The sequence below is a fragment of the Anthonomus grandis genome, chromosome 5 (assembly GCF_022605725.1).
Source record: "Anthonomus grandis grandis chromosome 5, icAntGran1.3, whole genome shotgun sequence".
In the NCBI taxonomy this organism is placed as follows: Eukaryota; Metazoa; Arthropoda; class Insecta; order Coleoptera; family Curculionidae; genus Anthonomus; species Anthonomus grandis.
The window spans coordinates 25,390,558-25,529,246 of record NC_065550.1 but is presented as its reverse complement, the minus strand read 5'-3'; the positions used below and the strand labels follow the sequence as shown (position 1 = coordinate 25,529,246).

General features: G+C 31.7%; 5 protein-coding genes across 11 annotated transcripts in view; 4 read left to right on the top strand and 1 right to left on the bottom strand.

The window, feature by feature from the left end:
• Nucleotides 1–3,236, top strand: part of LOC126736494 (DNA polymerase theta) — a 6,983-nt gene extending 3,747 nt beyond the window's left edge. Inside the window, exons 2-8 of one of the 4 annotated variants that reach the window (XM_050440871.1) lie at nucleotides 1–1,057; nucleotides 1,110–1,338; nucleotides 1,393–1,581; nucleotides 1,634–1,864; nucleotides 1,924–2,150; nucleotides 2,203–2,467; nucleotides 2,541–3,236. The exon at nucleotides 1–1,057 is cut by the window's left edge and continues 3,581 nt beyond it. In XM_050440871.1, the coding sequence (XP_050296828.1) occupies nucleotides 1–1,057; nucleotides 1,110–1,338; nucleotides 1,393–1,581; nucleotides 1,634–1,864; nucleotides 1,924–2,150; nucleotides 2,203–2,467; nucleotides 2,541–2,842 (2,500 nt within the window). In that variant the 3' untranslated portion in view covers nucleotides 2,843–3,236. Of the gene's footprint in view, nucleotides 1,058–1,109; nucleotides 1,339–1,392; nucleotides 1,582–1,633; nucleotides 1,865–1,923; nucleotides 2,151–2,202; nucleotides 2,468–2,540 lie in introns of those variants that run through there. The other 3 variants (XM_050440872.1, XR_007660679.1, XM_050440873.1) reach the window with 3 other exon arrangements.
• Nucleotides 3,237–17,089: 13,853 nt separating this feature from the next.
• Nucleotides 17,090–43,072, bottom strand: LOC126736146 (zinc finger FYVE domain-containing protein 26 homolog). The gene is made up of 14 exons (XM_050440376.1): nucleotides 41,647–43,072; nucleotides 35,335–37,002; nucleotides 35,185–35,283; nucleotides 31,637–32,240; nucleotides 31,328–31,494; nucleotides 31,034–31,278; nucleotides 30,803–30,901; nucleotides 25,916–26,175; nucleotides 25,243–25,865; nucleotides 24,735–24,969; nucleotides 18,163–18,360; nucleotides 17,977–18,109; nucleotides 17,669–17,921; nucleotides 17,090–17,610 (listed from the first exon to the last, which is right to left on the bottom strand). Exons 1-14 carry the CDS (start codon nucleotides 42,901–42,903, stop codon nucleotides 17,416–17,418), a joined length of 6,036 nt encoding a protein of 2,011 aa, XP_050296333.1. The 5' UTR covers nucleotides 42,904–43,072; the 3' UTR covers nucleotides 17,090–17,415.
• On the top strand, nucleotides 37,079–41,562 carry LOC126736147 (uncharacterized). Its single transcript, XM_050440377.1, has 4 exons — nucleotides 37,079–37,476; nucleotides 40,687–40,960; nucleotides 41,018–41,170; nucleotides 41,357–41,562. The coding sequence occupies exons 1-4, from the start codon at nucleotides 37,300–37,302 to the stop codon at nucleotides 41,545–41,547; spliced, it is 795 nt and encodes a 264-aa protein (XP_050296334.1). The 5' UTR covers nucleotides 37,079–37,299; the 3' UTR covers nucleotides 41,548–41,562.
• A 342-nt stretch (nucleotides 43,073–43,414) lies between the features above and the next one.
• LOC126736208 (protein fem-1 homolog B) lies at nucleotides 43,415–76,695 on the top strand. Of its 4 annotated transcripts, none has more exons than XM_050440461.1 (9): nucleotides 43,415–43,690; nucleotides 51,099–51,282; nucleotides 51,503–51,714; nucleotides 51,767–52,107; nucleotides 52,158–52,394; nucleotides 59,980–60,208; nucleotides 68,209–68,426; nucleotides 75,945–76,168; nucleotides 76,230–76,695. In XM_050440461.1, exons 1-9 carry the CDS (start codon nucleotides 43,565–43,567, stop codon nucleotides 76,412–76,414), a joined length of 1,956 nt encoding a protein of 651 aa, XP_050296418.1. In that variant the 5' UTR covers nucleotides 43,415–43,564; the 3' UTR covers nucleotides 76,415–76,695. The 4 variants fall into 4 exon arrangements, with proteins under 4 accessions (XP_050296418.1, XP_050296416.1, XP_050296417.1 ...); XM_050440459.1 differs by having other exon boundaries at nucleotides 59,980–60,238; XM_050440460.1 differs by lacking the exon at nucleotides 43,415–43,690 and adding an exon at nucleotides 47,253–47,381.
• A 50,379-nt stretch (nucleotides 76,696–127,074) lies between these two features.
• On the top strand, nucleotides 127,075–127,566 carry LOC126736756 (uncharacterized). Its single transcript, XM_050441288.1, has one exon. The coding sequence runs from the start codon at nucleotides 127,075–127,077 to the stop codon at nucleotides 127,564–127,566; it is 492 nt and encodes a 163-aa protein (XP_050297245.1).
• Nucleotides 127,567–138,689: the final 11,123 nt, after the last annotated feature.

The following is a 138,689-nucleotide window of genomic DNA, read 5'->3' as shown; positions in this document are numbered from 1 at the left end:
AGGATTTATTAGTGGAGAATCTTTGATCCTTGAGCAGATTAGCATTGAAGATTTTGGTATGTCAGAAAAAAGTGATTGTAATATTGATGAGTTTGAAACACAAGGCAATTTTGACAAAGCCTTGCAGGACTTTAATTTTACTCATGAAATAGAGAAAAATAGTAATGACTATTTGGGTAAAAACCAATTACAGCTAGTTCCATCAACAAGTAATGCTAATTTAGACGACATACTGGTATCATCAAGAAAACGAAATCGTTCAGCCAATAATTTAGAACTATCTTCTGAAGATTCATTGGTAGAATCAACTCCTCCAAAGAAAATCAAAATGCTAAATAATGTAACTAAAACTCCATTCAGCAGCACTATAAAGAGGATCTCTCAGATAAGTCTTACAAGTAATAGTGAAAATAAATCAATTTCTCCACTGTTCACTAATGTTGAAACTGGCACTAAAAATACCATTTCAAAACATGTACTTACCAAAGAAACACCAATGAGAAAAGTATCTGTTGGGATTCCAAGCAAAACCCTTCAGCTAAAACAAGAAGATAATAGTATTAGTGAAATCGAAGTTCTTATGGAGATAGCAATTGTTGATGTATGCACTGCAGAAGACTCTTTAGTAGCGTCATTTTTGGGACTGCTTCAAGAGAAATCAGAATTTTCCTTATGCTGCTATTGGAATAAAATAAAAGAAATTAAGCCTGTAATTGGTGCGAATATTTTGGAGTTAAGGCAAAATAATAATATTAGTAGTGCATTACATAGTATGAGATTTAAAGATAAGAGGGTAGAAGCTTTGGCGTTTTATTGGGGTGGCAAGGAGACCTACTATCTCTCCACAAAAAATCTTATTAAGACAAAACAATGGCTTACACAACTGAGAACTGTTTTTGGAGATGAAAAGAGATATGTTAGAATGTTTAATGCTAAGGAACAAATTAAGATTTTAAAGCAATGCTGTGATATAGACTTTAGATGTAAGATTGAGGATCCAGCAGTTGCCGATTGGCTCTTAGATGCTGAAGAGAGGGAAAGAAATTTGGAAGAAATGGTGAGTTTTTAACAAAATAGGAGGCAAGTTGTTACACATTTCTTACTTATAGGCAAAGAGTTATTCTCATGAATCTAATAAAGCTGTTGTCACGTTATTTGAAAAACTCAAACGTTTAAAACAAGATGCTGATCTAGTAGATGAGAGTGTTATTTCTAAAGTAAAGTCAGTAGTTGAGGCAGTTTATGCATGGAGGCTCATAGAGACACTAACTAAAAAATTGACTGAAACAATGCCTAAAATTAAAAGCGTTATGAATCCACATTTTCCTAGCAATTATGGTAAGATAAGGATAGGACTAATATAGCAGAAAATTAGAATATTTTGAATTTTAGATTTAGAAATGCAGACCCAAGTATGCCTGGCCAATTTAGAATTAACCGGAATGGGTATAAATTGCGTGATCTTACAAGACTTGGCAGATATGATGAAAATTCAACAAGGAGCAATTGAGAAAAAGGCATACTCTTTAGCAGGGAGAAGATTTAACTTCAATTCATCAAAAGACGTTTCTAAAGTAACTAGTAAGTAACCCTCTTCAGTTTCTTATGCTTAGCTCTTAAATGTATTCTGCAGGATTGTATAAAGGGAAGAAGGGCAGTACGAAACGGATGTTTTTGGAGCAAAGTGACCATCCAATATCTGAATTGGTCATCAACTGGCGTAAAATAAACCATAGTCTTACCAAAATGGTTTATCCCTTCTTAAGGGCCTGTGACAGTGACCGAATTTATGGGAATTATTATACCCATACTGCCACTGGTAGGATTACTATGCATGAACCTAACATTCAAATGGTCACTAAAGGTAATTAATTAGGAGCATATTTTTAAATTTTTTATTGGGATGATAATAATACCTTGCAGATTTCAAAGTTACTGACTTTACATTAAAAAAGGAGATTGTTATTAGTTGTCGTAAAGCTTTCACAGCATCACAAGGATTTATCTTGGTGTCAGCTGACTATTGTCAACTAGAGCTTAGAATTCTTACTTACTTATCCCAGGATAGTTTATTAAAAAACATCATGGACAACCCTGGAGATATTTTTAAATCGGTGGCAGCCAAATGGAATAACGTCTCTGAAGATTTGGTAATGCTTAAGTAGTAAGGAATTTCCAATGGATATTTAATATAAATTTAAGGTCACAGAGGCAATGAGGCACAACACTAAACAACTTTGTTATGGTATAATTTATGGCATGGGAGCAAAGACCTTGGCTGACCAGCTAAACATTTCCGAGGACGAGGTGGTTGAATTCATGGAAAGTTTTCGAAATACTTATTCGGGAATAAAAGAGTTTGTTAAAAAAACTGTGGAGTTGTGCAGGAAGAACCAGTATGTGGAAACGCTTACTGGTAGAAGGAGATACTTGCCTCATATAAACGATAGTGATTTGGCTGTTAGAGGTATTGTTTTAAGAGTAAAATTTGTATCAGTGTTTTTGTTATTATTAAATTCACATTTTTCACTGATTTTTAGGTCACGCAGAACGACAAGCGGTAAATACAACAGTACAAGGATCAGCGGCGGATATAGTAAAAAACGCCATGATAACGATAGAGGATGGCATAAATTCGATTTTTCAAAAGACCCGCTGTAAACCGAAGTTAATACTTCATTTACATGACGAACTTATGTACGAAGTGCCTGAGAAGTATGTGAGAAAGACGGCAAAAATTATTAGAAAGGGAATGGAAAATTCGGCCTTTGTATTTGGGCATTTTCCTGTTAAAATTAAAACTGGATTGTCATGGGGTGAATTGGTTGAATATACAGAATAACATACAGGATGATCTTTCATAAAAATTCATGGAAAAGTAACATTTTTTGTATATATAGAAAGTTATTCGTATTTTTATGAAAGATAGCATATCCTATATGTTTATGTGTAATATTGTTCTGAAGTAGATGTTTATATACATTTGTAATATTGTATATAAACTTACCTATTTTTATACAATTTTTAATATTTATTGTTGCAGAGAACTATTTATTAATTGTGATACCTTTTTATATACGTATATATTTGTAAATTGTTTTTAATGTCTGTAGCACATATTTACCCATTATAGTCTTTTTACATATTTTAACCATTTTTTAAAAAAATGACCAAGAAGTCTCATTTTAGTGATAGAGTTTGGACGCTGTAGCCTTTAAAATATATTGTAACCATTAATATTTTATTGTTCAAGCATTTAATTTATTGTTGTTTTTATTAACATTAACTTAAAATTGCTAAAATCCTAATACTTTACATTTTATACAACTTATTGTATTTGGAGTAGATTCTATTTATGTGCCTTATTTTAAGGAGGCATTAGTAGTTTTTTAAAGTTATCTTTAGCATGTATATGTTTTGTATTTTATATATTCTTATAATAAATTAAATATTTTAAAATCCCAGATTTGTTAACTTATTTTTAAGCCCGTAGAATTAGGACAGTTACAATGCCTGGATATGCTACTGTAAAATTGTTGATTATTTATAACATAATATAACAATCAATGAATTATTGTCTCAATTGTGAGGAGCACATTTTTATAGTATGATCATTGATACTTCACCGACATCTTTGAAAATTGTTTTTTTTTTAATTAAAACTTTAATAATTTTAAACACCCTCACATTTAACACAAAGATATTCGACAAATATTTATGGACATCCTTTAGAATGTATAGTGTGTCAACAACAAGGCCTTATGAGGTCTAGAAAAGTAATTCTTTTATAAAATCCTCTAGCATATATAAAAAGGGAATAATAAATTCTGACAACTACTAAAGAACCCCTATTTATAATATAATATATGTATATCTACATAAAAATCTTGCAAATAACATAATTCCTATAAAAAATACTTTATTTTATTTTGTACAACAAGAACCAACAGATGAAAATATCTTAAAGAGTAAATTGACACTAAATCAGGAAATTTACTAATTACATTCGTTCTTCCAACCCAAAAAGAACAACAATAATATTGCATTAACCACTTTTTTGTAAAACATAAAGGATACTGGCATTCAATCGCGGATTATGTGTGGTGGCGTGTTTGATCATTTTTCCATTATGTTAAATATTAAATTTAAAGAAAAGAATAATTAACAATTTAAATCATAAAAAACTACTGATAAAGCAGGAAAGTTGGTCGGACATTTAGCAGGGTGCAGAGGTTGACTGTTAGGCTTATATTTTTGTTAGTGAAACAAAAAAGAATGCTGAATTACCTACACAAGGAATTTTAAACTCAACTAGAAGAGATAAATTAAAAAGTTAAAGGACAATAGAAAATACGGATGAAGGATATAGTGCCTTTAAGAAATACAGGGATCATCCTAGTTCACTAATAAAAGCAACAAAAATTAGGTATTATTCTGAAAAACTCAATTTGTGAAAGAATATCATCAAACAAAGGTAGAAAATAATAAAACAGGAAACCAATGAGAAAGAAAATAGTATTAATACCTTTACTTGACTAAAATTAAATTAATAACTATAATGTGATTAATCATGAGGACCAAAAGTTAAAAACAGACAAAGAAGTGGCAGAGACTTTTAATACATATTTGGGTGTTTTGGTTTTAATACAAGGTGGGTAAGAATTTGGCAAATGGTATAAAAATAAGGAAAACTAATAAATTTAAACCTGAAATCCAATAAGTAGCAACGAACTTGTACTACAAATTAAATCACTTAAAGATCAAGCTTCTCCAGGTAGTGGAGTAGCAGTACATTTCTGTTTTATTAAAGTTGTTAGATAAACTGGGTATTCTGAGAGCAGCTAAGACACATCTGCTGTGACCTTTTTTCAATCTACTCGCATCTCAAGAGGTGTCAAACTAATCCAGGCTATTGGGCTTCAAATTATTCAATTCAATTTATTCATTTGATGAGTTTCCATCATGTTTTTAGTATTTGTCAAAATATAGTTGTGTTATATATAGTATAATGGGTTAGTGTCTCTATTTTAAAATTTCTAACTGTGTACCTAATTGCTCTAGTTTATTTTAGTTTTTAGTCTTATTGTATTTTTCCTATTGACATATCTGAGCATTTCAAATGTAAAAAATATATTGCATATTATACCGTGCATTCTGACAAATTAAGAAAAAGAAAAGAAATAGGAAACATACAAATGCTTAAATTTACATGAAATATTACATTTTTTTTTAAATAAAAAATTATTTAATTGAAATAAGTTTAGTATATTCATTAGTGTCAATAACTGGGTAATTCTCCCAAACATAATTCTTGGCCATAATTGATTTTTGTTTGGTTCTTTAACATGTTGGGGTAACATGTTAATGAATTTGGGTGCAAAGTAGGTAACTATCCTTTGTGTACCGTAGAATGGGGCTATTCTGGAAATCAGGGGTAATTTGAGAATTCATCCGAAAAATGTTAAAAGCGGCAACAACGCCCACAGAGTTAATAACAATACGCAAACGCCGCGCAAGGCCATTAGTACACATGCAACCGCGTACTCGAGCGCAGATCGACGAAAGGTAGCTGTTTTATTTTGGCGCGTAAAAATATTAGGAAAAACACGTGTTTTTTGGTGAAAGAACGGTAAGTGGTTAACTTTACTCTGTAAATCTAAACCGATTAATTGTATGATATTGGCACTTAATCCAAATAAAAGGGGTTTTAGGAAGGTGTATTGGTAACATAAACATTTTAGGACTCTTTTGTTTTTTTTATTCAGTATTTTCTGGAGTGGGGTAATTTGAGAAGTGACTGGGGGCTATTTGAGAAGGCATGAGGGCTATTTGAAAATTGTTAGAAATTGCTTTCAAATGAAATTGGCTTTTTTAGAATAGTATGAGATAATGGTGCGCACTTATAAAAAAACATTTAGCCATGTCAGAAATGGCAAAAATTACGTGCCATATAGGCATTACTCAGAGAAAGCCTTAGCCAGAGCAATAGAAGAAGTAAAAAAAGGGCGGTTAACTTTGGCTAAGGCCTCCGAGCATTTCAAAGTGCCCATCGCCACCATAAGCAGACGTGCTAGGGGGACCAATATATTTGAAAAACCGGGAAGACCTTCAATATTTTCCAAGGAAGAAGAGGAACAGTTTGTAAAATACCTAAATATCAGCAGCAGCTTGGGGATTTCCCTTTGACATATTGGATCTAAGACTTTTTGCGAAGAATTACCTGGATAAAAAAGGTGTACAGGAGGTTCGTTTGAAGAATAACTTTTCTGGTAGAGATTGGGCATTAGCTTTTCTTAAACGACACGAAAAGCTGATATCAAACCGTCTATTATCCAATATTTCAACTAAAAGAGCTTCACTTTCACCAGAAGTTATCGATAATTTTTTTGATAATGCCCGAGATACTTTATTAGCGGTAAATCCTAGTTTAACGATAAATTATGATGAAACAAACCTTACCGACAACCCAGGCACTAAGAAATATATTTATAAAAGAGGATCAAGGTACCCAGAAAGAGTGATAAATTCGACAAAAACAGCCATAAGCTTAATGTATGCTGGTACTGCTGATGGCCAGATATTACCAGTTTATGTAGTGTATAAAGGTGAGCATCTTTGGGACTCATGGACTGAGGGAGGCCCTAAAGGTGCCAGATATAATAGGTCTAAAAGCGGGTGGTTCGATTCCGCTTGTTTTCGAAATTGGTTTTTTACTGTGGTAGTTCCATTTTTTAAAAATAAACCTGGAAAAAAGGTGAGTAGGTATAACAGAGAGGTTTAAGTCATTTTACCCATATTTAATTTTCATTTTAGGCTCTCATTGGGGACAACTTATCTTCTCACTTTTCCGAAGACGTCCTTAAAACGTGCGAGAAAATGGATATTGCATTTATTTGTTTGCCAAGCAATGCGACCCATGTCATGCAGCCATTAGACGTCGCATTTTATTCTCCACTTACGAAATATTGGCGCGAAATTCTGACAACGTGGAAGAAAGGCCAAGGGCGGAAAATGACTACACTCTCAAAAGATGTATTCCCTAGATTGCTTGCACAGCTCCATAACAAGATTGAAGAGAATGGCAAAGGAAGGCAATTTAATCTCCGGATTTGCCAAAACTGGATTGCACCCTCTAAATCCTGCGCAACCAAAGGAAAGATTACCTGCATCGTCCACCATAGGTACTGATTCTAATATTTTAGATTCAAGCATTTCAAGCTCAGTTTTGGATGTCCTAAAAGAAATGCATATGGGTAGTTGTGAGCAGCGTAAAGCACCGCGTCGCAAGAAGCTTACTGTAAAAGCAGGAAAAAGTGTTTCTACATCTGATTTGTACCCGTCTACTAGTAGAAATGTTTCTGAAATAAGTTCATGCGAATCATCAGATGATGAAGAAGACCAGCTACAAAATATTGACGATGAAGACCTTCCCTGTTTTAATTTGAAAAAACCTGATAAAGAAATCCAACCAGAAGAACATGATGATGAAAATCAGCAAGAAATAAGTGACGACGATGACCATCCTCTTATAAACTTTAGTAATCTTAAGGTCAATGATTGGGTAGTTGTTCGATACCCGGCAACAATTTCAAGCCAATGTTACAATGGACAAATAAAATCCGTTACCCTGCTAAACGGGGAACGGGTTTTCAAAACATCGTTTTTAAAAAAATCCTCCAAAACGGAAAGATTTTTATCTCCTCCTAAGTTAGATGAAGACGAGGTAACAACCGAAATGATTATCATGATACTTAGCCCTCCTAAGATTGAAGGTTCAGGGACCAGGCAATTTTTTACCTTTTCGGATAATCTTTCAGAACTAATCATAAAATAAACATATAGTTACCACTGTTTGTAACCTTCAAGAAACCTTTGTTACCTTCAAACCAGAGTTATTTTTAAGTTGTTTTTTTTGTTTGATCATTTTTTAGAGTTATGTACTTTATGTTTTTTTGTTTACATATTTTAATTGTATATTGCAATGTTGCAAGAAATATTTTTTGTTTTGTATATTTTTTTTATATGTTAACATGTTTTTTATTTTTTTAAAAATGTTTTTTTGTTTTCCAAATATCCCCTTCAGTGGATAAATGATGATTTATGCAATTTTAAGCCATATTCTCAAAAAGCCCCACCCTATGGGGCAATTTGAGAAGGCCCTAAAAAAATTTTTTTACTGCTCCCAGAAGAGGAAGCCGTTAGTCAAATATAAGAAATAGATACCTCTATCATAGGTCTTTCCAACGCCATTACAAAATTGATCAAGCTTACTTTTGTCTTATAGATATCGCTCAAAAACCTCAAAAAAATTCTCAAATAGCCCCATTCTACGGTACGCAACTTAAGATAAAAGCTAAGAATTTCTCAATTAGTAATGCAGAAGTGTTATTAGAATATTAAATGTTCTCTCAGTGGGTAGTAGAAAAATTTAAGCTTAGGAGTCTCTAATTTTTATCGTTATATTTAAATCATATTTATTAACAATACACTTATTGTGTTCTGATCTGAATATTAATGTTAAATAATATACACTGCAGAAAAGTAACTGCAGCATAAAAGGAAAGGTGAAAGTAATTATTGATATCACTTTGTTCATTTCCTAATTCAACAAACATTCTTAGAATATCCTACAAATATTTCAGCAATGTTTGAGTGTTAAGTATATTGCTCATATATTCTGAAATATATCTTAGTTCATTCCATTAAAAAAAAATGGTATTTAACAGATTTTTCATAATTTTTAAATGTAAAATTTAATTTTGATTATGATACAGATTTTTTCAACAAATTTATTTATTTGTATTAAGCAGATGTGGAAAATAAATAAAAAAGTGAGATTTGTTTATTTAAATTCCAGCATTAACACCCAAAGATTTAAGAATTATGTATTTTAATTTATCTTGATTTAGTAAAAATAAATATTTCACTCTGAAAAGTCTGTGTAGCTTTAAAATAATGGCACCCTATTCCCGTACCTATCTTAAGATATAATATGTATATAGTTGGCAACACCTTTAAAGTTTTTAATAATTTTATATCTTAGATTTTATCCTTAGACATTGTATATGTTTACTGTACATTTTCTAAATAAATAGTAAAACAAATTTATTTAAAAATTTTAAAGAAATGTTTCTCTATATGTTCCAAGGAAATGAATGTCTTAAAGTATGAAATTAATTCAGTACTCACTTTTGCAAAAAAGAAAACCTAAACTAAAAAAGTGACCAAACTGGCTTTATAGAAAAAATTGTTCTGAAATTTGGAATTTTGAACATGGAATATGTATGCGGGCCCCATGTTCTAATACTCATTACACCTTAAATGACTACAAAAAACTTTTCAACTAAGAAGTTGAATTGCTTTTTATTTAGAATTTTACTTTATATTTTATATATTATATTCTTTTTAACATTATTTATTTCTTATTTTATATACTTATTTTTATTATAATAATATATACATTAATTTACATTAATTTTGTGTGACATTTACAGTTACATTCCTATTCTTGGTTGCTATTGAGATACAGGTTGAAACTGGCCAATAAAAAAAGAAGAAGACTTGTTTGTGGTAACCTCACTTTATAATTTTGTCAAAATCATCTGATTGGCAAAAATTCATAACAAATTTGTTGAATAAAAAGATGTAGTTGAAAATACACTTTTTAAACATAATTCATTACACATCCATCAAACATCAACCAGTAAGTTATCGCAGTTATCTTAATATTTAAATTAACCCGTTTTTCTTTATATTTTAACAGGCAAACATATTGCAGCTACTAAACCCTCTTTCTTGCCAATAAAGACTGAAACTAATAAAATGTCCAGTTTAAACGCCAATGCACAAATGCAATACCTTGTACAGTGGTTCAACGAATGGAGCGAACTTCAAAGATCTGATTTCTTGCCAATTTTAGCTGAGAATTATGCTCATAAAGCATATGTTAATGGAATCATTAATAGCATATCGGGGATTGACTGTGGGGATAAACCTATGAGTTTATTTCAATGCAGGGTATGTAAAATATCAGTAATAATTAGAAGCAATCAAAAATTGTCACATATTATATCTTACAAGTTTTGTTCTTACTTTTGGCTTAATGGACAATGAACAAAATTAGCTTAGTTCTAATTCAGTTGCTGGGTTTTACCAGATAATTAAAAAATAACTGGTTCTAATAAAAAAGGATTCTTTATTTTATTGGTTACACATTTCCTCCTTTAAGGACATTATTAAGAACTTAAAACACCATTAGAACAGAGAAATTGCCTTAGCAGCAATCCCTTGTCATAACCATAACGAAGACTATAGAAGTAAAATGCCCCCATCTATAAGTTTTTGTTGGCGAGTCACTCTTCTCTTCTAATAGTTTTTAAATAAAAATTATTGTAGGTCTGATGATGCCTTTATAGAGTGAAACATGTAACCACAAATAAAAATGTGTTTACACAAATAAAAAAATCACAATATTGTAGATTTTCAATCTAATTTTTTCCAAGAATTTATAGTTAGTAGGGTGAATGCGCCTATTCTCGACCAGTTAACATATGAGAATGCTGACATTTAGTTTTTAAAAATATTTGATTTGTATTTATTAAAGTAGGTACAAAATATTAATTATATTTATCATTTCAAGAAATATTATTGACAAGGCAAAATATAAAAAACTACCCTTTTCCAATTTTTGACCAAAGGTGACATATTGTCGACCACATTTAGCCCAGTTTTCGACCGGCGGTCGAGAGAACTGGATTTATGTGGTCTATTTATTGACTATAATATAAAAACCATTTTAAATAAATAAATCAATCAGGTTTGTTTCTAAATTTATTATAAGTATTTATAAAATAATACATAAATTTACAAAAAAAATTGGTACTTCTTTGGCTATTAAAAAACTAAGTAAATGCATATGCATATATGAATAAAAATGAGTAAAATATTACTCATTTTTAGTTGATTGAGTTATTATGTACAAAACAAACAAGTATATTCTCTATCAGAAATGTCATCATAAGATAGTCCAATGAAGTCTGTACATTTCATGTGGTACCACCTAAAACACTTATCACATTTGACATTTTTTTCATCTTCCTCTTCAGTATCCCTTATTTAATCTTCATTGCAAGATGAACATTGCAGATGTCCTCGTTCAATTATTAAGTTATTATCATTTTCTTTTTCAAACTCTTCTGGTTGTTGGAGAGAGTTTTCATCTTTCTTTCCTGCCTTCTTTTTCACAATTTTGTTTTTATTTTTCATTTGCCTGTCCTCTTGCTTCCTTTTTATATCTTTCTCTTTTTGTCGCTTCTCATCTTCTTGTTTTGTTAACTTTAGTCTCCAAGCTTGAGAAGAAATTGCACTGGGAAACTTATCCTTTACATTCCTATTCTTACCTCTATATTCTACTGGCTTGGGGTATGACAAATGATTATCCAAGATGGATTTTAATCGCATTGCTTTGGGAGGATGCAGTGTTGCCAGGTCAAAAAAATTAAATTCACCAGAAAAAAAATGAAAAAATCACCAGATTTAAAAAAAAATCACCAAAAATTTTAAAAATTAATTTTTAAAGCTGTATTACTAGATTTAAACAAAGAAAATGCATGCTCAAATGTCTGTGTACAACTTAGTAATTAAATTGTTTGAGAAAACAAAATTTTTAACAAAACAAATATTTATTTTCCAATGTAATGAATATTTCTGAGTATTGTACTCTCAATATTGCTGTGTTTAAGGACAATCATCTCGTCTGTGCTGAATGTAAAAGTTTATGGGGCATTATGTTTAGAAAGGTTTGAAATTCTTTAAATTCTGACTGTCTTAACACCATGCTGAAAATAAGAGTAAGTATTTCTAACAAACTTTTCTACTGAATTGGTTAACTTCTCACACGCATAAGAAGCACATAGACCATAGTGCTAATGAATGGCAAATACATTTCATAATGAATAAATGGGGAATGTCTTTCGATAAATGAGTTTTCAGAGAATTTTTTCGCCCCATCATGGTATTAGCACCGTGTTTTATTTTTCACCATTTTTTATTTTTTTATAGACAGTTAAATTTTTATTTCTTCCAGGAAGTTAGAATCAGAAAAACATCTTTCAACTACCTGAAGGAAATATTCAAAAAGTATTAATACTACTATAATAAATATCAAGACTATTAAAAAAAACATAATTTTCCAGAGAGTTGGCATAACTTAAATTTTTTATTTATTTTTTTTCATCGATATTTGATTTTTTAATATTCTAGTGATGTTTTATTTTATCCAGGCAGTTGGAATTAGAAAAAAAATACTTTAGCTGCCTGGAATTTTTTTTTAAATTTATAAATCGGCTATTTTTGTTGAAGATTTCCAATTTTTCGAGTTATCAGTAATTTTATTGAATAGAAGCATGTATTTTGAAACTTTAAAGGTATTTCGTAATTATTAAAAAAATATATAATAGTATTATATGGACCTTCGGCACTTGCATCGGTCACGGGAATTAACGCAAAAAATTCATCTTTAATTGTCAAATCTTTACTATTAAAGCGTACCACCATTGCTAAATTTTTTACCGCGAAATTATCAGTAGATTCATCAACAAGCAACGAGAATTTTTCTTTTTTCAGTGTGTCTATTAAAGTTTCAAAGCTTACTTTACCTATTACATTATTAATTATAGCAGTACACTTGGTTCTGCTACATGATAGTCTTGATACGGGAAGAGTTCATTCCAGAATTACATATACTTTTGACCAACTCAGACAAATGATCCGCTACATTGATAGGAATAGTGTATTCTGTAATAAAGCCCGCTGTTCTTATTTCATTTTATTTAACAATTTTTTCATTAGTTTGAAACGCAAGTTCTTATGCAAATCGGACTGGTTTTTTAAACTTAGAACGTTTTTTTGAGGCGTTGTGTTTTTTTACTGCCCCAATGGCGCCAATAAAATTCTTGTTACAAACTTTGCATTTAAAATAAGTGTTACCTAGAGTACTTTTCTGAATCCAATCCTTAAAATCATTATGTTGCTCCCAAGTTGAATTATATTTGTGAGCATAGCATTTTTTTTTCTGTGGAGTGTCTTCTGCATCATTGGTGTCTGATAAATTAGAATCAGATGAGTCCAAAGCGGAAGTAGATGGAACCAGCAGAGGAACTAGTGCCAGGCTTTATTATGTTTGAATCTATTTGCTTTTCGACACGTTTAAAAAACCGTTTCATGATATTAAATATTTTAATAAAATTGGTAATCTAAAAAAAAAAACATAAAAAGCCATACATAAGTAAATCTGTTATCTATCATATTCATTACTTTCCTTTAATTTTACAAATTTTAAAATGCACAATCGAAGTTTATATATGTAATTTTAATAGGATAAAAATGAAATGACGGAAACCAAAACATGCGTACGAAAAATTTTCTGGTATATAAATCGCGCGTAAATCTCACATCCCATAATACGCGAAGCCGCAAAATGTGGTATAAGTTCGGGAATGTAGTCATTATTGGAGATCTGGTAACTGAAAAATTGTTGAAAATATTTAAAGTTGATGAAATTTTTAAAATCACCAGAAATTGCCATTTTACAAAAAGTTTTCCACCAATCACCAGGTTCATCATAAAATCACCAGATCTGGTGAAATTTCACCAGACCTGGCAACAGTGGGAGGATGCTGAATGTCAGATATTGTTACTGACGCGCTTACATCATTAATTACGCATTTATTAGATAATAATTGGTCATTATTGCCGTTAACTTCAATAACATTATTATTACCTGCTGTATTTTCTGTGTTTGTTTTATCTGATGTTAAGGCACAGTTGGGGAACTTCTCACCGGATAGTCATTCTCAATCGGTGATTCGTTTTCTTCAGACACAAATTCTACGATAGGTGCACGATCATTATGTTTCGAGTTTTCGCCTATATCTTGAGCGTCAGGTTCAGTTATAGCAATGGCTTCTAAATTGTTTTCCAGTGTTACAGCATCGAATGGAACTATTGTAAGGTCTTGCAAACTAACAATGTCTCCTACCTGAATTTGATTTTGTTCTGTTTGTAACCTATTTGCGTCTCCTTCAGCAGATTTAATTTCGTTCAATATCACTTCAACATTGATGCCATACTCTGTTAAGGAAGGAGCTAATTTTAAAATTACCTTTCGTGCTGCCATCAATTCTGCAGGTGTAACATCTTCTTCGATATTTACTATATCTAAATGCATGGTTTGTTCCTGTATATTTTTTACACATTTGGTATAATCAACATTATCTGGATTTAAAGGATACAACCCGCATTTCCGAAATCCGTTAATTATCTGCCCTTTCATGTCGCTATTATTGAGAGTTTCTTGGAATAATTGACAGAACTTTAATTTTGTAACAGACATATTTGTGTTTTCCGGATGCGCTTGCCAGTTGTGAACAGTCTTTTTCCATTCGGTCTTCAATGGCTTAAAGACACTTACATCGGCAGGCTGTAACATGTGTGTCGTATTGGGTGGCAAGGCATACAGCACGATTTGATTTTGGTCGCAATATTCAGATAAAGCCAAAGTCATATGCGACTTGTGACCATCAATAAACAATATGACTGGACGTTGTATCTCTTTCTTGTCGAGCCACTTCGAAAAACCATTTGCTATATATTCGTAGAAAACATCACTCTTCATCCAACCACTATCAGAGCGCCCCAACATCCAATCGGTTGGCATGCTTTGAATAACGGCCTTTGGAGGACGAATACATGGAAACAGAACTAATGGTGGGCATATTGCTCCATCAGCCGAGAAAACAATCAAAACTGTCAAATTTTCTTTATAATTTCCCGTTTTTCTTGATATAAGTTTCTCCAGCCTTTTGAAGCTAAAACTTTTCCACTTTTTGGACAAATAGCAAATCCACTCTCGTCTCCATTAAATATACGGCTAGGATCATGCAAAATATCTGTGAAATTATTATCCTTTAAATATGTTTGCAGATCGTTAAACCAGGCCCTAACGTATTCTTCGGTAACAATAGCTCTGGCCTTATTAATTCCTTCAGCTTCTCTTAGGGATAGCTCTGGGTGTCTTTCTAAAAACCATTTTTGACCTGGTCGCCCATTTTTAAAAAATTTTGCTTTGTCAATGTCTTTGGCAATTTATTCTATGGTATCAAGGAGATCTGCTTTTTTTAATGGAAATCCACATTTAGCTATTTTAATAACCCAGTCTGTAATCCTTTTCTCTACTTCTACAGTCAAAATGGGATCTGGTCCAGTTTTTCTTCGAGCTCCTAATACTCTTCCGTTCAATCTATCTATCAGCGTTGTTTTTGAAATATTATATTGTCTACTGGCCTCTCTAATTTTCAGATGCTTTGTTTTAATTGCGTTTAATGCAGTCTCTAACTGCTCTGCAGAGTACTGAAACAGTTTTCTTTTTATTTTAGTTTTTTGAAGCTTAGCAGCGGAAAGTTGCCCTGTGTTAGATTTTTTAGGCGCCGACATCTGCAACAGTAGGTATAGCATATTATTATATTATGTTACCTATAATATTGACATATTTGCTCAAATTCGACTCAAAATCAAAAAATTCATTTTGTTCATTCATGATTATTTTTTTTATTAATTATTCAATTAAATATAAATTCAGGATTTGTGGTCGAAAAAACTAAATTTCGTATACCATTTCTCGACCACTCAAAAATGACGCGAAATATTTAAAAAAGGATCGAACTATCAGGGTGGTCGAAATCTGGCCTAGACTTCCTTTATCTATGTCAAACAATGTCATAAAAAGAAAAGGAACATAAGGAGGAAGCATAAGTTAAAAAAAGACGCTATATTTTAAACGAATTAATCCATTTCTCGACCACCCCGGTCGAGAATTGGAAATTCGTTAATCTGATGTTCCAGATGGACGACCACCTTGATTTTCACAAAAAATGCAAAAATAAAAATGCTTTTTTTATAAAAACTAAGTAAGAAGGATCTTCTTTTACCTTATATCGAAAAACATATTAGTTAAAGATAAAGCATGATGATCTACTTACTATTTATTAATGAGTATACCACTAGAAAATCACTAAAATCTTGGGTACACGTGCAACTGGCAAATTTACAATGTCTCTAATGGCTGACTGTTTTAAGCAGAGATTGCGCTGGAAATTTCAAAAATCTCTATTACGGATGGTCGAAAACGGGAATAAGGATTATGAAAATAGATAACGAGTTCGGTTCTTGCTTTTTATTGTTTTATACATAAATGGTCGAGAATAGGCACTGGTCGGCTAACTGGCGCATTCACCCTATCTTTGGGAAAATGGAAAAAAAATCAAAGATGGTGAAAAGACATTTCTTTAATAAAAAAACAAGATATGAAAATATGACTCTTGTTTTACTTATTTTTTTTCTCTACATTTTCTTGTTTTTACTTATTTTTTGTGCATTTATTTCTTTTTGCAGATAAAACTGTTTAGGGAATGGTACACTACATGGAGTGCAGACATGAAAGAAGCATTTGTGAAAAAATTGGGTGAGATTGATCCTGCATTTTTGGAGAAATTACATGCAGAAATTGAAGAAAAACAACCAACCCAAGTGAGTAACGGAAATGAAGAAAATGGACATCAGTCTGAAGAATCTTAAAAGGGTTAATTTTATGGGGTTGAATCTCCTTTAACACTCGAGTCAATCTGGTTCTATAATGCATTTTAATGAATGAAATTTGTAAAGTTCCTGCATACAATCTGCATTTCCATTATTTAAAAGTTTACATATTTATATAGTTATTATTATTTAAGTTATAATCAATATTTTACAGATTTCTTGTTTTTGTTAAAATTGCCAATTTCAAATAAACTTTATTTATTTATATTTTCACCAAGAGTTGTCATATAATATATAAAATGTTTTGCTTTTTAATTTAAACATAAAGCCATATTAAATTATTTTATTTGCAAATGTTCGCGTTTTGGTGGAGGTTATATTAAATCAAAGTAGGTTTAAGCAATTTTGTAACCATATGTGATTTTGAAAATCTGCCCTTTAGTTTTTTTACTTTAAGTATATCTGAGATATGGATAATAAAATAAAATATGTGCAATAAAAATGATATATTTTATTTACAGCCATATGATCTGAATCATAATAACTGGGATAGATAAATATTCATTGGGATATACATTCTTTGGTTATACGATAGATTATAAAAATTGAGTTGAAAAACATATGTTGAATATAAAAATAAACTAACTATTTAACTTTATATATATTTCACATTTGAGGGTTATTGATTCGTATTCATTCAGAGTGCCTGTTATGTAAAAAAACCAAAATTAAAACAGGAATAATAAATAACTAAGCAATAATATAAGTCTATATAATTTTCACAGCCTTTCTATTATCATCGAACGAGTTTTTTTGGTACATCTATTTACTACTAGAAGTTGAAGAGGTAGACGTGTGAGTGTATAAACTGATGGCCCTCACACAAAGACCTCTGACGGTCAACTGGTTGGATAATTCGGCTTCCCTCATAATTCTCTTAATATCCACTAACCTTTTATGTTTTGAAGCAACAAAGAACGCTTGTTGCAACAAATTTGCTTCGATATATGCAGAAATCTAAGAATAAGCGATTTAAAAACATTTTTTGTAATTTAATGGTGGTTAGATTACCTACCTTAATAGATTTATCTGAAATCATTTTTATAAGCTCTTCCGCATTGTTCTTATTTGCACCGGCATTCTTTAGAGTCACCACAATGAAAATTAGCATTTCGTCACACAATTCGTCCCGTTCCGCTTTTGGGTTTTCAGTGCTCTGTATACAGTTGACCAAATTAGATATTTTGCTAAAATTATCGATTTGGGCTAATAATTTTCCTGCTTCTTTGTATATTTGACCCGGTTTCAGTTTAAACTCTTTAATAATTCTATAAACGAAAGCGTAATATTTATCTAATAAGACATCCTAAGTTCTAAATTTACCTTAGGCTCATGTTAAATCCTTCAGTAATGTTTTCAGCACAAACAATACAAAGTACAGCCAAATATTTTCGCTCGTTATTCGATCCAAAGAGTGTTGGAATGCCTATTTTTTGGGTGCTACTTCGTACAGTTCCTACACAAAAAGCTCTTAATATACCAGACAAAATAAATTCATTAAATACTAACCAGAACTCTGTAATATTACATCAGTGTAAATTTGAAAAGGGAACACTTCTTTGGTTTCCCTTTCAGCTAAGAACTTTGCCACCTCCATTTGCAAGCTGGTGAGGTCTGTATATCTCGTAATATCTTTTTCGCTCATTGTTTTTATTAGAGGACTGCTTATGAAGGTTTCTTGCAGAATTTCTTCATCGATAGTTTTCACTAAAATATCATAAATTGATCATTCAGTAAAAACGTATTTTAAGTATCTTGTAATGTTATAACTGATACTAGTGATGCTCTAGGGCTGAAAAAATGTAAATATTAAAAGGTCGTAGAATTAAAGAATTTAAAATATTAGACCAGGCATTAGGCATTAAAAAAATAAATTATTTATGTTGGACATCACTATGATTAAAACTAAGTTAATAATTGAAGTCAGTAAAGGATCAAGAAGATCTGATAATGTTCCACCTTTATTCCCGAAAAAATATTGTACAAAACAGGCTACCTGACCCACATTAACGCGACTTGAACTTTTCCGCTACAATTGGAAAATATTTATTTATTTACAACTTATCAACATGTTTCCTTTAAAATCTTATTGTGAGTTTAATATGAACAAGTAACAATTATTAAAGTGCACGTTATAAAATTTAACTAGTTGATCTGTTACTCCTCTAAACCCATAATTGTTCCGGTGTAAATTCTTTGATGTGTAGCTCTAGTTGGGATTTTTAATGAAACTATTTAAAAGAAAATGGCTGTGGATTTAACAATTCAACAATTTAAAGAGAAAATAAATTGATGCATTGCTACTTCGTCTTTCCAATGTTTGCAGACCGATTAGCCGACACCTAATATCGTAAGTGACTGTTTCATGCGGAAACCTATTTTTATAAAGTAAACATTTGCAGAACTTTTCCTATATGGTCAATGTGTGCATTTTAAATTGAAGACCATATGATTTTGATGAATAGCTGGTTAAAAATTACACTTCGATAATGATCACTGCATCAACATACTCTAAGGCACACTGGTTTAATACATATTTAAATTTTTTAGAGCACTTTTTTACGATACAATGAGATAACTTTATATTTTTTCATATTAAGGTTTAGAAGGTTTTCGGTGCAACACTTATTGAAATTTCAATGTCCGGTTGTACTAAGGAGCAGTCTCTAATTCACACTCAATAGTCTTAAAGGATTTTAGCATACAAAGAGTATATATAAAACGAATAAAACCGGCCCAAGATACTATCCGGTTATTTAAATATGATTTCATTCAATTCAGGTGTGATCGGTGTAAACGACTTCAATCTAATAGCCTTCCTCAATCCCATGATTTAAAATTTCTTGAAACTCTGCTAAATTTGTAGTTGTTGATCTGCCTTTGTAAAATCCATAGTAGTGCTTAAAAGAAAATGTCTGTTTTAAAGATAGTAAAAATTTCTTAAAAGAAAAATTGACTCGAGAATTTTGGAACAAATGGAAAGCAAGGAGACTGTCCTATAGTTTTCAATATCAGTTTTGCATCGACTAAATATAGGAAAAAGTGTTGACAGTTTCGATCATCAACAGAAGGATGTATCGAATGTCTTCTGAAAAATGGACTGACAAGCCCTAACCAACACACCAGAACAATTTTTAATAAACAAAGCCGAAACTCCATCAGGTCCTGAGCCTTTATCAATATCTAACGAGTACTACGTATATATCTAATATTTCTTCCGTTGTGAATATGTGATGAGAAAAAACTGAAAACAGATACAGGTGCAATATTTTTATTCGAGAAATCGGTGTAACAGAATTTAAAGAGGTCAGCAAAAGCATTAGTTATTTCTTCAACAGTCCTTTTACTCATTCCTTTATATTTCACTGATTTTGGTATGCCCATATCCTTGTGCAGACTGTTAACGAGGATCTAAAATTACTTCTTGGTATCCTCTGCTCTATGTTTGTGACAAACATTAGGTAATATAAATCTACAAGGTACTTCGTCTCTTGAAGACTTGGTTTTTTATATTTTTGATGAAGCATATTTCTAAAACCAATCTTGTTTTTGAGTTGCAAATTCTACCACGCTAGAAATTTCTTATGCAGGACCTTCGTATCTGGCACAAACTTACTAACCAATCAATGAATGCAATTTGTTTATGAAGCTCTTTTCAAATAAATGAATTAGCTTTAGCCTTATTTTTACAAACAGAAACTTCTCTTGGTATATTTTACGCTTCTACAGCAGGATGAGAAAAATCTAGCCTAAACAACACTTAATAGGGAAGAGACATCTTAATGTTGTCAGGGGTGTTTGTAAAGATCAAATCCAAAAGCCTAATAATTATACCATAATACCATTTCCAAGTATAGGGTGATGTTCAAAGGCAGTTCATCTTCTACAAAATCAAAAACCAGGCAATAAATCTGCTGTCAGAAACTATAGACCAATCTCTGTATTATTACACTATGAATTAAAAAAACGATCCACTCAGCTATTTACTTATCAAAAAAAAAACGCATTGGAGAGAGGTCACCAGGTTGATGTCATATATACACACTTTTTCAAGGCATTTGACCGAGTGCATCATCAGATTTTGATCTCTATAATTTAATGGGAATCTTCCTGAAATGGGCAACCAGTTATTTAACAGGAAGAGGACAATTTGTTCGAGTTATAAAAAGGTCACACCTACGTCCCCTTTAATTTAATTGTTAATAAAATTTTAAAAAAAGATTAACGTTGAATGTTTTTTGCTTATTATCTAAAACTGTTTTGCATAATTATGTGTCTAAGTAATGCATTAAATCTTTAACGTTGATTAACACGTTGACTGCCATAATGGTATGGTGGCTCGCGGCCATATGTACTTTATGGCTACTTTATAACTCTGTAAGAGCCTCGTGAAGCCACTCTGGCTGTTCAGCTTTCAACGCGGCAACGTAGCATGTGGCGCACGTGTAGTACGAGAAATACCAATGTAATGGTTTGGGCGGTAACATTTTAGTAGTCCAGCAGCAGTTGGATGAATAAGAGTGGTGAATTTACTTTTATTTTCTTTTGTAAACAAACATGAGTTACGAAAAAGACCAGGAACGGTTGAGATCCCTGTGGCAGGTAATACATTTATAATAATAAATGAAAGGTATAAGTATTTTATAGACCATATTTTATGATGTCTTGTCTGCGGAGGACGATAAATTATTTGAAGATCTTGGCTCGTCAGATGAATATGTTCCTGAGAGTAGTGACGAATCATCGGAAGATGAAGTTCCTACCAAGAGGCCTCGACTAAAAGTTCCTTCAAGCTCTATAGATCTGGTGAGGCAGGGTGGGGAGTTGCAAGATATCAGTGATAGCGATGGGGGTGTTAGAGACACAATAATGGAGACAATTGAGGATGTAATCCAGCAGTATACGCAAGATGGCGAGGAGAATGAGCAAGGTAAAAGTGAGGCACCTGCCCTTCTTTGGAACCTTGTTACAAGTCTAAACTTAAAACAGTTCACCTTTGCGGAGCCATCTTGTGGTATTATTATTGATTTATATGGAGATTGTTATAATAAATCTCCCATGGATTTTTATATTTTATTCTTATCTGATGATATAATAAATTTGATGTTGACTGAAATCAACTGATATGCATCACAGTGTAAACAGAAAGAAAATGCACCAAAAGCAAGAATTCAAAATTGGCATGATACTGAAGCAGATGAAATAAAAAAATTTATTGGAATTCTCTTTTGGATGGGTTTAGTTCAGTGTCCTACGCTTGAGTGCTATTGGTCTTTTCATAATAATGAAGAAATCACGGAAAACAGGTTGCAAAAAATATTACCACTTGGATAGACTTTTTGAAAAAATTTCAAAAATATTATACTCCTAAAGAAGCCATATGTATCGACGACGCTCTTGTTCCTTTCAGGGCGCGTTTGAGTTTCAAATAATTTATTAAAAATAAGAGACACAAGTTTGGGATAAAGCTTTACAAACTTTATGTCGAGAAGGGTTATACTTACAACTTATCAGTTTATTGTGGACAAGACAAAGTAGAAAATCAGTCGTCTTCCCAAAAAAATAGTTCTTACACTGGCCAGCAACTTATTGAACAAAGGACGTACCATTTATACTGATAACTACTATACTAGTGTTTCATTGGCACATTCTTTATTAGATAAAGAAACTCATTTGGTCGGTACATTGAGAGCCAATCGAAAACTAAATCCAAAAGATGTGACCCAAAAGGAACTCGAAAGAGGTGAGACAATAGCGGCTGAAAGCAATACCGGAATAGTTATTCAAAAATGGAAGGACAAGCGCGATGTTTTGACACTAAGCACCAAACATACTGCTGAACTTGTAAAGGTTACCTCTGGACACAAAGAAACGGAAAAACCTTCCGCTGTTGTGGATTACAATAATCATAAAGCGTTTATAAGATTCTCCCTGATCAAATAAAATCATACGCTACATCTCTTAGAAGAGGAGTCAAATGGTATAGAAAATTGGCAATCGAGCTACTTATTGGCACCTCTTTAGTAAATGCGTTTATATTACACCAGCAAGTTACTAACGACAAGATGAGCATTACTAAATTCAAGGAACTTGTCACATGGGAATTAGTCCAATTAAAAAATACAGAGGTTCAACTTCATAAAGAACCATCACCGCCACAACATCTTTTAGAAGATGTCGGTCGAACTGGCAGACGGAGATGCGTTGTATGTTATAAGAACATGAGTGATGAAAGCGGTAGACTCTATGCTCAAAAACATGCATCATTCACAAAATTCAGGTGCAACATATGTCAAAAAAATTATTGTCTTCCTTGTTTTTTTACAGTTCATCAGTGTACTAAATAAGTATAATTATACTTGTAAATTATTATTTTGCTACATTTCTTTAGTTTGTTCATATTTTAAAAAAATTCTCGTTTGATAAAACTTGTATTCTTTATGTTGTGCGTTTTTTTCACATAAGTTTTCTTTTCAATTTACAATAATTAGAAATATATATTTGTACTAGCAAAAAAAGGTAATGCGTTTTAATTTCATATTACTTTACAGCCATGTGAAGCCACATAGAAATTTCGACGACACAAGCCAAAACCTTATTTTTGCACAATTACCTACGTGGATTCACATGGCCATTAGATGAAATTAATTGTGAAGCCACACTTGCTTCTCATGGCTCAGCCATCGTGTTAAAAAAACCTTCAAAATTGGTATAGTTCAAATTTATTACATCTTAATACCAGTAACTGTGTGATAATGCGATTTTATCGATCAAAAATCTCTATCACACTATAATCTTAAAGGAATTTAATTAAAATGTGTTCAAAAGATGCGTGACTTAGATGTGACGTTTGATACACCCTTTTCTTTCAGCCCATATAATAAATCCCTGAAATATTGAAAAAAATGTCACTCTTTAAAATATCTCTACTACTCACTTGTTCGCCTATATTTCCATTCAATTGTTTGGAATCCATACTAGGATATCTACATTACAAACATTGAAAAACCTACACATATTTCTTCATCTAGACTTTCACGGGTATCTAGTTTACAAAATAGGAGTTCCAATGCAAAATTAACCATTCTAAATTGGAGAACCAGTTTAATATTATTCTGGTCTTCCGTTTGCAATTCCTTTGCATAAAATAAATTACGGCTACAATTCCTGCTTAGCCAGACTCGAGTAGAGTTGCAACAAATATTGTGACTAGTTAAATGGAGTAAGTTTTTTAACTTGAATAGATTTTTGCGGTATAAGTTATAATATTTTATGAAGCAACTTGGTCAATACTTTATAGTATGGAGAATTATTTTTGTTGGGATTGATATCAGTAAAATTAATCTATAATTGATTATTGCAAGGAATGAATAAAGTAACTTTAATATATCATTGCACCCGGTATCTTTGCGCGTTAGTAAAAAAAGATGGCCTATGCGACATGCGCTATGCGCGAAGAATTTTGGATTGCAATAAGCGCAGTATCTCTCTCGTTTTGTTCCTTGAAAGTACCACCATCTTTTCGGGTACCGCAAAAACCTTAATTCTACAAACTCAAAATTAGTGTAAACAGAGGCGCCTCAAATTCATGAGAACTATAAAGTGCACGAAGAGCCAGCAACTAGATCCTCACGGGTAAGTCGTTAAGGCCCCTTTGTTTCGCCGCTCAATGGTGAATAATATCAAAATTTCTCTTTTTATACAGTCCACAGTTTTATCTCGTTTATTAGTCGATTATTCACCACATAACTTAATGAACACAACTTAATGAACATTTAATTTATTGAAGGTATTGTAAACTAATAAAATGGGACTATTCTGTAACAAACGAAAAAAAAAAACTTCATAGCTAATAAAATAGCTAGAGTTTGTTCATTAAAACCAAGGTATTCTTGCACTTATAACCACTAAGTTTTCTATAAAAATAAATACATGTTCTGATTTTAAATAATGGTTGTTTTTTGGCATAAAACCTTATTTTGTTGTAAGGTCTCCAGCTACTTCCTAGCATTTTAAACCAAGGCGTTTCAAAAAAAAACATCTTTGAGTTAATTCACAAAATAAACCATTAGAAAACTTACCTGTTTCTAAAGCGACCCATTGCTCTTGCTCCTTGCTTTGAGCCAGATGCTCCATGTATTGTTTCAAAAAATTGCTGTTTTTCACCAAATCAGTGAAAGCCTGAGCTTTTTCTTCGTAAAATCGTATACATGTCATGGCAGCTCTAATATAGTCTCCCATATAGAGTTGCAACTGGTACAGGCAATTAAGGTAATTTCGTTTTTCGAGATGGCAGCAAATTTGCCTTAAATGTTCCTAAAATAAAAATATATTTTTTTTCCGAAGGGTACTTACTATTTTATATTTTAGTTCTCCTTATGTTATTACTATATTACTATAAAAGAAAAACTCAATTTCCAAATAATCCATACATAATAAGAAAAATTAAATGGTGATGTTACCAATGAAAAACCTCAAGAAACATACTTATATCTGTTTTACGCACGTATGAAGGTGTAATAGATAATTATACCTCCAAAACATTTGATTGACATAAATGCAATCAGATTAGTAAAAGAAATACCATACCTTCCACGTGATTAAGGTTGAATCAATTTCAGACATATGCTTCTGCAGCATTTTCACGTGTCCCTCTTTCAGACATTTTATGTAAATGTCAACAAACACCTCCGCTGATAACTTTTTCTTCAATATGCAATCGAGAGCCTTATCGAATTGTTGGTATTTTAAATGAAACTCCACTAAACTTAATCCGGTTCCATATTTGTTTAAATAGTAAACGCACTCGTTGTAGATAACTTCTTCAAATTTGACTGGGTTAGGTCTCTTTTTTATGGCATAATATCCGCTCTCAATACTTTTTAAATTTTTTAATTTATTTAGTATAAACATGGCGCTACTGTCAATAGGGTAAGCTGAATTAATGCTTTGCGTTAAGGTGGCCGTGGAGCCCAAAAACTTTTGGGTGTCTGTTATAACGTCTTTATCGATGGCCTCCTTTTTGGACTCCAAAATTTTCAAAATTTCATTGAGCAACGGAGGGTTTTTTATCACTTTTATGGAACTACTTTCTATTTCGTAATACGATGAATCATGATGGGAATTCTTATCAAGGCATTTGCTAAACTTCTCCCTGGCCTGAGCCAGACTACCCGCTTTCAAACAACTTAGTCCCCATGCAGCAAAAACTCCTGAAAAAACACTGTTATAGGTGATGTTTTTTTGCTACTAAAAAATCTACCTGATTTATCAATTCCGGCTTTAGTAGCGACTTCTAAAGCCAACTTCCATTGCTCTCTTTCTAGTAATTTTTCAGTAAGTTTCATAAGTGACATCGCATCTATGTAAGTGGAATTAACTGATGTTGGAAGGAGATGTAGGCAACCCCTTTCTGCTAAAAGTCCCAATAGTTCTGCTTGGGTAAGAATTCTATCTGCGGAAGTTGAACCGAAATGAATGCTGGTGTCTTGGGATGCCATTTTTGCCGCCAGAGCTAGAGACCTAAAGATATTTGGAATTTTTAAGGATACATAATATTTACAGGGCCTTAGAATTAGATGACGAAGCACACATTTCGAATAAATTTAGTGAAAAAAATTTAAAGCTTGCGAGACATATGAGGGCTATGGCACACTTTTGGTCTTCCCCCGATTGAGTATTTTTTACGTAAGTTTAATGGGTTTTCTTTCATTTTTGACCTCTACCGTTTGGTGATTTATAAAGGACTTTATGTTCCCGATTCCTACAGTAAAAGATGATGTAGAAGGATGATCCAGAAGCAAGAACCACAGACGGGGAGCGTTCAGACATTAAGTTCGAGCAGTTCAGATTTAAAAAAAAAATCAATTTTAAATATTTGCTTGCATAATTTTAAATAATTAGGTTAAATGTTAAATTAGGTTCCTAATGTTAGTTGTGGAAAAGAATTACTCTTCTATTAACTCGGCCACAAGGGTTACAATTAATTCATCTAGAAACTTAAGATATTCATATATTTTGAAGAAAATATGAATATATTCGGGCTAATGTGATTCAATCCACTATAACAGACTAATATTTAAACGTAATATAAAAGGGAATATGAATAAGAGTGAATACACACAAGGTTACTAAGATAAATTATAAAATGCTAAAACATCTTCTCGAAAATCAGAGTTTTGATAACATTTTGGAGGAAGAAGTGAAGATCTGCACAAGAAATCCTGTACATGGCATCAAAAGTATCGGTACAAAATGATAATAATGAATTTAAATGATAGCCTTAAAGCTCTTGAAGTTTAGCTGATTAGCCGTCTAAATCTGCTTCGAGTTTATACCACCCTGGAATAACCTTGAAGGTAATTGGGTCACATGATATTGATTGAACATAAAATTTTCGTTCTTTTCGCGATTAACCTTGAAATGTCTTGAAACTCTAAGATCAGCTTCAAGATCGCCAATTAAGTCCTAGTCCAAAACTCTAGAACTTTTGTTTACTTATGTACCTATTTATTTATTTATCGACAAACGGGAAAACCCCATTGAAAATTTTACACAAAGGCCTTCAAGTATTGTTAGGTGGCAAAGAAGAAAGATGATGCTGAGAAGTTGTAAAACCTGGCAAAATGGGGATCTTATAAAAGACCAAGAGGAGGATCCCAATACTTAAATAGTCCGATGCTGAATAAAAAAAGGGAGAAAGCCAACTTGGGAAGAAGTTGTCAAGTATTCTCCCAATGTCAAGTCTTATTGGGCACAATTGAACTCCATAATTTTGGAAGATGGACTTTTGAGGCGAAAAATAGTTGACCACGACGGAAAATCGTCTAAATGTCGAAATTCGGAGTAGACGAAATCCGTAAAGTAATAAAGACCCTGGTAAGGGAAAAGTGAGGGCAAAATTTTACTGGGACATCAGACGTAAGGGACTGGTACAGAAAATGCGTTGTACGTGCGGAAAAGAGAAGGCTTTGATGCGTAAATACAACAAGTGGGTCAAGTCCCTCTGAAAGGATTACTATTGACGTTGCTGGTCCGTTTCTTGAATCAGAAGCAGGGAATAAGTACATACATCGTAGTCGTGATGGACTACTTCAACAAATTAGGGCATACCAAACCAAGAAGCCTCTACATTAAGATAAAAATTAAATTATAAGATACATAGCATCATAGTAAGTATTTATTAACTATATTGATACTAACGATAAACCACCCCACGAAATAAGAGACCTCATCAATGTTTTTCCATAATTCAACAGTGATCAGATAGTTAATGAATAATAAAACATTTCTCTACAATTACATGATGAATACAGCAGTAATATCTAAAATTATTAAACATCTATATCTTCCTTGTATAAATAAAATAACACTGGACTCTTAAATTTATTATTGGACGTCTCTCAAAACGGCAAACCTTCCAAGGTATGTTTATGTATGTTTTGCAATGATTGTTGAAAAAAAGTGAGTGACACATCTTAAAAATATCACAAAATATTAGAGAGCTAATTTATAAATAGTCAGTAACTGAGTAAAAGCTAAATTATAAAATATCAGTAAAAAATAAAATATAAGAATGCTGATTTTTGAAAATCAGTAACTGAAATCTTAGTAAGTTTTCTTCTAAATAATTTTGGAATCACGTTTGTGTATGGTGTTACTGTTTAGTTAGGGTATCAAAATATTGTGTCCCCTTTGAATATTAGACAGAATTACATTAATAATTATCTTCAGAAAAAAAAAACAAAAAAGTTTCTCTACTGGTTTACATCACTTCAGTAAATTCTGAACTGTGCTGCCTAGTGATGTAAAATCGGTATTATTACTGGTAATAATACGTCAACATTAGTAATTTAAAAAAAACAGCTTTTTAAGTAATACAAGTTTTTTTATTTCAAAACTGTAAAAACATTACGAAAAACAACAAGAACGTTTTTTTTTTGGAACTAGTCAGAATCAGAATGGACTACGTAATAGAGTGGATAATGGTAAACCATCTCCAACCGCGTCATCTGATTCTTCTCTCTCGTTGCTTAATTGAGTCTAACTTCGTAATCGATATCTTCTTTTTCTTCCTCAGTAGCTTCAACTATTCTTGAATTATCTTTTCATTTAGTAAATTATAGTTGTGGGCAATATAAGTTAGTTTTCTGGCCCTTTTCACAATAAGTCCGTTTTTTCTTTGCCGATGAATAAATCCATAAGTACTAAAGCTTCTTTTAATTGCGGCTGTTGAAGGTAAATTTAAAATTTCTACAGCCAATCTACTTATTTTCGAATTGGAATGCCCATCAAATAGGCCCAGATCTAGATTTTTCGCTGGAAATGACGAATTCCTTAGCAAAAATATTACCACCTCTAATTTCATACTATGCAAGTCCCAAGTCCCTCCATAATAAGATTTACTTGTGAAGAATACTTTGGATGACGCCTGGCAGTTTCATAGATGACTTCCGTTGCAATTAAATTTTCAGCTTCAGTTAAATGCTTGCCGCGTTGTGTTCGTTCTAATAACTAAGTCGTAAGATGAACGAGTTATGTATTTATTTTCTTGTACTTAATAACAATTACAATTAATTACAATAATTAAACACATTTTCTGGTTTTCATAAATCGTAACAGATAAATTTGATACTTTGTCGCGTAATATAGACCTTATTTTAAAAAAGCAGGTCCCTTTGCTTTAAAAAACGTTATCCACTTAAAGTTTGGCTGGAACAAGTCATAAGTTGCTTCTATTTGTAACCAAAATTCGTTTTGAAGAAAAAGTCGTAATGTATTTCATGAAAGAACATCACAAATATATGGGCTATATATATATATATCATCAACTGCTAAACTTTTTAATGAATGTTTAGTAAGCCAGAAAAATACTATTTCCAGGAGACTAAAACACTATTAAACAAATAAAACGATGATATAGGAAATGGGTGGAAAAGTTGCATTCTCATTTATATATCCTTATCTCAGTTTAATAATTAGAAGGGTATTGGAACAAAGTGATGTTTTTCTGGTTCAATTTGATAAACCATGCCAGAAAAATTTTATTTCCAGGAGATCCAAACACTATTAAAAGAATGAAACGATGATATAAGAAATGGATAAAAAAGATGGGTTCTCATTTATATATCTTTACCTCAGTTTAATAGCAAGAAGAGTATTGGAACAAAGTGAGTATTTTCTGGTTCAATTTGATTAACCATGCCAGAAAAATACTACTTCCAGGAAATCCAAGCACTATTAAAAAATGAAACGATGATATAGGAAATGGGTGCTAGGTTCTCATAATTCATGAGTTTTTTTTTATGTTAGCTCCGCTGCAGTGACAATAACTGGCCAAAAATGTTGCTAAATGTTGTTATCTTCGGTATGTATTGATTTATAAAATATCGAAAGAGGTGTATTAATAATACAATAAGATATAGAAGCATTTGTGCAATTTGACCATCCCTCCATTTGTAAGCTTCAGATAGGTGCTTCACTAATTTTTGAAAAAACTGCAGTTTTTACTCTAGTGTACTCGGGATTTGAGCAGTGGATTTGACAATTGGCAACGAGAGGATGGTTTATATGCGCAACTGATTGTTTCACTTTGTTACTATCGGAAACATTTCTTACACACAATTTTTCTTTTTTGAGAATTTTTACTACATTTTCAGGTATTTTGATACAATATTTACAGAAATAGCTGTCTTTATCTTTAAGATCGTAGTATCTCCAAACATCACTCTTCGGCTTAACCATATTACAAAATAAACAAAATGCATTTCGGGAAGAGTTCAACTTAAAAGTATTTAGACTCCCCAGTTCAAATATCATGTAACAAGGCAAAACAATTACAGTTAGTTAATGGAAATTGCACTGATAATAATAATAGTATTAAACAACACCCTTTATAACAATAATACCACTGATTATGATGAAAATAGGAAGACTGTTTACAAATATCGCATGTTTGCTACAGAATTGGCACAACTCAGGTTTCAAATTAATTTGGATATTTATATGGTTTAGTTCTTAATTTTTTCTCTTTTTTTTCGGTAAACTTCGGATCATTATCTGTAGTTACCAAATTTGAAAATGTGCGAGTTTGACAAAACGAGATAAAAAAAAAGGCGAAAAATACATGTCTAAATTATATAAAACTTACTTTAACATCCGTATGACGAGCATATAGTCGATTTCTTGAATAGGCTCCTGATTGGGTATAAGCATTTTCAACAAAATGTCGCACTGTTCTATTAAAAACCTGAAAAACAATACAGAATATTACGAAAAATAATGATAAGATAATAAAACATACTCATAAATCCAGTGTCTAGGCATGCAAAATAAAATTCAAATTTTAATAAAGCAATTCAGGCGCATATTTAAATCATACCTGGAGTGATCATCACAAGGCGAATGGTACTTCATCAAAGCTAAACATAAAGAGACGCTAGGGGCAAATTCATAAGAAAATTCTTCCCTTATTATTCTGTTGTGTTCGTCATCACCTGTCAGCATCCAATAATCATCACTCGCGGATTTTGTAGAAGTTGTATCTTCGCTTATTGAAGAATCACTAAAGGTTTGCCCGAAACAATCGTTACAAACTCGAACTAAAATGTCACCATAGGTAGGCACCTTGAAATAAAATTGTAAGTATTTTATAGTTCAACATGAAATATCGTACTATCATCCGTCTTTTTGAGCAGCTTGAACATATGACCCTTCCGCACCTTCTGCAATGATGTCGACGGTTGAACATTGAAAAACTACACATGCATATCATACACTCGATAACCTCGGTATTTCCGATCCAATCTTCTTTTGAAGGTACTTCTTCCGGCATTATAAATGCTATAAAAATATTAACTTAAGATGTTTAAAATGTATTTTTATCATTAACAAAAACTTGTTTTAGAAAGTTTTTAAAAGTTGAAGTAAGTATCTTTGAAAAATATGGAGGAATTGTTTGTTTATTCCTATTATTGATGTTTACCTTTTGATTCTGGATCCAAATTAATAGTATCCAGGGATTGCAGCAACTTATGCTCTGGTGTTCTTAAAAGTCTGGGATCTGGTTGGGCGATCACACGAAAATCCAAACTTTTTTCCGCGTAGCGCCTTATTAGCTCATCGATTTTTTCTACAGTTACTGATTCGCTATTAAATTCCGTTACTGGGATGTTTGATCTGATCTGATCCAAGACTGCCCCCAGTTTATCCAGCTTCGTGTTCATAATAAGAACCTCTATAATATCCAGAGGTTCCTTCATTAACACCAAAAGTTGCTGATCGAATTCAATGGGTGCAAACACCGATAACATTTTTAAACTTAGCAATATGTTACCGAGGCTTTCGTCTTGAGTGTCTTGGGTCAAATAATCTGCGATGAATTGGAGATGTTTCACGCTTTTGAGCATTTTTAAAAGCTTATGACATATTGTGGAAACTTTTTCTTCTGGGATCAGTTTTAAAATTTGGGTAATATGGTCTAGATCAATGTCCATGTCGAAGGCTCTTTCGAGGAAATTTTCATCGATACAAGCGATAAGGACATCTCTATTTTCGAAGAGTTCTATTAATTCAATGAGGAGGTCCACCTAAGTAAATAATGAAGTAAATAATCATGTTTATGACCAAAAAATTTATATCATATTATATAATATTGAGTAGGGGAGACCGGGGACAATTGAAACAGGGGACGGTTGAAACAGTCGCCATTTTTTTAGACGCGAAGGTAAAAACTCGTGTACGCAGCCTCACAACGTTTGACTAATTCCACATTTCTGCTCGACAGTGTGAAACTAGCAGTTGAGCAAAGTGGGTGTGTTTGCGCTCGGCTCTCTTATTTTATGTCAACAAAGTAATTTTTACGTTTCATCTAAAACGCGTGGAAACAAGAAATTTAAGTGTAAGTACACCACTTTTTTGTTTTTAATCAATTTTTTTATGTTTTGCTTAGGTTTAGCAGCCTAAACTTGTTAGTTTTAAGTAAAGAGTTTAAAGAAAAATAATATTTTGCAAAAAAAACCTGAAGGGGACAATTGAAACAAGATGTAAATAATTTTACGGGGACGGTTGAAACATAATTTATAGAATTGCTTTTAGTATTATTTTTGCGTAAACTGATTAACTGATTGTAAAAAACTCTCTGAGGGCTATTATTTTGTTATAGAATGCCACGTAAAAGGGTCAGAAAAACAAATAGAGGTACCAAATCCAACTTGGTTTACGAAAATGCATATAGGGAGGTTATTGAAAATGGAGCATCCGTAAGGTCTGCTGATTTTTTTGAACTGAATCATGTTACATTAGGCAGATTTATTAAGAAAAAGAAAGAATCTATTGAACAAGGGTCAACTGAAACTATAACAATGGGATATCGAGTATTTAACGTTGAGCAGGAAAAATCCATTGTTAAATACATAATAAAGGCATCTCAAATATTTTACGGTCTATCACCAAAAAAAATACGTAAAGTGGCCTACCAAATAGCTGTAAAATATTCATTGAATATGCCGAATACATGGACTAAAAACTCATTGGCAGGAGAAGATTGGTTTTCCGGGTTTATGAAACGTAATCCTGAACTATCAATCCGTTGTCCCCAGGCTACAGGCCTTTCAAGAGCGACCAGTTTTAACCCAACAAATGTACAACTTTTCTTTGACAATCTTGCCACGGTAATAGACATATATAAGTTCCAAGCGAAGGACATTTATAATATAGACGAAACCGGTGTTACGACGGTATAAAAACCTGCTAAAATCGTAGCAGAAAAGGGACGCAAACAGGTAGGGGCACTTACATCAGGAGAACGTGGCACTTTGGTTACAGTGGCAATAGCGGTAAATGCAACTGGAAATAGCATCCCACCAATCTTTATCTTTCCAAGATTAAGATATCAGGATCATTTCGTTCGTGACGGTCCACCTGGGTGCATTGGAGCAGGAAATGCTACTACAACCTTTGGATCGATCGATTTATGGTCCATTTAAAAAAGCTGTAAATTCAACTTGCGATTCTTGGATGAGAAACAACCCAGGCAAAACGATGACAATTTATGACATCCTCAGCATCGTTAAACAGAGTCTCTCTATGGTTTTAACACAATCTAATATTGTTGCTGGATTCCAGTGCACTGGTATATGGCCGTTTAATCGAGATATTTTTACGGCTTTAAATTTTGCTCTATCATATGTAACTGACAGACCTGCTCTCAAATATTTGCAGTTAAATATCCCCCAAGAAGTCCAGGCAGTAGGTTCAAGAGAGAATAAAGATTTAAGCAGCACTGATTCTTTTCCAAAATTAGTAAATTCTAACTCTCCAAGAGCGTCAACGAGCGGAACTGTTTCGTTAGAGCCACGAAGCACTCCGCCTCCAGTTGCATATATAAGTGTCCAGTCAGCCTCTAACCTCTCTTTGGATGTGTTTTCCCCTGAGCTAATAAGGCCGTTACCAAAAGCTCTTCCTCGGAAAACTACAGGAAAACGCAAAAGTAGAAAATCCACCATTTATACGGACACACCAGAAAAAGATGCTATTCAACAAGAATATGAAGCAAAAAAAAAGAAGAAAGTGAAAAAAAAAATTGGTGATCCAAAAAATACATCAAAAACACCAGTGTCCAAAAAAACTCGTCAACAGAATAGTCAGGACGATAGCAGCAGTGGCAATGAAGACTGTTTTTGTCTAGTATGTTTCTATCGTATAGAAATGGCCGTTCAGGGAAAAAAATGGGTGCAATGCATTGATTGCCACCGATGGTCACATGTAGAATGCACTCGTCAAGAAGATTTGTATATCTGTCAAAACTGCATGTCAGAATAAATATTCTACTTTGCTAAATTATCTTTATTTCAGCATTAGGATAATTATTATGTTGTATTTATAAATTGAATTTTATTTCAGTATTAGTATAAATATTTTGTTTATTCTTAATGGTGTTTCAACTATCTAAACGTGTGTCTAAAAGTGTTTAAACTGTCCCCGTCTCCGGGACAATTGAAACAATATACAAGGCTATATGCTTCATTTAATATCTTACGTGCATTATATAATAAGTAAAATAACCTGATTTAAAATATACAAGTCCAATGTCCTTGTAAAAAATTTTTTAGCTGTAAATATGATTTTCTCTAAGAGAAAAAAATAAATATTTGGAAAATGTTTCAATTGTCCCCGGTCTCCCCTAGGTTCAGGCTAATAGGAAAGTAGCCACTACTTTATTGACGACGTTTCAGATTTTTTAGAAATATAAAATGTTAAAGGAGACAAAGCACAGTATTGATTCTAAGCACTTAAGATCTTTATACAAAAATCTTATACTTATGTTAACCGTTAATAAAATTGAACATTAAAAGTTACATATTAATACCACCATCTCATTTACAACATTTCCTATTGTTACCCAAATTTATATATGTTCTAAACCCGTTTCAATCTTTGGGTGCTGAGAGTGGAATAAAATCCAAAACGTCAGCAAGAAAACTAATGATTTGACCATAAACTTTCATACACATTAAAACACAATTTGCCTACCCTTTTACTGCTTAATAAATTTTGTAATATTTCATTTGGTTGCACGTTACACATCTCATAAAAAGCCGCCCTGGACGATATTTTGAGCACAGACATGACCTAAAAATAACATATTAAGACAGGTTGTCCTCAAATGGCAACATCTATTACCTTTTTACTATGTTTAATGTGCTTTAACTGAATCCTCAACTCTTCCAGCTCTGACTCTTCTTTACCACCTTCAAAGGCAGTTATTTCGGCATTAATCATGTCAATACAAAAGTCTTCTGGCCATACATTTATATTCTCCCGTAACAAGTTTACTCTGGTTTCAGTGTCTCGAATGAGTAAAACATACTTATAAAATTTACATTCAAAAGCGTCTCTAATTAAATGGACCAACACCTTGTCCCTCAATTCGTAAAATTGTTGGTCTTTTATAAACTGCTTCTCCGAAATGCTTTCCAGTAGGTTAAAAAGCTTTATCCAATTAGTAGTTTTTAAATTATCTTCGTTCATTTCTTCGGCGGTTTCCAAACTATGAGTAGAATGGGTGGATGACAACATGAAATCACAGGTTTTCATCTCTTCTTCTATGTATTCTTTGACTTTTTGGTAACTTATTTCGTTCTGCAGTGCTGTAACTATTTGATTGTCCTTAAACAAGCATTGCAAATGGCCAATCTTTGGTAGACGCAAGTAGTTAATGAAATATTTTATTCGGGACTCTCCGCAGTCTAGTTCGACATTTTCCACGCCATACATTTCCATTAGAATCAAGGCTAGAAGCCAATTTCTCTTTTTTATGTAAGTTATGACAGCCTGGTTGGGAGGATATAAGGTGTTTTCTGGGTACAATTCATCTTTGGCGACATTCTCGTTGCTGTACAGGTTAACTGTAGGGAAGCAATTGCCAACAACATGATATAAAAAGTCGAGTTTAAGCTTGCCAAAATATTTTTCAAATTCTGAAGGATCGAGATTATGTTCAAATAGCATTTTACCTATGAGCTCCGCTCTGTTGAAGTTAACTATGTTGAAATATGAAGAATTTTTTCCATTAGCAACCAGTTCCGATAGATCCCGTTCGATATAAAGTACTTTGGAGAAAGCTTTTAAATAATTAAATAGTTTCTGCATATACTTGACATGTTCTTCTGATCTTCTTGGAGATGTGTCTTCTAAATAATCTATGCAGTGCTTATCAAGATTTTTCAGGCACTTGTGGCTTGGGTGGTCTTTATTTAAACATCCAACTTCATCAAGCATTAGACTTTCGTAAAGTTCTGAGTAAAGCTTTTCAAGTTTTATGTAAAATTCTTCTTCCTTCTTATATATGTCTCGATCTAAAACGATTTGTGGGTCAAGCATAATATTTGATAAAGTCAAGTATTTTTCTCCAGCGATCTCATTAAACAGAATAAGCAATTTTCTGCTGAATATTGAAAATGATGACTCCTGCTCGCTTAAAGTATTGTATTTGGAAGCCAGATGTAGTAACGCCCTAGAATCATCAAACGATTCTGTATGGGAAATAGCCAAATCCAATATGTTCATCATAATTTCACTTCCTGACTTATAATGCTCCAGAAATGGATACTCTTCCACAAACCGCTCAATCAATTCGTCTGATTCACGGCATTCTTCAATAAAGTTTTTACGGAAAAAATCTTCTACAATGTCATCAAATTGCAGTTTTGCACTGGAAATGGTCAGGTCAGGAGTGTCTTTTTGAATCCTACGTACTCGGCAAGTCGTGCTCAGGGTTTCTTTAAGATCTTGTAATTTTTTTGTAAATAAGATCTCTTTGGCAAAACTGGTGGACTTGAGGTTGAAAATCTGAAAAACAAATAGATCACATCATCATACTTTCTGAACTTGATGACTTTTGTCAGGTTGAAAATGTCATTTCATGAGATTCTTATAATTGCTCTTGCTTCAAATGTATTATGCATATGGCCTCCTGAAATCAAAGTAAATCTAAAATATCAAGAAGAGTTCGAAATATCTGAAACGTTAGAGCAGTCAGATGTGCAAGATATTTATGATGAGGAGGAGCTAATACAAGAAGAGGACTTTAAGACTCTGAACCTGTTCAAAAAGGGAAATATTAATAAATATTTTAGGCTTCATGGTATGGCTAATAGAATCAATAGTAATATTAAAAGTATAAATGAGAACGATGAAAATTATCTGAAGAGGTTAGTGGCCAAAGTTGATTTTTTGCATAAATATCCTGAATTTAATCCAGATGTTGAGGAATCTAAACCATTTGTTGCTGGTTTTGTTAATGCCAATAATGATATTATAAAGGTAACGAATATTTATTTAATTTTCTTTTCAACGTTTGTGACATTTTTACACAAATGACTTATTCTAAGATGTTCTTATGAACTAAAGGTTTAAACCTAGATCTACTAATGTTAAATATATCAAAGTGCTCACAATGTTTATTTAAATTCAATGATCGGCTAACAAGCAGATTCCAGGTCCAACAGTTAGCTATATGAAGAAGAGGATGATTGACAAACATTTAGGATTTTTTATAAATCCATCGAGTACATCAGCTAATTTTATCAAAAATAATATACAGGGTGATTTTTAACCTATGCGCATAAACTTGGGAAATGATAGCTGATGAGTAATAATGAAAAAAAATTTAGTAAAATATTTTTAGTTTTGGAGATATTCATATTTTTTTAAATGAAAAACGTGTATTTTTTAATGTGTTTAATTTAAACTAATTTAAAGCAACTGTTCGAAGTTGTTTCCATTATTTTCGATACAGACTTGAGCTCGTCGAATCCATGAAGACGTACACGCACGGGCCAAACCAGGCTGTAGGCGAATTGCGTCACTGGCAGCGTTTATGCGATGTCGTAGCTCTTGCTCAGTATCAACTTCGTTTACATACACCATTGTTTTCATATGACCCCACAAATAAAAGTCTAATTGATTAAGGCCATGCGAGCGAGGGGGCCACCCAACTGGACCATCACGGCCTATCCATCGTCCGGGAAACACACGATCTAAATGTTGTCGCACTGGTCGTGAAAAATGTGGTGGAGTACCATCATGAAGAAACCACACACTGGTAAATTGTTGCGCAAAAATATTAAATACCGAGCACCAGGCAAACGATTTTCCAGAATAAAAGGTCCGATGAGCATCCCATTCAGAATTCCAGCCCATACATTTACAGAAAAACGTTGTTGAAAGTATGTTCTCCGTGTAATATGCGGATTTTCCAAAGCCCAGTAATGAGTGTTATGAAAGTTGAAAATTCCATTGCGCTTAAAATTTGCCTCATCCGTAACTAAAATGTTCATGGTAAAGTTTGGGCTTAACTGCTGGTGATGTAACAATCACTCACAAAAGTGTACTCGAAGCGGCAAATCTCTTGGAAGTAGGGCTTGTAGCCTCTGCGTGTGAAACGGGTACAGCAACTCGTGCCTTAAAATTTGCCAACTTGTAGATTGCGATATTCCAAATCGCGCTGCAATTGTCTTAGAGCTAATTCCAGGTTGTTCTTCGATAACTTCTAAAATATCCTCCTCCAGATTTAGAATGTGCCTAGGTCTAATAGCTTCTCCATCTTGTCCAGGCCGCGGCCGCAAATTGCCAGTTTCTCTACTCCGCTGAATAACACGTAAGAAAGCCCCACGTCTCGGGTTATATCTTCGGGGAAATCTTTGGGCATACAGATCAGCTGCTGCCACTGCATTCTGATGCGTTTCTCCGTAAACCAAAACCATGTCGACAAGTTCTTCGTTTGTAAAAAATGTGCGTCATTACATTTGACGCTTTTATTTTGTTCGTGTGAAAATAAAGATCGAAAACTATATTACTCATTATTGATCTTCATCTACCATTTCCCAAGTTTATGCGCATAGGTTGAAAATCACCCTGTATATGTAGTAAAATGAAAAATAGCATATTCTCCGTTTTTCAGCATGGTTTTCTTAAATCGAAGTCCACTTTTAGTAATTTAAATAAATTCTACTCAAGTTTTACTACCCAAAAATAAATACTACCCGAGTTTCTTCTGGAATATTATTAGATAAACTAAGATATGAATTTGGATTTCATGACAATTTAATAGTTTTTTAAAAGATATCTTTGTTATTTTTATCATTGGTAAATAGTATTACAAAAGTTTTTAAAAAATCAACAGGTTTATTGTTTGGGGATGACTTGGAAAATTTACAAGATAATAAAAAGCCTTGCCGACTGGTAGGAATTAAATTATCAATAGAGAATAAAATATACTTTAATAATGTGTGGTACTTTCATATGATAGAAAAGAACACAGTATTAGGTAAGCATTTAAATTGAATAATGTGTTTCTTAAACGCGTCAATGAGGTTGACTTAGGAGTAGTCTTTGATTAAAAACTAACATTTATACCTTATTGTAAACACATTACAAATAAAGCATCTCAAATTTATGGGTTCCTAGTAAGACACACTACAGAGTTCTATAATCCAGCGAGTTTGAGGCCGCTGTACTATGCCTACATAAGAAGTTTAGTAGAATATGTGTATAATTTGGAACCCATACTATGAATGTTACAAATATGACTTACAGCATACTCAAAACAAAATGGAGCTGTACATGTTTCTTTGAGACAATAAATATTACAATAATAATGCCTCTTCAATTAAGTTATGTAATATTTAGAATATGGAGTCACTTGAGAGACATAGATTCAACTTTACTGTAGTGGATCTTTTTAAATTGCTAGATGGCCTTTCTGATTTGTTACCTCCTATATCTAAATTGGCCTCTTTTCAGTATCTGTAAAAATTTAAAAAAATGTAATTAGTTTATAGTTCAGTAAATTAATTTGGATTTAGGATTCTACTTTGTAATAGGTTTACTTATACCCAGTGTAATATAATCTGTAAAATGCAAATAAATAAATAAAAGCTCAGGTATATTAAGATATGACGTAGTTTGCTCAACATTAAGTGAAATATCTTGGCATGACAATTTATATCTGACAAATTTAATAAACTTGTGTTGTACCATCTCCGGACAGTTTGTATGTACCTGATAATATGGTGACCAAATAATGTTTGAGAACTCTAATATAGATCTGACCAGAGATGTGTACAAAGTTTTAACAGTCTTTACTACCTCTTTTAATTAATTCCAGCATTCTATTTGCTCTACCCACAATAATGTCATAGTGTTCTGAAAACCAAGATCTTCGATTACAGATACTTCCAAAAGACCAGTATCATTAATGTGATATTGAGCAGGTACCTACTGGTTCAATTGATCTGCTAAAGCGCATAAAGTAGCATTTAGATATATTAAGAGATATGTTTCTAAGACACCAATTGAAAATAGTGTTTAGATCTGTTTGCAATATAATTAGGTCTTGTAAAGAATTTATTTGATGTCATGAAGTTTGATGTCAATCAGCAAACAGTATAAAGGAGGATATTGAATCTATTAGTTAATTTATAAATAGACATTTGTCATTAAGTGCGGATATTTATTTGTTTTGTTATTTAGGATGAAGACACTATATATTTTGGAGATTCAGGGCGAAAGTCTGGCCCAATAATCCAAAAAGTTGAAAAACGGCGCAGTGCTGAATCTAATATCACTGACTATGATTATGATAAACTAAAAAAAGAATATGAGGATTCTCTACAAAAAGCAGAAAATAAAAAGGATGCAGCCAAATATAAAGAAGTGAAAGAAGACGAAAGTCCTCAAGAAGCAGTACAAACATTAGTAGAGTTTAAGGCCAAAAATTGTACTGAAGAAGAAAAAACTGGTTTAGGTTAGTGAAAAAAAAAAAGATTTTAAGGTTTTTGGGATTTGATTTAATAATTTTTAGGTGTTGCTGCCATCAGATGTTTCCTTACGGAATCTCAGCAAAAACATTTAAATAAAGACCAAAAGTTCTATATGGCAAAAAAAGTATTGCTAATTGCTTTAATATGGATTATAGTTTATATATTAATTGCTGTTCCATTATGGTGTCAATATGGTAAATCTTAATTGTTCTATAGTAGTAAATAAAGGCTCTTATACAATAATATAGAAAATCATAATAGTTCACATTGGCCTTAGCTACTTTATGTAAGAAGATCCTGAAAAGCTAGATTACAAATTTTATTATATTGAAAAAATACTTGTTTGGTCAAACTATATTGAACTTATATTTTCATTGAAGGGTGGTGCTGTTGTTGCTGCAGGTGCAAATTTTGTCACCCAAGAGAATTAATAGAAGAAGTGAAAACATTTTATGAGAATAACCCTGCCGGAGTTTATGTTGATGATAGTGGAAATATAAAAAAATATAAGCCATCAACCTATGAAATATATGCTGAAAAAAACTTGAAAAAAGCTATAGATAGACTATAATATAAGATTATTGAGTTGTATAATAATTTATCAGTATTTTTGACTCAATCACACATTTAATTTATCACAATTTCAATTAAAGATTTATGGGCTTTTTACCTGTAAGACTTGTGTGGCTCTACCAAAATCTCCAGCTTTTAAACAAATATTGATAAGACTATCAGGTTGGGCCAACATGTAATATAATAAATTTGTTTCACATTTCAAACTGCTAACTACATTCACAATCAATTCAAGCCTCCAAATAGCATCTAATGTAAGTTTATGCAAGTTATTCAACTTTTCGAGGCTTTCTGGCTCATTTTCATATACTTTTTTAAACTTTAGTTGTTCGAGAACATTTTTTAGTGTAAATAAAATGATCCTTATTTCTTTTTCATTGAATATATACTTGTCATATTCCAGCTTTTTAGTACATGGTGAAATTAATTGGCTATATTTGAGAAAAGATGAGGCAAAAATTAATTCAAGCAGCTCTAATTGCTGTGAATGGTTGTTGATACTTAATAGTTTTGTTTGGATATCCTCAACAATACTACCGACATTTATGGTTTTTTCTGGTCCACAGTTGGGGAGTAGAAGTTTGTAAAGTTGTGCTAATATAGAAAAACATATAAGGGTATTACTTTGACTCTTAATATCCTCTGTATGAGGCACTTTTGTATCATCCAGAGCTTGAAACCATTCAATTAATTGTAAATGATGTTCATTTAAATTAAGACTGTCGGAAGCTAAATCTAAAGTGCTGTTTTTACTTGCAAGATTTATAAAAACCTCATTTGTAATCTCATTATCTAGTTTTTGAAAAAATTCATACATATTTATAATATACTCTATCTCTTTTACATAATATTTCCAAAACTCATCTACTTCAATGCTGTTATTACATTCCAATATATTTTCTTTTATCATTACCACATTAAATTCTTGACCACAGTTGTTTACAGTCATATTAATAAGTTGTAAATAATTGATTTTATTAATTAGGACTGTGGGTAATATTTCTTTTGTCATGTTATTGCTATATTTAAACAACTGATAAAACCAGTGCCTTTTGTCATAAATTGTGTAATCAAAAAGCACACAAGGATCTTTAAGGGCATCTTTTGTTGTGATATCCATAATAGACATTTCCCAATTCATACAACATTTTAGCAACTCAAAATTGTTGTTTCTTAATAATGAAAAATATAAAATGTCTTTATAAATCACTTGGTTTTCCAGTAGCTTCCACGTCTTACTCAGTATATGGTCTAAATCGCCCTCTGTGGCTTGTAAGGCTGAAAACTTCCTGTAAAATAAGTCCTGATATTCAGGAGTTTTTCTTTCCAGTAGCTCTTCTATTAAACTATCCATGATTCTAGCTGTTCACACCTTTTAAATGATAAAAACTATACTTCACATTGAACATAAATATTAAAACTGTTTTTACACTATCTGATTTAATTATAAGAGGAAAATATTTGGTAAACAAATCAAAGCCACAAATAATAACAAAAATTTCAATGGTATTTATTTGTCTGGTTGGGATCAGCTGATGTTGACAGTTAAGTTTGACTTTGCCAATGTCATGATTCGACGATGTTGCCAGACTTACACACCTCATAAGGGCGGAATACAAATTTGATTATAATAAAACTCTCGAATGAGCCAATAGTCCAAATTAAAATCAGGGTAATATTAAATGTTGACCTTATTACCTATTTATTCTCTAGACGTTTTATGCAATATTTTGAAAGAAACATCGTTTTATCTTTCTTTTTTGTATTCTTCTAGAAAGAGATAGAGAGTGTGCAGAACGCACAAAAGCAAATCGCCATTAATATCAGCTGACATTTCGGACATATTTCAAATCAGCTGTTATTACGTCAAACCTTAAAAATATTTTCCAGAATCCAGATTCCAATGGGATTTTAGGGAATTCTATTTTCACTTTTTCGCTTTTCCGATTCCGATCCAAAACAGTTGAAAATAGCACGTTGTAATGTTAAGTACGCATTATTAATTGGCGATAAAAATGAGTGAACAACGTGAAAGGTTCAAATACAAAATTTACTACACAGCTTTAAATGGAATGTCCATGACTATGTATACTGTGTTGTCCAGTCTGGAACAAGAGGAAGCGAATTCTTTATTAAATGAGGTAAATATTTGGTTTTAATTTGGCAAAGAACAGGGTTTCCTTTGTTCTAAAACTGTCTGGATTCAGGTTCATTGTCATCCTTTTGTTTAAAAAGAAATGGTCAACTTTTAAGACTCTTCTCATGTAAACCCTTTGGTAAGAACATGTCCTTAAGACACAGTACGTATTTCTTCACAGTTACAGATAATATTTGTATATTAAACAATGTGCTTTAAACTGTTAAAGTATTATCATGTAAATAATAATACAGATGCAGTTCCTTCTACTTTCAGTGTGCCTTGCCTTCACATGCTCTTAAATTCTAGATCTTCCAATAAACTCATTAATCCAGGTTATAACAAGGCGTGTAGTAGTAGTACTTGACTCCAAGGATATTGTTTTTGCAGTAGCAGCATTATTGGTCTTTATTTTGATGTTTGTAAAACTTTAAGATTTTTCTTTTTATATTACTGTTCCTTATAAACTGACAATAGTTTAAAGGACTATGTCAAAAATTATTAATTACCTCTTTTAGTGAAAAATACTATATTTCACTGTGATTTTATTAACAGTAAGGAGTCAAACTTTATGTATTTTAAGAACTGTTTATCTTATCACCTCCTCTATCACTATCACCTTTGGTTAGACCATGACTCTTGAATTTTACTTAGGATCTAATTTCTTTTATGTTTATCGAAACAGTAGTAAATATTATTATTTATAGTACCACATAGACACCTCTCATATCTCAGGGAAAATAATAATAGAGATTTTTCTTATTTATTCAAATTCAGAAGCAGTTCAAGTTTAAATTATTTAGACTAGCCTGAAGGGAATTGATCCAAAATAAATATAATTTCAAAACAAAAAAACTAACAGTTAATATTACCATAAATTTATCCAGGGTGAAGTACATGTAGCAGTAGATGAAGGATCAGTGGCGTAACTACCGGTGTTCCACTGTGTTCCATCGAACACGGGCCCCCAGAGCGAGCTCCGCTTACTACTGCTGACTGATATTGGAAAAATTTTTAAAGAACTTTCGGCTATTTAAATTTTTTCCTAACATTTTATTAGTTATTACCTGAAAAATCTGTCCTGTAAAGTTGCAGGGGGCCCCCAAATACTTTATAATTTTAATGTTTGCAAGATTATCAAATTTTTTTTTGCAAAATTTTCGTTTTGACCGTAAACTATAAAAATATTTTCTAATGTTTTTGAGTATAGAGTTTTTATAGAATATATGGGGCCCCTACCAAATTTATGGTTACTGAAAATCATATTCACATTTTTCTACATTTTTATTTGATAATGATCTACTGGGGAAGATATTTAAAGCAAAGAAAATTGGACACTTTGTTTGTAAATCTAGCCTACTTCAGGCATTAAAAAATTAAGATATCTTCGTGTCTTGGGCCAAATAATGCAAATACAGGTGGGGGGCCCCGACATTCAGCTCCTTGAACTTTATTAAGGTTTTTTCACGGGGAACAATGACAAGAAAAGCATCGAGATTTCATAAAAAGTAAGATTTTATGTAATGGAAAGTTGAAAAATTTATATTTTTCTGGAAAGGTAAAATAATTCAAGTTTTTCCAATGAAATTTTTTCAAACAATTCATAAAAATTGATTTAATCAATCAAATCTGCACTTTTTATTTACTGATTATTATGCTATCCCTAATTTTAGCGTCATTCAATGAAGTTCTTTAAAAAAATATTTTTAAATTCAAAATACAAAATTTAATATTAAAATTTTTTATTTTCAATTTCAATATCTAAAGTTAAATTGTGAAACAATAAATTGAAAATATAAACTCACGAAAAAGCATTTCGATTAATACAACAAAACCTATGTAATTTTCATTATAAAAATATTTTTATTCAATAAATTATTTTGAGATTGAAAAATGATTGTATTTTCACTTATGATATGCAAGGACCGAAAAAACAGGGGGCGGAGGGGGCTCCCGTTGGTGTAGGGGGCCCCGTACGATTTTTCGAACACAGCAAATTTCACCGTTGTTACGCCACTGTGAAGGATCCTGTTCACTTCACAATCTTTATTTCAAGAATCCCGACGCGTTTCGGTTGTTAAACCATTGTCAAGATAAAAATGATATTATTACAAAATGTCCATAAAAAGGTTAAAAAAACGACACACATAACATTAAAATACATCAATCCAAAAAAAAAAAAATCGAAACGCGTCAGGATTCTTGAAATGATTGTGAAGTAAACAGGACCCCTCGTCTATTATTTTGCTTTGCGTAACAGTTAATAGTTGGATATGAAAATGAGTGACCAATGTGAAAAGTTCAAATACAAAATTTACCACACAGCTTTAAATGGAATGTCCATGACTAAGTATACTGTATTGTCCAGTCTGGAACAAGAGGAAGCGAATTCTTTATTAAATGAGCTAAATATTTGATTTTAATTTGGCAAAGAACAGGGTTTCCTTTGTTCTAAAACTCTCTGGATTCAGGTTCATTGTCATCCTTTTGTTTAAAGAAATGGTCAACTTTTAAGAGTCTTCTAATGTAAACCCTTTGGTAAGAACATGTATTTAAGACACAGTACGTATTTATTCATAGTTACAGATAATATTTGTTTGTTAAATAATGTGTAAAGTATTATCATGTAAATAATAATACAGATGCAGTTCCTTCTACTTTCAGCGTGACTTGCCTTCCCATGCTCTTAAATTCTAGATCTTCCAATAAAGTCATTAGTCCAGGTTATAACAAGGGGTGTAGTAGTAGGACTTGACTCAAGGGATATTTTTATTGCAGTAGCAGCATTGTTGGACTTTATTTTGATGTTTGTAAAACTTTCAAAAAATCTTAAGATTTTTCTTTTTAAATTGCTGTTCTTTATAAACTGACAATAGTTTAAAGGACTATGTCAAAAATTATTAATTAGCTCTTTTAGTGAAAAATACTATATTTCACAGTGATTTGATTAACAGTAAGGAGTCAAACTTTATGTATTTTAAGAACTGTTTATCTTATCACCTCCTCTATCACTATCACCTTTGGTTAGACCATGACTCTTGAATTTTACTTAGGATCTAATTTCTTTTATGTTTATCGAAACAGTAGTAAATATTATTATTTATAGTACCGACACCTCTCATATCTCAGGGAAAATAATAATAGAGATTTTTCTTATTTATTAAAATTCAGAAGCAGTTCAAGTTTAAATTATTTAGACTAGCCTGAAGGGAATTGATCCAAAATAAATATAATTTCAAAACAAAAAAACTAACAGTTAATATTACCATAAATTTATCCAGGGTGAAGTACATGTAGCAGTAGAAGAAGGATCCTGTTCACTTCACAATCTTTATTTCAAGAATCCCGACGCGTTTCGGTTGTTAAACCATTGTCAAGGTAAAAATGATATTATTACAAAATGTCCATAAAAAGGTTAAAAAAACGACACACACATAACATTAAAATACATCAATCCAAAAAAAAAATAATCGAAACGCGTCGGGATTCTTGAAATAAAGATTGTGAAGTAAACAGGACCCTTCGTCTATTATTTTGCTTTGCGTAACAGTTAATAGTTGGATATGAAAATGAGTGACCAATGTGAAAAGGTCAAATACAAAATTTACCACACAGCTTTAAATGGAATGTCCATGACTATGTATACTGTATTGTCCAGTCTGGAACAAGAGGAAGCGAATTCTTTATTAAATGAGGTAAATATTTGGTTTTAATTTGGCAAAGAACAGGGTTTCCTTTGTTTTAAAACTGTCTGGATTCAGGTTCAATGCCATCCTTTTGTTTAAGGAAATGGTGGTATTTAAGACACAGTACATAATTTATAATAATATAATGAAACAAAAAACTGACACTTATGAAAGCAATATTTTACATTATCAATTTAAACGGCCTGTGGAAGTCCTGAAGATGGTGAAAATTTATGAGAACAGAACAGGTTACAAAAATTGATATATTTAGTAACTAATAATGAATTTATTTACCAATATATAAAAACCAAATAAACATCAGACATCAAATATTTACAAGTAAAGGTTGCTTTTATAGAGTGAGAATAGATTTAATAACAAAAGTATACCAATTATGTATTTTAACAATCACACTATTGGCACTCTCAACACTATCCAAATATAACTACTAAATCTACATAATTAAATATTTCTAATTGATTATTTCACAAAAGGACATTACACCATGAAATTGTCAGGGTTGAGTGATAAATGTGATTATGAGTATTAGCGATTCTATACTTTTCAAAAGCAAGTCTATATATTTATAGAAATATATCGTCGTTGAAGTACTACTACCTCGTAAACCCACAAATGAAATTTTTCATGAGATGAAAAAAACTATTTTTTATTTAAAGTATTTAACTTAGAGATTGAATATTTTTGTAGATAATCTATTTTCACATTTAACATTATTCGAAATTAAAGTTTTTTACTAATTTTAATTATATAAACATTTTTCGCGGCATACGAGGTATTGTAATGAATATCTTGTTTTAGGACTGGGATACACAGTTTACCCTTTGTAGACAAAACACTTTGTTAGGAACAAATACACGTATTTTTTATTAATAACTAGGCCTAATTTACAATGGTATGAAAATATTAAACTTCACTGTATGTTAAATTGTCATAAAAACTATGACAGTCTCTGGGTATAACGGATTTTAAAGCTTTTCTTTTCTCATTATACATGACTGGCCACTCCACAACATCTAACACCTTTTTTGGCCTCTGTGGAAGCTCTTTCCAGTTGACATCAAAACCAAGTTTGTAATAAATTTTTTCATTAGGCAAATATCTGAGTGCTTTGATGTCTGTTACTACGGGATCATTTACAACCTTACAAAAAACATAATTTTAATTAATAAACTTAATGATATTAATATAGTTAAGAAACATTTTACTTTTCCTGGTCTGAGAATTATATTGATGAAATCTTTAAAATCTGTATACTCCATACACACAAAATCATAAGGGGCTGGCTTAGATCTTGCTTCTTTTGAATTGCGCAAATAATCACTGGGTAAGTGTATGTCTTTTCCTTTTATTTTTCTTTCAATACAGCTGTGGACGGAGTCGCATTCCATCTGTGTATGCCCAACTTCTAAAAATTTCTGAACAATCTCCACATTATTAATCACAGCATAATTGAGTAAGGCATTTGACATAATGCTGTTCCGATTTTGGTATGTGCGTCCATCGCTGTAGATTATAATTGGACCAGATTCATTTTGACATTTTATATCCAAATATTTCAGCAAACAGGTCACAAATGTTGATGCTGTCATATCAGCATCAGTTTCTGTGAACCAAAAGCAAGTTGCCTGATGAGAAACTATATCATAAACAGTAAAATTATGACAGCATAGTTTAAGCTTTAAAAAAATGGCACTGGCTTGAACGAATGGACAATCTTTAACTGCTTGCAAATCAACTGTTAAAACGCGTCCTGTTTCATTAGTGTTTGCTTCCTCTTTGTCTTTGTTCTTCTCATGCCGAGCCCTATCCTTTTTGCGTCTATGAACACTCCATTCTTCATCTGAAAGTTGCCCTACTTTATGTTTAGTGCATAAGTCACACTTGTCCTTTTTTATGGGATAAAATGACAAATTTTTAGAATGGAACATACTATTGAAGAGCATTCTAGATAGGATATGATCTGTTATCTTTATTACAGGTTTCCTTATACAAATTAAAGAGGTGAGTTAAGCTTTCAACAGTGGTTTCTAAATACAATTTTGTAGAACTGGAAAGAGCATAATGTGATGGCAATTTAGGCAACTTGTCAAAAAATTCTTTAAGGTATTGTATTGTTGCTTTGTCAGCATCTTTATCTGCTCTAAAAGAAGGTTTTTTCTTTTGTTTCTTAACTTTTGTTAAAGTAGTCATACCAAGATCTCCTTTTTTTATCCAATCCTGAATCGAAAATTCGCCCAAGCACAATTTTGTAGAAACATCTTTTTGCAAACTTGTAGTTTCTCATTCTTAATGGATAAAAAATATTGCAAAGTTTTTTTTCGCCTACTGTCTTCTGTTTTCGTATAGGCTCTTTTTGGATTGCTCTTTGTTACATGGTTTATAACAAAAATTTTTCGTTGGTCCCAATTCATTTCATTCCAGAAACTTTTAAATATTCTAAGGCGATCTTCTTCAGATATTTTTGTACAGTGCTTATTTTTGACTCTAATACATTCCTTTGATTTGCATTGGCGGTCCTAGTTTTCGAGCCTCTTTGGGAATATTATTACTAACTTTGCCGTCTTTTCTACTGTAACCCATGTATGGTTGTCCTTCCATTCTTTGTCGCTTTGTTTTATTTTTGCCCTACCTATCCTCTTGACGCTTAATGCTTCGTTTTCATGCTTCTAATAGAACCCACAGAAACACTTTACTTCAACAAGTCTTAACCGCGACTAAAGCGCGTTACGAGGTATTAACTTAATCATTTAGTAAGTCATTTGTGGGATACGATATATTCGAAATATTCCTGACTGTGGGTTAAGAGATATTGCCTACAAAAATATGGCCAAGTAAAATTTTTGTTGTATACAATGCATTAACGTAGAATTCGGTTCAATGCCACAAAAAACAAAAATTTGATTTTTTGTGGTTTACGAGGTATTAGTATTTCAACGACGATGTAGACTTTGGTATTAGGTCTAAAATTGGACGAACAATCTGTTGAAACATTCATAATCACCCTTTCACCCAAGGGCAAAATAATTTTTTTTGTTCCATTCACACATTTCTAAAATCTTACATATTTTCATTGTATTTTTTCTTGGCTTACTCTTGATCAATTCCTTTAATTTTATTTTAAAAGGGTGAATGCAATTTATATTGTGACAGGAAGTTCTACATGAGTTGTATTTATTCTTGGCAACAAACCAGTCAAATCTTTTGATCGAGTGGAGTGACTAATGACCTTAGGTTTTTTTAAATTTTTTTAAATTCTCTCATGGCTACAGATTGACAATATAATCGCGTTAAATAACATTTATTATTTTTTTAAATTAATATCAATAGCAATCTTTGGACAATCTAGCAGTCTTATGTACGTTTTCAGAGCACCATCGGATACCAGAATCTCACATGTTAGGTAGGGTTGTATAAGTGCTATGTATAGGGTTTTTAAATATGCAATATTGAAATACGTTTTTAGAATTTTAAATTTGTTAATACATGTAAATATCATGCAAAGAGGACTAAACTATTTATATTTTAAATATTACATTCAATAAGATCCATCAGTCAGTTTATAGTTATAATAGTAGTTACATAAATTCCATAGTTTTTGTACCTTTGAAGTTGTGAATTTGCTTTGACCATTATTGTACTTTAATGGTAAATTAATGGAATTTAAATTTAAAATTTTATGAATCAATGTTTACTCCTTCTTTTTAGAATCTTCTTGATGAAGAAGGTCAAGAATGCAGCCCCTTGGTCATAGCATCAAGATATGGTCATGAGAAGGTTGTAAGAGTTTTATTAACCAAGTTCAAACCAGACATTGAACATGAAAGCACTGTAAAGTTTGATGGTTATGTCATTGAAGGAGCCACCTCTTTATGGTGTGCAGCATGTGCAGGTATATATTATTGGAATTTTGTTCCAATGTGATGTTGAAGTTTTAGAAAGCCTAGCAGTAAACCAAATAAATAGTCACTTATCTAAAGTTAAACTCAGGTTAAAGCTGTGATTATGATAAAATGTTCACTTTAATTATATGAGTTGATTTTCACTGACGACTGTAAAATTTAAGAAATTAAGTACAAATACAAATTATATTGGTAAATTTTGATTCTTAGGTCACCTTAATGTAGTAAAAACACTAGTAAAAGCAGGAGCAGATGTTAACCATGCAACAGCAACAAATTCTACCCCATTAAGAGCAGCCTGTTTTGATGGCAGGTTAGACATTGTAAAATATCTAACAAGACATAATGCTGACATCCATCTAGCCAATAAATATAACAACTCTTGTTTAATGATAGCTGCTTACAAGGGACATGTGGATGTGGTATGTCTTAATCCCTAAATATAATAATGTAAATTAAAAAAAAAATTATTAGGTGAACTACCTTCTTGAATGTGGCGCAAACCCAAATGAAAGAGCCCTATGTGGGGCATCAGCGCTTCATTTCGCTGCTGAAAGTGGACATGTGGAGGTGGTCAAAGAACTTTTATCATATGATGCAAAATTCTTTTCAAATGACACTGGGATGACACCAATTAGGTCAGCTGCGGAGAGAACAAGAGAAGATGTTGTCAAGTTCTTAATAAAACAGCCTGGAATTAGCAAAGAGGAGAGGATAGAAGCACTTGAACTGCTCGGTGCTTCTTATGCTAATGATAAGGAGAATTATAACATTGAAAAGGCTTTTATGTATTTGAAACAGTCAATGGAATTGAGGTGAATCATTAAACTTAATTAATAATTTTTTTAAACATAATTTATTTTAGGTTTAGTGATCCTGAGAATCCTATAAAAAAACCAATTGTGCCTCCAATAGCTGCCTATGAACACTGGGTGGAATGTCAGAATATGGCCGAGCTACAAGCCATTCGACAAAATAACAATAGTTTACACATGGAATCTCTGACTATTAGAGAAAGGATTTTGGGGGTGCATAATCCCGAGTTGCTACATCCTATAATATATCGGGGAGCAGTTTTTGCAGATAATGCGAGATTTGACAGGTAACTTAATTTATTTTGGCAAATTATCTGGGTTGTTGATTAATTATGATAAATTTGAGGAAACCGTTCCAGGTGGCTTAAGATGAAATATTAGGATTATATTTTTGGCATCCTTTGTACAATTTTAAACTATTCTGCAATTAACATTTGTCACGTTAGATTCTTGTTTAAGATAAAAGCTAATTATAGACGAGTGTAGCAAACAATTCTACAGTTTTTAATGTGAAAAAAATTGGCACTATTATTAGCTTCCCAACAGAACTTTAACATTGTTTTCCACCTTTTCCACATAGCTTTTATTAATAGTTTAATAAGTAATTGCGGTAAGGTTCTTAATCTATTGCCTGTAAAATTATTTTTAACCGCGGTTTCTGAATTTAATTATTTTATCACAAAGCTTTGTTCCATTTGAAAATGTAATTTTTTGCTAAAGAAGGATCTCTTTTATCCCTCACTTCTTATAGAACTTGAAACAGTCTTTAACAAACAATTTCTCAATCATCTTAAAGTAGAAAATATTTTCTATAATTTTAAAAGAACGTATCTAAGCATATACACTAATTTCTCTGGAATTAAATTGAGGTATACTCCATTTTGTTGAAAATGGCAATACAGATGTTTAACTTTTTCATCAGAAACTTTTTTTTAATCTGGACAAGTATGTGCCTAAAACTTTAAACAGAAAGCGCACATATCCGTCATGATTCACTCCTCAAACCATAAAACGAATTAAACATAATCATAGTGCATAGAGAAAATATAAACATTTTGCCAAACAGGACTTATATAACTTTTTTATCATACAAACCCAAATAAAAGCAAATATTAATCATTTATATAAAAAATACTGCTCTGGCCTTAACCAGTAAGTTCGCAGCTCAACTAAGCAACTTTTGGAGATTGAAGATCAAAGTTTAAAAAAAAATAATTCAATGCTATATATGTAATATGTATGATCAAACTGGTGTCCTTTTGTCCGACCGTCAAATAATAGCAGACTTTTTCGCTCAATTTTTGAAGTCGTACACAAACATAACCCAAAAAAAGATATCGGAAATCATTTATGCACACTTTGACACTATTAACATCACATCATTGAACATTGTATCTTATATTAAATCGATCGCAATATGTTGAATGCTTTGGACACAGCTCACGTGAATTTCTAGCTTTATTTTTCAACTTGTTCATAAATAATATCTAGGAGGATCTGGAGGATCTAGAAGTAAACAGCTTGTTATACTGTGATGGCAAAAAGTTATACTGTAGAAATGTCATTATTGAAGACTGCATTAAACTACGGGCGGCCATTAATTAAAATGCCTCCAAATGTAGTGTACTTTCCTTTACTTGGAAAAAATCTTACAGTAGAGTCTCGATAACGTGAACTAATTAGGGATGACTGTGTTCATGTTTTCGAGGAGTTCATGTTACTGGATAAAGTTAATCGCATGATAAACTAACACGTATACGTACTTTGCATATATATTTTATTGGAAAATCAAACAAAAACATGTTATACAGTTAGTAATACATAGTTGAAAATGTATATGTATATGTTTATATATGGTATAAAGAAAAAAATATTTATTACATAGGTAAGTATATGTATGTAAGTAAGTACAATGTACATTATTTATATTTAATCCGTTGTTTTTAGAAAAAAGTTATCTAACTTTGTTTGACGGATACGTTGTTTGTTTGAAAGAATAGTTGCACATTCACGTAATTTGTGTAAAGACTGAATATCCTCGAAGTCGGCATTGTTTTGCTCCGCCCATTCTAGACCTCTGTTAAATATACGAACTGCCTCAACGTGAGTAACTTTATCCATAACCTGAGAAACCTCTGGACTTGATCCTGTTCGGTTTCTGAATCAGTAGACACTGCAGTACAATTCTCATCATGTTCAACGAAGTCATCTTTATTCCACTCTTCGATATCTCCACGTTCGAAGTCTTGCCCTGGATCAATTTCTTCTAATAAATTGACGTTAGTCTCTACAATGCTATTCAGGCTTAGCAATTCTTGACGAAGAGTGGCTTTCGAAAATATTTTTCCAACACTTTTTAATGGTTGCTGGTTCTAATTTATTACATGCTCGTGATAAGTTTAAAATAGCATCCCTGAGGTTGTATTGTTATATAATGACATTCATGTCCTTAGATTTATTAGCTACAATCATTGCCAAAAACATGGAGCGATAATGCAGTTTAGTCAACCTAATAACGTTTTGGTCCATAGGTTGAATTAAGTGTGTCACATTGGGAGGCATATACATAACTTGAATTAGTCCATCATCAGATAAAAGTTCCTCTACTGGGGGATGACTGGGGGGGCATTATCCAATAAAAGAGGTGCTTTCTCTGGAAGACCTTGTTTCTTAAGTAACTTTCTCACCTAAAATTAAAACAAACTTTTGATTTTAAAATGTATAGCTATGGCAGGAAATTTACCTCAGGAACAAAAATTTCTTTGAACCACTCCTTAAAAATTCCGGCGGTCATCCATGCACATTTCGTAGTGTACAGGAATGTAAGAGTTCTTAAAACTTCGTGGTTTTTTAGCTTTCCCTATTACCAAAGGAGTCAATTTATGTAGTCCAGTCGCATTTGTACATGCTAGAAACGTTATTCTTTCTTTGGCTGTTTTTCTTCCAGGGGCAGTTCTTTCTTTACTGGATACGTAAGTCTTTCCGGGTAAAAGCTTCCAGTACAAGCCGGTTTCATCGGCGTTGTACACTTGGTTATAGTCTAAGTTTAGGTCCTTGATTTTTTCTTCGAGTTTACGTAAGAATGGTGAAACCAGCTCGGGCTGAGAAGATAGTTTTTCACCAGTTATTGTTAGGAAGCGTATGCCAAATCTTTTCTTGAACTTTTGCAACCACCCCGAGCTCGCAGAAAAAGTGAAATTTTTGTCGTACAGTTTTTCGTGAAAATATTTGGCTTTCTCTTTTAAAATTAAACCACTTATTGGTGCATTCCTCTCTCGTTGTCGCAAAAACCACTTATACAAAGCTTTTTCCATTAATGGATATTCAGAAGGTCTAAGAGATTTTCGTTTACCTGGTCCAGAAAAAGTCAAGGCAACTGTTGAAGTAATTTGGTCTTTTTTCTTCTTAATTGCACACACCATGGATTTGGCAATTCCATACTTTTTTGCTAAAAAGGTAACTCCGCAACCTCTACTAACATCGGACAAGTGTTGGACTTTTTTTTCCAGAGTTAAATAATTTACTTTCTTAGTAGACATCGTGCTTGTTTCGTATTGATCGGCGAACAAACACTGAATAAGACGCAAATTTCATATCTCTTCCAAACATGTACAAACAAGATATACAATTTGGCGGCGATATGCAAAAGCACTAAGTTAGTACTAAAGTTGCCGGCAAAGGGAACATAGGAAATGCCGCTTAATGCCTACGGGTAAAACGGTAAAACGATATAAATATTTTTTGTTCACGTTATAGAGGCGAGATATTTTTGGCGTTCACGTTTTAGAATAGGCTGAATACCAATTAGGCTGTTCACGTTTAGGATTGTTCACGTTATGGGACGTTCACGTTATCGAGACTCTACTGTACTTACCAGTTACAATATTACTTACAAAATTGAAGGTGATATGCTACCTAAATCAACTTTAAGGACCTGTGAGTTATTTTCGACTGCTCACTTACTTTTAATATCGAATATCTTACAAAAACAAGTTATAAATTGTTAACTCTCAAATCTTTAACAATATCTCTAGCATTAAACTGTTACACTTTTCATATGGTCGTTCAATTTTAGAATACTCTTGCCAATTATGGCTATACTATCAGAACCATAGTCAAGAGCTTGAAAGTAGATAGCGTGAATTTCTTTAGTTTAAATGCGAAGGAGTGTATCCGGAAATTAGCTTTTTACAAGATCGTTTGCTTGAAACATTTCATTTAAGATCTTTACAAGAAAGAAGGGTTTCGGCATCTACACTTTCTACATAAATTGCTTAATGGGTTAATTGATTCGTCGGAGATTTTGCAACTTCTAAACTTACATACTCCTCGTTTGTCAGCTCGCACTCCTTGAACCTTTTATCTTAGAACCAACATCACAAAATTTTCAAGTGCTTATAATAGCTAGAACTCTACAAGGTCAGTGTGATATATTCAATTGTGGATTGGCCAATTTGAAAAGAATTCGCTTGTTTATATATTTTGCAAATCAAATCAAAAAATCCTTTATCGTATGAGGTCCTTAAGGCTCTTATTTACAAAGCTTAAAAAAACCCACTATGTCTATCACTTTGAAAAAAAAAAGAGTATTACAGGAAAAATTAACAAAGAAAGTTTATATTCAAGCCTAATAGCATAAGATCCGGATATACTAACATATAGAGTGTAAAAATAAATAAAAATATAAAAATTGGAGGATTCAACAGTATCAAAAACTAATTAAAATTTTATGGTATAATTAAAATTTACAAAAAGATATACTTATATAAAATAAAATAAAATAAGTTGTGTGGTTAAAACTGCAAGGATATCTTCTAAAAATTATCAATAAAATCTTAATTAAGACAATACAAAACATTTAAATTTATTTACAGCAGCGTAAATTATGTATATGTTTGAATACTGTAATAGGCTCTCACAACAAGCAATTTTTTTAACTTCTCTCTTAAATCTTTCATCGGAAATCTCTCTAATGCTAACAGGTAAATGATTGAATAATTGACGTCCTGTATAAACGATGGAATTAAGCACCTGGGAGGTTCTGGGAACAAGCAATCTAAGCCTTCAAGTGCCTTGTGGCATAATTAGACAAATGCTTAACTACTGTTCTTTTATATTTGTCTACATTCTGGAAAAACAGACTCTAATAAGCAGCAATTTATTATATTGGTAAGGTATGGCAATATCACTGGACAACACAAGTGCAAGATTTCAAGATTAATGAAGTCCGAGTGGGGAGCCAATGATTTTACTTCAAATAGATATTTTTTCATTTCCGATATAGTGACTGTCCTAAAGCTAAAGAATAATTTAAAGCAACATTTCCTATTATTTTTGTAGTAATTATACAGTGTGGTGACTTTAACTGGAATAAATTCAGTTAAAACTAATCAAAATTTATCTCGCAAAATTCCTGAGACCCGTCGATTTTTGTTTATTTTTTTTCACATTTCAAGATAGTTTTTGTATTTTTTCACCTACAGGGGGAGTCCAAATTAACCCCAACTTTTTTTTTTCAAATGGAAAGCCACTTTTTTTAAACTCTCTAATTGAAAAGAGCCCTTTTTCTTGATTAAATTGCCCTATTTACTTTTGTGATTATCTAAAGGAGAAATATGAAAAAAAAAACCATTAAATTATTAAAAGTTGAGTTTAATGTATAAGATGCTCAAAATGAGCACCATTTACTTGTTGGCAAAGCCCAAGACGATAATAAAATTCGTTTCTGACATTTTCTAACACTTCTGGAGATATTTGTCGAATTTCTTGCCTAATACGTTCTTTGAGTTCGTCTAGGTTTTCTGGTTTGCTCATATAAATTTGACTATTCAAATGTCGCCACAGAAAAAAATCAAGTGGGGTGAGATCGGGAGAACGTGCCGGCCACTCGATTGCACCCCTTCTACCAGTCCATCTGTTTGGAAAATTGTCATCTAAATACTGGCGTACATTACGGGCATAATGTGGGGGAGCACCATCTTGTTCCATCCAGACTCTTTCATCATACAAATCTGGATCGAACTGACTCAGATATAAGGCACGTAAGACTGGAACTAGTTCATGTTCAAGAAATTCTAGATATCTTTCCCCAGTTAAAGTATCATTGAAGAATATGGGCCTTATAACTTGCCTGCCAATTATGCCAGCCCAAACATTAGTTTTCTGGGGATATTGTGTATTAGTTTCCCTTACCCAGTGTGGTTTTCGTCAGACCAGTAGCGACAGTTCTGCATATTAACATGGCCATTTAGGGTGAATGTAGCCTCATCAGAAAAAAGGATCCACTCCGAAGATATGCGAATTTCGTCAATGGCGTTCATCATTAATTTACAGAACTGAACTCTGCGATCTGGATCGTCTTCCAATAACTCTTGAACGGGTTGCATTTTATAAGGTCGTTTGTTTGCACTTTTTAAAATTTTTAGCACAGATTTATGATGAATAGAGTTTTCGCGAGCTACTCTTCTGGCTGCAGTTACCGGATTTTCTTCCATCGCTAACAATACATTAAATTGGGTGTTTTCATCGATTTTAGAAGACCTTTGTCTTGAAACATCCCTCACGTGCCCAACTTCTGCTTTCGATTTTACTAACCGTACCTTGGTTAATAGGTGGCAAATCTGGATATTTCTGCCTGAATAAGTGGACAACCTCTAGCTGAGTACGACTTCTGTCCCCATAACCAATCATCATTAAGATTTCAATCTTGTGGGATTCGGATAAATAAGGCATTTTTTCAATATAAGTTAACTTATTTAACAACTGGTTGAAATTCACTTTAACAGTGACACTACAACAATGTCAGGAAATGTCTCAATACCAATAAAATAAACAAACACGCCAAAAATTTACCAACACAAAATATTTCGAGACTTTTAATAATTTAATGGTTTTTTTTGTCTTTCTCCTTTAGATAATCACAAAAGTAAATAGGGCAATTTAATCAGGAAAAAGGGTTCTTATTTTCAATGAGAGTTTAAAAAAAAGTGGCTTTCCATTTGAAAAAAAAGTTTGGGTTAATTTAGACCCCCCCTGTAGGTGAAAAAATACAAAAACTATCTTGAAATGTGAAAAAAAATAAACAAAAATCGACGGGTCTCAGGAATTTTGCGAGATAAAATTTGATTAGTTTTAACTGAATTTATTCCAGTTAAAGTCACCACACTGTATAGTAGTTGATCCGGTGGTTTATGATTTGCTGAAAATTGTAAAAAGTATCGATTTATAAAATCAGGATTATTAAGTGTGCCAGGAATAGAATTTGTAGTTTTTGTATTGCAAATTCTTAAATTTCTTCCATAATGGCCGAGAATCTCTACGACAATTATGAATTATAAATTTAAGACATCTCTTTTTCTCATTAGCTATAACGATATTAGTTTGATTTCTTATTTGTTTAAAGTATTCCCAGTGTCCTTTCGTACGTGTTTTCATAGCGCCAATTTACTGAAGTTAGTTGTGAGAATTGATCATAGTTTCCTCTAGTAAATAGTCTATCCCGCCGTATTACTCTTCTTTTTGTTCTTTTTTTATTTCCGTGTCATCTTCAAGGTAGAAGTTATTTGTTGTTTTATTTTGAAATCACGACTAAAAGTCATTTGTTATTCAAAATGAAAAAAAACAATTTAAATTCAAATTAAAAAAAAGAAAAAGTTCAATTTTCATTCGTGTATCGCCTTCTCAGTTAGGTATCATAATAGATAGTAATGAAATGATGTTTTTTGTCTGTATTTGGGTAAATATCTTAAAATAAACCCAGTTTTCAAAGGATCTAGATCGTAATATAAGAATGCTAATATAGAAAAAAATTAAAAATATCAATTTTTGTATCTTACTGACTTGGTATATTGAATATATTTTTTTCATATTCAGATGCCTCGAACTCTGGTTACACGCTCTAAAATTACGGCAAAAAAACGACATATCGGCCGTAAAAGACCTACTGCGCTTCGCCCAAGTGTTCTCCCAAATGCTCCACGTAGGGGTCGAAGTGACGTACGAACAAGTAATCGAGGTACTGTCGGCGGCTATCATCGAACTGGAGCGCAACAAGGAAAAACTGTCGCATCCCGAACCGAAAGACCAGCCTGAAACCGTCATGGTAATTTGCTGTTTTAAGTACAAAATATTGGTTAGTACTCGGTAGAATAAGGTAAAAGGGCGCTGCTCTCGCTAGCTGTATGGCCGTATGTATGAGCTGATAATATGAGCTATAAGCTGGTTTATATTTTAGTTTTTTTTTGCAGTAGGAAGGTGTATGAGGATAATTTCCCTATATATTTTTTCTGACTTAATTAATCTTTTGGTCAAACTTTAACTTAAAAAAATAAGTAAAAACTAGTGAATAGGGTTAGTCTGTAACAAAAGCCGTTCAATTCCTACAAAAATAATAACTTACTAACTTTACAGGGTGTTATTAGTTATGTATCGAGAATGCATGCTGTGAATTTTTCGGAGAATGGGAAGAAAGTTAATAAAGTAATATATAGCAATTATTCGTTAAAGCAACACCACCGAAATAAAGAAGGCCGCGGGGCTTCGCTGTGAGTCATCACAAGAAGGCAAATGCTTTGCACACGTTTATGAATCTCGGTAGCGATAAGGACGTGTATTTAGGATAATATCGGCCGTTATATTTAAAGTAGAATGTTTTTTAACGAGTATGGGTGTTAAGACTTGTAAAAACCTAATTTAGGCAAATAATTGTGTCTTTATCTGTCTCTGGAATAACCTCATAACCTGTGTATTGCCTCGATAACTTTCGAAGAAGTTAAGATATTAATTTGAAATTTGGTACACATGTTGCATTCCTATAAACTATTAGTTAGGATATCTTTTGAGTAATATTGGTTCTGAAAAAGGGGTAGAAAATAAGGGATGGTTTTTATTCTTTGACAAAAAAAATATTTGGCTTTGATAAAATAAAAAAAACAATTCATGAGGAATGTAAACAAACTTATTATTAAAAATAAATTATCTTAACCTTCATTTCAATAAGGGTAATTGCAAAAATAAGAGTTGAAACGAGGGTTGAAATTTTAAAAAAATTATTTGTATCGAGGGTTGTATATAGTATTTGGGGCTCATACTAATATCAAAAATAATACTTAGTATTATTAATTAATTGTAGGTTTTACCTATCTTAACTAGTATGTTCATATTTCATATTTTTTTTGTATTTTTTGTTTTTTTTTGTATTTTTTTTTAAACAGATTTGAAAAAGAAATTAAACTTCAAAAATTCATGTCATAAATTGGCGGGGGTGTTATTTAAGCAAATTTAAGAAGTTAGTGTATCTAATTTCCTTTTACTGCCTTTCCCAAGTCGATCAGTTTTTTTGCCACAGTAATTTTTTGTATTGGTAACAGAATTAATAATAATTTTTACATTAGTTTCACTACTATGAATATGACATTTTGGAAAGCTGTCTAGAAAATTATTGTGCTTAAGATACTCCAATGTGGTCATTGCTAAAAACTTTTTTTTATTATGAATCGTTAGGAAGTCATCTTCAGAGTTTTGTAAAATTTGATTAAAAATAATATATTCATATAAAACAATGTTACTTATATAATCTTTAGGAAATTTAAGACACCCTCTTGTCAAATTTTTAATAAGAGTATGATTATCATCAATTTGAAGGTCATCTTTAAAAGTTAAATTTTCTTTACATATGTCACATTTAGTTTTTTTTTAAAGAATATAGCAACAATACCCTCCTAAATAGGCAATTACTGGCATTTCTTCTTTGACATTTTCGATATCATGTTCGGTTATAGATATAGTAGGACTAAACCAACCTGATCGGTTGTCACTTACACAAGTCGTATTATCGGTATAATTTCCTTCATCATTGTCATAAAACGAATCTATTTTAAGTGGATCAGTCTGAAATTTTCCTAATAAAACATATTTCATTTTTTATTCTTCGAAACAATATGTTATTACCTCTAACATGCCATAAATAGTGTGATGAAGAGCTATATGTGCCTGATTTGTTAATTTTGTTGAAAATGTTTCTGTATTTTTCCAAGCTTCCAACTAGAGCAGCATTTGATTTAAAAATTTTATTTTAGGATCATTAGATTTTACAGAATTGCATGTTATAGGTTCTTGGTAAATATCATTAAGCCGCTTCCCTTTATATGGCGTTTTAACATTAACTATTTTCCACCAGGTTAAAATTATGTTAAGAAAAGTGGCAGTGTCCTTTGAGTTCTTAATCTTTGCTCCAAAAGTTGAAAGTGCTTTAATTACAAAAGGATTAAAAACTTTTAAAGCTAATGTTACGTTTTGTTTTTCAAAATTTGTAGGAAACAGAGATTTCAGAGTTAAGCTATAACCATGTTTTAATAACTTGTTATTCTCAGTATTATGGAGCTCAATTAAAGCTTGGAATGAAGCATATTTTAAACCAAAAGTGTCAAAATCAGGAAATGTTAATATTTTATTAGGTTTAATGTTCATCCAGTTATTTTTTATACATTTGAGTAAATGTACAGAGTCAAATAAATAAAAAAGTGGTCTTTTGTCCTCTACAGGATGAGGATATACAATGCTTAATTGTTTTTTTGTGCAAAAATTACTCATAGCTTTACTGTTAATAGCATTATTGTCACTCATAACACAAAAAATTTTATAGCCAATGTCTTCTAGCCCAACAATTATTGATTTAATGAAAGAGAACAGTAATTCATGATTAATTTTAGCTATCGGTGCAATGTGGATGACCTCCTTAACATTTGAATAAGGTAAGGTAAATGCAGAATTTGCCAAAGTGCTATTGTTAATTGCTGTACCGACAATATTCCCCCCTTTATAATCAAGATATGGCTTTATATGTATTTCATCCATAAGCAAAATCATATATGTTTCATTTTCTTTGATATACTTAAATGCATTTTTTGCATATATAAGAAATGATTGTCTTTCTTCAACGCAAGGATCTGACAAAAAAGAGTTACAAATGTTTTTTAAAGATTCTGGATGTGGCAATGTTAAATGTCCAAATCGCCTTAAATACCTGTAGGAATATGCACTTATTGTATTTAATATAGAGCAAAAAATTATTGTGTCAGGCCAGTAACGATATCTTTCTTTAGGTAATATTAATAATTTTAATTGTTCGGATATAAAAGATAATGTTTTATTAAAATCTTCACATTTAATAGACTCCAACATATTGCAAATCTGGTTTATAATATTTGTTTTTTCCTGTGAATTAATTTCATTATTGTTTTCTATTTGATTTTCTGAATTTAATTTATTAATTTCATTTAACAAATCTGATAAATCATTAATATTACTTATAGTGAATGGAGTTTTAAATTTATTTATCTGCAATACTATGTCTTGACCATATAAATAAGTTTCTAGTTTTAAATGTTGGTTTATAATAAGAGAGTATGTTATGATTGGTGCAGGTGAGTATTTTAATTTATACAATATAATATCATTTTGGGTATTAACAGATTTTAGCCAATCATTAGGCAGTACCATTGCATTAAAAATAGGTAAAAATTCTTGGAAATTTTGAAAAGTTATAGTTTTTTGATAGGTCAGCCTATCAAAAAAATTCATCAATACTGTTTTGAATTGCTAGAGACAAATTTTGTTGTTCAATTTCAATTTTCTTTTCATCTCTACTTCTCCTAATAACTGGTATAGACTTTGAAATATATGAAGGACAATTAGGGAACTTTACAGGGATTGTACCTTGTTGAAGTTTGGGATATTTCAATGGAACTTGTAAAGCCTTGCCTGCCTTTTCATCAAAATATGTTGTCACCCAAATTATATTTTCTTTGGCAAAATGTGCGTCACAAACCCTACTATACTGGGTAGGTTTAAAATTGTCTCTAGGAATCATTCTTAGCCACTTTTTACACAGTTCATCATCCTTCGGAAATTGAAACATATGCCGAGTATGTTCGGCATCGTAATTGCCTTTGCAACACGGTACACAGCACTTATTAGGCATAATTGCGAACGGCAGTCGGATTATACAATATTTAATTTATATAATAACACAATAACACCGAAACCGGCACCGAAACACCTGTTATATTCACCTGTAGAAATACTACAAGTTGTCAACAACAAACACCCTTCTAACGGGATAATGTGTAAAGTGTAAAAGAGTCAGCATTGTTGCCACAATGTGGGTATAATAACCACAGATGTCGCGGTCAATAAGTATTACGCCAAATATATTTTCAATGATATTGCGGTTGATTTGGCACCGAGGCTCGGGCAAAGGAACAAGAAATGGGTCGTTCCATTATAAGATTTGAAGGGGGAAGGCGGTAGCGAATTTCTTCGCCTTCTTTACGTGACGTATTACTTTAGTGACGTCAGAGCACCTCGGCCTTCTTTATTTCGGTGGTGTTGGTTAAAGGCAAGAAAAGGATGTAACGTAATACATATCAATATTACAATTAAAGTAAAATAACACTATAATATATAATACTATTATAATTAGATCGAATTACAGGATATATACTTTTTGAATATACAAACTTAAAAATATATCATAAAATATCAATGTAAGACCCCCCAAATTCAATAGTCACTAATAAATTTAACGGAGAATCACATAATTTAAAAGCTCATCGTAAAAGACACTAGAGACTAAAATGCTTTTAATGACATTCTTAAATTTGCCTAGAAGCATATGTCTGATACCTTCTAGCAGGTGAATAAAAAATTTCACACCCAGATATTCGGCACTTTGACACTTCAAGAGCTGGCAATATGTTGGAATTAGGTTGTGTTTATATCTGGTATTGTCGTTGTTAACATCATTATGCGCTGCAAACCTGTTTTTTTTGTTGTATAAATAAGTAAATATTTACTAGGAGAATAGTGTCAGTACTCCTAAATCCTTAAAAGTCTGTCTACAACCAGCCGTATAATTCATCCTCGCTATGACTCAAATAGCCTTCTTCTGTAGCCCAAAGATGTGAGAAACCCCTTTCCCCATGTTAATAAGACTTATGATAGAATGGAATGGAAAAGGACATAGTAGACACAAGTGTAACGCCGACAAGCTTACGCAAAGTGCAAGGCGTCTCAGAGCTAATGAATCATAGAACTAAGCTTTTTAGCTACATAATCTATGTGAACGTCCCTTAAGCACCCATTGCAAGATAAACGCCCAGGAATCTAACAGAGTCAGTTTCCTCATTTGTGGTGCCCAGATTAAGTAAAAAGAAGACCATTCATTCCTTGGGGTTTGTTCTGATTAAGCAGATGTTTATTTTCAAACCAAGCCTTGGTATCAGACTGTGCGTCCTCTAGAATCAAGAGTGCATCTTTGAGGAACCAATCGACTTTGAATAAAGTAAAAGAATCTTCTACGTTAGAGAAGGGCAGGACACTGATTAATAAAGTAAAAAATGTAGGACGCAAAACTAAACTTTGAGGGACTTCTTCATCCACTTCTCTCTCCTGAGAGGCGCTTGGTTTTATCTTGACTATCTGTGACCTATTTTCTAAAAAAGATTTTAAAAGAGAAACAACAATAGGATTGAAACTGTAGTTTTAAGTTTATTAATCAAGAGGTCATGATTCACACAATTGAATGATTTGCTTATATATTAACTGTTCGAGTCCAATATTCTATTGACATGATCCATAATACCTAAGACTGTATTTTTTCTTTTTTTTTAAGAGAAACTAAGACATCTATTTTTTTCAGTATAGTATCTAATATAGTATCCAAAAATTCAACAAGTCTGAGAGCAATGCACATTTCTGCTATTTTAGACACCACTGGAAATAAGCTAATAGGGCTAAATTTGGAGAAATGGTTTTAGTCACCTTTCTTAAATATTGGTATTACCAGAGCATTTTTTAAGATATCAGGAAAAACCTTTTTTGAAAAGAACAAATTGGCCAGTTTTGTTGTTGGTACTATTATAAGATTTTAAATTGTTTTAAAAAGGTTTACACTGAAACCAAATATATCAGGGATGGTTTTATTTTTAAGACCACTAGATCTATCCTTCATCTCATTAAATGAAATTTCGAAAAAAGAGAATGATTCAGTAGAGGGAATGATGATCTAAAAGCTTAGTGGTAGAGTTTGGTAATTTCCAAAGAAGATTTGTGCTATGGTCGTTAAAAGTATCTTTTTAACTGCGTTCACTAGATACGACTTTTACCAGTTTGTTAATTTTCTCATCCTTATCATTGTTTTTCCTGTAAACATTACAGCTACGTAGCGTAAGGTAAGGTTTTTTAAAAAAAAGTCATAGTAAAATCTGTATTGTTGTGACGAATTCATAATGAGTTACTTATTTTATTGGGTATTACGTCACTTAGAGCAAAAATCAATTTAGAAATTACTATCTTACACGCTCAAAAAATTGAAAAGATGAAGAAAATAGACTTATTCACGTATTTAAAAGAAATATGAACTCGAATCTGTAATGATACCGTTCGATATACTTAATTTATTTAAGTTCAATAAGTTTTAAATACAATAATTTACTGAAGGTATAATAGATTTTTTTTTATATAACTAGGAGCTGAGGCTTAATCTATTAATCTCTGAGTTCGTTTCTTCTTTTCAATATCCTACCTAACTTTGTTATGAATATTAAAATTAAAAACAACGAGAAGTAACTTTTAAAAAAATACCTAATTTGAACGAACGTTTCGGTAGTTATATCTACTACCGTTATCAAGGTAATTAAAGTAAAATTAAATTAAATTAAAAATATAAACAAAATATACTTATCAATTGATATATATCAATATCTTTGATACTTCCTTCAAAACTCCTTCCTAATTTGACAATACTTTAAGATCACACCCCCTGTAATTTTAAAGTAACATTTGAATTTTTTGTTATCTTTTTCGAAACAGTTTGTCAAACTATTAATAAACCGTGAAATTATTATAAAAAAGTATTTAAAGTATTGTGGAATTATGAAGGAGTTTTGAAGGAAGTATTATATAGCAGGAAATTTGAAAGACAAGTATATTTTATTTCTATTGGCATTTCTATTTCTTTCCCTCAAAAGAGCGTTGTTTTCTTCAATCACTCGATTCTTACTCGTTAGTTCATCCGCTAGGATCTTCAAAACATAAAATGTAATTTATTTGCCCTCCTCTTTTTAATCTCTTTCCGCAGCGGTGATACACTTTACCGCACTTTACACACCACATTAATAAAGTAATTTTTTTATAGCAAGAAAAACTCAGCAGCTCTATGTACCTACATCGACCGCCATCTTGACGCAAACTTTTTCAAAGCGAAATGATTTATGACATAACGGATATTTAAGGCCATAGTGTCCAATGTCCACCCATGCAAATTTTTTAATCTGCATCACAGCATGCCACTAAAACTATACTGAAATGATTTGTTAGTTTAAAATTTTGGGATATTAACATGATATTTGGAATCTTTCATCTGTTATAGAATTGGATACCAATGGCAATCAAGTAATTTTTAGTTGGTGTTTTTAAACATATGGGCTAAATTTTTTCCTATATGGCTTCACATGTTTCTAAAATGAGTTTAGAAACAGTGGAGTGCCCTACCCTAAATAAATGATCCTTCATGAGCCAAATATTTGATGGACATTGGCAAACGTACTTCTGGGCTGAGATATTCTCTTCGACTGCGTTTTGACAATTAAATAAAAAAAAGTTCGTATACAGTGGTAAAATATAAAAATTTAAAAATATATACAAGAAACGCCCGCATAGCTACACTATCAAATCAGAGTTTTGTTAAAAAAAAAAACGTTGATATCAATTTTTTTTTCTAAGATCATCCAATGATTCACACCCTGTATTATCGACATTCACCTTGTATATTGCTATTTTTACTAAACTTACTTAATAGTACTAATTTTAATTGTTCATACTGTGGACTTGCTTAAAACCTAAGAATATTCATTACTCATTTTAACCCTTAATTTTTTCCATACTGCTTCTTCTATATAATAACTTTCATTCGCAATGATTCCTAAAATCCTCAATATTTTAAACTCAAAAATTATCATTTTTTGAGTATAACACCATCCATGTTTCCTGCATATTACAAATCTAAATCTTCAATAACCTTAAATGCTAAAACCTAATTAGGATGAAATCGAAAGCAACCTCACCACCACCTTGTATCTCTTGACGATCCTGACGAAGCTGATGAAAAAATGTAACGAAGAAGAGAAATTCAACGTACAAAGGATGGTATTCGCTTTGAATCAGCTTCAGTTAACCCTCAGGAATGGGCAGACGTTGTTACATTTGGCTTGTAATGTGGAGACGCCCGTAGATGATTTCCATACTAATAACGTTTGCAAGTAAGTAGATTAAAAAAACTTATGGTTATGATTTTAAAGTTATAGTGAAACAGATATGTTTATATCATTCTTATGCTTCATATTATGCATATTTAATATTTAAAATTAATTTTGGGGATGTCCTTAGTAAGCAAATTTAGTGTTTAATGAATTTAGTTGATAATCTTGGAAAGTCTATATATTTTCTCAGCGTATTATCAACTTTTTTTCTCTTACATGATTTGCAATTTTCATATTGTACTGTAATTTTTTAGTCCGTTTGGTTTTTCTGGATTTTTTTGTATCTGTCAATTTTTGGACGATTTTCTAAACATCTCTTATCAAATAAAGTGTTGAAATGGATTTTCAACTATTCTAATTTTTAGTCGTTTACTTTTTGTTGGTTTCTGGGCTATAATATTTCTTTTCGGGAAATGATTTTATTAGAACAATCTGCATTCCAGGCTCAAACTCTCCATATCTTTTGGCCAGCAAATTGCGCCTAAAAGCAAGATTGCACTATTTTGGATTCCTGGAAATGTTTGCGTTTGTTTTATAATGCAGATGAAAATGATATTTGATATTTTTGATAAAAGGAAGAAGTGAATATTATATTGTAATTTATTTCTTGAATTTTACAAATATTGCTAGGGTAGGCAATGCCTTTTTGCCTACATTCTTTGCACGCCACTGGCCCAATGATTATCTTTTATTTGATAATCCTTGACTTTTTCAACAAGGTTGAACATTTTCCTTTTAAATTTATTTATCTAGTTTACTAATCCAATCTATATTCTAATTTTTACAGTTCTACCCCGTTTGGTTCCCCTAAATTTTTTATATAATTTTTTCAATGTTTGAGGTCGATTTTTGAATCTTTGATAAAAAAAAGTATTGAAAGTAATTTTTATATCAGTAAATTTTGTTTGTTTTCCTTATTTTATTGCCAAAAAAAATCTATTTCTTAAACCGTATTCTCGACTTATAAGCAACTTTCTGCATAAGATAAAAATTGTTAAAAAAATATAAAATTTGTATAAAAAATACAAACACAATATTAAAAATAAAGCTTCTTTTCCCAGTAATATAGCAACTTTCCGAAATAATACGTATATGTCATTCTGTCGTTTTTTCTGGCTAATCCCAAATCTTTGGATTGATTTTGAAGTAATTGACAGAATACTGTTTTTAACTTATAAGGAAATAAAATGCTGAACTGAAAAAGTCCAAGATCATAAAAGTTGTTTTACCTACCCAGAAAAAAAAGAGATTTGTTAACCATGAAGAAACTTAAAATGACTTCAAATGCCTGGAAGAGGTGAAAGATTTTCCTAAATGCCGGAAAGCATTAAAAATTAGATCTGGAACATAATAATAGAATTAATAATATGGAAAATGACTCAAAACCCTGGAATAAAACAAAAGGTTATGAAAGGTTTGCCTGTGAAAAATCTCTTCCTGTTATTTGAAGCTAACCTAAAATATTTACAATGAATAAAATCTCCAGAAAGCCTATGATACAGTCCCCGTTAAGAAGTTGTGAAAAGTTTTACAGGAAGCCAATCTTAGTTTACACGTATGTTGGTGTCAAGTTTGACTCTGGAAAAAACTATAGAAAAATAAAGAAAAGAATGACATAAGATAGAAGAATTATAGGATGTCTAAATGGTGTACTATGGAGTAGGGAAATTGGGAAACAACGAAAATATAACATACAGTATCGGACAAAAATAGAGCGACGATACAGTTTTTTCTTTTATTAAAAAAGCAAAAACGCAAGAAGAATTAAAACTCAATAAAACAAATACACTCATTAATAAACATATATTTATTACATAACATACCAAAATTCTTCCGTATAAACAAGATCATAAAAAGAAAAAGAAAAGTTAAATATTTCTATACGACAAAAATTAAGCGACGCTTACAATAAAAATAAAAGAAAACATTATCAGATTGCGCCCTTAATATTTAGTCCACAAGCCTTTATTTGCGATTACCTGGCGGCACCTTTGAGGCATGGAAGAAATTAAATTATCAATTATATCTTGATCAATATTTTTCCATATATTTTTAATTTCTTCAAAAATGTACTCTTTGTTTTTATAGGTTTTACTTCTAAGTTGCCTATCCACAATTTCCCACAGGTTTTCGATCGGGTTGAGATCGGGTGATTGGGTTGGCCATTTAAGAATGGCTATTTTATTTTCATTAAACCATTCTTTTCTACATTTTGCTGTATGTTTTGGATCATTGTCGTGTTGGAAAACAAAACGTAGTGGCATATTCCATTCCGCATAAGGTAGCATGACATTTTCAAGGATATATTTATACTTAAACCTATCCATAATGCCCCCAATTTGGTAAATTGGTCCCATTTCATAGCCAGAGAAACAACCCCACACTAACACGTTGCCACCTCCATGTTTTACAGTACCTTGGAGATACTTTGGGTCAAGTCTTTTATCTGCAATACGACGAACATATTGAACACCATCACTTTTATACAAATTAAACTTTGACTCATCACTAAAAAGTCCTTTTTTCCATTGCTCTGGTGTCCAGTGAGCACGTTGTTCTGCAAACAGAAGACGTGCTTTAATATTCTTCTTACTAAGAAACGGTTTTTTGGCAGGTTTGCATGCTTTTAAGTCTGCTTCAACTAGTCTGCGCTGTATCGTTCGAGAGGAAACATTAGAGCCCCCAGCTTCAGCCAGAAATTGCGTTGCTGACAGAAAATTTGCCTGGGAGATCCGTTTAATTTTTCTATCCAGTTTCTTTGAAGTTTTTCTCGGTCTACTCGTCTGTTTTCGGTTAACTACTTTTCCTCTAATTCGATAGTTCTGAATGGTCCTCGACACAACAGATTTTGAAACCCTTAGGAGTTCTTGTTTTATTACGTATTGTGGTGTTCCCATCTTATACGATGCAATAATTCTTTCTTTAAGATCAATAGAAAAACTTTTACCACGAGGCATTTTTAAACAAAATATAAATTTGATACCGACCAAAACCGATGTTTATCTACTAATGGTATGAACAATATCGATCAAGTCGCTTTATTTTTGTCCATGAAAAAATGCATAAAAACATACAACAATTTACTAATCTCTTGCTATTCATCACAAGAGGCAAAGAATGTTTAAATTCGATTAACAAAGGTAGGTACTGATACTACAAAATTGTTCCTAATTATACGAGGTAGTCACAACGTTTTTTAGGAATATTATAGCGTCGCTTAATTTTTGTCCGATACTGTATATGAAATGGATGTTTTTAGGAGATCACTGGGTATAACAATAAGAGATATAATCGGAAATGACGTCGACGTACGACAACGAATGATAATAGATGGTTCAATGACAGACATAGAGCAAAGCAGCGGCTATGGTACAGAAATATTCAAAGGATGGAAGAAATAAGACTTGTTTGGTCAGTCTTGGCCAGTCAGGTTTAAAGCTATATACTGGTTTATATGTCTATAGCTAATAATCTACTAAGCAAAGCGCTTTCGGCTCTTGCGACGTATTCAGCGCCAACTAAAAGTGAAGTTAAAGTAAAATGAAAATCCTTCGGTCTCCCTCCACTTATTTATTAAACATTTAGTTAGCTTAAAATTCCCTACATGTTTCGGACACAGTGGTGTCCACCATCAGGGGGTACTAAAAGGAAATAGTTCCAAAAAAAAGACAAACAGACACAGAAAAAACTTTAAAAAATTAATATAAGGTACACTTACAAAGGTTTAAAATTGGTAACAGGCACACGCCCCAGGGTTTGATTACATATCAAAAACCCTTTATTTATTAGTATTGTTTTCAATTTTAATTTTAATTTGTTTACATTCTGTTGTTGACAAGCACTGTACCTAGGTGACATCTATGGGAGAAAATCTAAAAGTGCCTTGGTACCTGATGGTGTGTTACTACATTTTTTTTTTTTTTTTTTTGGTAAAAGCAAGAGGAAAGCAGAAGGTTTATAGAGTACATATTAGATGGCGCGCTTAACATAATGATTCGTACGCTGTGGAGAAGAAAAGCAACGGATAAGTACCATATAAAAGGAATTGTAAAGGGTAAGAACGATGTAACGATGCATTAAGAGACTATGAAGAGTTAAGACACAGTGAGTTGAAAAAGTGAGTTCAAAAATGATGTACTTGATCATTAACACAGTTGTGTTGTTGACAATGGTGGTTGTTTTGTGTAGCTTTATTTATTTCGAGTATTTCCAACAGATCAAATTTGTTGCTTTTCCGGCAGAAATGTAAAAGCTTTAAGTCAGTAGCTGGATTAAAATGTGGTTGCTAGTATAAATATGTCTTGCAAAGTTAGATTTGATGCTTGTAGGGCAAATATTTCGGTTCTTGCTCTTTTCAATCTCCCTACAATGTTCATTGATACGTGTAAAAAACTTTCTACCGGTCTGTCCAGTGTAAAATGTATTGCAATTCTCACTGGAGCACCCTACCTGATTTTTGTTCTGGCGGGATTTTGTCCTTACAGTTGATAACAAAGGATCTTAATGTATGTTTAGTTTGAAAGCTAGTATTGATGTTATGAGACTTAAATATATTTTTTATTTGGTATGAAACCGTACCTCAAAAGGGGATTGGATAATATTTTTGATCGTCTGATTGTTTGATTATCAGATTTTTATTTAAATGTTTGAAATAAATTTTATTGATTAATTTTTAATTTGTCCTACAAGCATCAAATCTAACTTTGCAAGACATGTTTATACTAGCAACCACAGTTTTAATCCAGCTACTGACTTAAAGCTTTTACATTTCTGCCGGAAAAGCAACAAACTTGATCTGTTGGAAATAAATAAAGCTACACAAAACAACCACCTGTGTTAATGATCAAGTACATCATTCTTGTACTCGCTTTTTCAACTCACTGTGTCTTAACTCTTCATAGTCTCTTAAAACATCGTTACATCGTTCTTACCCTTTACAATTCTTTTTATATAGTACTTACCGTTGCTTTCATTCTCGACAGCGTACGAATCATTATGTTAACCGCGCCATCTAATATGTGACCAAAGGAGGGAGAAAGTAAACTCAAAGTCTAAGTCTCATTAATCAAGCGTCTATTAAAAAAAAAAAAAAAAAAATAGACGCTTGGTTTATGAGACTTAGACTTTGAGTTTACTTTCTCCCTCCTTTGGTCATATATTTAAGTCTCTTTGAAAGTAATGGATGATTATTTTGAATTATCTAATATGTTCTCTATAAACCTTCCGCTTTCCTCTTGCTTTTACAAAAAAAGAATTGTAGTAATTGTAGTAACACACCATCAGGTACCATGGCACTTTTAGAACTTCTTCCATAGATGTCACCTAGGTACAGTGCTTGTCAACAACAGAATGTATTGTTCTGAATTTGTAGGCCTTTTATTTGCGTAAATTTATTACTAGATTTTGTAAACTTGTATTTTTTTCCTTTGTATGCAAATAGAAAATATTTATTATTATTATTATTATTATAATGTAAACAAATAAAAATAAAAAAAAAATAAAATTGAAAAGAATAGTAATAAATAGAGGGTTTTTGATATGTAATCAAACCCTGGGGCGTGTGCCTGTTACCAATTTTAAACCACTGTAAGTGTACCTTTTAATTTTTTAAAGTTTTTTCTGTGTCTGTTTGTCTTTTGCACAGAACTATTTCCTTTTAGTACCCCCTTATGATGGACACCACTGTTTAATAAATAAGTAGCCAATGTTAAAATAACCAAATGTTTAATAAATAAGTGGAGGGAGACTGAAGGATTTTCATTTTACCTTAACCTACGACTCCACTGCAAGTATGGACTATTTCTTCACTAAAAGTGAAGTGAGAATGAATACAAATATTTTTACAAATTTTAATACGAAAGTTAAGGATTAATGTGCAATAAATATAAAAATTCTTTTTGAACACACAAGCTCACAATAGTTGGAGCCATAATAAAGCTGCTAAACTCTAGTTATATAATACATTAAGTGTAAAATACATTTAAAAAAATGAGGCTGATTGATACATTTAAAATGGTTTTAAAATTAATAAAACATTAAACTGGTGCACCAATATCAGTTAAAGTAACATAGTTCAGAAAATTATTACATATGTCGAAGACAATTTGAAACTTTAAAAACGAGCATCTAAATTAGTATTTACTAAGAAGGGGAGAAATATAGAGAGACCCATATTACGACTTAATGTAATATGGTGAGTATTGATTAATGAGAAATTCTAAAATAAGTTTGATACCGTTAAATGACAGGAGAGTATTTTTTAATGAATGTTTTATGAAGTTCTAGTTACTAACTCAATATAAAAATAGGTGTTTCTTTGCTAGTCGTGGAGGTTACTGGAATTTTATATTTTATGATTTTTTTATACCAAGCCACAAATAATTCCCTTATAACCTATTTATATGTCAAGAGTTAAGCATTACACAAATTTTCGATAAAAACTTAGTAGTTTCGGCAGCTACATCCTTTTAATGCCAAACTAAATAATTTTCTTATAAGAAATATTGATATGGCAGGCATATTCAAATTCAAATATATTACTTAAAATTGTACAGTATTGTTACAAAGTTAGTGTTTGTGCCCTAAGTCACAAGTGACTTGTCGGGACACAGTATTTCAGAATACAATAATAATTTAACAATAAATTTGAGAGCTTGTTATAAAAACCAAATTAAATTAACTTAGATTAAATTTGTAAAAGTAATATTTAAATTAATTCATTCTTTTATTCTATCATTAAATAATATTTGCAAATATACCTGTAATTATAACATTTGTTTACATTAGAAAAGGTAGCTTTAATAAAATATTTTCATAGTTACACCTGATCCATTCGGTTATGCGTATATTAAACAGTTTTTTTCTTATAGCCTTAAAAGCGTGTGGTATAAAATTAAAGATTCTTGGCCCCACATAAGATATATGACGTTGACCAATTGTAAAATCTACCTTAGTCAAATAAACATGTTCTCTCGTGACAGATCTAGTAATATTAAGGCGTTGGGGTAGAATCTTATAAATGTTTTTATTCTTCATAAAGTTAAGGGTGCTCTTCAGGTAAAGTTCTCTTACAGTGAGAGCACCACTTTCCAAAAACAAATTAACTGTTGGGTATCTTTTTGGTTTTTTATTTATTATTTTTAGTATATATTTTTGAGTGATAACCAGGTTTGTTAACATTGTGGTACACGCACTACCCCAAATTCTTATACCATAATTTAGAATGGATTCAACCAGAGCCCGATAGACCATCTCCAATAACTCACGAGGCATAAATTCGCGTAGTTGATAAAACTTATAAATTGTTTTCCTTATCTTTTTAGTTATGTAATCAATGTGCATATTGTATCTTAAATTTCTATCAATATAGACGCCGAGGTATTTTGTGTACGAAACTGAAGAAATCTTAGAATCGCAAGTACAATTTTCTATCTGATTTGCAAAACAAGGATAGTTAATTCATAGTTAATAAATCTATTACCTTTTAATCAATAGTTACGATAATTAATTTTTTTTTAGGTTTCCTTGCGCTGAAACCACAAGACTCTTAATAAGATGCGGCGCCAACGTAAACGCAATGGACAACGATAGAAATACCCCTCTTCACGTGATTGTAAAATACAATAAAGCAATCTTAGACTTCTTAACGTTGCACTCAATCATTATGGATCTTATCGAAAATGGAGCGCACACCGATATTGTTAATAATAAAGGTGAAACTCCTATGGATTCGTCTACTACAGGTAGATATTTAATTGTAAACTGGTTTAAATAATTATTTTTTTTATATATAATAATTCTTAGGAGTTGCCGAAATAATTCTTAAAACGCAAATACAACTCAGCCTAAAGTGTTTGGCAGCTAACGCTATCAAAATTAACAACATCCCTTATGAAGGGCAGATACCTTCCGGATTAGAAGAATTCATCGAGCTACACGGCAAAGGTATTGTGAGATGGGAAAGATATAAGAGCATCGATCTTTCATAGCAAAAAATTGAAAAAGAGTTATAGTACGAATATTATTTCTAAAAGAATTTTCTATATTGTGGGTATAAAAATGTTAATTTAATTAAGCTGAATAACTTTTTTTTGGAATAACCTCCTTTGGCTTGCATAGCTTTAATATCGAATCGGTGATAAATTAATTAAGTTCTTTCTATTTTGTGAGACTGTATTTTGTAAGTTTAAGTGTATATTATGGTGTATAAAATGTAAATAAAAATTCAGAAATTCTATATTATGATCATGACAATATAAATTTAAAGGCTTTTCTTGGTTTTTATCATAGACCTTATAATCAAGACGCATGGAAAAATTAAAAAAATACGTATACTACGCAAAAACCTAAAGTAATCAAATTCCTCGATATTAATTACATGAAGTTCCTTTAAAAACTCTGAACAACTTTTAGGTGCAACATCATCACTTGGGTTTTGGTACTATTAAGTTTAAGATTACGCTTATTGCTATACTCAAAAAAGACTTTGCAGATCTGCATTGACATTTGTCCCAACTTTGTTGCAAAAATGTGGGTCAAAATTAAACAAAAGCTGTGTGTCATCAGTATAGGAGTGTGCTTGTGAAAATAAAGTAACTAAATTAAGGTCAAATGTATATAATAAAAATAACAAGGGTTCCAAGACGGATCCCTGAGGCGCTCCTCAGGATACAACACCTACAGCAGAATCTCAAAGCAGGTGAAATTACAAGTTGACGTCTGTCCCTTAAATATCTTTGAAGAAAAGATATAGCAATTTCATTCAAACCAAAAAAAATGTGACTTGGCACACAACAATTCATGATTAACAGTCAAATGCACAAGAAAAATCTATCAGTATTAAAATAGTTACTAACCCGGTATCCGTACCCCTAATAATCAAATCATGTACGTGTGAGAAAGTTGTTGAGTGGCGGGTAAAAGGTTACATTGGGTAACATACAACAATAGTTGTTGATAAGCAACCCTCTCCAGGATTTTGTAAAAAATGGGTGATAGGTATAAAGTCATTTCAAGATGAAGGGTTGTTAGTTCTTGAAACGGAGGTCACAACCGCTGTTTTCCAACATAAAGGAAAAACACCAAGTTCCAAGTACATATTAATTATATGACTTATGTGATTTTAAATAACTGAAAGACCTAGTTTAACCATAGTTAGAAAGACATTATCTATAAATACCAGCAGTATTTGATCCCATAGTAAAAATAATTTTTTTTATACCGGGTGGTGCGTCGCCGAGCGGAACATAGGAAAACCTATGTAAATTTTAAGGGCGTCAATTATTGGCTTCCCTGTACATTTTATAGAAAAAATGTGAGATAACTTTTTGAAGAGACCAATCTGGCAGACGCTTGTGCAAAGTTTCAAAAAATTGTAATAAGCGAATCTTGAATTGTTTAATCGACGAAAAAATAGCCATAATTAAGTGGCATTATGCGGGAAACAGTTTTAGAGCAGTATCTGAAATGTTTTCAGTTTATTTCCCCACCAAGCCCATTCCGTCCATTTCAACTATTAAACGTATTGTCAATAAGTTCGAGTCCAAAGGTACCGTAATAAATAATTGTAAATGTTCAACTCAGGATATCGAAAATGAGTCGAAGAAAGAGAGAACAGAGATCTTATTATTCTACTGAGTGTGGAGGAAAACAAGATGGTTAGTACGAGGGTTCTTGGGCAAAAGGTAAATAAACATCATACAACGGTATTGCGCACTTTAAAAAAACACAAATATTATTCGTATAAATTCGAAAAACATCAAGAGCTGCAGGAAGGAGATGAAGAGCGAACAATGGCATTTTGTTTTGAAATGATGAAAAGAGCAAATAATGATAGGAATTTGTTAAGAAATATTTGTTTTACCGATGAATGTTCATTTACCCTCAACAATGAACCAAATGTTCAGAATTACCGGTATTAGAGCCAAGAAAATGAACATCGCTTTGTTCATACTCGGATACAATATCCCCAAAAAACCATTGTATTCGTGGGAATTATCGGACACCATATCATTGGACCCTTTTTTATGGACTATAACCTAACAGCTGAAACCTATTTGGACTTATTTCAAAATCAAATTGGACCCGCCTTGGAAGAAGTTGTTCAGGAAGATCAAATGATCTGGTAGCAAATGGATGGTTGCCCGGCCCATTATGGCCGTATGGTTAGAGAATGCTTGGAAAATGCTTTTAACGGGAATATTATTGGTCCACGGTACCGGATACTTTCGCCAGCCAGGTCACCTGATTTTTCACCGAATGAGTTTTTTTTTGTGGGGTCATTTATAAAAGTGTAAAATTTGAGAATCTAAACTAGATACAAAACATGATTTAGCTGTTAATGGGGGGTTGTTTGAACGTTTGATTAATTGATGTTTTTATGTAATTCTCTATTATTTTTAAAAAAGTTATTTTATTTTATTTTATTTTTCTACACTTAGTAAAATATTAAGAGTTCTGTTCTCTCTTTTTTTGGATCTATTTTCGATCTTCTGAGTTAAACATTTACAATTATTTATTGCAATGTCTTTGGACTCGAATTTACTAACAATAGGTTTAATGGTTGAAATGGACCAGATAGGCTTGATGGGAAAATAAATTGAAAATATTTCAGATACTGCTATTGGGTCAATTAAATTCTAAGAATGATAAAATTATTTTTTTAATAATCGATAATAATAATTGTTATTGGTTTAACTTTATCGTTATATTAAATAAAAGTTTAAATAAGAAAGTAATGTTATCGTGTCTTACTTTGAATGTATGGTTGTGAGATTGATAAAACGAAAAAAAAAAATTTCTTGTATTCGGCTGTAAGTCAGATTTGACAAAGCCTTATAACAAATTGTTTGCTGGTGGCTGGTGTCTGGTTTTACCTGAACCGACAATTTGCTAATTTTGCAATTACATTTAATCGAATAATTCAAGATTCGCTTATTAAAATTTTTTGCACGAGGGTTGGCCAGAGTGGTCTCTTCAAAAAGTTATCTTACATTTTTTCTGTAAAATCTACAGAGAAACCAATAATTGACCCCCTTAAAATATACATGGGATTTCCTATGTTCCGCTCGGCGACGCACCACCCGGTACCGATATAACCACCACCCGGTATAATGCTTAATAATGCTTTATTCTCAACAAATTTTACAATTTATAGATAAAGCCTAAGTAACTATAATAGAATACAGAAGATACAAAAATACATATAGAAAGAAAACAAACATACAAAAGTTTATACAGTTTAACAAAATTGTATGAGGTCAAAATACAAACAAAAGATAAATAAATAAATTAGTAAATAAATAAAAACCAAAAATCAATATACATTAAAATGTATACAAAGTCAAAAGGTAAACAACTCAATTATATATATAGCAACACAAGGGCGTAGAATACAATATTTGAAAAACAAAGTAATTTTTTATTTAAGTTTTTTGTTTTAATTAAAAAGAGTGTGGGAAATTAAATTTAAGTATGAATAAAAAAGTCTTTTACTGCATACAAGGTTCTCTCCAGTAGGTACGATTTTAATGCTTTGCGAAATGAGGGAAAGGAAGGTATGGACTTTATTTCTAATGGACTATATTCGCATTATACAGAATCGATTTTTTGACTAGCTCTGAGCGAGGGGTAGGAAGATAAAGATCATGCTCTGCGTTCCTTTAATGAGTAACTGTGTGGCCCTTCTGTAGTAGCTGTAACGTGCTTACGGATGAAACAAATAGATTCAAATATGAATAAAGAAGGAAGTGTTACAATATTAGATCTTTTAAAGAAATCCTGGCAGTGGGTTCTACTGTTTAGCCCAAGTAAGTAACGAACAGCTCTTTTTTTAAGTTTGAAAATACGCTCAAATTGAATGTAAATGGAAGAGCATAACGAAGATGTGACTCAAAAAAGGCATAATACACTGTTCTAGCAGTGGACAAATTCAGTTCCATAGAAACTGATCTGAGCGCAAAACAGGCAGAGTTTAATTTTTTTGATAAAGCGTCAAAATGCAAATCCCATTTTAAGAAGTTATCCATAATAAGTTTTACTTATCTTAGCTGAGGTTGGGAGTGCAATCTCGTTTTTGAAAAATTTGCTATAGAGGATTCGTAAGCCAAGACGCCTGAAGCCGACTCAGACGAACTGTTCTCACAGGAGCATGTTTGTTAAATATTTTCAACAAGTTAGAAGTTAAAAACTCTATTTGGTCATCTATGTAAGGCACGTAGAAAATATCTCAGTTAATTTTTAAGACTTCGATAAAAAAGGCTCATTATTAAAATTTTTAAAACATCTAGAAGTTTTTTTCTACAAGTGTATATTCTTTGAGTCGACTTAAGCGATTTCAAAGTAAGATCACAGTAAGCTAAACTATAATCAGAGATAACATCTGCATTAATGACACCTTGCTCCCTTACAGTATTTGTTTTATTTACAAATATTGGGTCTAATAGAGTAGTAGATGTTTGTGTTACAATTGCAGACTTATTAATTACTTGCATAAAACCGTTAAAGTTAAAGCAATCGCTTAATGGATTAGATAGTTGTTTATGCTTCTGACATCGAAAAAACTTGAATTATTTAAAAGTTTTTATTTAAAGTATTTAATGGTCATATTACAATGAAACAATCACCTATATCTAAGAGGAAGGCACCATGATTAACAGGTAAACTAAAAAGTTTAATGAAAGTAAGAGATAAAGATTTAACCAAGTGAAATCTGCACGATGGTAATGTAAAAAATGATTGAAAAATTCTTAATGAAATGAATATTTATTCTAGGGATAAGAATTACATTTCAGTCACATTGGTAGTCCCGATGAAATAAATGATTTTTTTTATACCTAAATCCGACTTACGGAAGAACCTTCCACCCTCAATTTTTATATGCAGAACAAAAAAAAAACATGAGTATTTTTGAATTTAGATTAGCATCCATTGATGAAGTTACAGTCACGTTTAACTCCATAAGTTGGAGGTTATTGGAATTAATACAGTCGGATTCTTTATGCTAAATAACTGCTTTCACTATATTTCCTACTGCAGCTCATTTCTTTTACCTGTTCCTAAGATTTCCCAGTCTTCTGAACTCAAAGATTTCAAGCCGATAAGCATCCTTCCTGCATATCCAAGATTGCTATCTGTATGATGAAGATATCAACAGTATGAATCATACAGTAATAACTCGAAAAATAAAGTATGTTGAAGTTTTTGATGTTTTTCTTTCAGTTACTGCAAGAACTTCTTCCTGGAACTTGAAACTTTTAGGAACCAAAAATTCAAAATGCCCTAAATTATTTCGAATATTTAAAAAAGAGAAAATTGCTTAATCTACCAGTAGAAATAAACAATTAATTAATGTACTACCAAAAAACTACGAATATAACTTCAAATGTCTTCACCATATAAATTGTTGAAGATTATTTCAAATTCCTGTAAAACATTAAAATTACGTGAAATACCTGGAATAAAATGAAAATCCCAACATGTCTGAAACTTAAAAAACTCACTTTACCAAAAGTTAGCAGTCCTGGACATTAGATTTCATTTTTCCTTTTTCCAAGTTCACTTTAACGTTCCTTTTATTTAACCATATCGGAAAACTTTAACAGCTAGCCATATCCGATTTTTTTATGTCTAAAAAATAAAACAAATCTGAGGCAAGTAAAATAACATTTTTATATCAGATATTTTTATACATATCAGACTTAACAGGGACATTTTTAGAAAATAAAAACATTTTTTTGTTAAACCACTTTTATTTAAATGGGAAGTCATTCACTATACATATACGATAGAAAGTCCAATTTGAAATTTCAGTCCAGTAACCCAGTACCTTCTACCACATATAAAAAAGCTACTTATATAAGAAGAATCAATTTTTTTTATAACGACTAGGCGTTAGATGCACCTGTGTGCAGTTGGAAAATATTTATTATATAAAAATTAGCCATTTCTCATTTTTTTCTATTTGATTTTGGTTGGTAGCATCTTTCATTAAATTATTCATATGTTTCATGTCATTTTGTTTTTGTTCACTTTATTATTGTAATAGTTTTTTTGTATATTATATTCCTTTTTAAATTCAATATTATAATTTTTTATTCGTTTATTCTTATGTGTAATTGAAGTTATTAGCGCTTTTGCGAAATACAAGTTCGGCGTCTTCTCAAAGTAAAATATGAAAAATTAATCAAATTTAAAAAGCTACAATATTGGAATAAGGTTATTATTTTTCTGGGACACCATATGTTCGTAACTTGTTGTTTATATGGCGATTCTTTATTAGAATTTTAAGGATTAAGGTTGTATCAAACAGATACCAACCAAGATATACACAGCAGATGTGAAACCTTCACCGGTTTAATAGGTAATGCTATGGAGGAAAGTTTTCCTATTAAATCTAAAATCTTTAAATCGGACCCTAAAGAAAACAAACCTTCATGGCTTAGTGAACATCTAAGGAACATAAGGGAAAGGTTACGAGCACTACATAGTATTCATTTGCAGCACCCTACTATGGTTTCTAAGCAAGAGTTAACTCAGTATAAAAAGTCCTATCGGGGAGAGCTGTGCAAAGCCAAAAAAGCTGCAAATGACAACTTTATTAAGAGCTCGGAAAATAAGCAGGCAGCAATGTGGAGTTTAATTAGTTTAAAAAATGCTACATCTATTTCTCCAAAAAATCAAACTTTTAATACCTTTTTTGTTAACATTGCAGAAAGTATAGTCTCAGAATTACCTACATCCACGAACAATTTTTCCACATTTTTAACTTCTGGTAGATTCACCACTTACTCTTTTAAATTTCATGAGGTGACTTTCAATGTGATTAGAGATAAAATAAACTCTCTTAAAAATAAAAAGAGCAGAGACTGTTTTGATCTTAACGTTAAACTCATTAAAACAATTAAAAATATTATCATTTATCCATTGACAAATCTCTTAAATGCCTGCATAAAAGAAAACATTTTTCCTACATCTTATAAGGTGGCTAAAGTGATACCAATATATAAAAACAAAGGTTCAGTTGAGGATGTGTCAAACTATCGCCCAATATCACTGCTGCCAATTTTCTCAAAGATTCTGGAATCACTCATGAAGGATCAAATGTACCAACATTTTGAAAATAACAATCTCCTTATGCAGGGTCAGTTTGGTTTCAGGAGTAACAGGTCAACTGCATTGGCTATTGAGAGTTTGGTGAAGTTTTTATCAAGGGGTCTGGAAATGAGTTTCAACACCTATGCTTCATTCTTTGACCTGACAAAGGCCTTTGACTGTGTATCTTATGAAATTTTATGAAGCAAGCTATGTTACTACAACTTTCATTCAGAGAGCATTGCCTTTGTCAGGTCATACCTGTGTGGCCGACTCCAATATGTGTCATACAATGCTAGTGTATCTGATAAACAGCCATTACATCATGGAGTACCACAAGGATCCGTTCTAGGCCCACTGTTATTCCTTATTTATGTAAATGAATTGCCTTATTTTACAGACCGGGCACATAAGCATAAGTTGATCCTGTTTGCTGATGACACTACTCTACTCCAGCATCATTACCCGGCAAAACAGAAAATCGCCAGTACAGAGGAAAGAGTGAGTAAAATGAGGGAATAGTTTGTAGCAAACAAACTAAACCCTAATGCTTCAAAAACACAGCAGAGAAGATATCTGGTTTACAGCGCAAGTGCATAAGGGCTATGACTGGTTTGGGACACCGTGACTGTTGTCGACACTGTTATTCTGAACTTGGCATCCTCACTTTTCCATGTGTATTCATCTTGCAATGTTTGACTTTTATAAAAAATAATCTACCATCATATTTAACACACAGTAATATACATCAGTATTCAAGTCGAAACAATCTGAATATTTTGCCAGAATTTCGCAGGCTTGGGAGAACCCGCAGAGGAACTGTTTATCATGGGATTTGTTTCTATAATGTGTTACCATTGCAGGTTAGGGAACTTAATGAACAAGCTTTTATTAAAAAAATTAAAAATTATTTATTAAAAAAGTCTTTTTATTCATTTGAAGAGTACCTAAATAAAAATTTTAATGGCCTAATTTAACTGTTTTATAAATATTGTGTGTCTATTATAAGTATTTTTAAATTGAGTGTTTATAGATTTTAATTATATATAAATTTTAGAATCTTACTGTATATGTGCGTATATAATTTTTATTTATTAATTTTAGTTAATACTTAAGTTTTAAATCATGAAATTGTATTTTATATATTACCGTTTATATTGACTTGTAAAAACACTATGTGTAATATTACGAATAATAAAATTAAATTAAAATTAAATTAGATAGAAGAACCCACAATATTTTACATATGAATTTATTTGTATGTACGTTATTTTACAAAAAAAAAATGGGTTTTCTTTTTTTTTTAACTCATGTGAAACTTTATACATTAAATCTATTAGCATTCAAATTCGTGATTTGAGACATTCCTAAAGAGTATTTTAACAACTCAGTAAAAAAAAAGGACTCATGTACTAGGAAGAAAAAAGATTATTTCAAATTCCTGAAACAAAAATAAAAAATCTACTGAATATTTGGACGAAATCCATTGGCAAACAATCAGTTTTAGTAGTAGAAAGAAACAAAGTCATACTTAGTTATTATTATTCTTAAATGCGCCTTATTTGAATATAAGGTTTTATATTATTTATGGAAAAATTACTTATAAATGGTCCGATAGAGAAAAATATAAAAATTTCTTGACATAAAGAAAACTCTTAAGTGCACTCCTAGGTTTTTGCAATTATTTTTCCTAATATACTTAATAATTTTCTAACTATACCTACTAACTTTCAGCATATTGAGAATAAAAAAAAAATAACACACTAACTTAATCGAACCTTTCTAATATTTATAATTTATTTATTTATAACAAACTCCAGTATACTATAGTAATATAGTAAATATAGTAACTATAAGTAAGAACAAATCTTGATAAACTAAAAATATTGATAATACTGGTTGCAATGGTGCAATCTCTATGTATCTCGTTATAACTACAAAACTTCATAAGATACTTAAAATACTAATGCTTTTCCTAAAAATTGTACATAAAGTAATAATTAATAAACTCTATACATAAATATATTAAATTTGCTATACAAGAATGTTGACAATATTCAATAAAGAAGTATTAAAATTCATGCTTCTGAGCGCACCGAATGGGACAAAAACCCGTTTTATAATTAATTAATATGCTTTTTAATTTGCCAGCATTTCCGACATCTTAATAAGCCTTTTCAAATTATTGAAACGTGAATAGTAAACAAACTTACCGCCACACATTCATGCTAGGGTGAAAGTCAGATGTCATTACTTAGGGAGAAATTCAAATCTATTTGATTTGCAGGAAGAGTCTAGACTGAGGTCATTAGTCACGCCAATGAAGCGGCAAAACCAGGAAAATGTCAAAAGCCTGAAGGGTTTTTACAGCGAGATAAACGGTAAGAGTTACGGAAAGAAATGCGGAAACTCTATCAATAACTCCGGTTTAATAAGTAATGATGGTAAATAATGTCAAAATGTTACCACAAGTATGTTACAGCATGTTAAATTAAATGATTGAAAAACATAACTGACTGTCGTTAATAAATCAAATTATCTTTCCTTTAATATCCTCTCTAATAAAATATTTTATTTATAAAACTATTAATTTTATAAGTTTTCTATTAGGGCCTATATACCAGAGATGTTAAAAGAATGTAAAATTATGATATTAAAACATGTTAGAAATATCTCAGACTAATTATTCTCAGAATATTCTCAATAATATAAAAATAATAAATAAAAAAAATAGTTACCTAATAATACCATCATATAAAAAGTACAAGCAAAGGTATCTCAGTAAAAGATCAATAATTAAAAAAAAAATAAATAGAAAAATAAATATTAAGATTAACAGTGGCTAAATGGAAATTTGTTTATCTACAAACAGCTCCCTATACATCTTTGGATAGCTAGAAATAGAAATATTATAATTTAATTTAAGTTTGGTTTAAATCGATTATAAAAACTAACCTCTTGAAAGGTAAAGGTGGGTAATTATATTAAACCTAATGTGTCTGTTATGTATTACATTTCTGAAAACTATTTTTTCGAATAAATGCACAGGATTGCGAGTCTTAAATAAATGATACAGAAAGACGACAAGCTACAATTTGAACATCTCAGAAATCTTTAACCATTTAAACCTGTGTCTGAATTGCGACACATGATCATATTTCCTCAGATTATTAACAAATCGACAGCATGTATTTTGCACTTGTTGTAATTATTAAATTGAGAATTTTGATCGAGGAAGGGCAACTGTACATTCATGTAATAGTTAAGTACTAACATAACAAACATTAAGTAACGTTTTTGGAGTAACATAGTAATAATCTGGGTCAAAGTCTCTGAATCGACACAAACAAATAAAAAACGGTACAGTGTCAATTAGTATATGTAAATTTTTTACATTGTCACCATACACGATAGTGTCACCAAGCTTAACAGTAAGATTGCTTTGAATGTTTGCCCAATCAAGCTGTTGTTGTAATCCTTGCAAAATTTCATAACCTGCTTAAGATCCGAATTTATACATTCTTCAGCTAACTCAGTATTATGAGAATAAAAAATATACAACCAAGTGTCGTCAGCATGCGAATGTATCCTAGGGTTAGCAGTCACATTTAGTAGTTCAGAAACGTAGTCATTATCAATGCATACGTTGGATTCGTTGCCATAAATAAGATTTGAAAAAGACAAGCATAGATTATCACAACCAAAATAAGCCAACTTGGACATAAATAAATCATGATCGATTACATCAAATGCTTTGGAGTACTCCAACGCAATTAGGACCGTTGCTTGTTTTTTTATCTCAGGCTCTAAGTATATTATCAGTAATATCCAAAAGGGCACTTATGTAGCATTATGGCCTTTCCTAAAACCAGATTGCTAAGCAGGAAAGACATTAATAGTTTTAGATAAATACTTGCATGATTGTATATGACGTACTCTTTACAACATTTTTGAAATTAAAGGTAAAATACTTATAGGTCGCAAATCCTGAAAAATCTGGTATATTAGGTATTTTAGGAATAGGACACACGATTGGAATTTATTAGAAACAATATATACAAGTTTGTTACGTATATAACCAACAGGGATCTAGCTAATTTTATTAAATTGATCAATATACTTATATAATTAAATAAAATAGACAATAAAAGTCTGGACATCAACACTTATTTAATAAAAATAGTTTAATATTAAAGATTTTTTTAAATTTAATTTTCTAGTTCCTTATAAAAATATGTCCATAACTGATTAAAAAAATATTTCACTAATTTACAATTTATTATTTTATAGAGGGCCTAATAAATATTAATAAACAATAAAATAAATATTCTCGTATTGTAAAATGAACAAAAATAACATAAAAATAATTATATTTTATATACCATTTAATTATTATGTAACATTGTTGAATTTACTGAACTTCTAATTATTTTACAATGTATTAATTATCATTTTATTAAAATTTATCAGTGATGTTTGACTGAAATATTGTCAGACTATACTAGCAATATACATTTAAGTTTATTATAATTAACTATATACCTTTCATGGGTCAATATTTAAAACTCATATGAAAGTATATTAAAAAAAAACTTAAATACGAACTTGAAGCAGAAAAAAAAGACATTAATAGTAGAAGGGTAGACAAAGAATCTTTCCTGGAGCCACGTATACCCTAAAAGACGATATAAAAGGAATTATTTATGCTGGTGTTGAAGATTATTCAACAAAAAAAAACTAAATAACTAATTCGACATTAGAGTTGCATTTGGCTTAGAAGATGGCGTTTCATTCCTAGTTAGTTCGAAAGAAGCAAACTGGTTAATACTAAACTTGTCTTTTAAAGAATTATGTTATGGCCATACGCATGAAAAAGTTTTTTTTTAATAAATATGGAGGTGTTTTAAATTTAATAATCTTATTAAAAAAAACAGAGAGTAAATAAGTCTGGTCGGAAGTGCAACTCAACCAGTTTGCTTCAGTTTAATTATGAGATATCTATTCTCTCCTTCCTATACCAAAAATAAGCCTTAGACAAGAGTTTTGGAGTTTATAAATTTTGGCTGCATAGAATAATCAAGGCAGAGGCCGTAGATAATGCCACAAAAGTATAATGGTAATAAAACCAACGAATCACACAGCAGAGCTTAAAAAATGTCGTTCAAAAAACCCATTGCTTAATATAAAGATCTTTAAATCTTAGTATATTATCAATAATAAGCCCTACATTTTTGGCAGATGTTTAAAATGACTTAGAATTATTGCTTAAGCGTATAAATTAAAATTTTTCAAGATATATGCATGGTGCAATGAGGTTGCAGTGTGTTAGTTTATTTGTTACTTGTAAAGTCTCTATGGAATATACAATAAAATTGATGCTTGATTGATTAATGCTCGACTACCTTTAAGAATATCAAAAGAATAGATATAGAAGAAATGTGATTAAATTCCGTTGAATTTTTTTTTATTTCAGGGGGATCAATTTATTAGTTTTTATGAACTAAAGGACAATGAAGAGTACGAAAATATTAAATTTGATGAGGATTTAGATCCAATGAATTTTCGGTATTCAACCCTTGAAATTTGTCTTGGACTTGGAAGATGCCGCATTGTCTCGCTGATAACTAAGTAAAAAAGTCCCATTTAGTTAATTTGTTCATCGTAGTTTCATAAATTAGGCCTATTTGGAAGACCACATGAAAAAAAAACGTGTGTGGTACCTTACCTCTATGGTGACGTGGCAAAAAGTACAAAATTTTGCAATTTTTTTTTTAAAGTTCAACATTAAAAATATTTCTTTTAAAGAATAACCTCTATGAAAAAAATGCTTAAGATCTTTTTTATGGAGAATTTCATACTAAACAAAAAAGGTAATAGCTCATTTTATTGTAGGATTGATAGTTTCGACGATATTTGTAAAAAAGTGTTTTTTGTGACATTGACCCTCCATAAAAAGCTCTACGTGGATCCATGAGGACTTGATTGTACATTGAGATATGATTTGTAATGTACAAAAGAAACTCTGGAAATAAAGAGTTTTTCAGCATATTGGTCTTCTTTTCATCTAATAGTCTTGGAGTATAATAGACTGACATATTTCTTCGATAATCTTCATTTCTGTTCATGCTCTATCAAAAAACGGCTAAAAAGTAAAATTACTGTTGCAGATCTTATTCTTTCAGTATTTAAAACCTATTTTTTGGTAGTTTTTGTTCCAAAACTATTTTTTTTGTAAAATATATATTTAAAATTTACAAAAATTATAAGCTCTGCTATTCACAATATTTTCTCTTTCCAAATCAAATCCAAACCTTAAGTGGAAAAGAAAATGGAGAATTCCTTATCGCTCTAATCGCAGCCCGCGAACTTTTCACAACCCTCTTGTCACCTCGGGATACATTTAAAGATTTTCTTTTCACTCGTATTCCGTATCTCGCCTTTAAAACCCCTTTTAGACTCGATTTTCACGTCCTTTTTATTTTGCGATATTCTTTATAAAAAACCAGCGGCTTTTAAATTTATCTTTTTTAAACGATAATTTATTATTGAGTAAAACTCATTTAAAGTTTCCGTGATTAAGCGAATAATGAAAGCTGTCCTTTTTGGGACATTTTCTGCATTTTTATTCTGCTACTGGAAGGAATTTAGTCAGTTTTTTTAGGGGGAAATTATTCAAATTTAATACTAAAATCGAAACAATTATAATGAGCCAAATAGGGCAGAAATAAAAATGTCTTGATAAAAAAATGGATGTAAATAGTACAAGTGCAGGAAGGATATTAATAATCGATTAATATTCAGTTGTAATAAATATAAAAATTATAAGAAATATTGATGTAAGCAAGATAAAAGTAGAGACAAAGGTTTTATATGCTTATATATTTTATAACTCCAGAGAAAATTTTCATCTTTAAAAGAAGCAAAATATTCCTAATGAAATCCCAATGTATTAGCGTTAATATTGAAAATATTTCAAAAGCAACAGATGGGCTAATTATTGGGATTGTGACATATTTTCAATAATATCTGAGTACTATGCTTGGAAAACTAACCTTAAAAGACTTACTTCAAATCCAATCAAAAAATAAGTTTTTCCAATAAATATTAATTAATTTTGCATCGTTATACGTAAATATTATGAGCTAAAAGAAAACAGTAGTTAATGCTCTTTAACCATTTTAAGTTTTTCCTATTTAGGAGTTTCAAACTTGTGTAGAGATAAAACTTATAAGCGGCTTAAATTGCTTTAGCTTATAACTTTAAGCGGCTTAGGTTATTTAAAATGCCTAAAAAATTAATTGTCTGGCTTCAAATGTCTGCAAAAAATATTTTACTTCTTACAGAGTAATTTTCAATCTCTTGGAGGCAGTTGAAGCCATTTTCAATTTCAAAAACAAATTTTTTTAATGTTTTTAGATTTGTAAGAACTTAAAAACTACTGCAATTATCTAGAAAAAATTAAAAATTATCAAAATCAGGTGCCTGGAAGGAAAAAAAAGACTTTTAATACGTCAGCTGTCTAGAAAAAAATTACCTTAACTGGAAAAAATTACTTCAAATATCGGTAAAATTATTGCTTTGACACAATAACTTTAAATCTCTTCCAGGATATTGAAATAATTTTCTGCAGCTTGCAAATCAATTTTAAATATCATCAAACCTAAACAAATAAAAAAAAATGTTTTAATGGCATAAAAAACAATTAAAAACTACATTAAGCTCCTGAAAGAAAAAACATTAATGCCTAACTAACAGCTAAAAGTGCAATAATGCAAGAAATAAGTTACCTCAATTACATTCAACTGACTTCAAATACCTCAATAGATATTAAATTTTTAAGAATTTTCAATTACTTCCAGGCAGTTGAAGACGTTTTATTGTTTTTCCATGCTACTAAAGCCACTTTTGAGTAATTCATTTGAAATGGTTTTACATCTGAAATAACTTAAAAACTACTTTAATTAGATTTGTCATTGAAATATCACATAACACTTAAATATTCAGCTAAAAAATTCTTCATATTAATATCTCTATAACGTATTAAAATCTTGTTCTAAGAAAACCCCTAGTTATTTCATAATAAGTGTCATTTAATAGCCACCTTCTAGTAGGTAACTCTAATATTTTTAAAATCCCTCTAGATAGAATTCTATTTAACAAACCTTGCAAATTGTTGGGCTTGGGTGACAGAAACTTGGTTGCACCCATGTATAGATAATTCAGATATTTGTGTTGAAGGCTACAATATTTTTAGATGTGATCGGCTGGGCAGACGTGGTGGTGGAGTGTCCTTCTACATAAAATCTAATATTTCTTTTGAAATTGTGAGTACGTTATCACTTGATTTTATTGAGTGTATTTGGATTAGGATTAAGTCACGTAATGATAATGCTGTTATAGGAAATGTCTACAGACCACCAAATTCCAATATAGACCAATTCTATTTGCAATTAGAGGATATTTTGGCTAACTTATATGTATACTCTATCTGAGAACATTGTATCTACTGGTGATTTTAACATTGATTTTCTAAAATTTTTAGATAATACTAAACGCTTAGAGTCAATAATGGACACATTTGGCCTTACCCAAATAATAAATGAACCAACTCATATAAACCCTGCTTCAGTATCCTTAATTGATTTAATATTTACAAACATTGAATGCATACAAGAGGCCGGAGTACATAATGTACATCTTTCTGATCATTTTCCCGTGTTTCTAAAATTTAAATTACAAATTGAAGAGCAGCATCTAGTGGTATTTACTTTTCGTTCTTTAAATAAACTAAATCTTAATAATTTTCAATATGATCTCGAATCATTGCCATGGGCACATATTTATGAGTTGCGTGATATCAACGAAAAAGTGGAATTTTTCACTGCAACCATGCTAGCTCTTTTTGACAGACATGCACCTATTAAAACCTTTAAATGCAATCGTAACTCCAAATACGCTCCCTGGATAACTGAAAATATAAGGCCTCTTCAGGAATTACGAAATAGAGCGTTAGGTAACTTTAAAACTACAAGATAGCCAGCGTCCTATGATTATTATAAGCAATTGCGCAATTTCTCAACGGCAGCGATTCGTAATGAGAAAAAAGCCTTTTTACGAACAAAATTTAATTCCAATTTATCAAGTAAGGAAACTTGGGCAGAACTGAAAAAACTTAATGTTGTTAAAAATAGACAAAAGAACAATTCTTCAGAATTATGTGATGTAAACTTAATTAATAATTATTTTACCTCGAACTGTACTAATCCGTATCAAGCAAATCAGAATCTGCTGCAGTTTTATGATAATAATTTAGTTAAAAATTTTGAACATGTTTTTCAATTGTAAGAAGTAACCGAAATCGAGTTAATAAGAATTATTCTTTCCAAAAAGTAAAGCTTCTGGTTGTTATGGGCTTAATATTATATTAATTCAGATTTGTTGTCCATTTATTGTCCCCTTTGTGCTTCACATAATAAACGAATGTTTGAAAAATTCAGTATTTCCAAATATGTGGAAACACGCCTTAGTCACGCCTTTGGCCAAAATAGCTCAACCAAAGGAACTTAAAGATCTCCGATCAATAAGCATGCTTCCCGTTCTTTCCAAAATTCTCGAAAAAGTTGCAAATAATTAAGCTCGAGTATTTTTGAACAGTCATGAAATTTTGCCACTCAAACAATCAGGGTTTCGTCAAGGATATAGCTGTGCTACGGCTATGGCTGACGTGACAGATGACATTTTCCGAGTGTGGGATCAAGGGGAGTTTACTGCTTTAATTTTACTTGACTACACAAAGGCATTCGACTTAATTAATCATAGGGTTTTATTATTAATTTTAGGTTATATAGAGAGCAATAAGATTTTCAAGACATGCAATAATATTTTTTAAATCATTTTTGGGTAATCGCAGCCAGCAGATCGTTTTGAATGGTACAAAATCTAAGTCAGCACCTTTATCAGTAGGTGTACCTTAGGGAAGTATCCTGGGGCCATTGTTGTACACAATTTATACATGTCGATTTAAAGACCATTTAAAATTTTGTAGCTACCATTTGTATGCGGACGACACCCAACTCTATCTTCACTTTCACCCAAATAATACAGAAATTGCCAATAGAAATATAAATTTGGATTTAAAAAGTATAATAGAAATCTCAACGTGTCACGATCTAAAGATAAACCCTTCAAAATCATCCGTTACTGTATTCGGAGGAGATAAAAATAATAGATTGAGAGTTAGCAACGAGCTTAATATACAAATTAACAACGTCACCATTCCATTAACTAACACGTCCAAATCATTGGGACTTGTTATTGACTTGGATCTTTGGTTTCATGAGCATGTCACAGAAAAGCTCCGAAAAGCCTATGGTGCTCTTAAACTTATTTATGATCAAAGAAAATTTTTAAATCAAAAATTAAAAAAACATCTATGTGACTCCTTAGTGCTATCCAACTTTAACTACTGTGATACAGTATATGGCCCATGTTTGGATCAGTTTGATTCTCGTAGAATTCAGAAAGTACAAAATGGGTTCCTTCGCCTTATTTTTGGGATACGCCGCAGAAATCGGATCTCTCATAAGCATATAGACATCGGCTGGCTTAATATGTATAACCACAGAAAACTACACTTCATTTCGTTGGGCTACAAGGTAACAAAATTTCAATCTCCCCAATACTTGTATGATAGAGCAGATTTTAGAATTAACAACAATAACCGTAACTTATGCAATTGACATCTTCTTACTATTCCTTGACACAGAAAAGAACTTTTTAAACGAAGCTTTTCATATAATTTGGCTTCCAGTTTGAATTCCTTAAAGAATAGATCATTTGATCTGGCCTGTTCTACTTTTCAAAGAAAAACTAGAGACGTTCTGTTTTTACGTCAGTAAATAAAGTTGGTCTTTTATTTTAATTTTGATTTTTTGTGTGATGTCGCTGAATGTGTTTTTGTATTTTTAAGTTTCAACTGTTATGATCTGCAATTTGAAATATTGGTACTAGTTGTAGAGCAAATTTTTTTTAATGTTATATTTTACATTTTTTTAGAGAGCGCCTAAACAGTATCTGGTCTGTGTACCAGAATACTGAGGTAACACGGCCTTTTATTTTTCACAGACATTGTGTATTTCTAAATTTTTATAATGTATTTTGTACATGTTTATGAAAAGTAATACATTTTGTTTATAATAATAATAATAATAATAATAATAATAATAATAATAATAATAATAATAATAATAATAATAATAATAATTATTATTATTATTATTATTATTATTATTAAATTCTATTACGAATTCTTCTCATTTTATCTCATTTTTCTGGACATTTTCAAGTCCGAAGAATCTCTAGATAATACACTGCAAACTCCTAGTTACTTTTTATTATAAACTCCTATATATTTATGGATGTCTTTAATTTTTTAAAGGGTAAATTTGCACATATTCTATATAAATTTGTTTTGTTCAGTACGCTCTCCACACTAATTGACATTTTCATAAATTAAATCTTTATTTTCATATATGTGTGTTTTGCTGAAACGGTTTATGCCAAAGGCAAAAAGGGAAAAACTCTTTTTCCCCTTGGTCTGCAGACAAAACAGCAAATTAGAAAATATGAAAAAGCATTAATCGAAATGGTAAAAAATGTAAAACGAGTAATTTGGTGGAAATTTTTTTCGTAAAATATATTTACATATAATTTGATGATAAGCTTAAAAAGGCTAAAAGGTTGTTTTTCAGCGCGTAAGGTAGTTTTTAAAAGTCAGGTTTCTACGTTCTTAACAAAATTGCTTGATTCGATTCAGTCATCATAACTCAATTTTAAAACCTGGAAATGACTTAAAATTTTTAGTGCCTGGAAAGAAGAAAATAATATACTATATCTAAAAGTATTAGCAACTACCTGAAACAAATATTTTAATTCCCCAAACCTTATTTTAAGTACTTAGCCGTTTTCAATTTTTTCCTGGCTCTTTTAAATCAATTGTAAATGTTTTTAGGCCCGAACTAAATTGAAATTTACTTCAATTGCCTGAGAAAAAAAACAAAAATGACATCAAACTTAAAAATTGTAATAAAATTACTGCCTAGCAGTTCAAGCTTTTTAAAGAGTAAAATTGAATCTCTTCCAGGAAGTTGAAGCCATTTTCAATTTTTTGTCTGGAAACTCTCAGTATTAAGTCAATATTAAGTGTTTTTATGACTAAAAGTACTTAAAAACGATTTCAACTTCTTGGAAAAAATTACAAAATTTCTTCAATGCCTGGAATACATTTACTGAAAAAAAAAATTTTAGACAGATTAATTTTAATAAGTCTTTTTTTCAGGCTCCCTTAAATCAATTTTAAATATATTCAGTCCTTAAAAATTGAAAAACTCGATGGCGAAGGAAAAATTATACTAAGGGGGTAGAAGGAAGAAACATTGATTTTTATTGCCTAAAAGTGGCTTTAATATATGGAACAAATTACCTAAATCGCACAATCGTTACTGGAAAATCATATTTTTTTTAAGGAGTAACTTTGAATCTGTTCTAAGCTGTTAAAGCCATTTTATCCATATATTTCGAAACCTGAAATAAATTAACAACTATGCTGTTTATCAATTTTCTGGGTACAACAACCTAAAAATGAAACTAAGTGCCTAGAAGGAAGAAAAATAGACCTAAAACGCCTTAACGTGACTTCAACAACTGGAACATATAAACTCAAATGCATAAAACTGAAATCAAATGTCTAAAGTAAATATACAGGGTGATTTTTAAGTTGATACTTTTTTTTTAACTGTGTATAAAACTCATATATACTACATACATACATAATACTCAATATTTTTTTCAAATAACTTTATTCAAAAAACCGAAAAATAAAAAAATTGCATTGCCAAAATGTTATAAAATGAGTCCAATACGGTCCTCTCTAATTTAAATAAGTTGTTCAAAGTTGTCACCATTAACTTCAACACAATGATTTGCTCGACGTAACCACTGTTCCGTAACGGCATGCAATAGAGAAATCGGTTTTTCTCTAACTGTTGCCGCAGCCTGCTCAATGCGTGCTATTAGTTCTTCTTGTTTGTCGATAAGCGTCTTGAAAACTAAACTTTTCATATACCCCCACAAAAAAAAGTCGCATGGATTTAGGTCTGGCGAACTTGGTGGCCATGCAACTGGTCCATTTCGGCCAATCCACCGATTTGGGTAACTTATATCCAAAAATTCGCTCACTTCTCGTCTAAAATGGGCAGATGCTCCATCCTGCAGGAGCCACATAGCTTGCCTGATAATCAGTGGCACGCCTTCTAACAGAACAGGCAGATTATTTTGCAAAACGTCCAAATAAACATCGCCCGTCAAACGGTCTGGTAAGATAAATGGTCCAACAAGTATCCCATTCAGAATTCCTGCCCACACATTAGCAGAAAAGTGATGTTGAAAATTGGCGAATTGCATGGGGATTATCAACAGACCAAACATGCGTATTTCGAAAATTGTTAATTCTGTATCGGGTGAATCTTGCCTCGTCCATGGCTAAAATTTTGTTCAAAAAATGTTGATCATTTTCATGTTGTTGTAGGAACCATTCACAAAACTGAACTCTGCGGGGGAAGTCTTCAGGCAGTAGCGCTTGGACACGTTGAACGTGAAAGGGATTAAATTGATTCTCGCGCAATGTTGTCCATACTTTTGTTTGCCTTAATCCGACCTGCCCTGCAACAACTCGAGTACTTGTTGTTGGATCTTCTTCGATGAGATTTAAAATTTGTTCTTCCATATGAACATTTTCAGGTCTCCTTCCTCTTCCTGCATGCCCACGATGTTCCCGTAAATCGCCAGTATCCCTAGCCCGTTGAATAGCATTTATGAAACTTCTGGGTGTAGGATGATTCCGCAAAGGAAAGCGGTCTGCGTATAATACCGAAACAGCAGCAGCACTTTGAAGACACTCTCCATAAATAAGCAACATATCCACAAGTTCATTGTTTTCATAACGATGTGCCATTTTTAGGATTTGCAAATTTAAAATTAACAACAATAAACCAAAAGTGTCTAAAAATAACTGATCGGTACAATGCGTGATCGATAATACAAAAATTTGAGCAAAAACTAAACATAAACAGACCATGAAAAACAAACCCATATTCACTTTTTTTATTCTGTATGTCCCTTGTTTTTGAGTGAAAAAAATTTATATTTTACCGAGTTCTATACACAGTTAAAAAAAAGTATCAACTTAAAAATCACCCTGTATAATTTTAAATAGATTGCTAGTTATGTTCTTGCTTGAAAAATCTAAAATATGTCTTTGCTCAAATATGATGTGGTAGATTAGTAAACGGATTTGCCAATACATAATCTAATCTAATAAGTCGCTCACCTAAATGTATGTACCGTCGATATTGAACAAATTTGAGGATAAACAAGATTTAATTTAGATACATCAGTTTATTATCTGTGTTTCAGAAACCTGGTTAACCGCAAATATTGAAGATTTTCAATTATATATGCAAGGATATAATTGAGTCTCCTGGCAGAGGTGGTTTCGTTTTAATTTATGTTAAATCATGTTATTGCATTAGAAACATATACGTAGTTTATGAAGGATTCTTTCAGGAATAGACCTTTGCAGGAACTAATAAATAGCAAAAGGGAAAATATTGGGTGTATCGAGGTGTAACTTGTAATGCTTTTCAGGATTTGAAAACGTCTTTTCTGTATGTTGCACGGATTCAGATTTTATTTTGTGTCTTGATGATTTTAACGTTAATTTTCTAAATAGTTTAAGCGCGGAATTAATCTTTCTGAATAGGATTTTTTCTTACACATTTTCCTTAAGTTAAGTTGTAAATAAATCCTTTTACGTAAAGTTACCACTGAATCTAGTATCTCCGAAATCGTATAATCTGACGTGATTGATATTCCACATGTCTCAGACCATCGATTCACTTAAAGAAGTTAAAAGCTACTTTAATTGCCTAGAAAAAATTTCAAATGACATCAAACTTTAAAAGTAGAAAGATTGAAATGGATCAACAAAAACTGTCTGGAAAATGCATGCCTGGAAAAGATAAAAAAATTACATTGAGTATCTGGAAGGCAAAAAAATGCCAATGACAATTTTACACTGGCACAACAAATATGCCGAATTTTTAAATTATTTATTCCTGTCTATTGAAAAAAATTAAAAGGAGTTAGGCCTCGAGATATACGTGGCTATCCAACAGCAACTGTTTTATCAAGCAGGATTTAGAAATATAAAATAATTATGTTGACACTTTTCTGAAAATCACACGTAAAATTATAGGTAAAGGATTAGGCATAGTTTCAGGTGCAACTAAATGTCAAAAATATATTATATAAAATTTGCTACTTAGGTGATCGGAATATTGCTTTCGGCAAAATTACACACATTTTAAGCCTTTTTCTATAATTTTGCGTATATTCATTTTAGTGCGATATTCAGGAAAGTTAGTAAATTTGACCTTTACCTTTTTTTTAATACATGTTTATTTGCTAGATTTGTGTCCTTACTTATGCTCTACTGGTTGATTTTTCTTATATTATTAAATATGTCATGATATAATATTGAATCACTACTATATTTTCAACACTAGTAATAACAGACAATCCTCAGGATATTCGATGAAGGTTGAAATATTCGGTATATTGTGAGAGTATATTAATTAGTTTCATATATAAATGATGAAGAATATAGTTGAAAAAAAAAGGATTTGGAGCAAATGCGACTTCTCGAGCCCTGTTAAAAAATTGTAGAAATACTTGCTTCGAAAACTTCCAAAGATATTATATGCCTGAATTTTTAATTTATTTTAGATTTTAAGTAAAAAAAAAATGATATTTGCATATCCATCAATTTCTTCTAAACAAGAGAAAAAGAAAGAAAAAGGAAAATTTTTTAGAATATGTAATATTTTAACAATTTTTGAGAATTAATCATGGCACTTCATCATGGGACACTCCTTATATTGTCAAAAAATGTATGAATGAACAATGTTGTCAAGCTTAATAATTTCTCTGATTTCTTGATCTCAACTATTCATTAAATTCTTCTTGAAAGAATGTAGTTTTTTCAGGTACCGTAAACCGGGGTGATTTTTCCAACCCCCTGGGGACTTTGCTCCATTTAAAAAAAAAGTTTATTTTAATTCCCGCTTAAAAACGTGTAAATATAACGCACCCAAACCGCGAGTGTATCCAACATTAGCAATTTGGCTATACGGAGCGCGCTGCGCACGTCGATACCTTCAGTACCGTTCAATCAACTGCAGAGGGAAGATACTGTTAATATTTTGTTATAATTTAAGCTCAAAAAATTTTGTGTGTATTTTGGTTTTTATTCTAGGTGTAACAGTAAGTATGGCAAAGTTGATATTGAATTACCTTGTGATTATTTTTTACCTAGTAGAACTATTTAATAGTCGTAAATAATTCTTGAAAAACGAATTTCGGTTTTACTGTCAACATTTCGCAGTTTTGGGGGTTACTTTTCACCGGAGCAAAGCCACCTCAAACTACAAGTCTGGGGTTACTTTGCTCCGGCTAAAGTATTTCAAGTAAATAATGAAGAAAGCTTCTGTTTGTTTTTTATCAAAAAAAAAAAACTAAAGGTCGGCGTCATGAATTATTTTTTTTGTTTCAGCATGTCTAGAAAATATCAAAGAAAAGCTGGGGCCAGAAGGTATGCAGACTATACCAAAGAAACATTGGAAGAATGCTTGGCTGAAGTTAGATCAGGGGCACTATCACACAGAAAAGCAGAACAAAAGTACAATATACCTAGAAAAACGATTTTAAATAAACTTAAGAAAAAACATAATAGAAAACCAGGTGGTCAACCTGTTTTTTCTTTACAAGAGGAAGAGGATTTTGTTGAGTGCATTATTGCTTTGGGAGACTTTGGTTTTCCAGTCGATACTCAAGAGCTGCGTCATATTATTAAGGATTATCTGGGCAGATGTGGGAGAAAGTGAAGATCTTCCAGAATGATTTACCCGGCATTGAATAGGCCAATTCGCTTATTGCCAAACATCGCCATTTGTCTTTACGCTTTGCCGAGAATGTAAAGCGTGCAAGAGCGGCAGTAGATGAAACTGTTCTATGCAACTTTTTCAATAATTTGGTCAGTGAATTACGTGATGTTCCTTCAACCAATATATGGAATTTTGATGAGACAAACCGAATTTCAAATGATGCCGAGATTTAAAAAATTAGAAGGAAAGACAGTGCTAATATGTGACAACCTTTCTTCTCATTTGACAGTTCATTCCCTTAGATTGTATGGTCAAAATCAAGTAAGTTTAGTTTGTTTGCCGGCAAATAGTACCCACCTAACACAGCCTTTGGATGTGGCATTTTTTCGTCCAATCAAAATAGCTTGGCGCAAAGTATTATCAAAATGGAAAGGCACTGAAGATGGTATTAGAAACACAAACATTCAGAAACAAAATTTTCCTCCACTCTTATCAAAAATGATGAATATGATTGAGCCAACCATCAAAGATGAAGAACTTGCTTTCCGGCTTTCGCAAATGCGGAATATTTCCTTTAAATATTGAGGAGGTTTTAACCCGCATTCCTTCAACCTCATATAATAAAAGTATGACAAAATCTTCTTTCCTTAAAATACTGGACACAAGAAGAACTTTGTGTACGATTACAAAAAATAATCGTAGAAAAAAAATTAATATTCCTCCAGGCAAGAGTGTGTGCGTTGAGAATGAAATAGAAGAAGAAGAAGAAGCAATAGAACAAAAAGATGAAGCAATAGATGAAGACCATGAAACAAGAAGATTTTATTACACAAGGCACCCAACAGAGAGAGGATATACTTCATTTTAATGACAATTCATCAGATGATATAAACTTTGAAGAGCTTGAGAAAGAACATGAAATCGAAAATGATTTTATAAATTTTGTTAAAGGAATAGACCCTTAAAAAAAAGATAATTTCGATATGGTTGTAAAGGAAGTAGGGCGTTTTGTTGTATTTGTTTATGAAGGACAACTTTACCCCGGGCAAATCGTTTCCTTTACCAGAGAGGATGTCCGAATTAAATCTATGCAGAAGTCGCTAAAGATGTGGAAATGGCCCTCAAAGCCAGACGAGCTTACTTATTCATGGTCTGATGTTCGGGGATCTATTAAACCCCCTAAACAAGTTACAAAAAGAGGCATCTTCTCTGTGCCTGAGCTCGCCTGCTGGTATAGTGACTAAATCCATACTTTAATTATTAACCTAATGCCTTACCTATTATACGTGTTTTCTTTCCTATTTTTAGAATCTATTTTTAATTTTTGTAGTTTTGCATTTATTTTTTAATTAAACTGCAATGCGTTATTCAAGTGTTAAAATTTTTTGTAATATTTAAGAAACATTTGCATTTCCTTATATTAAAAACCTCAAAAACTTTAATTTTTTTAAATTTTTACATCCCTCTTTTTACTCGCCGGGGAAAAGTAAATAAAACATAAGGTTAACTTTGCTCCAACGTATAAAATGTAAGAATTTTGCCTACATATATGGGCGAGTTTGCTCCACAAACTAAAAAAAACCGTTTCCTTTCAAACTAAAAAAAAAACAAGATATTCGATATTTTTACGCACAAATCTTCAAAATAGTAATTCTTTAAGATGTTTCTTGTAAGTAGAATGCAACTAGAGTAAAGAAATTTCGTAATTTTGTAATAATTTTAGTAATTTTTAAATTTATCTTCAAAAAGAGGAGCAGTCACCTCGTTTTACGGTACTCGATAGAAAATCGAAGAAAAAGCCAAAGTCCTGTGTATGTATATATTTGAAGTTTGCTTATATATTTTTAAATTTTTAATTCCTTTACTGTTAATTGTAGTCTTCATAATTACCCAACTCGTTCTAGAAATGCCAAAGAGTGCTGTGTCACACGTAGGTTGAAATAATTTTTGATGCGTAGGAAGAAATGAGATTTCACCTATATAATCACACCGAGTTCTAACATTATACTAACTTAGCTACATTAATACCATATCAGCTCTATAAAAACAACAAGAACAAAAGAGATGAAAATTGCCAATATAGTAAAAAATGGACCATACCCTCCAGCCTTTTCGTCTCAAATTTTGCAATATTGTTTCAAAATCTATTTAAAAAGCGCAAGCGTTAAAGCGTGACTTATCATCTCAATTTCGAAATGCTCTATCCATATCCTCCGGATCCCATTCTTGTTCCGGCGCGCATTTCCACAAGGAAGGACACCTGTGGTGCGAAAGATATCCTGAAAATCGCGATTTTTGCGAGGAAAAGTTTTAGCGCGAAGGCAAAATTTAATTCCGACGAGGTGTTTAAACACTTTGTGTAGATCTATTTTGTTGTTGTTGGTGGTTGTGAAATGGGTAATAGTTCCATCAGTTAATAGGCAGGTAAGGTATAGAAGATATGTTTATATTGATGATATTTGGCTACGAACCCCTAGATATTTTTTTTCCAAATTTGATATTTATAATCGCGTAATTTTTTTATGAGGAAGCGCTCTAATTCATATTTTATTTGTTATTCCTATACATAATATAGTTTTTTTTTTACGAATATTTCTGCATATTATATTTATAATACCTTATGTTTATATTACCTCTTACATTCTGCTACAAACACCTAGATATTTTATTATAAACTCCTATTTATTTAATACTCTTGTGAGCTTTTTCAGTAGTAAGCATTGTTCTAAATATTTCTACCATATGACGTATCTCTAGATATTTCTCTAACAAAGCCCTTTTCTATGAAATGACTATAAGTCTAAATATTCTAATACGTATCTCTAGTTATTTTATATCTTAAACAACATTAATATTAATATTTTGTTTAACTTTTTAAGTTGAAAAAAATTTAAGGAATCTCATTTGATTTTAGTGCCCTGGGGAATCCAATATATTTGGCGAAACGTACAACAATTTAAATATTTTGATTTTTATTTCATTGGTTTTCAAAAATTCAACCACTGTAAAATTATTGGGTCATTCAAAGAAAATGTTTAATATATACTAAAGTGTACAACGAACCTAGTAGATCTACTGCTACGAAATCCTAGATATTCTATTAAAAGCTCCTTTATTTATATTTATTTTGCCTTTAGATTCTTGAAGGAAAATAGTTCGAGACATTTTCAAATACAAACAAGCCTAGAGATATTTTATTATGAGTTTCTTTATTTATGATTAAGATATTTTAAAAATGCAGCATATACGTATTATCTGGATATTCTTCTGCAAATACTTCAGTATTCAGTTAGCAAATTCTAAATATTAACGTCTATAAAACGTCTTAAAAACTTGTTTTGAATATTTTCAAATACGACGAATCTCTAGATATTATACTACGAACCTGTAGATATTTTTTCCAAATTCGATAATCGCGTAATAATTTTTTATGAGAAAGCGCTGGAAAAAAAGCGGATAATTTGAACTCTATAATATATTTTTTTTACAAATCCACAGATATTTCATTATACTTCTGCATATTAAATTTATAATACCTTATGTTTATAGCATCTTCTATATTCTACTACGAACTTCTAGATATTCTATTAGAAATTTCTATTTACTTAATACTCCTATAAGTTTTTTTTGTTCTAGATATTTCTATCTACGACGTAACCCTTAAAATTCTATAAAAGGACTATAAATCTAAATATTTTAATACGCACCCCTAGTTCTTTTATTTCCATATGTAAATCAATATTAATTTGATTTTTAGTTTTAAAAAGTTTAAAGAATCCCCGTGTATTTTAGTGTCCTGAAGAATCCAATATATTTGGCGAAACGTGACAATTTAAATTCTTTGATTTTTATTCATTATCATTATTGTCTTCTAAAAACGTAACCACTTCGGCCCTAAAATTATTGAATTGTAAAAACATGACATGTACCAAATGTACTGTGAACGTAAAAAAATAAATATACTATAATGTATCAAATGTACTGGCTACGAATCCCTGGATATTCTATTAAAAACTCGTAAGTATCGCATATTTTGCTGCAAAAAGCTCAAATGATCCAGCTATACAATTTAACATATTAACGTCTCTAAAACGTCTTAAAATCTCGCTCTTGATATTTTCAAATATGACGAATATTTAGATATTATAATATGAACCCCTAGTAGTTTCGTTACAAGTGACATTTAATTACGAGTAAATAATACTAATATTTTAACTAGAACGACCTCTTAATATTCAAAAAATTCTTGAAATTCTATTACGAATACTTATATTTGTCTCATTTTCTGTATATTTGCGAAAAATCTCTATATGATACTCTACAAAGTTATTTTATTCCAAATTATTTGATAATCTATTACAAACTCTTAAACGTATATTTATTTTGCTCTTAGATCATTTAAGAAAAAACGTTCTGAATATTTTCGAGTACAATCAAGGCTCTAAATATTCTATTACAAATTTCTAGATTTATAATTAAAATATTTTAGAGGTACAGCATACATATAAATTGTTGCAAATACGTAAATATTCATCTAGCAAATTCTACATATTAACGCGTCTAATGTATCTTAAAATCTCGTTCAAGATATTTTCAAATACGTCGAATTTCTAGATAATATACTATGAACTCATAGTAGGTAATACTAATATTTTAAAGGTACAGCGTATCTCTAGATTTTCAACAAATCCTTGAAATTCTATTAAAAATGTTCATAGTTATTTCGATTTTCTATATATTTCTTATCAAACGTCTTAAAATCTGGTTTCAAATATTCTTAAATACGAACAATCTCTGGATAATACTTTGCTACTCCTAGTTATTTAATTCCAAAATCCGAATTAATAGATAATTCATTACGAACTCTTATACACATATATGTATCTCATCCTAAAAATGTAATTTGGAAAATCGTTGCTCTGGATATTTCGAACTCCTAGATTTTTGTCCATGGTATTAAAAAGCAAAATTAATTTCTAGATGTTCTACTATGAACCTCTAGATATTTTATTACAAACTCCTATATATTTAAGGATATCTTTAATATTCATATTAATAGATTTTGTTTATTTCTCATACTTTTTTATATTTTCATATAAATATTAATATTTACATATAATTTTTATTAATATTTTCATAATAAATCTTCATTTATGCCTTTTATATCTAAACGGTTCAAAGGTAAACAGTCAAAAAGGAAAAAGAACGACGCTCCCTTTGGTCTGCAGGCAACACGGCAAATGAAGAAATATGAAAAAGCGTCAGTCAAAATGGTAAAATATGCAAAACTAGAATTAATTTTACGTCAAGAAAGTGAATGAAATTAATTTGTTGGAAAATTTCTCTTAAAATACATTTACATATACTTTGATGATGAGTTTAAAACGGCAACTTGTAAGAGCCTAAACGGCTAAGTGAATAAAAAGATGCTTTGGTAATAACACTTTGTTTTACGAGAGAAACCACATGACCTAAGTAAGTATTTTAGAAATGCTTCTGAAGCGTTTGAAACTTTTTTTTTAAAAAAATTAATGCAAATGCCAAAAAGAAATAAATTATTTCAACTGCCAAGATAAAATAAAAAAATACAACTGCCTAAAATCAAATTTAAAAAAAATATATTTTTTTTTCAACTACCTGGATGAGGAAAACATGCTTATTATTGCATATGCATTTTTTTGTTTTTGAATTACATAAAGAAAATCAAAGACTATTTTAACAGTCAGAAAAAGAAAATTATAAGGTTTACTATTATTATTATCAAAACATATTCAAAAGTGTGAAAACTGTAAAGCGTAAAAGTGCTTCCCGAAATAAAATAAATATTAAAGAATAAATCAAAGAAAAAAGCTTTAGATGAAGCAGAGGAAAGAGATGACAGATAAGACCAAAGAGGAATATAGGAACATTAATAAGGAAATAAGTAGAGATATAAGAAAAAGGGCAAACAAAAGACATCAGAAATGTTATAGATGAAGACAGAAGCTTAACAGTCCTGAGAAGGAGAAGAAATAAATGTAAATATTCCGGTAGTTTTAAATCAAAGATCCGAAGGCATCCTCGACATAACCGAAAAAAAAATCTCATTTATACTTAAAGGTATGGAAAATAATGAAGCCCTTAGTGGTGACGAAGATGGTCAAGGCCTCACAAAAGGCCTAAAAATTTCTCCTGGAAAGAACTACCGCCTTACAATAGAAAACTGCCATAATTTCAGATTTACATAAAAAAGTTGACAACGCACACTTTGCAATTTACAGACCGATGAGTCTTCTTAGTCACATATATAAAATGTATACAAAAATCGTAAGCAATCGTCTAAGTACGAAACTAAAGGACATACAACATACAACAACTATAAGACAAACCAATACTTAATATTAAAAATACTAGCCGCATTGGCTATCACTACTTTACAACAATTAAATATATATTACAGTGCTTTTGTTTTAAAACGCTTAATAACTTCTTAAAAAAAAACACGTTACTTTAGATATACAGGAAGACGTTTAATTTTATATTTCAGAAAGTTCTATCAATCACCTCCTCTGCATATTGTAAACAGCATTAAAATATCTATTTAACAGTACCAAAAAAAATGAAATTGGTTGATGTACCAGCGAATACTGACCTAAAATAGCTGGTAATAATTGATATTTCATCGACGTCATACTTTAGTATGTCAAATGGCTATCCTATAGTGTGATACATCATTTTAAAGGGCATACAATCTACCACTCAATGGTGTGTAAAAAATGTGAGTTTATAGACTTATTCAGGGTATAAAAAGGTGCTTAAAAATAACCACTTTAATCAGTTCACAGAATTTATTTTATTAAGTGCTCAAAATGTAATCCGTTATTCGCGAGAAACGGATAACTTTATTCGATCGAATAAAGTTATTCGATCCTTTAAATTATTTATATTATTGGGCGGGGCTTATAAACTTTGCTTTCTAAATACCCGAAAGGAAAAAATCTAGTGGTGTTAAGTCTGACGACCGTGCAGGCCATTCAATTGCATCACGCCCGCCAATCCACATCCATATTTAAAAAAAATATATTTGTCTTCAATGAACTGCATATTACTATATATTTTTACTGGTAAATCGCTTCAATTTGCATCAATTTTTTTCGTAAAATACAAGGGAATAAACATAAAGGGAAAAAGACTAAATCGTAAATCATCTATGCTTCGCAGATGACATCATGTTGATATTAGATAATATTCAAGAAGCCTAACTACTACTAAACAATGAGGCTAGCAAATAAGACTCAAAATAAATTGAACGAAAACATAGTAACATGACAAATCTGATACTAAAAGATATTTTAAAATGTAAAAGCAAAAGTATAAACATTTAAACATGGTATAAACATAGTTAGTCACGAAATTAAGATTGGATGAGATTTGACAAAGGATAGGTAATAAATTAATTCCATGCTACCAATATGTGTCAAGAGAAAAATGTTTAACCAGTGTGTTATCCCTGTGTTGGCATATGGCGCAGAACCACTAATATTAACAAAGAAGATTGATACTTCTGTTAATTTCTTTAAGGTTGCTACAATAGCTGATATTTGTTTTATTTCTAGTTTTTCAACTCTTCTGAAACTTTGTCTAATTCTACCAACGCTGCTATTAGGTTAAATAGGTTATAAGGTTATTTACCTTATTTGGAACTTACTGTAGAGGTTATGAAATTGGTTTAGTAAGAACTTCACTTTAATATGAAGCTTTAGATTCTGGCCTACTTGCTTAGCAAGTGACTCTTCATTAACAGCTCCATTAAATACTATTAGTTAGTCCTCAGTTATAATGGAGAAGAATGCTCACCAAATACAAGTGATGCAACGAAAAATAGCAAGAGCAATGCTAGGAGTCAAACTCACGGACGAAAAACCTAATTGAACCATACGAAAGAAAAGGAGATTTCGTTGAGACTATTCTACGTCTGAAATGGAACTGGGCAAGCCACGTGGTCAGAATAAGAGATGGTAATTGGAAAAAAAAAAGAATACAGAATAACAACCATGATCTGTTTTTGTAAGTTTTTAGAAGTAGAGGCAGAGCGCCACATGCTGGAATAACATTAAACGGATTGAAGGAAATTGGATCCAATCTGCACAAGATTGAAATAGGTGGCAAAATTTGAGAGGATTTTCTTCAACAGTGAAGAGTATAAACTCAAGTCGATGATATGATGACAACTATTATTATAACCCAAGAAGAATTACAACATAATTTCACAAGATACTAAGTAATTCAATTACTTTTTCATTGAGATGGTCTCTTTGCTGCCTGGATAAATTTAAAAAATCTTACTATTAAATTAATTGTTTTCCTTTTTTACCATCTAAATTGTAGAAAATTTATTCTGAAACCAAAAAATATAATTAGTCCACTTTTCTACGTATAACTTAGATTGCTTAGAAAACCAACTAATTTCTTTTCCAAGTTTTTTTCTTTTTTAAAACTTATCGCTTTCTTATTGTCATCCACTTACAATGTGATCCCTAAGACGTTAAACCTATATACAACATTACATAAAAACTGATTAGGAAGACTTGACGCATATAAAAAACGGCAAAACATCATCACTGATAAACTTTCCAGCCGATAAAAATAGCTCATTAATTAACATATAAAAACATCGAAGAACGTCTCTGACTCACCAGAAATTATTTTCAATTTATCACGTTAATATCTTAAGATGAAGTGCTTCGCTTTTCTGTTTTTTGTGGCATTAGCGATTGCCTCATGTTCTGCAAAAGAATCTGAAGAAGACATCACCACGACCACAGAAGCACCAAAGGTGGGTTGGGTTAACCCTTGGATCTACATTGGGCCAGGGGGTGATCTGTACGTAAGAAAACCATTTTTTGAAGCTTATATACCGCCTAAAAGCTCTGGAGCGGGAATTGTGTTGTACCCAAGTTATCCAGCTTATCAGCAACAACCTCAGTACCAACAGTACCCTCCTTTAAGCCAATATTAGATATGCTATATAAATAAACGTTTCTTTTTCTTACCATTCAGGTGTTTTTTTCTTTTTTTCCATTCACGCACTTTATGGAAATAATGGATTACGTCTCGCCGGATACATTTGCAGCTTTTGTTTTATTACTTTTTCCTTTTTATTTGAGATTTTCAGAGTTGACGTAAAATATTTTGTAAACATGGCTTGAAAGGTTCTGCTTTAAAATGTGTTTTTTTTTGAATAAGATTAAAAATGGCGTACGATAGATTAATACGGAAAGTTTACTCAAACATGAGTTTTTCCTTTCAGGTAAACTTTTTGCACTTTATTTTTATTGACGTAGTTTAAATTTTTCCAATGTGTATTTAATGAGTTAGAATAGTAGTTTTCCTTAAGAAATGAATTTTCATCACAAGGCCGAAAAACGAGAAAAAAAAGAAGGTGACTTAGGTGATTTTACACTGAAATTTATAGGAACATTAAAATAGTTATTTATGTAACAAGTGTGTAAAATAAGTCTTTTTTGATGAATGGGAAACTTGTCTAGGATAAAACTTGTTTAGGCGCCAGTGTGTAAAAAAAGTCTTTTTAAGTACTAGAGCGTAAAAAGTAATTTAACGTTTATTTGACGTTCATTTTATAATTTGTTAAAAATGTTTTTGACGTTTTTCACACACTAATGCGTAAAGTAATTTGGTATTAATAATTTTTTTTTAATAATTTTTTTTAATTTTTTTTCTTTGGTCGTAGAAAAACTTTTGTATGTTACACGACTGTAAAATCCCCTTTTTTTTAGAAATGAGAAATTGGTCCCATGAATATACATAAATTTAATATATAAAAATTCCCATAAATATATATAAATTCCCTTGCTGCATAAATAACTATTTTCTACTACCGTGAGTAAAATGCTCACTTTACACACTTTCTAGGGTGTGTGATGTTTCACTTTTTACGCACTAGTGTCTAAAAAAGTCTGTTTGCGCACTAGTGCCTAAAAAATAATTTGACGTTTATTTCACATTTAATTTATAGTTTGTCAACAAGTATTTTGAAGTTTTTTTTACCGTAGTCGCTCAAGTGCGTAAAGTAATTTGAAATTTTTAGATTTTTTTTTAATGTATTTAATTACTTTTTAGAGCGTAAAAAGTAATTAAAAATTAAAATAATTTGACATTAAATTGACATCTAATTTATAATTTTTCAAAAAAAAAATTACGTTTTTTTTACGCACTAGTGCGTAAAGCATATTGGTATTTTTGATTTTTTTTTATGTTTCCGTCGGTAGTAAAAAATGATAAATTTCCCATTGATAAAAAAAAGGTTCATTTTACACACTTATTATATAATTATCTAACTATTTTCTACTACCCTGCGTAAAGTACTCACTTTACACACTTCCCAGGATTAATAAAGTTTCACTTTTTACGCACATTTGCCTAAAAAAGTAAGTAATTTGACGTTTATTTGACAATTAATATTTAATTTGTCAAAAAAAAATTGACGTTTTTTTACGCACTATAGTGCGTAAAGTAATTTGCTCTTTTTGATTTTTTTAATGTTTTCATCAGGAGTAAAAACATGTTGTATATTACACGTGTGTTAAATCTTCTTTTTTTATTTATGGAAATTGTCGAAAAATTTCAAATTTATAAAAAATAGATCATTTTACATACTTCTTACATAAATAACTAGTTATTTTACGAAAAAACAGTAGCATATATGTATTATATTTTCCCATCTAATTAATACACATCTTGTACAGACGCGACTGGCTGAAGATTGTTCTGAATGTTCTAAGGCGATAACCTTTATTTAATTATGTATTTATTTACGCGCCTTACCCAATTTTACAAATAACATAAATTACAATAAATTTAACCTCAAACAATTGACAATTAATGTTTCATAAAAAATTTCATTTGGTATTCACATGCTATCACTATCACAGTCATAAAATAAAGAATGATTTATAAATAAATAATAGCAACAAGAAAAAGTAAAAGAGAGAAACAACAAAGAATGAAAGAACACAAGAAATTTCTTATGAAACATCACAAATTGGATTCCAGCAGCCTACGTCAGTCTAAAACGCACAGGAATGAATTTACATATAATAAACTAGAACGATAAAAATCTTATAATAGTTGAATATAAAATTTTCTGAATAACTTTTCAAAGCGGTTTGCATTTATATTAAAACCTAGGTTCACAGGTGTATTATTATTTGCTAGTCTGGCCGATCTAGTATTAAAACTATTATACTTAATGTTTGTTTTAAAGAAAAGTTGATAAAAAAAGGCGGGTTGACTCTGTGTTTCTCATAAATATTACCAAAGCTCTTGAATATAGCAACTCTAGAGAGTCTACAGAAGCAGTCAGAATGTTACATAAATTCTTAAAATCTTGACGAACAACAAGAGGAGAAAGACAAAACATCTGATACAGAACTCTGTAATCATAATGGTAGTTGTCAACAGGATCAATTGTGAATTTAAACGTAGCCGATCGATAGTTCTAGCCTGGACACTTATCCCCGCTTCCATCGATACCTCACAACAGAAGCCGAAATCATGCGAGGTGACGACTGCATCGCGATGGCAAAAATTCCGCGCTGGGGCACATATTTTGCGTTGATTCGAAATAATATTTTACTGCAGTTATTATTGTAGTTTCTAGTAAGATTGCGCATTTAAAATTTTAAACTACCAAACTATTTTGATACTCGCTTTCAGTTTTAAAAAGAATAAAAATTCGGTATTTAAATTAGGTGGGTAAATTAACAATTTTATTTTTAACTTACATTTTACAATCTTAATTTTATTTTGAATAATGCCTACCTCTTGCTGCATTCCTGTTTAAGCTTAGAAAAAATTAAAATGGATTTAAATTTTTTTTTTTGGTTTTTTTTGATTATCTTCGGAATCATTCAAATTTTCGATTTTTTAAATAAGCAACAAAAATTTGGCGTAGGTACCTACCTAATTTTGTTTTCGGCATTAACATTTTTACGAAAAAGTAATACCCCACTAAAGTGTCAAGAATAAGTTTTTGAAATTTTTTTTTTCGATAATTTTCAAAACCACATAAAATATAATATATATATATTTTTTATATGGCATATTCGTATATATAAGTAAATAATATGCAACTTTGGGGTAAATTATCCATTTTCGTATTTTGAGGGTAGACGAATTTGAAACACCGTTTATGTATATTTTTCCAATAAAATAAATAATAAAAAATATTTAAAACATTTATCATATACCTAAAATTACGTAATAATAAAAAAAATATATTATCTTGTAAAATGTAAAATATTAGGTCCCGCGGTATCTCCACTTAGTCGTTCCACTGTACGGCGTGCGCCACCAAATCTCGGCTTCAATTTTGACGCCACGAAACCAGTGTCACGGCTAGAACTCTCGATCGGCTACGATTTAAATACTACTACTACGGCCACTGAGATAAACAAATGCACGCACGATGGACGATGCCAACGTGTGATCAACGGGACATCGTCAGGTGGCCAGGGCCGTATTCCGCAGGGAGGCATATTTGAATTTAAATTAAAATATTAATTTAATTGAAAATGAAAACCATAAATTAAATGTAATTATTTTAGTACTTGGTAATTAGCTAAATTTTTTATATGATTTTGAAATTAGTGTATGTTTTTTTTTTAATTCAGAATTAAGTAATAATTTTTTTTTAATTAAGATTTTTTCTGTTTCTCGAGGTATTTACTGGCCTTAAAACCTTGAAAAACGATTGCAAGGCCAGCAATCAGCCACATCTCAAGAATTAAGTTAAGAGAATATTTTTATGATATGAAAAATATGTTAACATTTTTTTAATTTTCTTAATTACCTAGGCAGTTTTTAATGACTAAAAACAATTTTTAGTAGACTGGTTGACTAAGAGTAATGAAGTTATATCATATACTAAATAACGTGCCAGTTACGAAGTATTGAGGTATTATCATAAAATAATAGTTTCAATCATAAATAAAGGTGAATTTTACATATGAATTTTTGCATAATTACATATTTTTTTACAATAGGTATTTATGCAATAAATATGTAAAGAAAGACTTTTTTTTACAATCATAAATGTTGACGAATAAACCGTCGAATGCGACAATCACATGAGTAAGCTAACAATCGCATAAGCAAGGTAAAGCACTTTCCTTGAGCTCCAAAAGCGTACGCAAAGTGGCAACTTTATGCACCGTAAAGTTTTACTGTAATATAACTTGAGTACTATTTTATGTTGCCCATTTTCACATGAAAAACTAGCCCATGTCACTTTCGCTAGATAAGGAACTGCTATCTCCCAATGGTATTACCAGTCTCTCAACTGCTTCATCCATAATGTTATCTAATTGCCACATATTTTGTTCGAGTTTTTTTATGTGTTCGATACATTTCTTTCCAATTTTCGGAACTAATTCGTACTACGGCCTCATAAAATAGCATCTGAATATCTGCAAACTTATATGTCGCATTTTTTTCTGCAACATATCCCTTAATATTGGCCCCGATAAGTTCTATTAGGTTTAATTCACAGTGGTATGGCGCAAGTCGAAGAACTGTCTTGTGATGCGTCTTGGCCATTTCATCAACAATATAACAATTGAATTTACTCTTATTACTGTTGATGAGTTTTAAAAGTTGGGCTTTTATCATATTGTCATTAGATTCAATGTTTTTTTGTTGAAGCCAATCCTGAATAGCAGCTTTTTTTTGAAGCTGTCATTGGTACTTTTTCCATCTTTCGTGAATGGTAAGAGGCATTATCTAATACAATAACTGCATTGTCTTCAAGCTTGGAAAGTATTCTCTCAAACCATTTTTCAAAGGAAGGACCATCCATTTCCTCATGATAGTCGCCACTTTTTTTTGACTGAAATGCCCAAAGTCCATCAGGAACAAACCTGTCCTTACTACCAATATGACAGATGATTAGCCTTTATCCCATTCCTAAAAAAAATATTTACCAGTCTGAGTATCTATGCATAAAAAATATGCTAAGTATAACAAATGTGTCATTAAAGAACAACAAAAAAATGAAACAAAAAAGTATTGAAATATTTTAATAAATTAAATTGAAATTAATTTAACCTATTTTATAACTAAACATATCAAATTGACACTTGAAGTGATGCGACAGATATATTATTGAAGTAAATATAAAAAGTCTTCTTTAAATATACAAAGTGTCATAACAAAAACGCAACGTCGGCTTTTTGGAACTCTTTTTTTAAAATAAGTGCTCGGAGAAGTTGTTTTTTTTCTATCTGCGGAAAAACATTTTTTTTCAGTTCCACCCAGTGTTCCAGAAGACCAAGGTTTAGTTTTGCTTGTAATACTCTGTACTCATTTAAATTTATGCATACTCAAATAGCGAAGAGTAAATAACCATTTTCGAAAAGAAAATAAATTTAAAGTGGCGTTTTAATTAATGCCTTTTAATATTTTATTTTTTTTTATTTTTTAAAATATTAAAAAAGTACCCCTTTCAATGCAAAAAGCTTTACTTTAATGCATTGGTAAGGAAGTTTTTTTTACACGCCATGTAAAAAGTTAACTAAGCCGTCCGCGTGCCTTAAACAAGCACTTTTCACACTTATATCATTGTTATTATTATATCACAATTACATTATTTTACCTGAGGGATGTTTTAACCCTGTAGATAGTCCTTTGAGAACTGCTTGACGGAAGGAAGTAGGTAATGGATTTATCCATCCAAACTTTAGATTTAGTGTGCCCAGCGTTGATCCACGTTTCATCCAAATAATATATTTTGTTATTTTCTTGCCGGAATGTAATTATGTATGTAATGTATATTAATTTTAGTTAAGTATTCCCTTCTTCAACACTTAATATCGTTTCGGTCCATGAGAATTCCCTTCTCCATAAGAATTCCCTTCTCCAACACTTAATATCGTTTCGGTCCATTTCTTTCACGTTTTCCATATTTAAAGTTTAACTTCTTCAATATTTTATAAAAAGTGTTTTTTTTTTTAAATTAGGCAAATTATTGTCCTCATTAACAACCCTTAACACTTTTTCTATTATTGGAAGTTCATTCTTGAAAAAAAACTCATGAACTTTTCTACGAATAGCGTTCTTTTCGATATTGAGCAACATATCAAACGTGGTCGTTCGGTTTGCGAACGCTTTAGGCTCTGAAACACCACCAGTTTTCTTATATTTGGCCACTATCCGTCGAACACTTCTACTTCCAACTCCTATCCGACTTGCGACATTATTGGCAATATCACCTAAAGCCATTGTAGGATGTTCTAATATTTCCATTTTGTGACAACACCTGATGCTATCAAAATAAACTGGGAAATGCAACCCGACTTTGTAAAAAAGCGACATCAAACGGCCCGGATATCCATGGGCCATCTGACCAATAGCAAAGTGAAGCGCGTGTTTTGATGCCGCTGATCACGCGAATGGGCTTGTTTGGGACGTTTGGGTGCTTGGCCGCTGCTCGATGAATGTAGTATAGGTAGTTCAGTACTCTCTGTTACATCTGTTTTAAACTGTAAATACGACATGTATAGAGTTACAACCAAGTCCTTAAAAACTCTTTTTTTTTTAATGCATTGCTCTAAAATGCCTTCTTTACTCCTCTTATTTATTGTTAGTGTTTTTGTTCTCTGGAAATAATTTTTTTTATCTTATTTAACCCATATAAGGTGTTACTCAAAGATTCTACTCTAACTCTATTACTTTTTAAAAGGCGTTTGGTATGTCAGTATTTGACATACATTCAAATTAGTTCATATTTTTATTTTCATATCATTTCCTCGATACCTCATAAATTAATTTTTTTAATGTCGTTTACACAAAATAGACTGACAATGATAATTTTTCAGTGAAACTCTTTTACCCAATAAATATACGATTTTGTATTTAAGTCATTTAAAATAGATTCGAGTATGCTAAATTAAGTAGCAGTGCAAATTTAATAAGATTGATAAGAATATAAAACAAAAATTAACCAAATTATATAGTGCAGCTGCTCGCTTTCAAGATAATGGCGAATAAATACGTAAAATTAATGCGATTTTCGCAAACCCGACAAGATGAAATAGGAAATATTTTCCTTAATGGGGAATGCAGCTTGTAAAGAGCTTTTTGCAAAATGAAAAGGAAAACTAGATAATTTAATTCTCATTACTAAATTCGCTTTAAAACTATATGAATTGAGGTAGATACTGCTTATTAAACAAAGGAGCTTCACGATTTAAAACTCCTTTTTAGCAATGAAAAGATTTCATTGAAAATATTCATTAAAAAAATATGTTTATATAAAATATCTCCTATCAGGATACTTTACAAGCAATATAGTTAGTAAGTCAAATATTTATATAGGAGTTAAATTACGAACTAATTGAATATCTGAAACTTTGCTATTATCTTACTTACTATTCATATTGACTCTAGATAATATAGAAGAGTTATAGAGGTTAAAGCAACAGTAGATTCGCCTACTCAAAATAATTTAATTCACGCAAACTTTCCCCACTCTGAAGTTAATATTAGCATGTTAAGGTTTTATTATTTTTGTTCGATTTAATAAAATTTGGAATATGTGGAATTTGAAAAGGAATAGGGAAGAAAAAGAAAAGGAAAATGCAAGTTTATGATATCAGTCCATTAATATTTTTCTATAGCTTAATTAAATTTGGAACCTGTAGTAACTGCTCTAAATTTTCTTTATAGATTTTATTGGATTAGTTTTGATATTTTTTTTTTTTAATTTTTCAAAGAGTTTTTTACCTTTACCAAGTTGTAGGTACATTTCTATTTTTTTAAAGATTGTATTGTGAAAGCTGTAGATACTATTCTAGAATTTCTTTACAGATTTCTATTGGACTTGTTTTAAGTGTAAATTGCTATTTTAAGATGTGAAAGCCAGTATTCAGTGCACAAGCTGCAATCAGTACTACTACGGAAAGTACGCCCAATTAGCAATTTTTTGACGCGACAACGTTGCAAATTGCAACGCACCGTCGCATTGTTACGTAGAGACAACCACTTGTTACACCAACTTGAAAGAGATTTTTTTGGTTGTGTCAACGTTACGCAGTGACTACCCGTTAACGAGTTACTGATTTTTGGACGGATGGACGCCATAACGACAGAAAAATTAATTACTTTTTTAAACAATAAACTATAATAGATAATTCCAGTAGGCAGCTACTTTAAAAATATAACCTTTTTAATTCATCTTTTGAACAGTCCTTATTAATATTTGTTTTGTATGTAGTTTAATATAGTGAATTATACGGGTAAAATACCCGTTTTGAAAGATTTACAAGCAATTAATTTATAAACGGCACATAGTTTACTCTGAAAAGATGTTATTTTAGCCCTAATTAACACGCGCGCCCTGAATTTATAGCGGATTCCGAAAAAAAAATAATAAGTAATTTTTTTATTGGTTGCATAAGAAATCCGCTGTCGTTGTTCCTGGTTGGCCTGAAGCAAGAGGAAGAATGGATGGACCTAACCTAAAATTTTAATATTTCAATTATTGTTTGCAGTTTGTTGCGCGTATGCAGCACTCAGAATGTAATGTTAACATTACATTCTGAGTTCTCATTGCTGCTGCTACTATATAAATCCTAAAAAATAAAACTTTATTTTTATAAAATTATTATTTTCAATCTGGTTAGTCTCTTGTATAAAGAACCGGAGACCACTGGATCCGGTTCCATCTCTATTAAATTAAATCATATTTTTTTGAAAAAGCTTTTTTAAATTTTTTTATATTTTTTGTCCTTTCATAATTGTATTTGTTTTCATTCCTTTTAAGATAATATGTATAATATGTACTGGATGTGATATTTGGCGTTTTAAAGTCCATATTTTAGTCAATAACGATACACGATGGTGTAAACTCATTTTATTTTATATTTTTTATTGATGTTAGTGTGTGGCTTTTGTATTTAGATAGATATGTCTTTTCTGTTAATGGGCGTTCTGTCCTGTATCATTTAATTTTAATAATTTTATTTAGGTCTGATGATGCCCTAATACGGCGAAATGCGTAACCTAAAATAGACGCTTGATTTATGAGACTTAGACTTTGAGTTTACCTTCTCCCTCCTTTGTTCATATACTTAAGTCTCTTTGAGAGTAATGGATGATTATTTTGAATTAAGAAAAATAATGCCACAGATATTGGTCCGGGCTTATAATTAGGTAAGTCAAAAAGACTGGAGGAGTTATTGTGAAGTGTGACGACAAAAACGACCTGTCTAATATGCAAACTGAGGTTTAAAAGAAAATATGAGATTCGTACAGTGTTGAAGTGCCTAAGATATTGCAACATAGTCTTAAAGCAAGTTAAAGTAGTAGGAGTAAATGTATCTGAATATCTCCTGACAGATAACAAAATAATTGCTAAAACTCAAACTGAAAGTGAAATTTAAAATAACCTGCAGCAAAACCCTAACAAGAAAATAAAAATTATAAGAAAATCGAGTGTTGTAAATAGCAAATCCAACTTGATTATAACAAATTATCTATTAAAATAAGATCTGGTCTATTATGCCTTACATGTTTATCGGTAAGTACACTGCGGTCCCAATATAACTTATATCGGTAATTTTCCACTACGGGTTCTGGAGTATATTTATAATACGGAACCTTCTCTGTTGTAATAAGTTCCAACTTCATTGCCAACTCTTGATGTAAATATTCCCAACTGAGTCGTGCCGTTCTTTGTATTCTGTCGCTGCAAAGGCATCCTCTTATTATGTGCTGGATTGTCTCTGATGTTTGGCATCCATACCGGCATTTGTCGTTTTGTACGGACGGATCTCTGACGATGTGCTTGAGATAATTTCTTGTTGGTATAACCTGATCTTGGATGGCGAGTAGAAAGCCCTCGGCTTCTGGAAACATCTTGCCTGATACCAACCAATAGTTCGACGAAGCAGTGTCGACATGATTTTGGCTGATCTCATTAGGATGCTGCCCATGAAGGGCTTCTCCATCCAGATGCGGAGTTTTTCCTGGTCCGTATGATGGTAGCTGCGCGCTTCCTCGCTCTTAAGTTGTAGAGGAGTGGAATCGTCTATTTGATTTGTTGCGCGATGCAGCGTGGAATTTTTTCCTTGCCTGTAAAAATAGGATCTTAAGTTAGTGATTTGTTTTTAAAGTTGTTTACCCAGATCTATTAATCCTCTTTCTCCAAGGTGGCGGGGAAGCATTGTTCTTTCAGTGGGACTTCGAGGGTGGTGGTTGTGCGTTTTAGTAAGTAGGGTTCTCACTTTTCTTTGTAGCCTTTCTATGTCCTACTCCAATTAATTACCCCAAAAGAATAACTAAGAGCTGAACATGCGTAGGAGTTAAGTGCCTTAAACATATTTTTGCTGTTGAGATTGGTTCTCAAAACTTGTCTTACCTTTTTCACAAACTCGTTAGTCTGTTCGCATTTCATTGTTTGTTGTTCAATCGTTTGTGATTGTTTCATCCCCAAGTATTTGTAAATTTCGTGTTCGCCCATGGCCTCGATGGTCTGGACATTCTGCATCTGATATTCTCCTGGCTGAATTTTTCCTCGGATTATATTGAGAGTACGGCATTTATCTAGTCCAAATTGCATGCCGATGTCATTGGAGAACTCTTCTACTATATGTAGCATTTGGTTTAGTTGGTTCCTAGTTGCAGCCATTATTTTTAAATCATCCATATACAGTAAGTGATTTAACTTTGCAATCTCGGTGTTATTATCTCGGATGCTAAACCCATAGTTGGTCGAGTTAAGACGGTTCGAAAGAGGATTCATAGCAAGGCAGAACCATAATGGGCTCAGTGAGTCCCCTTGGAAGATTCCTGTTCGAATTGGAATGTTCTTTGTACTTACTGTGCTTTTACCCTGTACTTCGAGCTGGATCGTTGTTCTCCAACTTGTCATAGCGCTCTCTAGAAAAGACAAAGTATTACCATCAACTTTATACACTTTTAATATGTTTATAAGCCATTCGTGTAGTACTGAGTCGAAGGCTTTCTTATAGTCGACGTAGGCAGTAAAAATATTTCTCTTGTTGTGATATGCCTGGTTGTTGATGACAGAGTCGATAGTAAGTTGTTCTTTACAGCCCATAGACCCTTTAGCGCATCCTTTTTGTTGTGCGGCTATGATGTTGTTTTCCTCACAGTGTTGATAAATGCGCTGTGTTAAACATGAAGTGATAATTTTATACAAAGTAGGTAGGCACGTTACCGGTCGGTACTTAGACGGATCTTGTGTGTCGTTCTGGTCTTTAGGCAGTAGATAGGTTACTCCTTGCGTTAGGAACGTTGGCATTTCCTGTGGGTTAAGAATAACGTGGGTAATTAATTCTGAGAGTTTAGGATGCACACTCCGTAGTTTCTTTAGCCAAAAGTTATGAACTCCATCTGGGCCAGGTGATTTCCAATTATGCAGTTTTTGGATAATCTGAATGATTTCCTCGATAGTGAATGGTCGATGTTTCATCTGGTTATATTTATTACTATTTTATTTCTCTTCAGTAACCCAGCTTGCGTTGATATTGCATGTTGTTTGAGTTGCAAGTTGTTTGGCCCAAAAATATTGAATTTGTTCTTTCGTGGGGTATTGCTTATCTGGGTGATCTAATTTTGAATTTAGCTCTCTATAAAATTGTTTTTCGGCCTTTTCAAAACGAAGATTGTCACGTTTTCGGTTACTACTGGTCTTGTATCTTCGTAGGCGCCCTGAAAATAAGGAAAGTTTCTGTTTTAGAGCATCCAGGCATTGTTGAGCTGTGTTATTTTGTGGTTCATGCCGAGTGTGGATGTTATTTCTCTGCAAAATTTCATCAACTTTCTGTTTTAGTCTATTTGTACCCCTCAGATATTCTGTTAGTTGGCCGATATCTTTTCGAAACCTCTGAATTTTTCGTTGAAGTCTGGTCTCCCATGGCGGTATCGGGAGCTCGGTTCTTGCAGAGTCATTGTGGGTCCTTATCTTAATCTTCATGGTTTTAGCAACGGCAGTTGCTGCGCTATATACTAAAAGGTGAAGAGATTGCATGTTATTAATATTTAAAAGATAAGGTGGAAGAATTTTGGTGTTTAAAAGTTCCATAATTTGACCTAGTTTTTTTGAAGAGTTTACTTTTGGAAGTTTGGGTCTTATCAGTGGGTTGGTACCCTCAAATTCTAGCATCGCACTTGCCATTTCTGCAGATAGTTCGTGATATAGCTCAGAATTGTCCTCTTGGGTGTTTTCGGTAGTGTTAGGTTCCTGTGGGTTATTTAATACATATTCTATTACAGGTTGCTCCTCAGCTGGTTCATTGTTTGCGGGGTATTGTTCGTTGTTAATTTGCGCTTGTATTTCTTTTTTAATGGTATTGAGTCTTGTCTCTGGAATTAGGTGATTACGCATTATTACCCGATACTGGTCTGCTACTCTCTGTTCGGTGACTTGGAGATGTGGATAGATTCTCCTAAATTCGGCATGTAAAGGTTGTCTGTAGCCGATCATTTCTCGTCCCAGGTTGGTCACTTTATAAAAGCTGCGCATGACGGTTTCATTCATCGCAGATGTCCATTTCATGCGCTGTCTTTGTATTCCCGCCTGGGTGGCGCTGGCTGAATTTCCTGCGCAGCACCTTCAGCGAGGGGGGCTCGTGATGGTGTTGGGCCCTTCTGGTCATTTTGTTGTTGAAGAGGAGGAGGTGTAGTTTCTTGAATGACAGGTTGCCGCCTCCTTAACTCCCTGCCACCGACGGTCCGCATACTGTCATGTCCAGCGCCGGCACCAGACATGCCCTGGCGATCCCCAGGCAGCGACTTTTCTCCGAGGCATCTTCCGCTTCGTGTCTCCATTTCCATGGGTGTACCACCATTTAACCCTGGTGGTCCAGGTTGTTCTTTTAGTCGCCTTTTACGACAGGCAGAACGTACCAGGAGGCTATTCTACTCCGGCCCCCCACGGAGTTATTATTATTTTTATTATTATTATTATTATTATTATTATTATTACTATTATTATTAAGAAATGGAACGCTAAGGAATTAAAGGCGATGTTTTGAACTGGCTTAGATATTATTTGTGTAACAGAGTCCAGTGTGTAAAGTATCTAAATAGTCTGTCAAATACTCTTATTATTATGTTCAGTGTACCTTTTTCGGACCATTATTATTTATATCATATATAAACGAAATAATGCAAGTGCTCAAAAAACTGTCTTGATTGCATATAACACAGTAATTTATTTAGTAGGCGACAATTATTAAATATGGAAAGATGTTAGTTAATATTAATAACGACCTTAACAGTGTGTTTAACTGGCTATGCGTCAACAAACTATACTTAAATACGAAGAAATTTTTGGGTATTCAGAAAAAATCTAGAAGTAATTAGGTGGATATTTGCAAAATTCCAAAAATTGCCATTGTTATACTTGATAGATGTAAGACTAGTCAAATGCTAAATTCAGTACCGTACAAATGATTGCTGGAGTTTAATAGATCACTAAATGATATTAAGATGTGTGATAATCTGAACCACTTTAGGAGGTTCTTAAATTTATATTATTGATTGCGTGATTGCCTAATTTTATACTTCTACATTTAATTAGTGGACTTAAGTCTTAGTCTACTTTAGTTTGTAAGTTATATGGCTTCATATTATTTATTTACCTCTATTTTATTTATAAAGTATCTATGTTTTATGTTATATATACAACAATCGTTTTATTCTTATTATGCTTAGATTTTTAAGTTTTGTTGTTGTCTTAAACTGTTTTTTTTTTTCATTTAGTACCTACTTAATAGTTATTTTTGGCTTATTTTGTAAAATCTTTGTAGCAATTGCCTGCTAAATAAACACTATTTTTATAACTTTTTATAAAGAATTTTATTGAGTATTTTTAAAATTTTTATTTTTTACATTTTATACAAATAATTTTTTAGAACTTGGAGGCTGTAGATACTTTTCTAAATTTTTTTATAGATCATACCTGCGTAAGAATCATGGCGGCTGTAGCAACTGCTCTAGCATTTTTTCTCAAGAGTTATTTAGAAGTTAAAGACTGTAGTTACATTTCTAATTTTCTTTTTATAAATTGTACGTACATGAGAGCTGTAGCAACTGCTCTAGAATTCTTCTATACATTTTTCTCAATTAATTTTGAACGTTATTATTCAATTCTTTTTAAATAAATTTTGAGAACTGTAGAAACTTTTTAAATTTTTTTTAGACCTGCGTAAGAAATTTGCAAGTTGTTGCAATAGAATTCCAATAAATATTTTCATTGGATTAATTCTTTAATGATTTTTAATTTTTTGAAATAAAACTATTTATTTTCTCTAAATAGGTCTATGTATATATAGCAACCTAAAATCCTTTTAAATCGTCATATAGGATGTGCACTAATAAATAGTAAATCACTGCCATAAAAAATATGACTAAATCATACTAATATATATTCAAAATTAAGTTTAAAATTTAATTTAATTTTTTTTACTTAAAATTTAGTATTTGGTGTTTCTTCATTAAGAATAAGTAATTTATTGTAGTAGATTTTTTTTTTATAAAAAAAAGTTTCGATGTAAAATATAGATGACGCTGTCTGTGGCATTTGATTAAAAACTTTTTATATTACTCTTCTTATGTTTAATTCCAAGCAGGTTCAAATTAATAAATTACTTTCATTTTGATCATCCAATAGCACGTATATCTTACGACTTTTAATACTAATAACAAAATAAATTTGTTATTTTGTCTGCGTATCTTCTGGGTGTTCTTCTGTAGTATTCCGGAATAATGTTATTCATCTTGAATGAAAATGTAATGACACAATACTTAAAAAAAATATTCCGTTATCTATTAAAGATGACCAAAAAAAAAATATTTTTCCTAATTGTCTATTAATATTTCGTTCAAAACAACGCGAAGTATACATAAACATTAAATTATGTATTAAGATAAAAAAAATGATTTTTTAGTATCTTCTTAGATAATAATAAGGTCAAAAAGTTAATTTTTTTTAGTCGATTATTGCAAGACCTTATTTAAAAAAAATATTATTCAACCGGGAATAAAATACCGGGTGAAAACGAACTCATTACCCAAATATAATTTAAAAATTTGGGTAGTTATTGTGGTGTTTTAATATACATATTTTTCATTAACAAAAAATGACTGAATATCTCATCTGGTTTTATTCTAAAACTCGAATCCTGTGGCATCCTGTTTATTTTATTACGACATTTTTTTATCAATTTGTCCGTTTAGTAGCATTTTCCAATGACAGTTTTTCTTCTGTTTTATTTATCAACCCCTACATATTATATTACGAGCTCCTATATATTTATCATTATATAAAACATTAGAACGAAAACAATTGAAATTTAAAAAAAATTTTGCAAATTGCTCAAAAATGGTTAGGAATTCTAAAATATTTTATGTTAAATTAGGCAATTACATTCAAAAAACATTCTAGTGAGTGATCTCCATTTCGGAATTGCAAGTGTAGTTTATTCTAACATCTGCAGAAATTTTTTTATTTTATGATAAAATTAAAACCACTTTATTGACCATTTTTCTCATATAAATTTAAAAAAAATGAAAACTACCTAATCTGCCTTAGTTTCTAAGAGTCACATTGTCAATTTTAAATAAACTGCTCAACAATCGAACTGGATATTTTATAAAAATTACCGAAATTTGCCTAAAAAAAATTAAAATCATCAAGTTACGTTTTATGCTATGAGTAAATCCTGTTGATAGCAAATATTTTTAGTCGTTTTTTTTCTTTTTTTCAGACATTCTTATCTCTTTTAAAGAATTCGGTTTCAAAATCCTAACAATTCAGTCACATAAAAGTGCTTGTAGAGACTTTATTATTCTCATTGTTACCAATAAATCTGAAAGAAGTTGCTAACCGGCTAAATGTGTCCCAAAGTGTCGTGAGTCGTGCATGGAATCGATATGTAGAGACTGAGTCTGCAGCTTACAGGCATGATGGAGGCCGAGAACGTGCTACAACTTATACTCAAGACCGCTATATAACAGTAAACGCAAGAAGAAACCGAACATTTACGGTTTCGAGAATTAACAGCTACTTAAGGCATGCTACTGCGAGGGTAATTTCTAATCAGACTGTTAGAAGAAGATTACATGCGTCCAATTTAAGAGCCAGACGACGTGCCATACATCCACGGTTGACGGGGGAACATCGTGCATGCAGAAATCGGTGGGCAATAGAACACAGTAATTGGAATTTTCAAAACTGGAGGTCTTGTATGTTTACGGATGAGTCCAGATTTCGGCTACATATGTGTGATGGTCGAATTTTGGTGTGGAGGGAAAGGGGACAGCGATACCATGAAAATTTGATGGCGCCTACTACCCTCTTTGGTGGCGGTTCAGTTTGCGTTTGGGGAGGCATATGTTTCGATGGCCGCACCGATTTAGTCACCACTTAAGAAATGAAACAATGAACGATATACGATATAGAGACATTATTATAGAGAACATAAATGTACCATTTTTTGGTGCAGTAGGCGAAGAATTCGTTTTAATCGATGATTATGCGCGCCCGCACCGTGCGAGAATTGTCAATGATCGCATTGAATTTCATGGCATTACCAGAATGGACTGGCCACCACATTCACCCGACATGAATTGCATTGAACGTGTATGGGCCGAAATGTCTCGAAGATTAAACCAGCTCGAACAGCCACCTCTAACCTTAGAACAACTAGCCAATTAATTACCGGAAATATAGCAAAACATTCCTCAACACTACATTAACAACTTAATAAGAACTATGCCAAACAGGGTGACAGCACTAAGACGAGCCAGGGGTAGATCCTCGTAATACCTCGTAGGTCCAAGGTATTAATTTTCATGATAGAACTTTGGGGCACGCTTTACAGGGTGTAATTTTATTTTAATTTTTCCTGTTTTGTACTAAAAATTTAAATTTTTTAGGAGATATCTGTTTATTTAATTTTTTTTGGGGCTATTGTGAGTGAACTTAACAAAGATTTATTTATTACATTTAATTTTGTTTTATTGTAAGTCATTGGCAAACTAAATTTGCAGATTTTTATAATATCCACTTCGATTGTTGAGCAGTGTATTTACTTCTATTATAAATGCGCATAAAAATGTAAAAACTCGTTTTAATATTATTTTCTTTTTTTTAATTAAATTAAACGATATAATAAGAAAAACAGCACTTTATTTAAAAAATGTGATATTTCATAATTAATATGAATAATTTAATAAAAAATACTTTCTTCTTAGTATTTATCACAAAAACATGTAACTTATTATTGTTTACCGCAAAAACAAAAAATAAATTTTAGTTTTTTTCCGTCTATCTAAGCGATAAAAGGGTCATCGAAAATACCCCCTGCAACGATAAGCAGACCCAAAATATGCTCAACACATGATGAAATTCCAAAAAACATTTTTAATTAACTGATAATTTTTTTTTGTTGACAAATCCTTCGACTTACTATAAAAAGCACCGAAAGCACGCTAATCGGCATAAGTTGACCAGTATCCTTCAACTGAGAACCATGAAGTACTTAGTGATCCTCGCTTGCATCGCCTTGGCATCCGCCAGCTCCGTCAAAACCAAGGACGAGAAAAAATCCGAAAGTTCCGAAGTGACCACCCAAGCACCTCCACAAGGATGGCTGAACCCATGGTTCTACTCCGGCCCTGAAGGCAGATACATCCAAAAACCATTCTTCCAATCCTGGGTACCACCTTACCCATTCTGGGCTGCCTACCCACAAGCTCAACCCGTCTACCCACAAGCTCAAGCCGCCTACTACCAACAACAGCCCCAATTCAACCCATACGTGCAGTACCAAGGATACCCAGTTTTCGCTCAACAAGGTTTGGAAGGTCAACAGCCCGCACAAAACCCTTGGCTCATCAAGAACTTCTGGGCTAACCAACCATGGGCCCAACAGCAAGAGAATGTCCAGGAACCAGCTGCCCAACAAAATGTTCCTTTCTGGTACAAACCATGGGGATGGAACCCAAACCCTAACATTGCCTAATTTGTAAATTAGTTGACTGAAATTCTTTATTGTTTTTGTTTATTATAAATTTAAATTGTTGTCATAATAATATATATTTTAATAGAAAAAGTTGTTTTTTTTAGTGACTGTATTATAGCTATACCACAGCTTCATTACATACTTAAGTGAAGATCCATAAGATCCACAGAAGAGTTAAATTCAAAGTTTAAAATACAGAAAATGGCCAAATAAGACAGACTTCTAAAGTCTCTTGGGCTAAAGAGGAACCCAAACTATTCTGAATTTCAATAAAGATTTTCAATAACAAAATCTACAAAGCATCAGGATCTAAATGTTAAAATATAGAAGGACTAAGCTGATTTAATCTGTAACAAAATTGATGTAATTAATGTAATTATTCTATGGAAACCAAACCTGGTATTAATACGATAAAAGAAGAGAGACCTCTAAAAACTCTTACGCTGAAAAGAAACTGAATCTCTTCTGAGTTTAATAATTGGTCAACGCATGATTCATCTCCAACACTGATGGCAGATACATCCAGAAACCATTCTTCCAATCCTGGGTACCATCTTAGCCATTCTGGACTGACTAGCTACTTATAAGCTCAAACTGTTTACTACCCACCACAACCCCAATTCAACCCTACGTGCAATACCAAGGATACCCAGTTTTCGCTCAACAAGGTAACCAAGGTTTGGAAGGTCAACAACCCGAACAAAACTCTTGGCTCATCAAACCTGGTATAAATACGATAAAAGAAGAGAGACCTCTAAAAACTCTTACGCTGAAAAGAAACAGAATCTTTTCTGAGTTTAAGAATTGGTCAACGCATGATTCATCTCCAACACTGATGGCAGATACATACAGAAATCATTCTTCCAATCCTGGGTACCATCTTAGCCATTCTGGACTGACTACCTACTTATAAGCTTAAACTGTTTACTACCCACAACAACCCCAATTCAACCCTACGTGCAATACCAAGGATACCCAGTTTTCGCTCAATAAGGTAACCAAGGTTTGGAAGGTCAACGACCTGCACATTTCATATTTTCCAATTAAATATGCTTTATTAGCATATAACATAAAATGTTGCTGAATAAAGTAGCTAAAAATGGTAACTGTATCTAAAATTAATAGATAAATTGTGTATCACAAAATCAAAATGTAACAATAAAATTAAAATGTCAGAATATCTAAATCATTTAAATATCACAAAACAAAGCATAGTAAAACCCTTTAAAATAGCAACACCTAAAAGTCAAAATCTATATGCATCAATACTGTAAAAACCAAATGAAATCAATTTTTTTACACCAAATCTGAAATTAGTTTCTAAGTACTCTCAAGGCAAGGGGCAAAAGATTAAAATTTTTTTTACTATTGAACAAAAGAGACATTTTTGTTAATGTATAGTGAGGGATTGGCAAATCTATTAGGTGAGATCCATAAGTTGTAGTAATTCCTTAGCTGATCAAGAACTTCTGGGCTAACCAACCATGGGCTCAACAGCAAGAGAGTGTCCAGGAACCAGGTGCCCAGTAAAATGTTCCTTTCTGGTACAAACCATGGGGATGGAACCCAATTCCTAACGTTGCCTAATTTGTAAATTAGTTGACTGAAATCCCTTATTGTTTTTGTTTATCATTAATTTAAATTGTTGTCATAATAATAGATGTTTTAATAGAAAAAGTAGTTTTTTTTTGGTGAATGTATTGTAGCTACACCACAGCTTTATTACAGATTTCAAAAAAGATCCATGAAGATCCACAGAAGAGTTGGATGCAAAGATTGAAATACAAAAGATGGCATAAGAAGACAGACTTTTGAAGTCTCTTGTGCTGAGGAGAAACAAAATCCTTTCTGAATTTTAATGACGATCCATGGAATCAAAATATCTATCAAAATCTACGAAACATCAAGATACATCCAGAGAGATACAAGAAGAGAGACTTCGAAAGACTTTTATGCTAAAAAGAACCCGAATCTATTCTGAGTTTAAGAATTGGTCAACCCATCATTCTACTCCGATGCTGAAGGCAGATCTATCCCGAAACCACTCTTCCAATTCTGTGTATCAATTACTACCTACAACAACCCCAGTTGAACCTATTCATGCGGTTTGGTTGGATTTGAGTGAAGATTCATCAAAGAATCATGAAATCTAAAAAAACAGTTTGATTTAAAGGTTAAAATATAGAAAAACTCAATTGATTTAAATGTAAAAGCTGAATTAAAGAGAAGGATTGAAAACCACGAAACAGGTTAAAAAATTAAATTACTGAAGGGCTTTTCTGATCAACCTCCATTCCCAAATTGGTGTTAATTCTGTTTTAGTAGAAAAATGATAAATCTATTCTGGTGCCAGTAAGACAGTAAAGAGGTTATTAGTTTAAAACCGCGAAACCTAAAATAGTAAATATTCTTTTGTTTTTATACAAAAAAATTACCATAAGTGGAATTGCTTTTTTACTTCATAAATAAGTAATATTCTCGGAACATCCAAAACTATTTTGGCGTGGACTTAAAAAAGTTTTAAGCCGCCTACTAGCAGACAGTTTCAAAACATTCTTAAGCAGATAATTCAAAGAATATGCCGTAAAAATTACAAACTAAAACGAGAAAAGGCAGACAAGTTTAAGTTTACAATTTCCTGAAAACTGCACCTGTTTCATTTCAGAAAGATCCGGACACTGTAGTATACGGCAATATAAAATATAATAAGGTAACCTGTCACTATATGCGTGGTGAGAAGGAAATAAATCTTTGAGAAGCGGGCGATAGGTTTCTCGATTATTGAAACGTCTATAAAATGGACAAGGTTGCAACTGGAAATTTAACTAGTGAACGTCTTAAAATTCTTAATAAACTTATTTTATGTGTTATACCATTTGAATCGAAATTTTAGTTGGAATAGTAACTTTTACTGACTGTACGATCATCATTCTTCTAGCTTCTGATGCTAATGACACATTCTTACTTTTAAAATTCCTCGTGATCACTATTAAGGTCAGATAGGTACTTTAATTTCCAAAGTTGATAACGTTTTCTCAGTTTTGTAAGTCTAATGTTCTGAAGACTATATAAATGTAGATGGACTTTTTGGATGGGGAAACCAAGTGGTTGACCTGAAGATAAAAGTAGAAATTGAAATTGAGAAGAAACAAGTACTAATTATTAAAATGTATAAATATGAATCTAAAAACGCAATCTAGAATAGATAGACTTGATAGCCCTGTGCGTCATTCGCTGTAATCGCAATTAATATTTGATGAACTTTATTCAAACTTGTAAATAGTAGTAGTATTATGAACACTATATAAGTATAAAAAGGTTTTCTTAATGGGAAAAGCCACTAATTTACCTGACGATAAGGGTAGAAATTAAATTTAAGCAGAAACTACCACTATTTAGAAAATTAATTAAAATATGTAGATCTAAGAATATGAAGGTTACATGAGCTTAAATTGGTTTCCTTGATGGAAAAAGCAATAAGTATTAATGAAAAATTATGAAATAAAGAAATGTGGGAATGAAGATGATGCTGATGGTAATTATTATTTAGATGACTTTCCTAAACCTGATAATGTTGAGCATTATTTGTTGTAAATTGTGAAGGCTATATGAGCTCAAATGGGTTTTTTTGATGGACAGAGTAACTGCTTGACCTGGAAATAATAGCAGAAATTGAAACCCTTTCTTAAACGAAGCCTTTTCTATATCTGATAGTAGGGGAGACTTCACGGGGTAAGTTGAAATTGTAGCCGAATTTTAAGTCGGCGCTACTCGGCAAATCTCGTATTGCGTATACAAGCAGGCCTTGGGGCCTCTGAGTCAACCACCAACTTTCGAAGAGTGCGTACGTTCCGTTTGAAATTTAAGTGCAGTTTAGGAAAATTGTGACGTCAAAGTAAAATTTGAAGGTAGGAACATAATTTGAATATCTTTTTGCATGTATTCCCATTTGTTCAACTTAAGTTGGGGTGCTGTTTGTTAGGGTATATAGTTGCACTTTTACAGTGTTCTCGATTATTAGAGCTTTTAGTTTTTTGAAATAAAATAAAATAGTGGACACATGTCTGCTGGGGTAAGTTGAAACACTTAGCTCGGGGCAAATTGTAACGTGTTACAACTTACCCCAAAAATTGCAACGGTTAAGATAATAGTTTTTTATTGTTTAATTTTAGCATGAAAAACTATGAGAAGAAAACAAGTAGGGGCGAGACATCTAAAGAAGATATGGAGGAAGCTATAACCAGAGTTTTAAATAATGAATCCATTCGATCAGTAGCAAAAGATCTTAAAATTTGTCATGTAGCACTTAGCAGATATGTTAAGAAAATTAAAAAGAAAAACGATAATAATAATATGACACATGTCTCATTAGAAAAGTTTGGGTACAGTAAACACAAACAAATATTTACAGATGCCCAAATGAATGAACTTGAGCTCTATATTAAGCGGTGTACAAAAATTCATTTTGGTCTCTCTCCAAAAGAGGTAAGAAAATAAGCTTATGATTGTGCTATGGCATTTGAAGTTAAAGTGCGTGAGTCATGGTCTAAAAATAAGACAGCGGGCGAAGATTGGCTAACGAATTTTCTAAAAAAAACATCTTAATTTATCCATTCGAGTTCCCGAGGCAACCAGTATTGGACGTGTGACAAACTTTAATAAGACAAATGTTGATTTATTTTATGACAAACTAGCTAATGTCTGGGACAGATTTCAATTTACTCCATCTGACATATGGAATCTGGATGAAACTGGGCTGGCTACAGTTCAAAGGCTAGGAAAAGTTATAGCCGAAAAAGGCAAAAGTAACTCTATGCATTGCAGTAAGTGCTATTGTTAACCACGTCCCGCCGATGTTTCTATTTCCTCGAAAGCGCTTTCAGGATCACTTTATTCGAGATGGTCCGCCAGGTGCACTGGAGCTGGCAATGGATTAGGTTGGATGACTGTTGATGCCTTTTTTAAATTTATTCAACACTTTATTTCACATGTTTGGCCTTCTATCGAAGAACCCATCCTACTACTACTGGATAACCATGAATCTCACGTGGCATATAAAACTGTTAAATTTTCCAGAGAAAATGGAGTTGTGTTATTATCATTTCCACCTCATTGTTCCCATCGCCTCCAGCCTCTTGACCGGTCAGTTTATGGTCCCTTAAAAAATATATGACGTCCCAACAAGACTCCTGGATGCGTAATCATCCTGGAAAATCTATGACAATGTATGATATTCCAGGACTTGCTCGTGAGGCACTTCCTTTAGCACTTTCACAAAATAACATTACCAAAGGCTTTCAATGAACTGGAAGTGAACCATTTAACAGGAACATTTTTGGGGAAGATGATTTTTTGCCATCCAGTGTAACTGATCGACCGTACGTACAAGAAGATCGTCAACATGAAGAAGTACCATCTGATGTCTCGCCCGTACCTGATGATGGTTGTGCCTTAGGAAATCAAAGTTCTTTACTCACTAATCCTCCGAATGAAGCTCTTCATCTGGCTGGTTTAACACCTGCAATTGAAGACTTGCCTTTTACCTCTCATGCTGTACCATCTAATCACTAGTTTCCTGTGAAATTACTTCGATGCTAAGTTTTTCTCCAGCAGCAGTGAGGCCATTTCGAAAGTCTGGCCAAAAAAACAAACAACTAGAGGCCGGAAAAAACGAAAGTCTGCTTTTTAACTGATACGCCCGAACTGGAGGCTTTAAAGTCGGAAACTTAAGCAAAGCTTGTAAAAAAAGGGAAAGCATTGGCGCCAAAGGTTAAAGCAGCCAAAAGAATGGTTCTTCGGTCTTCTAACGATGAATCTGATGAAGACGATACAATTTGCATTGTTTGCTGCGAGAAACTTTCTAATAGCAAACCAGGAGAAGGATGGATTCAATGCAAAACATGTAAGCAGTGGGCACACGATGAGTGCACTCTTGGTGATCTCGGATTCAATCAATATCGGATCAATATGTCATCACTGTGACTCAGACGACGAATAAAATGTTTGTTGGTTCTACAAATGCATATTTTGAACTTTATCTTTATTTGAGTTTGGTGTGTCAACTTACCCCAAGGGCGGGGTAAATTGTACCAAAATCATGCCTGCTTTATTTTTGATACTTTAAAAATAATGCTATAATAAATAAAAAATTAAGTCTCTTATAACATTTATAAACGTTTGTAGAATATGGTAGGAAAATACAAAATTTGTAAGACAAAAAGTTTTTGCTACAATAAAAATAAACCATAAATTGTTACAACCTGCCCTGGTCCCCTACTGTGCATTATTCGATGTCAGCAGAAATTAATAAAATCTCTTCAAAAAATTATGCATTTTATTAGTGCATAATATCTTTTAGCACTATTTTCATAGATTGCATGATGGTTTTTTTAAAAACAAATGTGTGCCGAATAACCACGATTTCTTTTAGCGATTCTATTTTAAAATTTAAACTAAAATCTTTGTCGTGAAGCAAGTTAGAGAGTGAATCAGCATCAAGAAAACTTTTTCACTGGTAAAGATTACAATTATGATAGATAGAATTACTTGAAGCACCTTCACCAAATATTTATTTCTCTTTTAAATCCAACCAAATAATCAAGACGTTTAGGGAAGGGATATATCCGAAGTACTGGAATACCAGACAGCACTGTGATATATTCTAAAATAATACAGACTGTAAGAAATGCTGAAAATTTAGAATATTCCCGAAAAGAAATACTTGAATATGTCTGATTTTCAACTTAAGATATATTCAAGTATAGCAGCAAGCTTAGTTTAAGTTAATAAAGTTGTAGAATTAAAATTCCTTCATAAGTTCATGTGTTATTACTTTGATGAAAAATGGTGAATATAAAACGTTAGAGAATTTATTAAAAAGAAGTAGTTGGAATAGTTGATGCATTATATCCAAGTATAGTTCTAAGACTATTTGAATATAGTTTCGTGGAAGATGATGAATTTGAAGATAAAAAAAATGTTACTTATGATAATGATTATGTAGATGCTTTGCCTAAACCTGCCTTTTCCCTGCTTCTTTAAAAGTCTGAGTTTTCTCTGAAAGTTTCAATTAAGATAAATCTCAATGACGTAACTAAGAAATTTAGTAATTCTTAATTATTAAAGCATTCACTTTCTGTATGTAGACCTAAGTCCTGAATGCCAATGTTGTGTTAAATACAAATTTTTCACCACTCAGGCTTCTTTAAGCCAATTTTTTAAATAATTTGAATAGAATCTAGATATATTCATTATTGAACTACCTAAAGAACGAGTCAAAATAAAATCCTTTCCACCGTCAAAGACCGAAACTGTGATTTGCCAAATTTATATGCATCTTTAACAAATACTTAAATAAAAAATATCAATTATATAGAATTTACCTAGAATCCAATTGGTTGAAGTAAGAGCAAAAGCTAAGAAGATTTATCCAAAGTAGAGGAAACAATATAGGGAGTAAAGGTTAATCGAATACTCATTAACAGTATCCGGTAGGCAGACGATACCATACTTATTGCTGAAATAATAGAAGATTTACAGAATTTGATTCATCAAGTAGTTATCTTACCTTAGATATCAAAAAGACCACATTTAGGACCATCACAAAATCAGTTCAGCAACAGGAAAAGCTATAGATCAATGGAGAATTAGTAGAGAAAGTAAGTATATACAAATACTTAGGAACAACGGTCAATGAAGGTAATGAGTACACTGAGGAAGTTAAAATAGGAATTGAACAAACCAGAACCATATTTAATAAAATAAGAAATGTGTTATCTAGTAGAGATTATAACTTACAACTTAGATTCAGATTACGATTTTTTCGGTGTTGCTGAAGCAGAGGAAGAAGCTCTGTTTAAATGGAGATGGTATAGAGAGAAAATGGTATATTTGTAGTTCCGTTGAGTTATTTAGGGCTGCAGCGTGAGTTGAATAGATGATAGACACCCTTGTAAGAGGAAATGGCATTTAAAGAAGAAAAATATTAGTGGGCCACCCCTATTATGAAAAATCTAGATTTTTTTTGAACTAATGCAGAATATAATCAATGAAGTAAATTTGGATTTTTTTCAGAATATTCTTACATAAAACTTAAATAGTGTTATCTTTCAGATAAGTTTTAAAATACTAATAAATTAGTTTATTAAGTTGTAGTTTTAAAACCGATTGAAACTTTATACCAGTTGGTTCGAGAATAAAAAAATATGAATATCTCAAGAGCTACTTCATTAATAAAAATAACCTTAATGATGATAACCTAAATAGATGGTGGAGACTTGAAAAGAAAAAGTATTTATGTTACATACTTGAGGTCTTTAATATTTTTGCCTAAAGTAAAGTTTAGAAAAAATTAAATAACCGAAGAAAACTAGAGAATATTTAAATAAAGTTCCCTTAAAGGAAATAAAGTACAGAAACAGTTTTAAATTAAATTTATTAGATTATACAATAACTTTCAGATGAAGAGATAGCTTATGGCGTTTGCAACTAAATAATTAATAACCGAGTTAATACAAGTATTGAAGCAACTATTTCTTCCAGTAAAGAACTTTTAATTAAGTGAAAATAATCAGAAGAACCATTAAAAAATTAACTTGTAAAGAGATTATTTGAAGCAGCTTCAAGGTTATAGAACAAGAAGTAATGTGTTTCCTTGGAAAAAACCTCAAAAACAAACTCAGTATCCAGTATCTACCAGACATGCAGTTGGTAAGATGTGATTTCTTGTTTATTGCCGGCAACATCAGTGAATCTTTATCTTTTTTCTCCGTAAATGGTTTCAAACACTTAAGAAACATTTAGCTCACTAGGTTTCGTTATTGTCATAAATATCATCTCTGATATCTTACCGTTTCGGATAGCTTGCTGGATTCCCTAGATCGGGGATCTGTGTCCCTATATTCATATTTACAAGGTCTTTGTTGAGTGCGTCATAGAATAACATATAAATATATTTGAAAACTATTTTGTCATATCCTTAATAATGCCTTGCGCTTTAGCTTACATTGGCTGAAGCTAACACATTTTAGATCCTTCTAGTGTGATGTGGACGGATGTGGACTCTCTAGGCAGAAAACCCCGTTAGTAGGTTCGCATCAGGGTTTCTAATATATGAATGTGTGGAGTGAAGTGGAGTGTGATTATACATAATGCCTCCCCACAACAAAACTCTTCTTCCTTAGTAAGGAATCACTTCTTGAAGAAAGGCTAAACCTGGCTCTTCATATCCTTACAAATATGTCATCAAATAGGCAGAGAGAGTGTTGGTCGATTATTAATGATTTTAGACATTGCCATAGAAAAGAATCTGAACCGGAGTTAAGACCTGACATTTTAAACGACTATTATTGTGATATACCTAATATCTTGCTCAAGGGCATTCGTAGTAACATTGATCCCTTACACTATCTTCAACAAGTGTCGGTTGAGCATTCATTTTTCTTTCATCCTGTCGATCTTACCGAAGTAGAAAAATGAAATCAAACACCAAAAAACCATAAATCATCTGGAGCTGATGGGATATCTTCGAGTTTGTTACTCTTTTTGCCTGATTCAGCCTTAAATGCTTTAGTTTCTGCCATAAACAATTCTTTACATATTGGCATTTCTCCTTCATGTTTAAAAGAGGCAGTGGTTATCCCTCTTTATAAGGGTGATGATTTGGGTCAGCCTTGTAATTTCCGTCCCATTTCTATTTTGTCTACCCTCTCTAAGATAGTTGAAAATCTTGCAAAAAGCAGAATTTTGTCCTTTTTACATCATAATGGCATTTTGTCTGCAAATCAGTTTGGATTTCAAGCCGGTAAAGGGACTCATGATGCTGATTTTAGCTTTTTGGAGAGCGTCTATGTGTCCTTGAATTCTGGAGAGTCATCGGCGGGAGTGTTTTGTGATCTATCCAAAGCATTTGACTGTGCGGATCATGGAATACTGTTATCTAAGCTCGATAAATATGGTTTTAGGGGCGGAACGTTGCGATGGCTTGAGTCCTATCTATCAAATCGTACTCAGAAGGTTACAGTATCTGGGCGTTTGTCTGCTTCTAGATCCCTAAAATGCGGCGTTCCCCAGGGTTCAGTGTTGAGACCACTGTTATTTTTACTGTATGTGGATGACTTGAGTTCATTGAAACTGCAGGGCAAGGTGGTTCAGTTTGCTGATGATACCACGATACTATGAGCCATAAAAATTCTGATTATATTAAGACTTGTATCCTTGAAGACCTTCAGATTTTATCAGTGTGTGCTTCCAACAGGCTCGTGTTTAATGTAAAAAAGACGTCTTTTATGGGGTTTAAGTGCGATGTTCAGGGTCTGATGTTTGAGTAAAATTCCCTCTTGCAGAATAAAGAGTGCTGCAAGTTCCTAGGAATTACCATTGATGGTCGCCTTCGGTTTGAAGATCATATTTTACATTTAGCTGGGAAATTATCTTCTGGATGTTTTGCAGTAAGAATGGCAAAATAAGAGCTGGGAGGGGTGGTTGCACGTTCAGTGTACTTTTCACTTATTGAATCTCATATTCGGTATGGCTTGCCTTTTTGGAGTTTAACCAATAAGGGGCTATTTAACATTGTCTTTGTTATTCAAAAAAAAGCAGTTAGATACAGGTGTTCTGCTAAGTTAAGAGATTCTTGCAAACCCCTCTTCATTTCTGAAAAAATCCTAACTCTTTTTTCACTCTTTATCTTAGAAACAGCTGCTCTTATTCACAAAATTCCCAAACTACCCTCTGACACTGGCCATTTGACTCGTAGTGTAAATTATGTTCCCCTACCTATTCTTACGTCTTCCCTTACCAAAAACTCATTAATTTACGTAAGTAAAAAAATTTACAATCATGTTCCTCTATGTGTTAGATATATATCAGATATTAAGAAATTTAAAAGAGAATTAAAGACGCTTTTATTGGCTAAGGCATATTATAACCTGGATGACTTTTTTAATGATAGGTTTTAACCTTGGACATGTTGGAAAGTTTTTTTTCTCTAGTTTTGTCAACAAGTTTACCTTTATTTAGTAATTGATTGTTTTATTTAGTTATCTTTAATTCAAGTATGTTCAAAAGGTTTTGTCTTCTTGTGTTTAATTTTGTTCATTGTTTTGTCAAATTTTGAAATTGTA

What these genes read in the sequence shown, in the direction of transcription:
- LOC126736147 (XM_050440377.1), top strand. Translation starts at nt 37,300, where the DNA reads ATGGCTAATAGAATCAATAGTAATATTAAAAGTATAAATGAGAACGAT. An exon ending in CCAATAATGATATTATAAAG is followed by an intron (nt 37,477 to 40,686) that starts GTAACGAATATT and finishes TTTGTTATTTAG; the next exon opens with GATGAAGACACTATATATTT. An exon ending in TCCATTATGGTGTCAATATG is followed by an intron (nt 41,171 to 41,356) that starts GTAAATCTTAAT and finishes TTTTCATTGAAG; the next exon opens with GGTGGTGCTGTTGTTGCTGC.
- LOC126736146 (XM_050440376.1), bottom strand. Translation starts at nt 42,903, where the DNA reads ATGGATAGTTTAATAGAAGAGCTACTGGAAAGAAAAACTCCTGAATAT. An exon ending in AGCCGGAATTGATAAATCAG is followed by an intron (nt 25,866 to 25,915) that starts GTAGATTTTTTA and finishes GTGTTTTTTCAG; the next exon opens with GAGTTTTTGCTGCATGGGGA. An exon ending in TGTAATATTACAGAGTTCTG is followed by an intron (nt 18,110 to 18,162) that starts GTTAGTATTTAA and finishes CTTTTTGTGTAG; the next exon opens with GAACTGTACGAAGTAGCACC.
- LOC126736208 (XM_050440459.1), top strand. Translation starts at nt 43,565, where the DNA reads ATGAGTGAACAACGTGAAAGGTTCAAATACAAAATTTACTACACAGCT. An exon ending in AAACAGTCAATGGAATTGAG is followed by an intron (nt 52,108 to 52,157) that starts GTGAATCATTAA and finishes AATTTATTTTAG; the next exon opens with GTTTAGTGATCCTGAGAATC. An exon ending in TATGGATTCGTCTACTACAG is followed by an intron (nt 76,169 to 76,229) that starts GTAGATATTTAA and finishes AATAATTCTTAG; the next exon opens with GAGTTGCCGAAATAATTCTT.
- LOC126736756 (XM_050441288.1), top strand. Translation starts at nt 127,075, where the DNA reads ATGAAGTACTTAGTGATCCTCGCTTGCATCGCCTTGGCATCCGCCAGC.